Source organism: Scomber scombrus, chromosome 9 (genome assembly GCF_963691925.1).
Source record: "Scomber scombrus chromosome 9, fScoSco1.1, whole genome shotgun sequence".
NCBI classification, from domain to species: domain Eukaryota; kingdom Metazoa; phylum Chordata; class Actinopteri; order Scombriformes; family Scombridae; genus Scomber; species Scomber scombrus.
Window position 1 is genome coordinate 24,385,659 of NC_084978.1, and position 141,747 is coordinate 24,527,405.

Consider the following 141,747-nt stretch of genomic DNA (forward strand, 5'->3'; position numbering starts at 1 on the left):
GATGGTTTCAAGTCAATAAAATAGAAAATGTCCCTTCACCAGTTAACTTTCATTCTATCATTATCTTTGTGGGAGTATTAATAGCATTTATGGATGATGAAAGCATGCCAATTTTGGTATCAGTCCCTTGAAATGCCTTCTCCAAAATCTAATCAAAATTTATATAAAGTGAAGTCAATTGAAGGAAAAAAGTGTGTACAATCTTAAAACCTCACATTTAACAGTTTCACTCCTCTAGAGTACAAACAGTGTCTTGCTTTGTATTGTAATGCGTTTGCCATGCCTTGTCTGTCAAAGCACTTTGTAAACTGTGTTTTTAGAGGTGCTATATAAAGTTATTATTATTATTATTATTATTATAAACAAACAGTAAATTTCTCATGAGGGTTTTTTCAGTTGCACATATCACTGAAACTACTGTATCTGAATGTTTTGATAGATTTATTTGGGTGAACTGAACCTTTAACAAATTAAAAGAAAAAAACCTAGAAAGACAACATGGCACACCCTTCATTTCAGGTTGGATGTGTTTTATAATTAAAAATATATAATTATAATAATTATAATGAATATCTCTACTAACTCTACAAATCAGATGATGTAATTAGTCAAATATAGAAATTCAAACAGACTTTAAAATGTAATTCAGCCCTGTTCAGTGTCAGTGTGCCACAATGAATAGGGGGGCGGGTCCAGCAGGGGCGTGGCTGTCTGCAGGCAGATCAATATATTGCAATGAGGGACACAAACAGGTACCTGACCGCTTCCAGTTTGGACTTTCACTAAAACACGTACAGATGCGAGTCATTTGGCCATGAAAGCCTTAACTTCACCAGCGTCCCCCGGACAGAGGAGTATGAGGAGGGTAAGCAGCTGCATTCAGGCAATCAACATTTCTAGAGAATGATAAATAGTCTAAAATGTTCATTGTTTAATCCCTGTTTTCATTCTCTTAATTCACTCTTCCAGGTGTCTAAACCTGTCATGGAGAAACGCAGACGGGAGCGGATCAACCACAGTCTGGAGTCACTGAGGCTTCTGATGCTGGAGCAAACCCACGACGAGGTTCGTCTGCGTTATTGTTTTATTATGGGTGGTTATTCTTGAATTTGGGAGTTAAGCTTGTAAAAAAAGACAGAGATAAAGTTGAAGTTTCTCATCAGGAGCATGTATGTGGTAAGGAAACAGTTAATAGCTTAAACCCAGGTGTGCCAGCTGTTCGGAGTTAGGCTGATTATGCTGCAGGCCTAAAAATCACATTCAACCAGTAAGTGATTTAATGAATGATTTTGTATTTACTTTCTTTATTTAGAAACTGAAGAATCCGAAGGTGGAGAAAGCGGAGATCCTAGAAAGTGTGGTCCACTTCCTAAAGACGGAGAAGGACATAGAGAAGGGTCACCGCGCCACCGGAAGAGTGTCCAAAGAGCAGAGACCAACCTACGCTCGCCAGCACAACTACCAGGAGGGCATGACGTCCTGCCTGCTGAGGATCAGTCACTTCATAGCCAGCAAGAGCCAGCAACCGGAGGAGGGAGACGGGCAAACTTCACTCTCTGACCCCCAGACGAGCCCCTCCACTCCCGGGCGCCTCCACCACAGCGCGCTGGTACCCGCCGGTGACTCCGCTGCTCTGTCTCCTCAGCATCCACCCCTCCATCAGCGCCAGCACGGAGTCACCCACCCGTACCTCACCCAAAGGACCAACCTGTGTGACACCAGGAAGCTGCTGTCCTCCACATCAGCCTGCACGAACATCAGTGATCCTGTGTGGAGACCCTGGCCGCAGTGACTGTACATATGAACTGAGGATGCCAACAGACTGTAAATATGTATTTTAAATGTACAGCCTGGATTCTTTTTGTACAGTGAATATATTTTCCATGAAAACTCTCACAAACTCTATTTTTTTAATGTGGCGTTTTTGACTTTTTCTTAACGTCACATACTTGTTTTGCTTCCCTTCACATTTTATTTTTCAAAGTGGGTGTGTCCACATTTAACACCATTTCATTGCATTGGTGTTGCAGAGACTTGTATGTAAAATGACTTATTTTTTTGATTGTTTTTTTTTTGCTCTGAGATGTCACAGCACGATTCCATGATGGAACAAATTCTTTAAATGTGCTTGCTGATGTGCATGATGAATTCAATAAAAGTGCAATTTCCCGATAATCTGAGTGGTCAGTTTGCTGTGTGAATAGCTTGTACTTGAGCAGTAGGAGAAATGTGTGTGGGGGGGGGACATCTGCAGGACAGTTAACACATACTTCATCCAGACTGGACTGTAGTTATGACTCATTGAAATGGTGATGTTGCTTCTATGATCTGTAAGTGTCGCAGAGTGGCCATTCACACACTGTACAGCATCCAGACTGCTCCTGTTGCAGCCAATCTACAAAAAACACACAAAAACAGTTCACGTCTAAATTCTGCTGGAAATGTTTAAAAGCAAATTTGTTTTCATCTGCCAGAGAAAGCATCCCATAACCAATATCACATTTAGTAATGCCTGATTTCAACTTAAATTTCACTTATTTTGTTAATATTAAATAGTTGAATATATATAAAATATATTGGCATATTTGCTACTGCAACTGTTTAGCTTGGTGAAATGTTTGGATTTTCCCTTTATTTCATATACTCTGTATTTAGTTGTAATAGTCACTGCCTAAAGTATAAGGCAACACGTGCTCAACTATTTTAACAACCAGACAAGGTGCCAGTTTGAGCGTGTGTGTGTGTTTGTGTAAAGAGCAGTCAGCCAGCTGTTTCTCATAAGCTGTTCCAACATGTGATTTAAAAAAACGTATTTAAAAATGTTGAATGATTATAACATCTCATAAAGCACCAAATGACGTCACTTTATTTTACCGGTAAATAAAACACACTATCAATTCAATTCGAATCAAAAGCGGGTTTATTTCCAAGTAGGTTTAAACAACATATTTGCCTTGATGTTGTGGTCATTACAATCAAAAACAGCAGACAGGAGCAATATAATTACAACAAAAACCATGTAGGTCAACTCGAATATAAAATAGTACAATAAAAAGTAGGCCTAAAATATACTCTTAATGCAAAGAACTGTTGGAGTCTTAAAAAATAGAATTACCATAAAGAATTGCACTAATATAAGGGGACTAATGGATGTATTGTATTTGCAAATGATTACATTTTTACGTTGAAAAAAATTAAAATAAAATATATAGGGCTATGATACCGACCCCAAATGAAACCAAGCTATTTCATAGAATTGTGTTTTGTTGGAGCTGTAAAGTGGTTTTCGGACACTTGAAACTCTGGATGCTGCAGAGTGTGGACAGTGTGTTAATGGCCACCGTCGTGTCTTTTTCTACATTTGAATACTGCACTAAAAGCAGTGGACTCCCTTACATCAACATTTCAATGCATAGTTGAATGTGTCATAACTGTTGTCCATCCCGGATAAAGTAGCCTATACTGTAAGTGTTAACTGCCCTGCAGATCTCCTCCTCTCTCTGGAAATGTCTCACAGTTTATCACATTCTCAGTTGCCTGATGGTTTGGAGTATTTGAAATCTGTTGTGGTATCTACTTGTATTTGGGGCTCCAGTCTGTTAATATGGATGCTCAATAAAAACCTCCAACAGGACAATATGCATTTCATTTTTTCGAGTGGCCCCCCAAAAACAAACCACCAATCCATCATCACAGGTTAAAACGTGGGGATTTCATGAGAAGTCTTCTGTTTCATACCCCAGCATCATTTTGTGCAGTCCTATATTTAACTTCGCTCGGTGGGTCCAGACTCCAGGTTGGTCCCATTGAGCGAGCATTCCTTCAGCCTGTTTGAACATCTTCTATCAAAGGAGGTGTTAGTCCCGCTGCTATGCTCTCTGACAGGATGCTCTTTTGTGCGTTTTGAGGCTTAAACCCCCCTGGAGAAAAGTAAATCAATTAAAGTTTGAATCAGATTAGTGTTTCTTTCGAATAGCAGCTGTCTCAATGAAGATTAAATGGAGAATTTATTGTCAGTGAAATAAGGATTAGTCCAATGCGGATATTTTAGGTCATTTGTTTTGCTTCATAGACAAAAAGCGCACGGAAATTAATCTGACCTGGAACTTAACTTGGAAGAATCTGCAAACTGCAGTTTATGGAACAACTGAGGGATGAAGAGTTCATCTAAACAGGTCTGCAAGTGTTGATTTTTACCACCACAACACAATGGGTTAGGTGATAAATTCACAGTTTGGCCTCATCAGCAAACCATTTGATGTCTGCGGTTTATCTAGGTAAATATTACGCAAAAAATAATTTTGGAGTAATTTCAGATTTGTCTGGATGTTGTCTTTTTGTTTGTCGCAACATAAATGCGTCTCATAATTAACCCACACACATATACTTTGACTTTAAGGACCATGATGGATTATTTTAGGCTGTGTTTGACCAAATGTGGAGGTGATACATCTTCCACAAGTGGCCACGTGTCAGTGAGCCTCACAGCCGCAGTCTGGTTATTAGGGTTTGTTGGCACCCGCGCGCCACAGGTGACGGGCTCGTGCGCCAAACAGCTTTGTGACGGTGTTATTATTGTGGTGTCAGTTATCTGCAGCACAATGCAACCAGGTTTGGGAAGGTTACTTTGGTAATGTAACAGTTTACTAGTTACTTTATTTAAAATGTAATAAGTAATGTAACTATGTCAATTACTTAATCAAAGTAATCATCATCATTTCTTATAAAGCAAGATTTATCTCTCATTAGAAAATGTATTCATAAAGATATTTTATGAAAAAAGTCAAAAGTCTTGCATTGGCTTAATTGGTACTGTGACACCATTTAATCCCATATGTGCTCCAAATAAGCCCACGTCATTATTTATTTACAACATATTAAAATTAAACTAACATGTTTTCAAAGAATTAAGCAATGTGGATCAAATGGCTTTACTAAATGGCCTTTACTGGAAATAGCAAAAGAAGGCATTGAACACATCAAAAACATGCAAAGCAACAAAATGAATATTATTCAACATATAGCCTATCTTCTTTCTTTTTTTTACTTAACATATTAAGATATAACCCCCTTTGCAATAGACATTTTTGTAAGTGCAAATTTAATTACACATTTTCCCACACTAACTGTAATGGTTTAGTTACATTTATTTTGTAATTAAATGATGTAACTAGCTACTCCCCAACACTGCCTGCAACATATTTATGTAGGCTACGTATATGTCAAAAAGGCTGAATAACAAATGAAAAATGTGTGTGTTTATAAGAAAGGAACCAGGACTGAGGTAGGCTGGACACTATTATGTATTTAATTTAAAAACACATTATTTGATAAATATTGTGTTACTCATAAAGCCAGCTTGGTCAATACAAACAATATAGTTAGTTTAGACTATTATAAATTTAGTCTATATTGTCAAAACGATTTAATATGGTTTAGTCTGGTGTTAAAATTTGAATATAGCAAGTCATAATCAAGAGATATCTCAGCTGTTTGACCATTGGTACTGAGAAGTTTTGTTTGTTTTTACTCATGTTTTTGATTAGACTATTCATGTGGTTTTAATTCCCCGCTGGTGGTGGTCACGGAGGAAAAGGCTTTAACACAGTCATGAATGTGAACTGTGCTCTGTGCTGCACCACTGCAGCAAACTGTGGGGCGGGTCAGAGAATGGAAAACATCTGCTCCTGTGGTCAGCAGCCTGCCCCAGTGATTAAAGCTAATGTCCCACCCACCCACCCACCCACCCACACACACACACCCACACAATATATGTATGAACTGCTGAGAAGGGTAGAACGTTTGGTGAAAAACACATTTATTAGTTACAAGAGAAAAGTCACAGTAATAAAGCTGCAAATGAATGACAAGATACAAGCAGCATTTACTGGCATGATGCTGTAGATTTATATCATAGAATGATACCAACTAAACTCCTTCGAGTTTTCTGTGTCTATGTGTTAGAGCATGCGTGCAGCATCATCACTTGATCAGACTTTTCCTACAGCGAGGCCCTGAGCTTTCTGAAACTCCTGCTGTAAACTGGACAAGACTTCTCGGTGCTGGTCCGATTTCTTTTCCATTTCTTTCAGGAGCGTCTCATACCTTTGACTGTAATGAAAAAAACAGGGAAAAACAAAAAGCATAAGATTAACTTTTCAGATGGTAGTGAAACATCAGAATAAAACATGTAACGTACTTCATCTACACCTTTTTATATAAAGCATTTTTAAAATGCAGGACTGTTGTACAGGACTGTAAGAGACTTAACTAAGGTGTGCATAATAAACTGTAACAGAGTTCAGTTACTCTTTGGGCTTTTTCACACAGTCCATTTGTTGCATAAATAAAAAATGATGCACTAACAGTGTTCATGTGCAGACAGTCATGCTGAGAATCATCTATACAACATATTCTCTAATCTGTACTGCTATTTACAGTGAAGGTGTGTCCCAACACCCACACAGCACACACTGTCACTTTGTTTTCTGATATATTTCTGGAGCTGTCACACCATCAAAAGCAAATTAAACTAATGTTTTGGTAAAGCTGTTTTTAGTGTCCATACTGACAGTTTTAAGTACATGTTTTTTGTCATGATCCGGTCTTTTATAATCAGTCAGTGAACTGTAGTGAGCCCTAGCTGCAGTCTTCTTACAGATTATTACAGAAACTTCTCCTCCACCACTACCATTGCACCTAGGTTTTTACAAAACACAAAGTGACTGTACCTGACCCCGACCAAAACTAAGCTGAATATGGATTTTTCTGTACAGTATGCCACAAGGCCGCTAGATAAATTAAAAACAAGATCATAACCTCTATTCAGGCGGCTTATACAGCCTTATTCCAAAATTGATTAAATTCCTTTTTTTCCCTCATCAATCTACACACAATACCCCATAACGACAAAGCAAAAAAGGTTTTTTAGAAATGTTTGCAAATTTATTAAAAATAAAAAACTGAAATATCGCATGTACATAAGTATTCACACCTTTTACTCAGTGCTTAGTTGAGGCAGCCTTGGCAGTGATTACAACCTCAAGTCTTCTTGGGTATGGAGCTACAAGCTTAGCACACCTGTATTTGGGGAATTTCTCCTATTCTTCTCTGCAGATCCTCTCAAGCTCTGTCAGGTTAGATTGGGATGTTCAATCGGGTTCAAGTCTGGGCTCTGGCTGGGCCACGGTCGTTGTCCTGTTGGAAGGTAAACCTTCGCCCCAGTCTGAGGTCCTGAGCGCTCTGGAGCAGGTTTTCATCAAGGATCTCTCTGTACTTTGCTCTGTTCATCTTTCCCTCGATCCTGACTAGTCTCCCAGTTCCTGCCGCTGAAAAACATCCCCACAGCATGATGCTGCCACCACCATGTTTCACCATAGGGATGGTATTAGCCAGGTGATGAAAGTGCTGCAGAGATGGTTGTCCTTCTGGAAGGTTCTCTCATCTCCACAGAGGAACGCTGGAGCTCTGTCAGAGTGATCATCAGGTTCTTGGTCACCAGGTTCTTGGTCACCTCCCTGACCAAGGCCCTTCTCCCCTGATTGCTGAGTTTGGCTGGGCGGCCAGCTCTAGGAAGAGTCCTGGTGGTTCCAAACTTCTTCCATTTACGAATGATGGAGACCACTGTGCTCTTCGGGACCTTCAATGCTGCAGATCTGTGCCTCGATACAATCCTGTCTCGGAGGTCTACAGACAATTCCTTTGACTTCATGGCTTGGTTTCTTCTCTGACATGCACTGTCATCAGTGGGACCTTATATAGACAGGTGTGTGTTTTTTCCAAATCCTGTCCAATGAATTGAATTTACTACTTGATTGGACTTCAATCAAGTTGTAGAAACATCTCAAGGATGATCAGTAGAAACAGGATGCACCTGAGCTCAATTTTGAGTGTCACAGCAAAGGGTGTGAATACTTACGTACATGCGATATTTCAGTTTTCAGAGAAGAATGGGGAAAAATACCCCAAATACAGGTGTGCCAAGCTTGTAGCTTCATACCCAAGAAGACAACAAAGTAATGAGTAAAGGGTGTTAATACTTATGTACATGCGATATTTCAGTTTTTTATTTTTAATAAATTTGCCCAAAAATCTCTAAAAAACGCTTTGTCATTATGGTGTATTGTGTGTAGATTGATGAGGGAAAAAAAGGAATTTAATCAATTTTGGAATAAGGCTGTAACATTACAAAATGTGGGGAAAGTGAAGGGGTGTGAATACTTTCCGGATACACTGTATGACTCTCTTTGTTACTGCAAAACAAGGGATTAATGCTTTGCTTGACAAATGCTCCTCAAAGTCTTCCAATGACTCAGCAGATTTATGTTGAAGCTGAACTATGGAATCAAACATGAGTATGGCAGTCTCTTTTTTGTTTAAAATAAGTGTAGAAAGGGAGACATTTGTGATCTGAATTCAAAGTGGAAAATACCATTATTCATATTTTGACCAGAATCCTGCAGCCCCAATACACCACTGCTCTCTACCATTAATAAATATCAAACGTTGTGCTCACTAAGCTGCAGTAAGTGACAGTGTGTCTTTACGTGCACACCACACATTTTAAAAGATATTTCTTATGCAGGTTGACGTATCATAGCCTCAGTGAACAGGATGTAGCACATGTCTACTGGTCAGCAGGTTGATTGACTCACATCTCTCCGTTAATATACTCCAGCCTTTTTGCAACTGTAGCTTTGGCCTCATCCAGGTCTTGTTTCACTAAAACTGGACCAATAAGCTTATAAACTGTGTTGGTGCTGTCCAGTAGATCCATCTCCTGTGAATAGAGAGTGAAAGAGAGAGAGATGTTAAGCTGAACATTGCATTTATTCCAAATGAAAGGGGCTAATAACAGTGACACCAGTCAATAAAGCAGATTTAAAGAAGGAGTTACCTCTTTGACAATGTTGTTCTCTGTGAGCTGCGTCTCCAGCTTCTGTCTGGATGCCATGCTCTTACTAACATCTGAACAGACAGACAATACACCGTGAGTTTATACGTATTTTTAAAAGGATGTAATAGTAATATACCATATATATAACAGTTTAAATGTATAGTAAATGTCTTAATGTGTGACTGTCTGACCTAATATGGCCAGTTAGCACGCCACACCATGGCACAATATGAGAAACCATGCAAAGCTAGCTGGCACATACCTTTCTGCATTTGCGAGTATTTTTCTACTTCCGCTTTCAGTTTCTTTTGAATCGCCTCTGCCATATTTGCGACTAGTTGAAGGTGAAAAGTGCTACAGACTGAGAAAATATACCGAAGAAGTAATAAGTTGCTTGGTAAATGTGGTAGATGAAAGCTCTGGTAGCTAACAGGAAATGGATGCGGCTTGAGCGGATGTTCCGTCACGTGTCCCTTCAAGGTAAGAGTACTGAAGGAAGCCAACAAAAATCAAATAAACTGCTGCAAAACTGTGGAGCCCTAATTGATTCAAAGTTCAATGAATAAATAGGTTAATTATGATGAAATATTTATTTTTATCCATTATAAAATATATTTAATAATAATTGATACATTTTTCAAATATTTCATAAAATAATGGATACATATTATGAATAATGGAAACATATTTAATAATGATGGATACATATAACATAATAATGGAAAATGTTTAATAATAATGGATGCATATTTCATAATAATGAACTTATATACACAACTATACATAATAATTAACGTATTTATTAATTGAATTTTGAATCAACTGGGGCTCCATACAAAACAACATTCAAATAAAATACTTTCTTATTGAATTGACAACAGTTAACCTCAGTAAAGAAACAGTAACATATAAAGTATACAAGTATAAAGAACAAAAAGAGGAAATTTAGCCTACTTAAGTGCCTGTAAATCAATGATGACATATTAAACATTTTGTAAATGGTTTGTGCAGGAAGCTTTTTATGATCAATAAAAGCTAAATAATACATATACAATAATCATCTAATGATATTTATTAATATGTACCTCTTTATTTATTTATTTGTTTATGTGAGGTTTTTTTTTTTTTTTTAAATCGCTGTCATGGTTGCGGCTGTTTACGACAGCGTTTTACGACACTGCACGGAGCTCCTCGTCACTCTGGTTGAAGATGGCCTCGTCGTTTTGGAAAGGGATTGTCGGTGTCGGACTCTTTGCCTTAGCTCATGCAGCTTTCTCAGCGGCACAGCGTGAGTGTTGTCGGAGGGGGTGAAGGCACCGGTGTCGGTATCGATATCTTTCACCGGGGAAGGGGTCTCCGCTGTCACCGGACGGGGTGATAAAACAGCGGACTGGGCCTTGCCGTCCAGAGGCCAGCTCACCAGATGCTAACGCAGTTTAGCATCTCTATTAGCCATTAATGTCACACTATCGTTTGTTATTTATATGGTCTGCTATAGCTTATGGAGTGTTAACATGTAAAACGATAACGTGATTAAACTGTCCTCGGTCATCTCCTCTGTCTCAGTTTAACGGTGTAAAATAATCTCTAATCTCCTCCCATCAGATCGATCATACATGCGACTCACAGAGAAGGAAAATGAAACACTACCAATCGACGTGAGTCCTTCTACTATACAATATTGTGTATTTCGACCCTCTGTACTCTCCTATTAAACCTTACACTTCATCTCACATCCCTCTTTTAATGCATGCACTCGTCACTTAAATATATTTCCTCAAACTGAACTCAACATTGTGCATTTGATTTATTTTAACGTTCATTTGTATAAAGTATGCATTTAAACAATCTACCACAGCATTTATAACCTGAGCTAGTTTGCAATGCCTATACCTAGATGGGCTTTTTACATATATTCAATTCAACAGTTAAATACATATGAAACTGCACAAGACTCAACAATACATATACACACGTTTAAGCACAGTAAAACATTCAAATATTTCTTTTTAGCTGAATATTTGACTTTTATTTAACCTTGCTGGTTGCTGCTTTTATGCTCTTATTTTTTATAATGTTTTATGTTCGTTTTTGTTTTTATCTGTCTTGTATATTGATGATTTTACCTTGTAGCACTTTGACATTTGCTTCAAATGTAAGTTATGATTACATATACATACTTAAAACTTGAAACTCAACAAAGTCCATACAAAAGTCCATAGAAAGCAGCACAAGCGTTTTATAAAACAAGCACCAGATCACTCTTGACCACACGATTGATCCCTCTTTAAACTCTTTCATTAAACTTATATAATGTTCTTGATTTTTTTTTTTAAATTCAATTTTAATATTGTTTTATTTCAGTATTGTTATTATTACCTTCCTTTTGTGCTGTTTGTATTCTTCTATGTTTCATTAATGGAAGCAAAAGCCAAGACATATTCTGTGTCTGCTGCATACTAATACACTGATTCTAATTCTGTACACATAAAATCATTAACCACTCTTTACCATTACCTGTTCTTTTGTTGCAGATTGTATTACAGACCCTATTATCGTTTGTCATGACCTGTTACGGTATCGTCCACATCGCTGGAGAGTTCAAAGACATGGACGCCTCCTCAGAGCTGAAAAACAAGTACGTCAGGAGTCACTGCAGCACCTTACTCTCCTGATAATGTGGTTGTTTGTGTCCCCTGCCACAAGGGAAGCTTGTCACCTCAACATTTATAGCAGCAACACTGTGAATCAATTCCCACAGACACACACTAAACCCCCAAGCTATTAGAGACTGGATGTGTTATTTTAGTAGCCTGTGTACTGTAAAGGTCACGTGCAGCTTGATTTTTCACACCTGCACATCTTCTACTGATGTGTCGACAAAGATATTAACAAGACTCTTTTAGACAGAAAAAGTTGAGGCTACTGAAGGAATATTCTCTGCCCAAATTATATGCATCAACTCTTTTTAAATAATTAAAAAAGTTCTTTCTATTTTCCAGTTCCATTAGTTTATAAACTAGTGAAAAATGTCCATCACTAACCAACAGTCAAAAAAAAAACAATGCTAAAGATAGAATAATTTTTTAAAAAGGGTTAATATTTGAGAAGCTGGAATAATATGATGTTGACTAGAACAATTAATCAATTATTGAATAGATGTATATTAATATCAAAGTTTTTTTTCCTGTATGTATTAAAACTGTAAAATGGGAAGACTCAAATATAATTGGGGATTAAAAATACACAACCTGACACATACAGTCCAATCCACCTGCTGCGATATGAGCCCATAACTGCCTATTTATCTCTTTATTTTTGCAATGGAATTTTTTTTTATGACTTTACTCTTTCTTTTCCTCCAGGACATTCGATACACTGAGGAATCACCCATCTTTTTACCTTTTCAATCACCGGGGTCGGATGCTATTCAGCTCGCCAGAGGAGGAGCCCTCCTCCGTACGCAACCAGCAAGCTATTCCCAACCCCATACGGCTACGCAAGCTGGAGCATTTGCACTGAGACTGGCCTTTGCTGCCTGTAACATTATCAACGTCAGATAAGGTTGTTTTTTGTTTTTTGGGGTTTTTTTGTTTCTTTTCTTCTTCTTTTTTTTTGTTAGACAGAGGGGGCAAAGTGAAAAATGATCTTCCTCTTTAATTTGTATTTGTACATAAACTAATATGCTGTCTGAAAACATGCGTCTCTGTCCATAAAAAGTGGTCACCACCATATTCAACACTGACTGTGCCAACCCTTCAGTTTTTCGAGCAGATTTGTTTGTATATACAGTATGTAAATGCTTTGGAGTCTTAAGATACAGAGACATCTGCCATTCTCGTCCCTTCTGAACTGAATTGGGATACTTGCTGTCCTTCGTACTGTATATCCTCTGTATGAGGGGCATAACTCCTGTTTCGTTAATGTTTTATTTCAACCACACATCAAGTCTTCAGCAGCCGTCTGGTCAAAAATGCAATTTCAAGTTAACTGAAAAGAGTTTGTATGAACGAGAACCTTTTTATTTCCTTGATGATTTCCTGGAAGCATAAAGCTCATCTGTACATTCTGTATGCAATAAAAAGGTTTGATTTATGTCACAGGAAATCAGCTCAAGGCGATATGTGAGAACAGAAAACATTAGCCAGCTGTTCTAATGATGCTGTGAACACTAGGCTGGAGTAGAAAGTGATGGTACATTTTGTTTGGGTGAAGTTGAATTTCTCCTTCATTTTACATTTTGTTAAGATTTAACAGATTGTTTTTAATTTAATAAAAGCATACTGATTTTACAAGGCTGTCAGAACCTTTTTTTTCGCCCCCTCGTAGCTCATTTTGGGAGCGGGAATACTACCTCTGCTAGACAAAAGTTGGTAAACTTCACAAAAAGTGAAAGCAGGTGGTCATTGAATGTGATGACCATTTTTTTACCCTGAGTTTGGGCAAGTTTAACAGGGTGGTGAGTGGTAAGGTATTAGTCTTGCAAACCATGGGTTTGAATCTCATCCGTGCCTTACAGTTACACTACAAAACCCATCAAGGTAAAACAGGTGGGTTTGAAAAATTTGGACTGTTACAGTTAAATAGGATACAATTCAGATGTTCAAAGCCATGCTCAAATACAATGAAATAAATATTGCAACGATCACTTTGATATATTGATAATCCACAAATTATTTGTACATCTGAAACATGAAAGTAAACATAGTTTAAAGATAATTGCAAAAAAGTTACACCATCAATAATAATAAAAAAGTAAAAAACTATTTAAAAAATCAGCACAAAACATTTTCTGCTCTAGTGATATAACTCATGTAAACAAGATACTTTGTATTTAAGAATAGTTTTGCCCTTTTGCCCTTAAAGATTGATAAGTGGAGATGCTAACTGGAAATATGGTAACAGAGAGAAGGATATGACATGCAACAAAGTTCCCCTGACAGAATCCATCTTGGGACATTGTGGTAATATGGTCTTCATCAGATGGATCTTTTGTTTTTATTTGTCCAATCTGCTGGGTTATACAATGCATTTACAACCAGTGAGAGATCAGGTTGGTACCAAATAACAAGAATGTTTCTCCAACAGGAGACTCTCCGTCCTACAGAGAACACAGAGACAATGAGGAGCCACACTTACCAGCCCAGAACCCTACCCCAAACCCAAATCCAAACCCAGGATAAAGAGGTTGAGTGAATGTGGTGTTGAAGGTGTAGAGGTGAATCAGTGTGTCAGAGGAGACTTTGTAAAATGAGAGAGTGCCAGCAGGATAGTCCACATACACTGCTACTCTGTTAGAGACAGAGGAGGAGGAAGATGGGATGACTATTCCAGTATTATTGCAATTGATAGAGTAACCACTATCAGAGCAGTACAGACTCCAGGACTGATCATTCCCTCCAAACCTGCAGTCATTACTGCGCCCTCTCCTTCTGATTCCTCTGTACGTCACTGATACGTAACCCTTGCCACTCCACTCAACCTCCCAGTAACAGCGACCAGTCAGACTATCTCTACACAGCAGCTGAGGCCAGACTTCAAATCTGTCTGGATGATCAGGATAGGACTGATCCTCCTCCACATATGTCACCTTCCTGTTGTTGTCAGACAGTTTGAGTTTTGTGTTTACTGTGTTTGAATCCAGCGTGAGTTCACAGGCATCTGATGGAGAGAACAAAACACAATACAGCTACAGTTATTGCTCATTTTAATTCCCATTAGGACCTGATTGAATGATTTCACAGTTTGAAGTTTGTTTTCATGAATGAAATAAAAAAACACTTACACTTCCTCAGACCTGGTGTCAACCATCGGTCTCCAGCAGGCTGCACTCTGAAAGGAGGGTTTTTTTATTATTATTCTGTTCAAACGTGGGGTTGGGTTTTGATAGCATTTTATCCTATCTGAATCAAATCCTTTTGAAACCCTGGTTGAAGCTAATCAGGTTTAACTTTCAACATTTACAGGCAACCTGATTTATAAATAACCAAAGTATTTGTGAACATAATTTAATATGTCCTTATGGACTCTTAATCTAACACTTATACGTGTTAAAATTCTCCCAATAAAACTTATAGTAATGACTTGACTTGTTTTCCCCAAACATTTTGAAGCTGTTATTATTTGAGATGCTGATTGGAAGACAGTCAAATCAGCCAATAATCTGACCTGTCAGAGTTTTAGCCACCAGTGGAATCCTTGAAAAATGATTACACCTCCTCTTTACCCCCTAAAATTTAAATTCAAATGTCTTTGTATATTTTGTTACTCCATAACTGTATATGTTTATTCTTGTACACAGGTCTCTCTTGAGAAAGAGATTGTGATCTCAAGAGACTGTCTGACTAACTATCTGATACATGACAAAGTCAAGCATGAGAAATGCATCCAAACTGGCTTTGTACTGATAAAACATGATAAAAAACATTCACCAACAGAAGTGAATTTACTTAGCAGGTCCCTCAAACTGTTGGTTCACAGAAAACAGTGTAACACGTCTCACAATTATGAAAATCTCCAACTCTTTCTCCTCTACCAGACAGTGTCTCTCCATACCTGAGTGTGTCTAGACTCCAGTGTGGATCCTCCACTCCAGCATTTAGCAGCCTCACTGCTGTGTCTCCTGGTTGATTGTAGCTGAGATCCAGCTCTCTCAGATGGGAGGGGTTAGAGCTCACGGCTGAGGCCAGAGAAGCACAGCCTTCTTCCTTAATCAGACATCCCGACAGTCTGCAAACACACAAAACGACACACGTCAGACAGTCAGAGAATACTGCAGTGTGCAGTCAGATACAAACTAACTAAGAGAATAACTGAATCAAAGAGGTGAAAAATCTGCATGAGGTAATTCTCTACTGCTACAGTTTAATAACAACGTGTTTGAATCCTGACCTGAGAGTTTCCAGTGTACAGTGTGGACTTTCAAGTCCTGCAGACAGCATCTTTGCTCCTGAATCCTGCAGGCTGTTGTTACTCAGGTCCAGCTCTCTCAGACAAGACGATTGGGAGACGAGAACTGAAGACAGAGCTGCACAGCTTCTCTCTGAGAGGTTACAGACACTCAGCCTGAAAAAAACAAGTATGAAGTTGTTATTGTTTTTCAGCTGAAAAGACTATTTAAATGAATAATAATAATAATGAATAAAGCTGTGTATTTACAGAGCTTTTTTGGAGGCTTTGACCACTGGCAGCAGTTTCAGAAGAGCTTCTTCTGAAGCAGAGTATTTCTTCAGGTCAAACACATCCAGATCTTTATCTGATGACAGTAAGATGGAGACCAGGCCTGACCACTGAGCATGAGACAGTTCATCTGTGGAGAGACTTCCTGAACTCAGGTACTGTTGGATCTCCTCCACTAGAGAGCGATCATTGACTTCATTTAGACAGTGGAACAGATTGATGCTTCTCTCTGCAGACAGATCCTCATTGATCCTCTTCTTGATGTACTTGACTGTTTCCTGATTGGTCTGTGAGCTACTTCCTGCCTGTGTCAGCACACCTCGTAGGAGAGTCTGATTGGTCTTCAGTGAAAGACCCAGGAGGAAGCGGAGGAACAAGTCCAGGTGTCCATTTGGACTCTGTAAGGCCTTGTCCACAGCATTCTGGTAGACCTGTGTCATTGCAGATTTTTGTTTATCTTCAGACTTCTGGGATGTTTGTTCTTCTGCCAGCAGATTGACTCCAGAGTTGATGAACGTCAGATGGACGTGAAGAGCAGCCAGAAACTCCTGAACGCTCAGATGAACGAAGCAGAACACCTTTTCTTGGTACAGCCCTCTCTCCTCTTTAAAGACCTGTGTGAAAACTCCTGAGTACACTGAGGCTGCTCTGATATCGATGCCACACTCCCTCAGGTCTGATTCATAGAAGATCAGATTGCCTTTCTGCAGCTGCTCAAAAGCCAGTTTTCCAAGAAACTCGATCATCTTCCTGCTCTCTGGATTCCAGTGTGGATCTGTCTCAGCTCCTCCATCATACTTGATGTTCTTCAGTTTGGACTGAACCACCAGGAAGTGGATGTACATCTCAGTCAGGGTCTTGGGCAAGTCTCCATTCTCTCTGCTTTTCAACACATCCTCCAGAACTGTAGCAGTGATCCAGCAGAAGACTGGGATGTGGCACATGATGTGGAGGCTTCGTGATGTCTTGATGTGGGAGATGATGGTTCTGGCCTGCTCCTCATCTCTGAATCTCTTCCTGAAGTACTCCTCTTTCTGTGGGCCAGTGAACCCCCTGACCTCTGTCACCATGTCGACACACTCTGAAGGGATCTGATTGGCTGCTGCGGGTCGTGTGGTTATCCAGAGGCGAGCAGAGGGAAGCAATTTCCCCCTGATAAGGTTTGTCAGCAACACATCCACTGAGGTGGACTGTGTAACATCAGTCAGGATCTCATTGTTGTCGAAGTCCAGAGGAAGGTGACACTCATCCAGACCGTCAAAGATGAACACAACCTGGAACTCTTCAAACCTGCAGATTCCTGCTTCTTTGGTTTCAGTAAAGAAGTGTTGAACAAGTTGTACCAAGCTGTACTTCTTCTCTTTCAACACATTCAGCTCTCTGAAAGTGAATGGAAATGTGAAGTGTATGTCCTGGTTGGCTTTGTCTTCAGCCCAGTCCAGAGTGAACTTCTGTGTTAACACTGTTTTCCCAATGCCAGCCACTCCCTTTGTCATCACTGTTCTGATTGGTTCATCTCTTCCAGGTGAGGCTTTAAAGATGTCTTCATGTCTGATGGTTGTTTCTGGTGTGACTGGTTTCCTTGACGCTATTTCAATCTGTCTGACCTCATGTTCATCATTGACCTCTGCAGTCCCTCCCTCTGTGATGTAGAGCGGTGTGTAGATCTGATTCAGAAGGGTTGGGTTTCCTGCTTTAGCGATCCCCTCAAACAAACACTGGAACTTGTCCTTCAGGCCAGATTTGAGTTTACGCCGACAAACTACACCAGGAGTTTCTGAATAAATGTAGAATAAGATCAATAATTGATTAATTACAGTTAATACAGTCTAATTCCTCTAAAGAATGATTATATGAACATGTTTTTCTCTATCTCTTGAGACTTTAGTAAATGTCTCATTTATCCATCATGTTAAATCATTATAGAAACCTCTTACTGCTCTGCAGACAGTCAGCCAGCTGCTCCTGCTTCATTCTCCGCAGGAAGTGCAGCGTGATCTTCAGAAATGCCTCTCTGCTGCTCCTGCTCTTCTCAACTTCCTCCTTATCCAACTCCTTCTCATCCTCCCTCTGACTTTCTAAGTATTCCGAGTGATCTGAATTCAGATCTTTCTGCATCTTCTTCAACTCGGCCTTTACAAAATGAACGATGTTCTCTTCCAGCAGCTAGAACACAATACCATATGAATGACACATTCAAACTAAAATCATGGAAACAAACATCAGATCCATGTCGGAGAGACTGACAATACATTGGTCTACCAAGTGCAGCATTGAGATGATTGTGAACAGAATGGATGTAGAAGTAGTTGTTATACATGTACAGACCACAAATATGGAGTCCAGGTTTGTTTGGTGCTGCTGGGCAGATTGACCATTGGAAATCTCTGAGCTCTTCTGGTCCACTCTGTGGAGGAATTATGAAGAATGAGCTCACATTATGTCTGTCCACACAGAATGAATCAACAGTGTTTCCCACAGGAAACACTGTTGATGATATCAAATCATCTCCTTTTCATTATCAGTTTTAAATCTTTACCTTTGATCAAGAGAGCAGTGCCTTTTCCTTGAATTAAAAGGCTGCTCTTCAATCTGGTCACTCTTCATGGACACACAGCTGGGTTCAGTGCAGTCTTGTTTCTCCGTCTTCCTCCTGATAAAGAAACAGATTCTGAACTGTACCGAGAAAATATATGTGCTGCTAATATATTTGATCAAACACTTAAACACATAAAACAGTGTAAAAACATGTTTCACTGTCCATACTAGACTGGCTGGCCCTTTTCAGTGGTTCTTCGCCAAAAATGGAAAACACTTTTTGAATACCTATAACTATCAACTCACACAGATATGATTGCCTACCTCCAACCAACAGCAACATAAAAACACATTTCTGTTGTCTCACACTCTCTTTGATTGTTCATCTAAAGGATAATGCCTCGTGAAGTTTATGTTCTAGAAATGAACTGAATGACAAACCTCAATTCTGCATCAATTGATTCTTTGCTTCGTTGTAATCTATTACAATTGTGGAATGTACACCTCAGTCCATACTATCTCACTTAGACCATATTCACTTACAAAAAAATTTCATCCGATGTAGCCATTCACCCATTTTCTGCAGTGTAAGTAGGTCTGGGTGGCAGTAGCATAAGGCTATGCAAGGATATGCAAGGAATCATTCTGATCAAATGTCTAAACCACCTCAACTGTGTCCTATATATGCAAAGGAGTAGCAGATTTACTCTGGCCCCCTGCCAAATGTCTGACCCTGTCTGTAAGGGCTGATTTTAAGACTGAGGACAACTTACTTTCTATCAGATGAATGTTGTTGTTTTAAATTAACAATGACGCCCTTTGACCGGTTGCTCTTGAAGGACACACAGCTGGGTTCAGGTCTAGCAGAGTCTGGTCTCTGATGGATGCTGAAAGAGAAACATTTAATAGTTTTATTAGACCTCCCATATTCAGTAAAATTCTTGCTGGATGAAGACATTTTGAATATATGTAATTGTAGCTTTTTTATTATATAAACGTAAACAAACCAAAATGAAAAATATCAATTAATTCTGAGAATTTTTAATAATCAAAGTGAGAATTTATCATTGTTATCCTGATTTTAATACTGCGAACAACTTACTTTTTATCAGATAAATGTTGTTGTTTTAAATGAACAATGACACCCTTTGACCGGTCGTTCTTGAAGGATCCAGATCCAGGATCATGCTCTGGTCCAGCAGAGTCTGGTCTGTGCTGCCTCCTTGATCGTCAACAAAACACACACAGAGCTTTGAATGGGAATAATGATGGTGGATTGATGTGAGTGGAGAACAGTCATGGGCTGATATACTTCACTTACACCTGGCATTAAATTGTGATCTGTCTCTGGCTATATTATCTGGATATGGGAAAATACATATTAACACAGTTGTAAATGCACTCAGAACTCATTGTGATCAGAATGTGATCCGATTGTTCAGAGCACATTGGAAAGTGGTCAGACTTGCATTGTGATCGGTGGCAGGTGTAAATGGAATCCGTACAGCAATAACACATTTGAATACCAGGCAGGTGTGAAATGCAAAGTTTGATTGATTGAATGTCATTATCTAGATAATGCATCCAAATACAGATCACATGTTAATACCATGTATGAATGGGGCCTTAGAGATCCTCATCTTACCTCTCAGCTTTGGTCTGGCTGTCATGTTCCCCACACAGAGAGCTTTTAGAGGGAAGGGTTCCCTCCTCTCTGTCCTCATACTGATCCATGCTGCTGAAGTCACATCCACATCAGTCGCATACACTTTCTAAGTTCATTTGAAGTGGAAACATAAATCATCCTTTCATCATCATCATGTCTCCTGTAAAATCCTAAATATCAGCTGCTCCTCCTGTGATTGGCAGTTACTTTCTGTTATGTGTAAGTGTGAATGCAGCCAGATAGTAGTGTTAGGCAGAGAATGCTACAATCAGCGGCTCTATTTCTACCATCAGTCATTCACTGACACATTACTGACTCAATTTGACTGGAAGTTTAATTATTAATATTCATAATTTTCAGTATGTTAAAAAAAACAAACCAAAAACAACATTTAAAGCTGAGACAGCTGATAGTTTGGTTACAGATGAGATGTGATTACAAAAGGAGAAAAACTGACTAATCAGACATGACATCGTCTTAGTCTTACTGCATTACATTTACAAAAACTAGGATGAAAAATATTTGCTGAGAATCCTTAACAACTGAAATATGACAACTAGTAAAACTAAAGAGTCACTCTACATCTCTGCATCACTGCATCTTAAACTTTCAGTTCATACAGTCCAAACTGTTGAAGACAAAGACTCTCAACTGTACGTTTTCAGAAAAGCGTTTGACACAGGTGAGATGTTTCCTGGAATTAGTCAAGGAAACTGTAACAAAAGAGAAGAGTCCGGGCTCCACCTGACTAGGAGGAGGGACAGACAAAAGACCAGTCTTAAACACATCTGGCCAACATTTCTGTCATTTAACAACACAAGTCTTTTTAACATCAAATTCCCTCTTTGTGTTTCCCTGTTGAGCTGTGGTGGAAGTATAGTAACATAAAGAGGGACTTTGACACTAAAAAGACTGTGACGTTGAAACATATCTACTTGATTTGACTCATATGGACAGTTGAAGCTTTATATTAACTTCAGGTAAACTGTTAAATACATTATTGCACAGACGGAGGATTCCCATCCCTTACATTGTAAGTGTTCATTTGGGATCCTGATTGTGAACCCATCCTGTCGACAAAATTGTGCACTTCTGTCTGTGTTAATACAAATGACATCATTGAGTTTCTTCTTACGCAACCAGAGGAAATCAATTCTAATGAGAAGTACAGAAAGATGAGTAAAAACCTATCAACCAAACCTGCGTTCAAAGTCCAGTAAAGTTAATATCTTTGTGTTGCCAACATGGAAGTGAGATGCAGTTTGTACATGTCCACTTTATCTAATTTGTCCTTGTTGATTTTTAAGGATCTGTGAACAGCAGTACATGGATCAAAAGTGGTTTGTTTGCTGTAAAAAAAATTGTGTTACAGGAAAAATAGAGGCTGTGTTTATCTTCTTCTTAAGTAAAGTGATGGAGTCAGTAGCCTATTTTAAATTACAAACGCAGACAAATGTATAAAGGCGACTACTTCATGTGGGAGGGGTGTTAATAAGTGCTCTGATGCAACTGGTCTTATGACCCAGTGCTGTCATTCTCAACAGGACCACGGTTATTTATTTAATATTAAAAAAATGTAGTGGCCCCTCATCACTTACTGAACGCCCTACATACTGCTGTCTACCCGTCAGTCCTTTAGAGTAAATACAATGACATAACCACACGGGAGGTTAAAGCTAATCTAACCGCACATAGAGTCTCAGATAACGGGGAAGCAGCGGCTCATCTCCGCCTCCTCCACAGGCTGATTCAGAGAATGACCTACCACCACTTATCAGTAAGTGCTGAAACACAATAGGTAATAACATTGTATTCAACTACTAAGTATGAACTAACTTCAGCTATTATTCCCCACTTTCAGACTCAACTACAAAATGTTTCCGCCGGTGTGAGTTCATTATTAATTACTAACGACAATTTTTAACATCCAAACGGCAGATTTCTGCTTTCTTTGGGAGTTTAGTTATTAATAACAGTTATGTTACTGCTCACAACATGAACAAAGAGCTACTCAATTATAAAACTCTGAAAACTGTTAGTTACGTTACCTTTAGATGGAGTAATGAACCTGCGCCACCGCAATAAGAGAAAATGAAACTGTAGTTCCTTATTTTATCTTCCCTCCCTTCCAAACCCAATATTCCTGGGTCTGAAAAATTGAGAAATGAAGCAAATGTGAAGGTGCTTTAAACATGCATTCTTTATAATGACCAGCAGGGGGAAACTCCACTGCCTACAAAAAGAAGCCCATTGTATAGAAGTCTATAAGAAAATGACCCTAATTCTCACTTTACTAATGAGTTTATGGTCTCCATTACTACTTTCATGTATTCTTAAATGCAGCATGATGTTCATTTTATAAATTATGGGCCCGTATAAAGTAAAATGCCAAAAGGCCACAAACACTTATGCAAATCAGAAGATCAGACACAATTACTTATTATTTTCTTATATTGTTACTCCTCTTAATCACAGAAAATGCAGGTAAGATTCAGTAAACACATCTGTGGATAGAAACACATTAACCCATTTATAGAAAATTAATTTGTAAAAAAAAAAAAGACAACATTCTGTATTCAGTTAGAAATAAACAGAGTGACACACAAAGCAGCAGACACCATTCTACTTGTGGTTTATTCATTTTGTAAAAAGACAGTAGCTCAATAAACTTTCCACTTTATATATGCATTTAACAGTTTACAAAATTGGCTTCCAAAATATTTCTTAAACTCTGAAATAAACAAATTCACAAAAATAATCTATTTTTATTTATGAACATTTAAAAAGTAGTGTACATCTGTCGTAAAAACAAGGAGAGAAACAGAGGAGGGCTGCTGACTCGGGTTTATGTGAAATGTGTAACAACAGGTGGCGACTGAGTCCGGACACACGCAGAAATTCCTTCGAATAAAGTCGGAATTCTGCTTAACAATGGAGGGTTTGTGGAAGAACGTGTGTGTGTGTGTGTGTGTTGGGGAGTGGAGGGGTCGCCTCAAGTGGACACCAACAGCTGCATACAAGTTGTCCTGAACATGAGATCTATTGCTATAATGGCAGGTAACTGTCCTGTTTCATGTTTGACAGTGTTGTGCAAGAGCCTTCAACACAGATACATCTATAAAATAATGCATACACTATAATATGAAGTCTGTCTCCAGGAGTGTATCCATACACAATATAGCTGTCCAATTTGTACACAAATTAACATTAGAACATTTAAAAGCCATTTATTTACCTTACCTTAAGACTGGCATGTGTGATGTTTAAACTTAAATAAATGTTATTAGGGTTGTGCGATATGACAACATGTACTGTGAGATTAGAGATATCTGTCTATCATTTGAGGTTTTGCTACACCATTCATACTAGGGTCTATCTGTTGAATTTGGCATGTTTTGGATATGCAGTATGTTTGCATCAATGTGATGAAGTACCTTCATTTGTTGTGTATTTTGTCTGGATTAAACAAAGACAGGCAGTAGCATCTGGTTATTTTATCAATGATTTCTTAATTGAATTTGAAACATGTATATATTGCTATCACAATATAAAATGACATTATCAGTATCAGCAAGTAGGAATGGGAACATATTGGATAACAGCATCAGTTTGGGAACGAAATAAACATCAGTGCATCCCAATGAAGGTAAAAAATATACCAGAGCAGATTTGTCCTGTCAGCAACAGATCTGTGAAACATTTTATTACTCGTAAAAAGATTTGTTGCAGTCCCACAAACTCTTTTCAGACCAGCTGAAGAAAGGTCTGCTTTTAAAGAAAATCAGGAATACTCCTGTTTATCCCTCGCTCCGCCATTCAGGGATCTGTTGGCTTATTGTACGTGTGTGTGTGACGGAGTGTGTGTGTGTCTACTGAGTTAATGTGCCGATACAGACAAAAGCCATATGGATGTTTAAGGCATCTGTCAGTACAAAGGGGATTATATTTAAAGTCTCTTTCCTCATCCCCCGGCGGTTGGATCCTGAAGGCCCCTCCTCCGGTGAAACCTCTTCCTTCCCCCTTTTAACAGGAAGTGATGTAACAGCACGTGGAGCGTTGAAGCATCTGCTATCAGTGCATTTGTCCTCTCCCTCACTAAAGTTCCCCAATTGGTCTTTTTGAGGCTGCTCAACAAGGACGTCTCTTAAGGTGGTTTATCCAACACTTGACACAGTGTTCTTATGAAAAAATAAAAAAAGGAAGGAATTCCTTTTTTCTAGCAGCGAAACTATCTGCCGTGATCATTGGGAAGCCGTGAAGATGTTGCGTGCTTCTCGTCCAACTCGGTGAGGAGCGTCTCCAGCTGCTGGATCAGTACCCGCTTCTTGAACCTGGCGCAGAGGCGGAGAGAATTAGAAATCCAGGAAAGCACGTGGGGCAAAGCTACTTTAATAGACTATGAAAATGAGTGCAGTGTAAACAGGCATGTTCTGTGTCATGTGACCCAACCCAAAATTATTCCTTGTATCTTTACCTGGAAGCCTCTTTGATAGCATGTTGGATGAAGAACTTCTGTACATTAACCGGTCCTTTGACCTGCTGCAGTAGTCCCAGTATTGCTTCATAGTCTGAGAAAAAACACACACACAAACAGATATTCAATATGACTCCTTCTTTAACAGATAAGTTTGTTTCTGCTGTTCCTAACATGTGACCCACTGCACTGCCTCACACTCACTTCGTCCTGGTTTGCGGACCTCCTTGATGACCTGAGACCGCAGCTCCGCATGGCTGCCATCTAGTGGGGCTATGAATATGGTCTCACTGGACTCGAACGGGTCAGCTTCAGCTTCAGCTTCACCTTCATCGCTTTCTAGCTGGCTCTGCGGACTCAGCCGTTCAAAGTTGAGTTTCTCCTCCAGCGGCTGCTCGTTCGGATGTTCTTCCTCGAGCCTCTCCTCCGTCACGTCCACTTCCTCCTCCACCGGGTCTGCAGCCTCCAGCCCGACCTTCTCCTCCAGGCTCAGCAAGGATGCGTTCTCCGGTGGTGCTGCGTCCATCTCAGCGGGCCAGATCTCCCCCGAGTCAGGCCCGAGAGCCCTGTCACCATTGCTCTCGGTGACCACAGCGTTGTTGCTGTCCACTCCTGCAGGGGGTTAAAAAAAAAAAAGATTTAAAACATCCATTTCATATCATACAGCACAGCACAGGTAATCATGCTCTGTCTTGATTCCTACCTTTGTGCTGCGGGATAGGTTTAAGGAGGTTCTGCTGCCCTTGAACTCCTGCCGGACTCTTTCCAGCCACCACATGGTTCGTGTTTCCTGGTGGAGTCTGAGGCCGCCGCAGCAGTGGGGACATGCTCCGCCTTCTCTTCATGGTAGTACTTGAATTGGAATCACTGGAATTTCCTCTTTTTTTGTTTTGAGGGCCCACGACAAACTCATCTGCTTCATCGATCATCATCCCCTGAGATAACCACAGAAGACTAAATATGACACAACATTCATATTTGTTATATTTAATCATTTTTCTATGTTCGTATATTATTACCTTTTTGTCCTGCTTGAACGGATTCCCAAACGTGTGCAGCCGTTTAGGTTGATCAGGATCGATCTCTCTCAGAGGGGACGGCATCATTTTTAAATATTCCTGATAATTTCCCATCTGAGCCACTGGAATACTGTGAAGGTAGTCTAACAACAACAGGAAATGATATTAGTATTTTCAAAATACTGCAATAACTAGTTAGTGTATTTAGAGGGTCATCATTGATGTGTTTCGATGAAACCTTTAATTTAAGAAGAAAAATGTGTGTTTGCACAGTCAGGAGGTTGGGTTAAGGTTTCAAGATGACAATTAAACTTCCTCTCTTGACCTCATGTGATGTAAACTCAACACTGAGAAGATCAACTGACATTAAACTAAAATTCAAGGGATGTTCTGTTGAGTGTCAGGATAGTATTCTGTACCTTCATCTTGCCCTCTGATCAGTTTCTGTGATGTCCGCAGCAAATTGGAGCGCATTCGGGTGAGCTGATCCAGAAGGTTGCGTCTCGGGATGTCGTAGGCGTTTCGATACGCTTGAGGCTTTAAATCCTGTGAGCACATCGTATATTTAGAGAAAACCCGCCAAACGTTGCCCTCTCCTTGTGTTTTCCTCTAACGTTTTCTGCCCACATCATGAAATACTGTATGTTGTGGTTCTTCAGGAGATCTCGCTGTCTTAAACTTACTTTGTTGAGCAGGGCGATCTGGAAGCCGGCAAACTCCTTGAAGTTCATGTCCACCGGACGGAGCGGCCCCTCCCCGGTGATTCCCTGAAGTAACTGCTTGAAGTCTCTCCGGTGGGCCAGAGACAGCGAGTTGGAGTGGTTCTTCACCTTTATGCCTGTTTCCTGGGGCGCCTTCTTCCCCACAGACACGATTAAACGGTCCGATTCTATCTTTGCCTTGATACCAACAAGAGAAGGAAATAGACTATTTTTTACTAAAAAGTCGACTGTCTGAATTCAAACAATTTGCATTATGTTCACAGTGATATAAAAAATGTGTATTTTATTATTTTGCTTTCCTAATGTCTGGGTGACAGTGTCTGAGATATATTACATTAGAAGTTTAAATTTGTTAACGTGCATCACATTGTCAATGTTTCAGCAAAGACACAAATATAAGTCCACATTTAAAGGTTCAATCTGTAATTTTTTGACCACATAAATGACATGCCTATTCATGTACATGCTGTTAGAATATGAATAGCCTCTTGGCTGCTAATGTGAAGTGCGGCAATATTGAGGTAAAAAAAATGTTCATAGTCATGTCCACGTATCATACGATATGTCCATATATAGACATGATGATATCGATAGTTACGTTATTGTACGAAAAGTGGATAATTATTTTGACAGGCCTACATGCTGTATTAATATCCATGGTGAAATGTTTAATGAGTTGATTCTACATGAAAAACAAGCATTTTGTGTGGTTATAACTGAAATATAGGCTTGTTTTATTACTTTGTTTTAAAATATTACTAATGTTACTTATGATGATGATGTTTATTGTTGCCTTGTGTAATTTAAATGACTGCCTTTAAATATTAAAAGACTGGTTGATCAGTTTAGAGATTCCATCTGATGTTTTGAGTTTGAGAGGAGGAAACACGTCCATGTGTCACGACAGGTCACCCTGCCTACTAAACCTGTGTGCTCACCTGCTGGCTGAGCTTCTTCAGATAGGAGATGACACTGTAACTCAGGCCGCAGTCCATGGTGTCCGCTATCAGATTAGGTGCACCCATCATCCTTAACGCCTTTTTTAAGGGCTGTCGAAAGATAGCGAGAGGACATTGAGGATTGTTAGTTATGTGCAAAAAAGAAAATGTGATTGAAGGATTTACTGCAGGCAGTGGGAGAAGTGACATTAGTTTACCAAGAGGTAGTATGGAGGCATGGTCTTCAGGTACATCTCAAACGACTGTCGCCACTTGAGGTTGGGTTTTAGTTTGTGCACTTTAAACAAATCATCTGAAAGAAGACAAAGAATGAATGCGTTAACATTTAAGCAGTGACTCCAAAACAATCATCGAAACATACACTACTTGAAAGAATCCTCGTTACAATGACTATTTCTTACAATTATTAAGAAGTAAGAGTTTATAATGTTGCAAGTTATTTTGTGATTATGTTTATAACTGATGACTGAAAGAAAAGGCTTCCAGATGAAGATGTGTCCCAGAAAAACGTTTTTAAATTGGAAATCAGCTCAGACCTACTGACCCACAAGTTTTGAGGCTGCTTTAGAGAAGAAAAGAAAAGGTTTATTATATGTCTTACCGAGGAGTGGGAGAAGGACTGGAAAGTTGTAAGGCATGACAAAGAGGTTGACACATGTGAGAGTGGTGCTGGCTTTAAGGTAACCGAACGGCTGGCCCAGGTCATTTTGTTTCCCACTGCTGCTAATAAACACCTGAGGACAAAAGGAGAAGGTAAACGCACTTTTGAAAAATAAGTCAAGCAAACAGAATTTTATATTCCTCTGTTGCTCTGTGGCTTATTACTAATTCACACCTGTCAAAAAGCTGAAAAGATATTTTAATAAATCTAGCAATCTCATTGTGTGTTGTTTGCAGAAAAGTCCCTGAGGCAACACTAGTGAGACATCACACAGCCGTCAGAGCTGATGGGTGAGTGAATGTGTCTACCCTACCTGCCAGCACATGTGTGGAGACTTCCTTTCCAGGACGAACTGGGTGAGCGGAGAGGGCTCCAGTTCGTACTTGTCGAAGGGAAGCTTGTCTATCACCATGGGTTCGCAGTCCACACACGAGAAACGTACCGTGGGATGAGCGGTGCGAGGCGGCTGAGAGCAGGTGGAGAGAGAGAGAGAGAGAGAGAGAGATAGGCAGCGGAGAGAGGAAATTATTAAAAGTACTTTTAAAACAGATAGAATAGAAAAAAAGAGTGAGTTTGCAGGACACTTCATTACATTAACTGTAAATCAAAGTGATTGGTATGTTAGAGAAACAGAGGACTGACGATTAAAGAGAGAAACAAAGAGACAAAGTGAAAGTCAAAGAGCAAGTTTGTGTGTAAATGCGTGTCAACATCTACAGAGAACACATACAGACATTAAAAATAATGAAAGAGGAAGTGTTTCATGTCATACACAGTCCTGACTAAAGTTAATGATGCAGCTCAGATCTCTCACCAGAGTTGGAGAGTTCTGGTCTGGCCAGAATGACTCTGGTATGGGCCAGTGGCCGACCGGCACGCCCGTCTTTGGGTTCGGCCGCACGTAGATGAGTTTGTGGCAGCTGTGCCACGGCTGAGTGCTGAAAGATGACGCGGGACGACCTGACTCCACAGAATTCTCTGTAAAACCAGAGAGGACACTTCTCAGTCAAATGTGTGAAAAGCTGTGGTTGCAGCTGCATGAAACTCAACAACCTCAGACGTCAATTCACTTTTATATCATTGTGTTAAATATTTTTGAGCTCTCTCAGGTACCTAAAATAACACCACTTCACCAATTCAGTCTTGTACAAGTCAAAGTATTTCAGTAGTTGTGAAGATTTAAGGAGGATCTTCTTGTACATAAAATTATTTTCACACTGCTTAGATACAGAACATGAACTCAGTTCTCCTTTTAGTGTCAAACTGCACTACAGAGATCCTTCTGCTTTCTTATGTTTTACAGCCCATAGTATCTGTATTTCAGCTAACTGTATAATATGTGATAAGATACTAAATAAAAACATACCAGAGTAGTTAAACATTTTGTCTAAATAAAACTGTAATGGGATTTTTTAACAACAAGATTTGCACAAAGGAACAGCTGTTTTGGCTCAATAACTCACCATCCCCGGCTAGAGGCGGATCGGGCCCGGTTTTCTCAAAATTAATGACGACACCGCTTTGAACTTTTTGGACCAAAGACTCCAAACACTGGTTCAACATCCTCTGCGTCCGCACGCAGTATGATCGACCTGCGTGAGGGAAAAACGGGATCGCAACATCAACATGCGAACGCTACTTAAAAAAAAGAATAAAGGGCGAGTTGTGACTTTAAACATTCAGCTGTAAATACAACAGAGGAGAAAACTAAAGAGAATGCCGAACCTCCAGTGACTTCACACATTTGGGTGATGGCAGACTCATCGGTTGGGACGCTACCGAGCTGCTCGTTGTCTGGTGTGGCTGCTCCCGGCAGCCGCAGCACCAGCGCGAACAGACGTTGGTCCCAGCGGAAGGGCTCTTTGGTCAGCTCGCTGCCCGCCAAAGGAGAGTTTAGAGGCAGGTGCAGCTACACAGAGAGAGAAAAAAAAAAAAACGAGGAGATGGAAGATGAGGTCTTAGGTCACCAATTGCTCAGATTTACAAACAGCATAAGCATCAGTGGTGCATTACATAGCACCACTAGAGCGTTTGTTTGTGTTCTCACATCGTCTGGCACTCCGGAGGTGTGTGTGAGCTTGTTCCCGTCGGTGATGGTGATGATCACAGATGGCTCAAGGAAGAAGGGGTTACAGCCCTGAGGAAGAAACGGTAACATCAAGCAGTTAATTACAAGCTCAGACAAACAGCGACCCCATTCATTCTCGCTAATCCACTTTCCCTGTCTTTATGTTCCACACCACAAACACACTGCTCTAGTTCCTGTGTAGCAAAAACATTCTCATCTCCTAAAACACTCAATCTAATAGTTCTTTCATGCTTGGAGTAATGGAAAAATGCGGGTTTGATGTTCAAACAGAGGTCGACTTAAAAACAGTAATTAGTGTGGTATTAGCGTCAGATTTATGGGAGCCTCCTGCATGCTAATATGAAGCGTGTGCTGCAGCTTGTTATCTTTGCTTTGTGTCAGATGTGTCCTTGTGCTACCCGCTGAGGACGGAGGCCTCTGCTGCTGTACTGTAGGGGTCAGCCTTGTCTAATTCGAACACACAGAGAATGCCTAAGTAGATTTACACACTCCTGATGCACAGAACTGGAGTGTAGTAATCCATCTCTGCCTTCGAGCAGAAAAGATGTGAGCGTGTGTTTGTGCCAGCAGCTGATGACAGGGCTAACTGAGGCAAGATGGAGTGGATTAAGCTGCAATCAAAAGTCAATCTAAATCCAAAGAAGCAAAAAGCCAACTGCAAGCTGTGTTGTATTCATCAAAATCTTTATTTATCCGGGAAAAGTAGGCACACGTGTGTCGACTTTGTGAGGGAAAGCGCCGCGCTGACATTCACACTGGTTTGTTAGAAGGACTTTAATCTTTTACAGGGTTGGCTCTGGAAAGTGAAGCCTTGCTTGTGTGCACTCAGCGCCCTCCACTTGTGTTATTGTCAGTTTTTCATGGATCTAAACTGGCATCTAAAGCCTTTCTTGTGACCTCTGCTTCTGCTGCAGTATTATTCTGACGACCTCAAGTTGAATTTTCTGACGTGGCCTCACAGAAATGATCCTCAGTTTGAAAATCCCATCCTCAGAGGGGAAAATAGATCCCAGTCGATATCAAAATAAAAGTTATTTAACCCTTTAAAGCAAATAACTAAATTTGTTAACTACTGTAAACATCCAAAATAGCCTCCCCATGCCTCTCTGTGAGCTTGTAGAACCATGTGGATTTTAAATATAGACTTTTTGGAAAATGTTTTACCCTAGACTGGCGAGGAACCATATATGGTAACTCAATTGACCTTGATTGGATACATACAAATCTAAAAAAGAACACAAAGTCATGTAATACTCCCTGATAACTATCTAGGGTTGACATTTTGAATGTCCAAGTATTTCAATGATTGCACTAGAAAGGGTTAATGGATCACTGTGGCCTGATTCATTTTTACTATTAACACAACCAAAAAAACATAGACTTATCATCATCTCATCGATCAATGTGTATATGGTAGTTAAAATGTTTAAAATGTCTGAAGGTTTTATGAACTAATAGTACTTTCTTTATAAATAAGTAATAATTAAAATGATGGTCAAACTTTAAAAGAAAAACACTTGACACTACGTTTCTTTCATGGCAACAGCTGACACTGGACAACAGGACATTAGTGCCACGTACCTGTCCGTAGTTGTCGATGCCTGAGACGAGTCGGTTGAGGTTAAGCAGGTCAAAGGCTGTGCGAAGTGCGTGGCCCAGTGTAGTTAGCCCAGATGCCTGCAGGTTCTTCAGCTCGCACATGAAGGTAGCATGGTTCTCCTTCCAGCCTGCCTGAAATACACACACACACACACATACATGCATCAACCAACGGCGTGCCAAATGCGCTGCCGTACAGCTGAGCAGAGAGCGGCCTGAACAGCCACCAACCAAAATAGACGCACACCCACAGATACCCACACTGTGTAATTACAAAGACAAACAGTGAGAGTTTTGTTCACTTGACACTACCGCAAACTGATGTCTCTCAACATCTCAGCAGCCCCCTAATTCTGCATCCATCACAACATAACAGTGACCATGAAATGAAATCAGGTTATGCTGAGCTCTGGAAATAGAAGATAATATTTTGAAAACGCAGACTGGAGCCGGATGGTTCTTTTTTTTAAGGCTCTCATTTTATACATGAATACACATCCCACTGTTGCCCCTGCTCTGTAACAAGAGATACACACTCTCACACAGGAGAATTGATGTGGGTGTGTAGCCGCTCGTGGACTTTCCTCCGGGGGAGGTCAAGTACCTTACTGCTGCAGCTTCATGCTTAATCTATGGATGACCTGCGAGCTTACCGCTTCCTTTATCGGGAGAGGGAGGGGCAGAGACTAAAGACACATGGAGAGAGAGAGAGAGATGGAGACCAAGAGGGAGAAAAAAAAGCTTTAGTATCAGCATGTTTGCTCTGAATGCGGCAAGGGAGTAGATGTTGGTTGATTGGTTGTTTGTTGATCCTCGTTCCAAAAGGATTTGGGTTGAATTTCTAGGAAAAGTGCGACATGTTTAATGAATGCGAAAGGTCACACGAGCAACACGACTGAGCAGCTGAAAACAGAAGGTGAAAACACATCAGCTGGGCTTGTAGCAGAGTAACAACCCAGACACTGACCCTCGTGTAGGCCAGCAGTAATGTAAGGCTTAGCCTGTGCTCAATAATTCAGACTACAGAATATTTCTATTTTCTTCCCGCCCAACTTCCTCTCTCCCTCTCTCTCTTTCTCCCTCTCTCTCTCTCTCACTCTACATCAACAATTTATTGCCTCTGTAACTGTGCAATCAGAGTAGCCTCATTCAGTATAACCTTGTCCTTTCATCATTATACTCGGCGTACAAAGCAGACAGGAACAACAAAGGAGGAGGCAGTAAAAAACAAAGAGAGGAGGAGCAGGAGGAAGAGGAGTTGAGGGCAGACTTTACAACGAAGGTAAAACACCTCAGACAAGTGGCACCTGAAAACAGGAGAATCCCATCTTAGATTGGTTTGCCACATTTACATATGATATGGATTTATGAGTGAAAACAATGAGCAGCATCCACTCATCACATGTTTTATGATGACCCTCCTCTGCTCACAGACCTACAGCAATACAATAAACATGATGCAGTAATGTTTGAAGTGCTGAGGTGGTTATTTGTCCTGTTTTAATATGGAAGTCGATAAAGAGTTACTACACTTAGTAATAATATTATAGTTATATATCAAGTCTCTTTTCTACTTTTATTTATTTTAATATTTTATTTTAGTATTTGTTTCTTTTACCTACCTCACTGTTTTGTATCAAGTGGCTACTGTAACACTTTCACTTGATTTCCCTTTGGGAAGGATGAAGTACTCTATGTATCTACTACAGCACTGAGCCAGACTGTGCATTGGTTGACTGAATACATTACTTGGTATTTAAATAATTATTCAAGTCATATCTTTAAAAAATGTGATGAATTATAGAATTAAGCGTTGAAAGTTGACTACATTGCAACAGAAGTAGATATAAATGTAATTTGGTCAAAATTATTTTTGAGCAAATTAAATGTATATTTCTATAGATTATATTATTATAATATATTATAGACTGTAATGGTGAATTGGTGAATTTGTGTTTCAGTCTAAAAAAATAAAGCAGTTTGATCTAGATTTTTTTAGTCTAATGTGGATTTCAACAGATCTCTTTATATATTAACTGTTCAAAGCCTTTTCTTATATCAAAGCTAACAGAGCCCAGCAAGGGACAATTGTCACTAGCAGACAATTAAAAAGTGTTTAACTGAACTGAATAAATATGCTGAAAGCTGCTTTACTTTATCTCAAATCAGTTGGTAAAATAAAATGTATTTTAATCCTTTTAAACTTAGCTCTACAATCATACTCTGAGCACATGTTTTTAATTATTTACACATTTCCCATTTTCTTTGAAGTGCAAAATATGACATTGCTTTTACATACTTATGTTATTCAGTTATCACGAGATACACTGTGACAGTGTTGCTTTTGCTCTGGGGCTCCATAAGAAGCTGCAGCTGTTGGAAAGACGCAGTGACTTGCGCTCGGAAATTTCACAGTATTATGAAAACATGAAATATGGAATTAACTAGTTATTACATGAAACCTGTAACTTGAAATGATATAACAATGATGCTTCTATATCATCTTTTAATCTCACACCAGCAAAACACTATTAAAGATGAAGTAATGAATTACTTTGGAGCCCTAGCAGAATAATGTGTTTATGAGGCATGCAAAAAAAAATCTATATGTCAACAATTTAATGGGAAAGCAAAGTGTTTTATGTGTCGTCAAGCATTGATGACATGGGATGGAGTCTGCCTCCAGCATACTGTGTTGAGAGCAGTGTGTTGTTTGTACACAGTTAAGACAGCCAAGAGATTTCTACTAAAGATCTGCAGCTGATGCAGACCTGGAACTTCAGGGATTCATGTGGGTACTTAGGATTGCATTTTATTGGGCATGAAAAGCTTAAGAGAAAGATGGGTGCCAGGTCATAAAACAAGTCAATAGATGAGTGGCGAGGATAGCTTTGCTGACATGAAGGATCTGAAATTGAAAGTGATTCACAGGTTGCATAAATATTGTTTTTTCCTTGGTGTGTGACAAATCCGAGTATTTTTTGTATGCTGGGCCATAATGCTCATAGTGTCGGCATGAAACGTAATTATCATATGAATAATGATAATTTTCTTCTAGCGAACTCATAAAAAATACAGAAAAAAATCTCATGATGAAGAGGGCTTATCAACTTTCAGCCCACATTGGCCAATAGTAAAGCTTGGATGATACAAGGGGCGGGTTAGAGATTGATTGGCGGTCTTCTTGACCAATCTAAACATTGTACTGTCAAAAAAAGAGCGACGTCATATGCGATAATAGATCTCTCCGCCTCCATCTCGACGCCCGAGAGTTTTCTCAACACAAAAGCAAAATGTCCGCTGGATGTTAGGAGGCAGTGCAGCTCCGGGTCTGCGGGTATTTGGAGCAAAAAAAGCCGTTTTTTTTCGCCACCGGGAAACCGCCCGACACTGGCTACAAACCAGAAGGACAATAAAGTCTCACTGACAGAAAAATACGTTGGGCGTAACAGTGTAATAATTGTATCAGTTGCTAATTACCTTCACTCCGTATGGTGGATCATCGAATGTAACTAGCATGTACCTGTCGCCTCTACTAGCCGGGTCTCGGGCACGCAGCTGTCAAAAACAAGAAAACCAAAACAACATATATTAATTTCGACCGATCTTGCCCAAGGAACCCTAGAGCTCACGAAAAGGTGCATACTTGCTGAGAAAAGTCGGGGGTAAAATCATTCCTTTACCTTCATAAAGACCTCAACCGCGCCTTTAGCAACGTCCAGATACGTCGTACCCAAATAAGTGCGCTGATTCATAGAGGCGGACGTGTCTAACAGGAAAAGTAAAATAGGCATTTTAAATGTATAGCCGCGGTTGTATGCTTTTCTAAAAATAATTGTTATCCACATATGACCTATCGTGCGGCCACACCGTTCACACGTGTGTATATATTTGTTATAATAAGCCCCCCCTCCAGAAGAGGGCCGTTGCCTCTGCCCTCTCTCTAACCGCCTTTCCAGAGCTCTGTCTCGGCTCGCGCTGTTCAACTTCTGCTCCTAACCGAATGGAACGCCCCGCTCCCTCCGCTGCAACGCCATTGGCTGAGCCGAGTCACGTTGACCACGCCCCCTTCAATATCAACATACATGGAGGTTGACATAGGTCTGTCTGTAATGTGTACATATGCCGCCATGGTTATCTGCCTACATGCCAACCGGGCGAATATTCAAAAGCAAGACCTGTGAATGGCTCTGGTGTGCATTATTTTGTTTGTTATGTGTGTTGTCCTTACTATAAGTATCTGCCTTTCTTGAAACCACACAGTTGACAGGTGTAGATAGAGGTCATACTCATACCCGAAATGTATTGCCATTTATCCCCCTCCCCCCCCCCCCCCCCAAACACACACACATACAAACAAATACACACACAAACACGCATGCACACAAACCTCTCTTTTCTGTTACTTGTATCCGTCAGCTTTGTATCTGCATCTTTAAAATATGCCTACATATGATAATAAGGAAGTGTCTTGCAGCTGAACCCCATACCTTGACAATGGTTGCATTAAATGGTTACATTAAAACGTTTGGCTACGCATGGCCTAACCAGGTAACAAAATATTTTTGTTGGAAATTGTCTATCATTAGTCGAAATGAACAGAGGACTTTAGGTTACAAACATAGACTGTATATAACAAACAAAAACTTTAAGAAAAATAATGGCATATTTTAACAAGGGAAAAGTATTTTCCGCTAGGCCTGTAACATCACAACAAGTCCCGCCTTCATTTTTTCTGTTTCGTTTGGTCATACTTTCATAATTTTAATATATCCAACAGCACTTGAAGGCAGCATCACTGTCTCATCAAATATACCCAGAAATTAGATAGTTCAATTACATAGGTAAATTAGAGTTCCAAGCCTATTGCTTTCTGTCAGAGCAAGGCGAAATACATAGTAAAGTGTGATCTATTGTCCTTATCATCGTGATGTAACACTTTCAAAATGAGCTATGTTTTCAGAAAAAAACATTAATTCTTCTCAATGGTGTGCTCCTACTAAACCAATGATTGAGCAGTGTACAATAACTGGTAACATCCATTACTCCATTAAGTGTGTTGTTGTATTTTTATACGTTTAGGCATGTTATAAAGTTATAACAAACATACTGTTTATTATTGTTGTTTATCTTGACGTATCTTTACGTCGTTTTGTTGACGTCTTGCACGTTGTCGTCCCAGCCTCCCAGCATGCACCGCGAGCTCTGCATTGACAAAGAAAAAAAAGGGCTGTGAAGAAACAACAACAGGGTGGATCAGGAGCACTAACCTCGGAGACAACGTAAACGGTAGACTAACCAACGTGCTGACAACAAGGTATAGTCACACTGTCACCTTTTTCTTGACATAAAATAACTTTTGGTTGTATTTTCTGTAATGACACCGCGCGAGGATAAGGTTTAGTGGCTATCTTAGCCGGCTAACGCTAGCCAACGTTAACACTATTACACAGCCTTACAGTATTTCATGTTATGTTATTACAGTGTCATAGCAAGCAAATGTAATAAAACCGCAAGGCTGCGTTACCAATTAATATTATGGATGGTATATTTTGTTGTAAATGACCCTGCCGTTAAATTAATATCCAACACGTTTCCTTAAAGACCTCTTTTCTTGTGTGTGTTTACGGTGCAGCTGATGATTACACTGCAGTTTAACGGCAGCGTACATTTATACTTACATATCATGCATACACGATTATACAGCTTGCTGCATAACGTATTTGTGAGAGAATACGTGTAGAGAGTGAAAAGAAACTTCACTACAGCTGCGTTTCTCAAAATGTGTTTTTTTTTACGTGTACGTGGAAAAATGTTGCGACACCACGAGCCCGATTCCTCGAGCTTTACTGTAACCATGTAAACATACACGGCCACGTGACCAGCCACATGGAGCTTACTTAGTCCTGTCTGCTTTGTTGAACTACACTTTACCTGTTTAATCTTGAACACATCTCAAGAATCAAGTTGCTGTGACTGTCACTTATTATTTCGCTGCTCAAACTGTTAAAAATAATTGAGATACTTCCAAAAAACATTCCAAAACCATTAAAACCATGCATTCAAAGCAAGTAGTGATATGTCAGCCATTTAATGTACAGTTCTAATAATTGTCAAAAGTCAATATACAGGTTTTAGATTGGCATTAACCTTTAAATGTACACTATAAATATCACTATAATATCCACTTTGCCTAGACATTATATATATTTATTTCAGTCTAAAATTCAAAATGTGCTATACATATTACTCATTACTATATATCTGAACAGGCTGTATATAATGTACATAACCACTGACTACATGCATATAAAGTAACATGTCATTTTTACCATTTAACATTTATCTCAGCACCTCTTCACTTTGCACTATATGAATTCTGTTTACATTTCCCAGAAACGGTTTCACCCAAATATAGTCATTCCTTAAGTATATTGTGTTGTTATTTTTCTGTGCCACTAAAGAGGAGTGGCTCTCAGTGTACACAACATTTGTTTCATGGGTAAATATATTTGGCCGATAAAGATGCTAAGTTTTGTTCAAGATGCTTCAAAATACTTCACAGACTGTACATATTATTAAGAAGTCCATACATAAAATACATTGAAATAGTCTTTGGTTGCTGATTGATTTTCAATTCTGGCATAAGGAGATGACATCCACTCATAATCCAAATGAAAGTTTTAAAAAAAAAAAGCATTTGAAGTTTCAGTTGAAGCCAGCATGAGCCTTCAACTAGACAAATCAACTACCAAATCAGAACCAGAAATGGCTGTACCTTTGTAATATTTCCTCTTTATTTGACCCCTGCCTGTTTAAATTAATATTAAACAGAGTAAAGATTGGATATTTTGTCTCCAATCTGTTAGATTGGAATCACATTTGGAAGCAACCACTTTACAGCAAGTGTGACGCAAAGAGACAGTTACAGCAACCACAAGCTGTCTAATTGTAATTGAGTATTGATTTGAGAAAGACTCAAACAAATGGGAACTTGTGCTTCATATTCTGTAATCTTCCTTGTATTTGTCACAACGTATTCATCTTCAAAGTAACTGGAAACAGTAAACGTGTGTTTTTTTCACAGTAAAATATCATGGCCCCAAGGAGCTGATAGCAGGAAGTGCCATTCTCACCTAAAGGGTGTTAACACAGCTTGATAGTTTGTAGAGAGAGGGGTGGGGGGGCCCAGGCAGACCGTGGACGGGGAAGGGGAAAAGCTCAGCTGGAGCCAATGCAGCAGCAGCACCGACAGCCTGAGCTGGTGGAAGGAAGCCTTCCCGTGTTCGTGTTCCCCACTGAGCTCATCTTCTACGCAGATGAGCAGACATCTCACAAGCAGGTGCTCACCCTCTACAATCCCTATGAGTTCGCCCTCAAGTTTAAAGGTGAGTAAGCAGAGGAGTTCATAAACATGTGTGCTTTATAATGTTTGGTTTTGATCCAAGATGTTTGAAATAATCTGTGTTTGTTCTTCTTTGTCAGTGCTGTGCACAGCGCCAAACAAGTACACTGTGGTGGATGCTACAGGAGCTGTCAAGCCACAGTGCTGTGTTGACATGTGAGTTTCTTATGTTAGTAGGGATCACTGTGATAGTGTTATATCACCATAGGAGTCACGTGTCTCATCCCGCTCATGTCTTTATTTTTTTATCACTTACTTTGCTTAATATTAACTTGTAGGCTGATGGTTTTGATTGTAAATTGTCAGTCAGGTGGTTCATCACAGCTTCCAGCTCCAAGTTACATGACATTTTATAATTACACACTGTGTGAGCTTCCCCACATTTAATGCTTCTCCTCTGTCTCATTTTCTGTGTCTTTGCAGAGTAATCAGACACAGAGATGTGCGGGCGTGCCATTACGGGGTGTACGACAAGTTCCGACTGCAGGTGTCGGAGCAGAGTCAGCGGAAAGCTCTGGGTCGCAAAGAGGTGACAGCCACGCTCCGTCCCTCGGCCTCACAGGAGCCGTCCAGCCCCCGACCCCAAGATGAGGAACGCAGACTCAAAGAGCAGCTCGCAGACAGCGAGTTCTTTGAACAGACTGCCTTTCAAACAGGTAGGACTGTTGTGTGGTCACTAGATGGAGCCAAATACTCATACGGCTCAAGTTTGGGAAGATTTTACTATTCACAAAACATGGTATCTTATACTCCATAATGCTGCCTCTCTATATCTCCTAATCTATATTATCTAATGTAAAAAATAATGACTAAGTCTACAAAGTAAGACAACAATAATAATATTAACAATAATAATAATAATAAAGTCTGTTCATCCACTCCTGCACTCATCTTTTAGCAAGGTAGGTTCATGTACACTGTCTTTTAACTGTTCGCCTGTTTAGCAATATACTGTTAAGATAATCATATGCAAAGACATCTTTACTGTATAACATGTAATATAATCTTTACACAGTCTTATTCTGTTATTGTCAACAAATACAAGATTTTACCCAAAGATCTCACCACAGTTATATTTATACATTTCAATGCTTTCAAATGTTACTTTTAAATGCAAGAGAGGTATTTAAACTTTACAAAGAATTAAAATGAAGGTTTAAACATATAAATAAAACAAAAAAATAAATAAATATAGTGTACAGTTGATGGTGAAGACACAAAATAATGACAATGAGCTAGTAGTGTGTCTTTTCTATAGGTTGTAGTGAGTGAGCAATTTTGGACACAGCCATTGTCTTTGTCTCCAAAGTCTGGTATATATTTTTCCTCTGTGCCACAGATCCCCATTATTGACCTGTTACACCATTAAAACACACATTAGTGAACCACATTGTAGAACTGGGTGACATTTTCCTCTGTTTGAGTCAATCCTGTACGAACTGTTCTGCTGCCGTGAAATACCTCACATCTGAGACTCAACAAAAAAACCCAAACTAATGCACTGTTTACTCATGTTTAACTTAAACTAGCTACAGTCGACGCCACGTAGTATTTAGAGACTGACTGAAGTCTGCTAGTTTTGGTCTTTTCATGAGATTTGTTGGCAGTAACAAAAACGTCAAATATTGTCAATAGCTTGCCTTGTGTACTACCTTTTCACATCTGATGTCAGTATGTGTGTCTGTGTGACTGACAGAGAGCCGTCCTGTTGCCGGAGGACCCAGTCTGTTGACGGTGCTGCTCGGGCTGGTGTGTATGGCCGCCCTGATGCTCCCGACGCTGGGGGAGCAAGAATCTACTGTGCCTGTCTACCTCCACTTAAGTGTTAACAAGAAACTTGTAGCTGCTTATGTTCTCGGTGAGTGATGAAGATTCACACTAACGTAACGCAATCAGCGAAGACAGAAAATGTTCAGATTTGATGTTCTTCATGAAATCATTCCATTGCTCTGTTTGGTTTCTTGTTATATTTTAGGTCTTCTTACAATGGTCATCCTACGCACATGAAGTGCCCTGAGCTGAGAGAGAAGGAGGAGGAGAGGGAGGAGGAGGAGGGGAATCTTAAAAAGACGGAGAGAACATTCTCACACCAGAGGCACTACTTCGCTTCAATGAGTAGAGCTGACAGCATGGGGGGTGGGGGGGCACGGGCGTCTCCTATCCCCCTTGAAACATTCAGTACATTTTAGAATACTTGTTTTAAAATCCACGCATTTGTGTTAATACATAAAATTGACACAATAGTGAACCGATGCAAACAGCGCAGGACCTCCTGCGTACAGGTCAAAGGCACGGTAGCGTGAGAGGAGGAGCTGTACCTTGAAGCGGGCCCGTGAAGAATCATTCAAAGTGTCGTCTGGCCTCATAAACCCCCCCACCCCCCGTGTCTGTATTTCTATTGCCATTATGTAAACACAACATGGTTAACTTGAGTGTGAAGGAATTTACATGCAAACATGTATATAAAGCCATTAAAAAAGTTTTCTTATGGTATTCACCTGTAACCATCATTATATTGATGTTTTAAAGCATTTTTTTTGTGTGTAGACTCTGATGACTAAATGCAGTTTATTTGCATGTGTGGGTACCTATTTGAATGAGTTTTTATTTTTCCAGCAGTTAATATACAGAACTTTTACATGTCACCGAAGGAAGGTCATCTTCTAGAGATAATGGTTTGTCTGCCGCAGTATATCAATGCTCCAAACGTTTAATAAAGTCTAAACGCATCTGTCTGGTATAATGTTTACAAGTTGGGTCAGTAGGGCAGCTTTATGTGACAAGAAAACCTTTGTAATGATGCTTACTGAAAATAATAGTCTCTCTGGGGGCTGGATGTTGTTGACAGGTCTGACAGCTTGAAAACAACATGATTTGTCACTGCTTGCATACCATTTAATTCCAGAGCTGTTAATAGTGTTTCCTTGGAGCAGTGTTAATGTTTTAAATGAGTCGTGTACTTGTTTAAACGCTGCAGACAAGAATTAAAAAAAACAAAACACTTTGAATATTCAAAACAGTTACTCGCACACATGTATAATAAAGAAATAATTTATTTAGTCCTGATGTCTGATGGCAATCACAAAAAGACAAGCATAGGCATGGTGTTAGCCATCATGGCAGGTTACAGTCTTTCCATTACCTAAACACTTCCTATGACGACTGGGGGGGGGGTAATAATCATCTTGGAAACATTTAGCTTGTTGACAGCAGGGTGAGCTGACAGCTTTTTCCATTTTCTAACTTGGATAAAAAAGGAAAAAGACTATCAGTGAAAGAACTGCAACCACACTTTTCTTTGTTAAAAAAGAGCACACTTCCATAAAATGATTTACAATCACTTCCTCGTTCGCACATAAACATCAAAAGGCTACGGGAACCATGGAGGGGTTCACATAGACTCAGTTACACAGAATGTTTGGACATTGGAGCTAATAGAGGTGCAAAAAATTCTTCACAGTACAGACTTCACCTCATATTGTACTGCTTTGATTTGTTTTATTTAATACGAGAAGGTAGTCTTCCCTGCTTTAGACTTGCACACAGGGTGAAACATAAGAGACATAAAAATGAGGGTCCTGGGCAAAAAAAAAAAAAGAAGCACTTTTAATAAATGTAACCACAGCAGAGACAGCAGCTTCTTTACTAACAATGTGACGCTGCCATTTTGTTTTTGCTGCAGCAGGTAGTGGCAACATAAATGGTTCATTTCATGGGGGAGGGGGGGTAGAAACCTAACAACCTCTGACTTTAATGGTTTTTTTTAAACCATAAATAAAAACATGTTGCCAAAAGGAAGGGGGGGAAAAAGGGAATCATTACTATACTGTTCATCTACAAAAACATCCTGACAAAAACACAGGATAGAGCAGCCTGTAGTGTTGAAAACCCAACAGTGGTAATCATCTAATTCTGTCCACAATTAACTGCTCATTAAGGGCAATTATAGCTGCAGCATGTCATTGGGGGAAAGGGGAGGTCAAAGCTGAAATGTTAAAAAAAAAAAAAAAAAAAATCACCACAGTTCACAGCCTATACCATAAAAATAATCAGAATATCTCCTTGAAAAACAAAACTTCTCTTACAGTATAACAGTAAGGAAATCTCCATAGTTCTACCCTGGAAGTAGTTTTGTTCCTTTACAAAGAAAATGTCAGCTGTTGGAGACCTGTGCCCACATTCATCTCTCAGCCACGAACTTTAAACTATGTATGACATATGACAAGGTTAATATGTACATAATTACAAACAAAGCAGGAAAACAATAAGTTAAATTTTTTCTTACAAAAAAAAAAAAACTGCACACTGTGTACATACAGAGGCCTGCGGACTGAAGTTCTCCAGCACTAAAAAGTTTAATATACACATCCAAATAGTCTTTTTTTTTTTTCCCTCGTTTTGTCCAGTGCTCGATGTCTCTCCAGTGAGGGGAACTGGTGGGACAGATTTGCAGGATAGCCACTTATATGAAAACACGGTATCACTATGAAGCCAAGCACCATCCCGAGATCCTCTACTAGCAGCTGGTGCTCGGCGTCTTCAGTCCATCCCAGTTTGACTAGGTTTTTTTTTTTTTTTTTTTTTTTTTTACCTCTACACGCATCAACTTGTCCATGGCTTTAGTTTCCTTAATTCAAAAAAACACATCTGGACCCTCCCGCTAGAAGCCATGAAAACTGCTGTTTAGAAGCAAAACATGGAATATTTTCACTTTGACTAAATCTAAGCGATGGTGAGGTGGAGGGTCTGAGGAAAAACTCGTTCCCTGGAGAGAGAGAGAGACACAGAGATCTAGATAGAGAGGTCTGTTCTTTTACAGCCATCCTCTTTGTGCGTCCCGTGCTCACTTTGGAGACAAGTCCTGGAGGGAGGTGAAGGGCGAGTTGCTGGACGAGGAGGGCGACACTCCCTCCATTTTGCCCGGGGAATCTGTGGAGGAGCTGACGCTGCTGAGGCTGCCGTCCAGCAAATCTGGAGAGTGACTGAAAAAAAAAAGAAAAAAGGTTACGTTCTGTGAGACTGCAGGCTGTAGGAACTTTGAGTGTTGCAGGAGCCTATTTAAAGCACTGCTGAATCATACAGTATATATAAATAAAAATTAAACCTTATGGGGCATAAGGTTTCACTTTCTAAAGATAACCCATCATAAACACACAGATTGTGACTAATCTATAAAAAATTATTTATGCTGATATTGACCTGAAATAAATCTTTTTACTAATATATATATATATATATATATATATATCTATATCTATATCTATATATATATATTTATATCTATATCTATATCTATATCTATATAGCAATTAGACAAATTATGTTGCTGCAGTATATCTCCAATTTCAGTTGAGTAAATAACTGAAAATACGTAACTAAAACTAAAACTTTAAATGTAACAAAGCTAATCCAACCACAGCTCTTCAAGCTGTAATGTGGCTGGCTGGCTTGCTTGACTTATCACCCAATTGTGTGATTTTGACACTTCTCATCTTACCAGGAGCTCAGTTCTGACAGGTTGGACACATCAGAGGACAGCATGGTGGTGGTGCCCTGGAAGAGCCTCTTAGGTTGACTCTCCGTCTCCATCTCACCTGTGGAAGAAGAAAGAGAGCCTTACATTAAAAAGATCTCTCTCAGAGCATGTGGTCTTTAGCTGATCTTGTTGTGATAGATATTTATTAGTCATTCTAAAAGCACACAGGGATGCATTACGGTTTTCCAGCTATGTGAAGCAGCTCACCTTTACGTTTCATTGGCCCGAGTATGCTGGCTCTGATGCAGTTGATTGGGCTTTGACTCCGCCGGCTGAGGAACACAAAACATGCACGTTGTCACACCAGCATACGTGTTCATTAAAAGCCACAGTCAACTGGAGCTGCTAATGATGCTGTACGAAAGCATCTACCACATTAATATTTATCATAAAGCTACAATTATGAAGTCATAATAACTAAACTGCAGAGAAATCAGCATTTCTCATAGCAGACATATTGACTTGTCACAGAATATAAAGCACAGGTGTTACTGGTAACATTAATTATGGCTCCGTTCCATTTAAGTGTCCCAGTAAGACAGGCGTGCACAATATCAGGGCCCTGCCATTGGAATTCACTCATTCATTAAGTTATTTATTCCTGTCTTCCTACCGTAACATGTCATGTCTTCTGTGAAAAATGCCTGTTGTCTTATTTTGTAGACAGACTAGCAATGGGAAACCCATTTTATGCAAACAGGGGGGAAATTACAGTCAAATTGGGGCCAGCTGGTGCTATTGTAGCCTCACAGGAAACAGTACAGCAGATGTTCATCAACTACACATTGAATAAACAGCAAGTAAAAACTGGTGAATTGTAAAGGACATAAATGAAAGACTTGTTCCTCACCTGAATCGTCGTGTTGGGCTGGGTATTGGGCTCGGTGTTAGGCCGTTGCTGCTCACAAGAATTTGTAGTGAAGGAGAGAAACACTGCTGCTTGCAAGAAAGAAAATGATTTTTAAAAAAAAATAAAAATAGACACTTAGACAAGAGGGTAACAGCCCAAGCATCCAAAAATACATTTACTTATAACCAGATTACAGCTTCAGTAAAGTTAATATTCTATAGAGGAGCATGTGCAACCCAATTAGCAGTAAATTTACTGTTTCTATATGAGATGTGGCCTGGATGCGAGCCTGCACTGAGCTGGGGAAGACAGCTGCATGGATTAAAATGACAGCGTATCTGTTGCATGTGACATGCACATGAAAAACACATTTGACACGCTTGTTGTCCAGACACAGGGTTACCCAAAATGCTCAGGACTCTTATTTACTTGTTTTTTTTTCAGCGGCTAATAAATTGTTTCCTGCAGGCTACCACACAGTCCTCCATTCATCAATCTGGGTTGCGAGTTACTGGTGAAATCAGGTTACCGCAAACCATGGAAACAGTTAAACCATTACCTTCATCTGGTTATTCATAGTGTTATCAGGTTACGTGTGTGTAAACATACAGAGGTCAGATGTACCTTTTTTCCTATCCCTCTGGTTGGGGATGGTGCAGGAGACACGGGGACAAAGTCAATGCGCTTCGGAGACGACGATGCAGACTTCTCCAAGTCATTGTCACTCTATAAAAACACACAATCGCCAAACACATTAATCACGCCTCAGTGTATGTCTATGATACTGGGTAGTGAAGTAGTAAAAAACCCATCAAAATCTAGTGTTGGAGTATTATACTACCAACTCAGCCTGACCTTGAGAGACTGGTGGCCCTGTTAACTCCAAAGTGTTGATCTAGCATGTTTGTACTTGCCCCCTCTACAGAAATACAGAGGGGCCAACAATGGCCCAGGGCCAAAACATGCAGTGGGAAGGTACATGACAACAGAACATATCAACAGCACTGATGGGGGTTTGGACGAGCTGTAATGAAGAGTTAATTCTTTACCAGACTCAGGCTTTCTTCCCAGGATTGGCTTATCTGCATAGCGGCTTGAACTTCCCTGTGTGTGCAAGAGTAGAAAACAAGGAAGATGTTCTCAGCATTGTCCTTAAAACAAAGTGATGACAATTAAAGCCAATCTCTTCATCCAGCTGGTGCGTTCATAAATACACAGCTTACCGCTCATGAGCAGTTTCTCTGTTCATCACATCTACACCCTCCTCCTGCAAGAGCAAACGAGAGGGTTAATGGTTTTGAAGTATTAGTTTACTCACTTATTTAGCATTTTCCCAACTACACATGCTCTTTAACAACATTATAATTCAGGCCTGATTCATTACTCCATCGCTTCAAATATGGAGATGAAATTCTCTCTGTTGGAGTATGATACTACCAATTGATCAACTCTGGAAGATCAATGGCCCTGTTAACTCCAAATTGTTACTCTAGCATGTTTATTTGACACCATCACTCCCTATGGCTTGAGAGGGAGACGGCGGTCTGACATGCTCGAACATCAGCATCAAACATTTCCAAACACGACCACTGTGTTCTTACTTGTTTAATCTGATGAAGCCTGGTGCTGGGAACTCGGATGGGTGATGATGGGACCTGTAAGGAAGGATGCGTGTGGATTGAAGGCTCAGGACTGAATCAATTGCGAGACAATTGCTTTATAAAACCATGTGTTTCATTTAAAGATTGTACCATATTGGGCCTGTTGACAACTGTAGTGCTATTTCTCCGGCTACGCAGCACCTCTCTCTGGAACACTTGGGAGTTATCGCTGTAATGAAAAATTCAAACCAAATATATGTCTTAGTCCATTGCCCCTACCCATGAACTCATTATAATGTGATTACATCAGGGAGTTACTTCAATAAATATGTCAGGACATAAAACACAATCAATTAAAAGATTAGTTATTGTAACTATATCATATTGTAGAACCTTAAGCCATTTATCATTGGTGCACTGTTGGATCTCCTCAAGTGTCCATCGGTCTGAACTAATGAAGATGGGATGTCCAGATCCAGCTCCATCTTTTCTTGTGGCATGACTCCTGAGTTGTTCATTTTGCTTGCTAACGCTGCCTGTCACCAGCTCGTTCAATTAAAAACGCTGTTACATTGCTGCTCTCCAAACTTTGCCAACTTTACATGATTACATGAATAATCATCATCATCATCACCATCAATCAAGGCAACTGAGCTGACGTGAGATAAACCCGCTAACGCAATGCAGTCAACAGTCTGCTAAGTTAGGCCCTTTGCTCTCAGTAACTCCGCCGTTTAAGCAACTTCTCACTGGCTAATAAACAAAACGTCTCCTCATATCGAAACTCTACAGTCAGCTACACCTGGCCTGTGCTAACGTTACGACCAGTGACCAACTTTTGCTGATGGATGGTTAGCATGCCACGGCTACATACCGCACAATGCCCGGTAACTGTTAGCTACCGACCGGAGAGTCTGCTGGAGCGACCGAGACACTGCTGGACTACTCCCGCATGTTAGCGCGGTGAAACAGGTGACGTTAAACTACCGACGCCGCCGTTAAGTGAGTCTCATAACGCGAGTGTACCTTCTGACTAGCAGCTACAACCAGCAAACCCCGCTACCTAGCCGCACAGGCTAACTAGCTATGTTAGCATTCATAGCCACAATGCCATGTCCAGAGAGAGGCCGGGTCACCATTTCCCCGGGTAAATGTTCCTGTCCATCAGTCTTATTGTTGCTACGGCTCACAGGAGATAACTAAGACGTATATGCTGTAATTATTAAACGCTACACTGGCCCGTTTTTTTCGTTTCTGCAGAGCACCGCCAAGAATGAGCTGGATCCCAGAGTGGCTAGCGGTTAGCAGCTAACTTCACGCCCCTTTTTATCGTCATCGGATATGTCCAATCAGGGAGCGTCATTCGCCATGCCTATCCAATCAGAAAGCTTCATCTTTTGGCTTTGTCCAATCAGACAACTTCCTCTGCCGGCGTGCTCAGGAGGACTTATGCTTACCTGCAGCGTTTGGTCCTGGACTATCAACTCTACCTGCAGATACTATTTTGTATTGTTTTTCCATCTGGTTGACTGGACTATGGATTTCAACATACCAAATACTCTGCAACGGTAGACATATACTATGAACAGTTTATTTAAATATATGTGTACAAATAGATGATATGGCAGCTGGGCAGATATAGTCTATGGTTTGTTTTCATGTTTTTCTTTTCTTTTTCTCTTTGTAGCTCAGGCCTATGGAATATAAGGGGATGGGGTGTTTGTCAAGTTGTTCTGATAATGTAAAGACCCTGGAGAGAGATCTTATTAATCTTAACTGAGTTTTTGATTCACATTGAGTGTATATTCTTTGCGAGACAATTCCTCTTGTATTGTGTACCTTGTACCCTTATCAAATTGAACTGTTTCTTTATGTCAATAAAGATGTTCTATCATAAATTATATAGCATATCTCAGGTTTATATTGAAGCAAATTTTACATCTTTTCATTTATTTACCTTAAAAAATTTAAATCAACTTAAATGTAAGCCCGCAAGAGGCCCTTAGCGACAACTCAAGGAGGACAGAGGTATAATTGTTCTGAAGCATTAAGCAAATGTTTGCATTTATCAAACTTTTACCAGCAAATGTTTGGCGCTGTCTTTAACATGATTAAACATGAAAAAAAATAACAAAAGGCACTGGACACATGAAATAATGAATGTGAAGACTCTTTGCAAAAGACTCTGTAAAGGTGATGTATGACAAAACACGTCCTAGTGAGGGACCTTGTGTACAGTCAGGGCAGCTTGCAGGTCAAAGTTAGATGACAACAACAACAGGTCAAACATTTATGGTTGTCACCCTGACTGAATGCTAATGCACTTTATTACATTCCTAGAAAACTCAGGAGTTCAGTCAACTCACAGACATGATGCAGAACACTTTGCTGTAACACTGTATACAGCCTGTGTCTTTATCATACTGTTTTGTGAGAGAAAGAGAGGGAGGGGTGGGGGTGGTGTTGATCTTCTCAGCATCACCATTACAGTTCCCCATATTTTCATACATTGGCCCAGGAACTATTTTAATGTTCCAAGTATTTGGTGTGTACAAAGCTTTGATAGTAAAAACCCGCTAGTCACAGGAAGGGTGTGAACATTTAATGGCTGGTGTTGAAATATTCAGTTGACAATGATTTAAGCGATGGCACCACTGAATGAGGTTCAATTATATAGTAACAATTTTTTTTTTAAGTATTTAAATTATGTCTGCCTGATTCAATAATAGGGGTTACAGATAAATTGATTTAAACATATGATTGAGTAACATTTGACTTCAGTTGAAGTTGAAATATTTTCCAGCATTTAAAAAAAACCCAGAAAAAAACCCTCAGTATTACACAAAGAAATTGGATACATGTTCAGACAAAATAACCACTATACACTCATAAATAAGAGGATATTTCATCTTCAGCATATCCATGTGTTCAATTAGGGACAGCAACCGACATTTGTGGTACTTTTTTTAAAACACAATTTATCTTATCATATAACATAATAACATATAACCTCCCTATATGTACATAGAAACTTAAAGAAAATGTAACATCCTCTTTAAAGGTGCTCATAAAGCAGCTATTGATATTTCCCAATAAAAGTACAATTACATTAAAAGAAATAGTTTATAAAATAATAAGTTGTCAATGTTGGAATCTTATGGTAGCACAAAAATTGTGATATTGTAAATTAAGCTAGCAGCATTGCTCTGAATAAATTACTCCATCGCTTACAAAGTGATCAATCAGTGTTGGGGCATTAAAGCATTGTACTAACTCTAAGAAAGCTGGGCTCCATGCTGTTTAACCCAGATGTGGTTCTGTCTAAGGCAATTCATTTTGAACCTAGCGTGTGTGGTGGCTAAAACTGTCAGGATTGTCACTATAACAGTGTATCCTCAGGGACCCTGAGCAGGCTGAGTTGGTTTTTTTATGACAAAAATATGATGCAATCAAATATAAAATGAAACTCAAAAAAAGGAAAAGATATATCCATACGTTAAAAAATGTTACTAGCTGCTCTTCATGCCTTGTATTTCTCCTTCCCGCTTTCACTAATGACGCAGATATGCTGAAACAGAAAACCAACAATTAGTATTGCAGCATGTTATTGATTTACATTATTTGTTCTGTTTTTTCTTGCCCTGGTCAACATCAACAGACAAACAGTACAAACTCTAGTAAGCATAAAAACAGGAGCTACTTTAATTATTATGCTCCTTTATCTGTCTCATATACTTACATTTAGATCTCTAAAGTACTCGTTGTAGTCTAGCGCGTATCCCACCACAAATTTGTCCGGGACCTCAAATCCTACAACTGAAACAAACAGGTAAATTAATTAGTAACTTGTCTTTGCGTTAACTACTGTATACAGTGTAGCATACAGTAATCTACTTACTATAAATTCAACAAATAGTCTGATTTATTATCTTAAACTCACAGTCTGGTCGGTAGCCAACACTCCTTGGTGTTCTCTTCACCAACAAACTGAAGACAGGAACCAAGTTGATGAGCAAAATGCACAAAAAAAAAGACAGCTTTCCAGTGAAAATCACTACATTCATAGAAAACATGACCGCATGATTCCTGTTATAGCATGAGATACAGGAGTAAGTGCTTAAAAGGCAGTGGAAATGGGATTAAATTACCTTGCTACTTTAACCATTTTGGGATTGTACTGTTTGAGGAGTTCCAGTAACGTCTTCATTGTCTTCCCTGTGTCGATAATATCCTTCAAAACACAGCGTGAAAGGAGCTCATGTTAGAAGTTTTGAAATAGAAAGTCGATAACAACAATAATAAAAGATAAAAATCAATACATACCTCCACAATCAAGACATTCTGTGTAAAAAAAAAAAAAGAAGGAAGAATTATTTTAGTGGGACACTCTAGTTGGACACATTGAATGTGAGTGTGACTCAGTTATCTCTGTGACCATGGCTGTGGCCTATTCATTACACTGTTGCGTCAGTGCACAATAATGAGAGTGGTGGGAAGGGAGACCGCAGAGAATAATGCTCACAGTATCACCACAATAACCAGATTTATTCATGGTTATGTTCCCCTCTTCCCTTCTCACCTTGCCTGTCAACGTAGACAAGTCATCTCCTCCGATGACTTTGATTTCACCTGTCGACTGGTCATTCTGTGAGGACGAGAGTCAAGTGGACTTCTTATTATACTGTTGTACAGGTGCAGAGTGTAAATCAAGGAAATATACAAATAAACAGTTTATTGTGTATGTAATGTTGTAAAAAGTGATTGCTATGTACACAGTAGCTCTTGAGGCGGATGAAGTCCACTGTCATTGGGATGGAGCGGTCGCTGTTCCTGTTCAGGGCCTTGATGTAGTCAAGCAGGTCTGCAAAGAACTTGTAGCCCCCTTTGAGGACGCAGAGGGCCACGATGTGGTGCCCCCCCATTTCCTTCATGATCTCTCTGGCCAGTCTCTCTGTCCTGCAATCACGTGTGTGGACGAGAGAGAGTGGGAGAAAGAGAGAGGGGGGGGGGTCAGCTCAGTTTACTGCTACAGTCAGCAGTAGTGTATCCTTTCTGTGTGTGTCAGCAGGCCGAGCTGTCGTTACTAAAGCACTACTGGAGCCCAAACTATAATAAACACCAAAGATTGAGTTTTCACAAGTAAGTTTTAAAGAAAAAGAAAAAAACAACCACTGTGAATTATTAAAGCTAAAACAGAAATAGAAAAGCAGAAATAACGCAATCCATATAAAGTCCAACATGCAACATGGACTTGTGAATATTGTGTAAAAACAAGCCTAAAAAATGTGAATCCTTGCTTTAAGATTCCATTTTTTTTAAAAACTTAGAAACCCTAAGTTCAGTATATAAACTCTTCCTCATGTGTGTCTTTTGTTGAAGCAGACTAGTCAGACCAATCATTCACACGACTCACCTTTCAGCTGACCCCGACAATCCATTACATTTTAACAACCCTGCTACACGCTGCTAAAATAATGTGGAACCCACCTGTCCAAGATGAGTCCATGTGGGATGTAGACCCTATCCAAATCAGTGGCATAGTGCTTTGGTATGCAGAAAAGGTCCAGGTCATACCCCTGCTCCTCATCACTGATCTGGAACACAGCAAGACACAAAAGGGTTAAAAAAAATCTCAGGGGATATTACCTAACACGGAACACGGGGTTTGCATCTGATACAGGGCAGTACGAGGGGAAGGGGCTAAGGTCACTGGCGATTTACATTCCCATCAACTCCCTCCATATATTTCACTGTCTTCAACGGTTTGTCTGCAATGAAATGCAAACCTAGAGGACAATGGCTGAATCTGTACAGTTTAGCGAGCAACCAGGCTCCAACACTGACACAGTTGTTATTGCTTAATACTAACCTGAGGTTATTAGAGAAAGGAATCTCTGTTAACATGTCAGTGAATTCTTCCCTTTGCCTCTACTGAAGGTCTATTCTAAGTAAACCATCTATCCAAATAGCAATTTGACATTTTAACAGACATGCCTTTCCTAATTCTTCAGAAGGTTTTTGATATTTCTCATATTTTGTAAACAACAACAAAAAAAAGGAAATCCAATTTCCTCCTCTCGTACAAACTGTCTGCCACATGAATCCAGATGACAAAACTGGTATCATGTGACAGCTGAGAGGCTGGTGCAGAGTTCGAGGACACTGTGGGAATGATGAGAGAGACCACAAGCAGACTCAGTATTTATAACTTTTATGAAATCTCCTCCCATTTAAACAAATCGACATTGTTGTAACCTAGTCATGAGCAAAGCATGATACCCGCCCTGACATCACATGTGGTTAAACTAGAATAAAGCGTTCCCTACTTACACCCACCAAAATGAAAAACACGTCCATCTGTTTGGGCTACACCCTTTCAATTCCAAATAATACCAACTTATACTGAGCAGATGTCCTCAGGGTCACATGATGCGAGGGAGTTTTTTCCACTGTTACTCAAAGGCATGTTGTCCGTTAGGTAAAAAAACTAAGTTGGAAAGCAAAATATGGAAAACAACCCAATGATCTAGACCAAGGTCAGCGGCGGGGCAATCTTGTAGTTTGTGTTGGCAAAGTCCATGTTTGGCAACAGTCCACTTTACGGCTAATTTCATTTGAAATGGGATACAAGAGGCCGGATCAGATCTTCCACTGACTATTTTAATGCGGTTTTAGCAACATGTGCATTTATCTTCATTATCTGAGTCAGCAATTAGGCATGCTACAGTCTGCTGCCAGGCTTGGTCACAATAAAACACTGGCTGTAATGAAAAAATAGTTCATTGGTTATTTGCTTACTTATTCCAGTACAAAGGCCATCACAGGCCAGTCAGCTTATCTATAATAATAATAATAATAATAATAATAATATGTATAATAATTTCAAAATACACACAGATACCATTCTGTAGCACTGCGTGTTGACTCAAGCTGCCATACAATACCATAAAAGAAAAGCCTTGTACTTGTGCCACTTTCCATATTTAATGCCATTTCCTCATACTGTAGGCTTCACACCTATCCTTCCTACCAATGATGCTTAGATAACTCATTTTGTGTTTTGATTGAAACACACCCTTTGCTGAAACTGATTTTTGTCCTCAGGCAAAACTGTAAAGCATTCACACTCTTCATCGTGCCATTCAGAAAATGTCAGAACACTTGTGGACATACCCTTTTGAATTCAAAAGACATGTTGAATATGCGCCTGAAGCCAGTCAGTCAGACATTTTGTAGGCCAGTTATACACATAAACATCTGCCTTGCACCGTAATGCGTAGCCCAAAGAGGCGCGCACACTCAAAACACGCCCCCTTGTTTGCAGCTCGCACATTTCTTGCTGTAGTGATGTATAATCATATAATTACATAAATACAACCTGAAACCTGCTGTGTCACACACACACACACACACAGTTTTAACGTGCCCGTCCAGAAAAGTCTCTTGCGTGACGTGCGCACAAGCGTGGAGAGCGCGTGTTGGCAGGCCACGCTATAGAGGAAGCACACCGCGTTACACCTCGAAACCTGTTTCCAAGGTGAGCATAAATACTACACACAAGCCATTAAAGACAAACAACCTAAGTTACATTTAAGGACTTTACGTAGCGCAGTAACGCCCACGTACGCCGTGTTATTCCAGTGTGGACATGTAGCGGTATCCTACGACCACCCTGTGTGCTTATTTTGACTGCTGGGGGGGGAAACTTACCACAACACAGGAGCTGGATGTCGCCATGTCTGTGTGGGTGCCTGCCCTTCCCTTTGGTGTAGCCTGCCGTGGTCTTCAAAGAAAGGTAAAAATGACAGCTCGGTTTCGGAGACCCTTCACCTTTATAAAAGCACATACATGTGCTCGCTGGTACAACGGGCACTGCTGTCTTTTTCCGGGCTGCGGCCGTCTACAGTCTCGATGTTGTCTGTGACGCAGGAACGCAGCGGGCCAATCACATGAGCAGTATGTGAGGGGTTAGCCCCGCCCCGCCAGGAGATAAAAAAGTACCATACATTACTGCTGAAAAAACTCTTTAAAAAAACATTCATTACCCTCCGTGGGTATAAATACATTACTGAGTGCCATCCACTATGAGTCTGGCTCTTAAAGTGAAGTCTGAGATTCATTACATTCACTTTTGAGCTAATATGTCATGCTGTATTACCACAACTTGTTTTATTATTTTTAAATTGCATACTATATATACACATTTTAGTCCTGTTTGCAAATTTCATCTAATTTTCTTCGAGATAAAATGTAAACCTGTAGCAGCTCTCCTCACTTACAATATATTTTACATCTTTTTTTTATTGTAAATTATTTTTAAATTATTTAGGATTACTTAATTTGTGTACTTTTTTTTTTACAGTTAAGTGCAACACCAAGGCAAATTGTTAGTATGTGCAATCCTTTTGTACAATGAACCTGATTCTGACTACCATGACCTTGACTGTTGAACCAAACGGTTTATCTTTTTAGGGCAAGAATAGCTCAATGTAGGACAGTATGGTTATACAACTCTCAATCCTATGCTGAGAAAACAACATTTTTGAAGACCAATAAGCAGGGCTTCTTTAAGTTATTACTCAAATATAAACACGCCTGGTTAACACACCAACCCGAAGGATGTTTCTAATGTGGAGGATGAAAACATTGCATCATCACTGATGTCTATACTAACAAGATACATGTGATTAGTGGATTTATTAACTGCAACACCTTTTTTTTTTGTTCATGGCTTCATGCCCCTGTGGATGTTTTTTATGTTGGCAGGACGAAACAGGAGCTGAAGGAACTGGAAGTTGAACTGAAAATTTCTAAAAATAGAGTTGGAGGTGAGGTATATTCCAAGTACAGACACTGTAAAACTACACATAGAAATAACCTTGATTCTCTCAAAAAGTTGCCATTGAAGTCATCCTGCAGTGAGTATGTAGTGTGTGTCACAATAAAAGTGGCAACATTAAGTATACTCAAGGTGTCAGTATGCATACTGATAAATGGTGGATTTTTTGTGTGCTGACAGCTGAGGAGCCTGTTAAGATTTATGGCATCTTCCTAAAGTTGCACTCTAATTGCCCATTAGTGCAAAACAAATAACCTTTTGATTTATTGTACACAAACTCCAAAAGCTGTGTACTACACTGTAAACAACATACTACAGAAATGTAAAATGTTGTAAGGCATTGGGGCTTTTTTTAAGGTCATATGCAGTCAGTGCATAAAATGTGTGCATTGGTGAGTTAAATGCACAAAATGATTAATATTAAATACTACAGAGGAAGAATGAATGTTCCATATGTGAGGATGAGAGGGCTTAGTCTGAATGGAGAATGTAAAATGAAAGTAATTTCACAGTCTGACTCTACAGCCGGTGTGACATTCCTCACTATTCAAACCACACCGGGCACCTTCAAAGCACCCTGTTACCAACCATACGAGTAGTACTTTTACCTCACACGCACACACACACACACTTTCCAATAAAAGACTCTTCTTTTCTTTCAGTAAATGTGTAAAATAAAAATATTTTCTATTTCCAATCATTCATGGGTACATTTGTAGAGATACAAGTAACAGTACATCAAACAAAGTCAAGCCAACGCCTCTAAAGAGCTCTACTTTGCCCTTTAGCAGCTAAATAAAAACAATGCCACCTTTAACAGTGGGAAAATCCAAGTGCATGCTGGCAAAACTTGTACTCGTGACTGTCTGAAATCCAGATATTCAAAATTACTCATGATGATAATACAGTAGCAAAATATTACATATCAAGAAAGAAAGGCTAACAAAGAGGTTTTTTTAAGACATGATTACAGAAACAAAGTAATCAAACTGCACAACTTTATAGAGAGACTAGTAACAAACAGACCCCTCTTAAAAGTGAGTCCTTCAAAGCTAAGGAAGAGAAAGAATGTACAGCACTAGTCAAAAGTTTAGACGCACCTTCCCATTCAACTTGAATGAGAAAGTGGGTCTAAGTTTTTTGACTGGTTCTGTATCTGTTTTCAGCATGTGTAGGTTGTGTAATCTGTGGGGACACAGGCAGTGAGTGACAATCGAAAAGATCAGTCCATTCAGGTCTTATTCATGGCAATAGTACACATGTTTGAAACTTAGCCCATAAATGACTCCTGGTTAAGATAAGCCGTGGCTTTTCACGATCCTGCAGCGGTCCAGAGAGCTGCAGAGTACAACCAGTCTGTGAAAGCTCATTCAGTCAAGTCAAAAAAAAATCTGGGATATCCTGTCCAAAAAAAAAAGAAGGGGGGGGGGAAATGTGAACGACTCGTGGGAACTTGTACACCACGACTTTGTGAGTAGGCTTGGATTTAGTATAAAAAATATCTTTCCCCCTGTCTTTGAGTTCTTCTGTTTTTTTCCCCCCACGTCACATCGATCGGGCCAACCTGTAAGAAGAACGGCACCAGTGAAATGACAGGAAACCCCCATTTCCCTTCAATTTCACTGTTGTGGTAGGAAAACACTCAATCCTTATGTTTGACAGTAAAAACGGACAATGCATGTATTATTAACCATTATATTTATACTTAAATAAGCATAAATGTTAATATTGTACCTAGTTGCCATTCACTTGCGTTGACGGTCTTCCTCCGTGGTCGATTGCTGCCCTTTCTCTACTGCGATTCTCTCGTTCCTCGTCTTCCTCATCCCTCTCCTCATTGCCACTGTGGTTCTTACAATATAGTCTAAAAACACAACAGCGTTATTTAATCATTGTGAAAGCACTAATGCAAACCAGTGATAACAACAACCCGTTATCTGTCACTGGTATCTCTAATCATAAAAAGATACAATATACACTATAGTCCAACAATATGTTCTCACTATGTTATCTCTGTGAAAGGATTTTATTTGAACTATATCAGTTGACTCACTTGTAGATACCACGCGCCATGTTTTCTATGTACTTGGCTTTGTCCTGCACGCCGCAGTGATAGTGGTAGGTCTTCACACATGCTTTGATTTCACACCCAATGGTAGCACCCAACTGAGTGCAGAGTGTGCATTTCTGGAAAAGAAAAGAGCAATTTATTTGATGAAAATCACAAATATAAAAATATATATTTTTATAAATAATTAGAAACTGAAAGATAGAAAAATATTCCAACCATTCTTTTTCCCCTCTTGATTTCTTGGATGACCGTTTTCACGTCAAAGTTCCCGAATTCAGCCCGCGATGTGGTGGTCAGCTGGACCGTTCCCGACGAAAAAAGCTGCAATGAATCATAGCAAACAAAAAAAGATGTAATGATGAAATAGAGGTCTCTATGCTTTGCAACAAACTGTACAATGAAATGCTCACACACACACACACACACACTCCATCTTACCATGCACTTGTAGTGTGCTGCCACCTTTTTGGAGTTATCGCTATGAAGCATGCCCCTTGTTTCATTCTCTTCCTCACCGGCGTGGCAGAAGCCGCAGCGCTGGCCGCTTTCTCCCGGGCTTGACCGCAGAGGTGACCTATCCCGCTATAAAACACACAGAACACAACTCAGACCCTACTAACAGAGGCTACATGCGACTTCATGGACTGTCTTCACAAACAGGTGTGCTGACTTACGTGGGAAGAGCTCTCTTCGTCTGCCGCCTGCGAGGAGGTGGAGCGAGTGTCTTCTGATTGGCCGCGAGATCCCACCTTCGCTCTGCCCTTCTCGAACCTTCCTCTGCCCCTGCCTTGTGAAGGCGATGAGTCCGAATCGTTGGCCACACCTTCTTCCTCATCTGGTAACAAGAAGACAATCGCTCTTAAAAGGGGAACGCTGCTGATTTTACACAGAGACTACTAGTTTGAAAATGAAAATTCAGGGGTGTGGAGATATGGTGCGTTCCATTTGTACTCAGAAGTTGCAATTATAAGTTCCAAGTCAGAAATTTCAACTAGAACGCGCCCTGAAGTTGGATTTAAAACTCTGAAGGCACCTCACCAGCCCGTGCATCAACATTATGAAAGTTGTAGTAATATTAGCAATTCTGTCCTATTTGTGTCTCATTAAATCAGTCATACACACAGCACTATCCAACTTCTATCTGTAGACACGTAAAAATCAGATTAGGAACTCAAATGAGACAAAATGTAAGCAGATAAAATCACAATTATCACCATATTACTGGTGAGTAAATGAAAAATACATCTGGAATCCTGGTGTTTCTATTTGTGTAGTGTTTGAAAGCAAAAACAGACATCCAGCTGTGAATCTGATTATCTGTGCATCCGAGTAGTATGACAGATGTTTACCTTGAATGCCATCCTGAGAAGCATCCCGGTGTTTGCGACAGTAAACGCTGCATTAAGGAGCAAAAAGAATAAAGTTTTATTTAAATTGACATGACATGAGAACAGTATTTAGAGCACGCTGACATGCAGAGGAGTTTAAAAGTGACTTACAGGTAAATCCCTTGTGAGGGATTCTCTTTGATCTGGGCTTTGTCCTTCACAGCGCAGTAATAGTGATACGTCCTCCGGCACGTCTTCACGTCGCAGCCGATGGTAGCGCCCGGCCGGTGACATGAAGAACACATCTGTCGGAGGGAAGAAAAGACAGCTGCGGCTTTCAGAGAAACTTGGCCGAGCGTGACCGTGTGTGCATGTGTAGCTCCACAAGCTTTTGATGTCCAATCCGTGATGAACAATAGCTGACAACCAAAAATGTGATTTTAATTCCATTAGTAATGTGAAGTGTGATTTTTCCCAGCGTGGGACGGAATAAAAATTTCTCCACAAAGACCACTCGGACTGATGGACGAACACAAAAGGCCGTATGCAAATATCATAAAACACTGCTCCCTGTGGGGACCTTTTTATGCAATTCAGCAGGGAAGAACACACACAGGTACAAATCATGAGTAAAAAAACAGCAGAAAGAAGAAGAGAAAGCTAAATATTAATAAAGCTGAAAAGTATAATCTAAACGTTTTTATGATTATGCAGACTTGCAGACACATTTATGGATTCATTTAGATAATGCATTTGTCTTTAAATTGTACATGCAGATGTAATAATGTAAAACCATATTGCTGCATGTCTACAGTACATTAGTAAACACACTGCTTACAGATATGTGTATAAATGAACGCTTTGCTTGCAAATATATGGATCATCTTTCACAGTGTGGTGTCAAAGTTTCATACATAATAATCATGATGTAGATTGCATGAGCTAAAGGAAGCGCGATGAAAATTAATTAATTTACAGAAACATGTATGCAAATTAAACGAGATGTGCTGCAAATTAGATGAAGCCGCACCTCGGTGTCAGACTCCTTTGATATTCACACAGGCAGGAATAAAAACAGCACAATCTTACAAACAGACAGCTGCAGTGCATCCCATTAACATTCAGTGTCTGACACACACACACACACACACACACACACACACACACACACACACACACACACACACACACACACACCTACACACACACACACACACACACACACACACACACACACACACACACACACACACACACACAGGTACAAACTGAGTCTAAGTCTTCTTCACGCAGTCTCATTTCCCCAGCTAAACACACACATACACGCAGCACTCCTGGCTTACAGAGAACCCATCCTTCAGGAGTTTGTTGGATTTAAGGAGGAATAAATACTACTAACTGTTCAATCTGACCCGTTGAACTCTAAATCTTAAATTCTACAACAAAAGCTTATGTTCCCAGATAGAAAACATGAGAGGGAGATTTCATGTAATGCTATTAGCGATGTTGTGATTCGTATTATTGCAAAAACTCTCTTTAGTTCGCCAAAGCGTCCCGTTCCATGACGTGAAATCGAAAGCTGAAACAAAGTGATGTACAACCTGCAGCTATTAGTGATGTTCTTCTATAAAATAACTGTTTGCTCCCAATATTATGTACATTAAAAAAGCTCAGATGATTTATAATCTGCACATGAAATATCTCAGAACTACATGGCTCCTTGTTCCAATGGTCCACTGAGAAGAAAAGAAGCCCATACTCACCAATTTATTTCCCCTCTTGATCTCCTTTTTCACATCCGCGATGGAAAACCCTCCAATATTTTCATTTTCAGAGTGAGATGTGACCAGAGCAGAGGAGAAAAGCTACATGCAAGAAATCAGAAAACAAATATGGAGTAAGTTGTGTTGTCTTTTTTCCTCTCACGCACACCGATGTACAGTAAACTGTGACTATGATGATGGTAAAACACAGTTTCTTAAAGGGTTGCTATGTATAAAAGAGATTGTTAATTGAATTAATCAACTGATTAATAATGTCAGACAGTGATGAGACTAATCAGAAAATACTACAACTGCCATTTTTTCTAGTATACTTTTAAGTTAATGTATCAAGAATAACCGGCTTATTTCCACCATGAAAATGTGTTCTCCCCCCCCCCATATTTTCTCACTTTTATTTGGTGAAATACATCATTTTTGTAAAACTTTTACTCTTTCTGAACAAACAACACAATAAATATAAACAAGAAAAAAGACAATATCCTCCTTTGGCAGAGCTGCTCACAATGACTATGTTTTAAAAGGATCAGCGGCTATGAGGCTTGAAACCACTCTGATGTCCTCACCATGCACTTGTGGTGGGCTGCCACCTTCTGGCTGTCGGACAACAGCAGCTGCCCGCACTCCTTGTCCCGGTTGGTTCGGCAGAAGGCACATTTCAGCAGCCGCGATGCAGCTCCTTTCCTCTGTCCTGACATGGCTGAAGCCCTTTTTTTTGTATGCCCGAGTTTCTAATGAGAAAAATAAAAGAACACACAAATGATTAAAGTAGCAATAACAAAAGAACTTTACATTGCATGTGAGGGTTAATCCTTTTTTTAAATATTAGAAGAAGTTATAAAAGCCGTTGTCTAGTCAAAAATATTCCAGTAACAATGCCTTGTCTTATATCATTAAAGCAGCTGAAGTTATACACATAATCATAGTTCATATCTGATTCAAGCTGCATACCAGATGACTTTTTATTGCAAACAGTACATGTGATTTTTTTTTCTTCACAAAGTTGATCAAAGTGATGATGACAACAGTAGTGCAATATGATATCAATAAGATAACATGACAACCAGATGTTCAGATCATAAATGTGTTCATAATTAGGCATAAATGTTCATTAATGTAAAAATCTGCATCACTGTTCATTATCGGGATGTAAAACACCCATTACATATTCAAATGTAGGAGAATAAACTGTGTCATGGAAATCTGTTTGTTTTTCTTATTTCAACTAAATAAAAAAGTGAGTATTGTGAAATAATGAATAAAATAAAAATCTGGGAAATGAGCCATTAGAAACGCTTTCCCAGAAACAGCTGGAAACAAAACTTTTGACTCAACTACCACTTCGAGTGGCTCCAAAATAGCAACCAAAGTCACAAAAGAAGAGCAGTGTGTCCTGAAAACGCTGTTAAAAGCAACTGACTTGCTCAGCAAAGCCTCTGATGGATCACACATGGGGCCCACACGTTCGCTTGCGGGACAAAAGCTTGAAACTTTGCCTACTTTTGATGCTGGTTCATTTAGACTGACTGAGCTACGGAGAGCTTTCCCATTGCCTGCAGCGTGATCACTATTTTTCTTTTAAATCAAGAGGATGCTACAATTGCTGACAAATGCCAAAATTTCGGGAGATCTTTTGATTGTCAAAATTGTTGTTTTGTGTATATGCGTCCAAGGTGTCTATTCTGGCCGAGTCAGCATAACGCAGGCCTGGAATAACGACATTCACCAAGCATCCCTGCTCTAATGTGATTAAACTGGAACATGAAGGGAAATCAGCAGCAGGACTCAAGGATCAGTTGGACTGGATCTAAGTTAATGAACAAGGAGCAACCCAGTTTACCTCAGACACAGACACAGACTAACACACACACAGGGACTGTTTAAAACACCCCCTCCACCCCCTCCTTACATGAGTAATTTTGCTGAAAATGATGCAACATGTTTCTAATTTAACATTCACAGTCTTCTCCACTATATCTTATCTGCCCCAACTTGCATCCTTCCTTAAAAACAAACCTGATTCTGTGGGAAAATGGTGTTATATTGGTGTGATGATAAGCAGTTTGCCTTGAAGACACACACACACACAGAGACACATCACCAGGAACTACGTTGATTTACACAATTGTGTTAACATTGTATCATCCCCCAGCTGCATTTTTAATTAAAAACTTTTAAATATGCTTTAAACATTTGCTTGAAAAATCAGACAAGATTGGTTGCAAATCATCACTGTGTTACAAATAGAGGAGTGGATCAACCCTCCAAAATGTGTGCTGTCATTTGCACAGATCAGTCTATTTGATGTAGTCCACATTGTAGCTGCAGGCGCCACGGATACATTAAATATGATGATTAAAAGAGATTCACTCCGTCCACACAGAAAGTGGGTGTTTTAAAAAAAAAAAATCACAATAGCAGTGTGCTGCGACGCCTTGATAGAGCCATTACTGCCATGATAGCAGGGCCAGGATTTCACTGCGGCGGCTACAGCGCTACAGAGCCGGCGTGCAAACACACAATACCGCCCGTGTAAATAACACTAAATATCCTATATTTCAGCCTTATGCTCCCCACTGAAACGCTCTCATGTCTCATTTGTTAACTATACGGCGATGTTGTGGCCGACGTGTAGCTAGAGCAAGTGAAACGTGAAAACTCCTCCAGATTTCTCTTACAAAGTTTTGAATTAAAGGGGGTGTGTGTCTCTTTCTCAAGTGAAAACTATCTCCAACTGAAAACTATTTTCACTAAGAACATCTCAACGCCCCGAAAACCATCTCAAGGCCTTTTCATGCAGGGAAATAAACGTCGGTGGAAGGAAAATATGACACTCGGACTTTGTGTGTCTGCGTGAACCTCGAAAAAACTGCGATAATTTCCCTTTAAATGTGGGAAATTATCCTGACAGGCGCGGGTCTTTGCAAACCGTTTCGAAGGCAGAGCGCCATACGTGATGTCTCCCTGCGAAAAGAGAGCAGCTTGGCTTGTCCGCCAGCAGAGAGACGGCCTGAGACGACTACAGGCCACAAAACACAGCGGCTACCACATAGCTGCTCATACACAGCTCACATCTTACCTGCTTCTATAGTTTTATGGCGCCGAGACGTTAAGAAGATGTAAACGTGTTCCGGGCAGCAGCTGTATTTCTCTCCCGTCCTTCACAAGCTATCGTGTGCTTCTTTCACACTAGCATCAAGCTAGCTGCAGCCGCCATGACAGCCTCACTTCCGGTTGTGGCTTTCACCATAAAAGTCCTGTTGGCGAGTTTGCGTTTGCGATGCTTTAAAGGTGAAAAGCTGAAGGAAGCTAATGATGTAGACTCTGAGAGCATTTGATTAAAAATACCCCACGGAAATGACTCAATTTGAACTATCGATATCCCCAAAGAAGCTAATATGACTTTGACTTTGTATAATAATAATATAATAATAATAATAACTTTATTTATATATCACCTTTAAAAAAAAATGTACAATGTGCTTTTACAGACAAAGCAAAAGCAGCAAATTACAAAGCAAAAGCAGTACAGTAAATATGATAGTGTAAAATAAAATGATATAAAAGACAGCAGCAATAAACAACCAGATAAACAACATCATATAAAAGCTAGTCTGTAGAAATGAGTTTTAAGAAGTGATTTAAAAGAAGTTACTGATTCTGCTAGCCTTATTTCCTTAGGTAGTTCACTCCAAAGCCGAGGGGCCCTAATGGCGAAAGCACGGTCCCCTCTAGATTTCAACCTCGACTTTGGAACAGCCAGAAGGGCCCCACCTGAGGATCTAAGGCTGCGGGCGGCTCATATGGAGTCAATATGTCTGCTATGTAGCTTGGAGCTAGACCTAGGTGTGCTTTAAAAGTAATCAGTAAAATCTTAAAATCAATTCTAAAATAAACAGGGAGCCAATGAAGAGAAGCGAGGATTGGGGTGATGTGATGTCACCTGTTAAAACCAGTAAGAAGCCACTAGCTATGTCAGATTTGTTGCAGGTCCTTTCAGGTGTGTTAGTCACAAAAACTGCTGTCTATTTTATGTGGAATTGCTTAAACCTACATTGTGAAACTTTTACATATAAATAAAAGTTCATTACATTCAAGTCGTTGCCAACTGAGTTCACACAGTGCTGATTAAGTTTATCACCAACAGAAACATCTATCTGTATCTCACAGTATACCTGAGTTTTCTGTCTGGTGTCAGGTTTGATATTCCCACCCTGGACTTATAAAGTACCACTGCAGAGCATGTGCACAAGCGACTTCCTAGACTTTCCAGATGTTATTGGACTAAATGAATAAAATTCTGGTAGTGAAACGATTCATTTCATGGGGCTTGTGTGACACCCAAAACAATTTAGCCAAAGCAGTAGTGATGGAGTGGGCAACAAAGGAGCCTATGACGTAAGCACGTTATGACAGTGTTTTCTTAATTACTCTTACTGCCAAAAGGGAGAGACAAAGGTCCCACACTCCAGCTTTAGATAAAGGTGCAATATATGACATTCAGCCCCACTAGATGTCGCACTAGAGCACCAGCATCTTAGACGAAAGAAAATGTACGTGTTATTAAAAAAAAGCGGTCGCTGAACCAACAGCTCATGAAACTCAGATCAAACTGTCAAAAACTACAGTGCTGATCAAATTTGGATCAAGACTGTCGAGGGGGGCGTGGTTATGGCGCTGAACTGAGCAGACGTCTTTTTGTGAGCTCCTGGCTATATTCTTGAAGAATCCTGTAAACTTTCCTTTAACTGCACAAACAGTGATAACTTTCATTCGTGGCGACTTGATACTGCATACCCGCGACAATATGCCGAAAAAAAAACAAATCTAAAGCACACCTTTCTCAGTGTGAAGAAGACGACGTCTCAGATGCTATTAGCTTAGCTAACTCAGAGTGTGATGCTAGCCTCGTGCGACTGCCTCGTGAGGACTACGTGGACACTGGATCGGCCCAAAACATGGACGTCATTCAGATACTCGATGGGATCAGAAATGACTTTTCCACAAAGATTGATGTGGTCCTTAAAGCCATTCAAGACGTTAAGAGGGACGTGCAGGACTTCTCGACGCGCATGGATGAAGCAGAAGTGCGCATTAGCACCGTAGAAGACACAGTCAACTCAGAGAAAGGCAAGGCTGACGCGCTAGCTAAACAGGTGTCTCTCCTCACAAACAAACTTGACGAGCTCGAAAACCGCTCGCGTCGTTCAAACCTACGGATAGTTAACGTGCCGGAGAAGATGGAAGGAAACGACGCGGTAGCTTTCCTGGAGAAGTGGCTCCCAGAAGTGCTGGGACCAGCAACATTCCCGAGTCCACCTCTCATTGAAAGAGCACACAGGTTGCCCGGCCGGACGCAACCTAATCGATCGACCACACCGAGGGTCATCATCGTGAAGTTTTTAAACTTCCAGGATAAAGTCCGTGTGATGCGAGCTTCCAGGGCCAAAGGCAAAGTTATCTACGCCGGTCAAGTGATCATGTTCTTCCCGGATCTTTCGGCGGAGCTCCACCGTCGCAGGAGGGGTTTCGACCAGGTGAAACAGCAGCTGAGGTCGATGAACATACGGTACGGAATAATTTACCCAGCCAAGCTACGAGTGTCGTCTGATGGACAAACACGTGAGTTTGAAACCCCAGCAGATGCTGAAAAATTCATCAAAGGGTTACAGAACACAGAGGACTCACAGGTGAACTAAAATGAACTGCTGAATCCTTTATAATCCACCTATAACAGCTATAGCTTGTTATTGATGGCTTTATGGGCCAGTAACACACACACGTGAATGCTGTTTATTCTCTTTTTTCTGTGGAGACTTTTCTGTTTTGTATAGGCTACATAATTGTATTATTCCCTCAGTCTCCTCAGATGTAAATACGCTTTTTATTTACTATTTATACAGAGACTACCACGCGCCCTTTTTAAGTGGGCTGTCACTCGTTTTGTTTTGTTTTTTGAAAAGTGGTTATTCAGTGTACTGTCGGCCTTCCCGAATGGAAGTTAAGCTGCAAGAAAGACTAGATGAACATACTTGTTTGTGTATATATATATACATATATTTTTTTTAATTTTTTTTTTGCCAGGGGACACAATTGTCCTGTTTATGTTGTTCGGTCTGTTATTAGGACTGCTTGGTTTGGTCTAACTGCTCCCTTGTTTACACTGGATCAGTGTGTGCACTTAACTGCACCCCAAGGTCAGGGGGAGGGTGGGGAAAGGACTGTCTTGTTCAGGTTGACAGCTAAGGGGTATTGTTCATGGCAGGGTTTAAGTGTTTTTTTTTTTTTTTTTTTTTGTTTTTTTTTTTTTTGTTTGTTTGTTTTTTTTTTTCTTCTTTCTTTCTTTCACATCATGTGGTATTCTACAGGTACAAAAAGCTCCCAAAATGTCACATAGAGATGCTCATCAGGTTTACCAACAACTAAAAGATGATTCTATGCTGTACAATCTGGTGTATTAGTAAGATTAGATGACTGCAAATAAGAATTTTAAATTCACTTCATGGAATGTTAGAGGGATGGTAAAGTTGACTAAATTAAAACAGGTAATTACCAGGCTTAAACAACTTAAGTCATCAATAGTGTTTATCCAGGAAACTCATTTACTCAGAGAGGACTTAGTGAAAGTACGTAGGAGATGGCCAGGCAAAGTAGTAGCATCCTGTTTCCCTTCTCATTCGAGAGGGGTTATGGTGTTAATTCATAATTCGGTGCCTTTTCAAATAAATAACACTATTTATGATAAAACTGGTAGATATTTGGTGGTTCAAGGGACTCTCTTGAGAGAAAGTATTAATTTGGTTAATATATATGGCCCAAACGATGATAACCCATCATTTTTTGAGAATTTATTTTTGCTTTTGGCCACCCTCCCTGGTAAGATAATATTGGCAGGTGACTTAAATTGTGCTTTAGACCCGAAACTGGATCGCTCTGCAGGGATAGATACATCCCATTCCCAAACAAGAAAGAAAATTCAACAATATATGAAAGACCTGAACCTTTGTGATCCTTGGAGAAATCAAAACCCCAACAAAAGAGAATTCTCATGCTACTCGGCAGTATTTAAAACCCACTCCCGAATAGATTATTTTTTAATTTCCTCATCTCTGCTACCTAGTATAACAAATTGTGTATATGATAGTATTGTTTTATCTGATCATGCCCCAACCTCACTATTTTACAACGTCGAACAAGTGTATAGACATCCAACCAAGTGGCGATTACACCCTAAATGGTTACAAGATTCTGACTTTATAAAATTTGTAGGAGAACATATTGATCTCTACTTCTCTATAAATACGAATCAAACATCTGCAACCATTAGATGGGAAGCTTTTAAAGCATATATTAGAGGACAAATGATAAGCTTCACCAGCTCTAAATTTAACAAATTCAAACAGAATATGAATGAATTAGACTCAAAAATTAGAGAATTAGAGAGAGAGGTTAGCATAGATAATTCGACACAAAAAAAACAAGAATTACTGACCCTTAAAGCAAAATATGAGGAGCTCTCCATGCTTAAGGCTGAGGATGGTATAATAAGACTGAAACAAACTTTTTATGATCAGGGCGAAAAGCCAGGTAAACTGCTAGCCTGGCAGATTAAGAAAATTGAATCTGACAGAGCCATCAATACAATTAGGAATGAACAAGGAGAATTAACTACAGATCCCACAGAAATCAATAACACCTTTGTCTCATATTATAAAACCCTTTATAATTCTGACAACCCTCGAGACCTGGTAAACCAAAACAATTTCCTCGATGGATTGGTCATTCCCTGTATTTCTGAGAGTACAAAAACTGAACTAGAGAGGGAATTAAATTTGAATGACATTTCTAACGCCATTACAAACATGAGAGGAGGTAAAGCTTCGGGTCCAGATGGGCTTCCGATAGATATTTACAAATTATTTAAAACAAAATTAATAGCCCCGTTATTAGATGTTTATTTTGAATCCTTTAAAACAGGTTCCCTCCCCGTTTCGTTACGTAGTGCTCTGATCACTCTTATTCTAAAACCAGGCAAAGTGCCAACCGAACGCGGTTCTTATAGACCCATATCACTTTTAAATTCAGATGCAAAGATTATTGCTAAGGTTTTAGCCATGAGACTCGAGAGGGTTCTACCAGCCGTTATACATGGAGACCAGAATGGTTTTGTGCAAAAGCGGCAGGGGTTCCACAATGTGAGGAGAGTTCTTAACATAATTCACGAGTGTGAAGAGTCCCCTGACACTGCAATATTATCAGTCGACGCCGAAAAGGCGTTCGACCGAGTTGAATGGCCCTATCTACTCGAGTTGCTTGGGCGGTTTGGATTTGGTGATTACTTTTGTAGATGGGTCGAAATTTTATTTGTTGACTCCTCTGCAATGGTATCTACTAACTATCTCATCTCTCAGCCTTTTGAGTTATTTCGAGGTACAAGGCAAGGGTCACCAATTTCACCTCTTCTTTTTGTAATAGCCATGGAACCATTAGCAATAGCGATCAGATCACACCCCTTAATTCATGGTATTAAGATTGGGGACTTAGAACACAATACAGCAATGTACGCTGATGATACTATTATATTCTTATCTCAACTTGCAGAATCAATACCATCTCTATTAGAGTTGTTTGGTCAATTTGGGAGTATCTCTGGGTTTAAAGTGAACAAAGAAAAGTCATCTATTATGTTTTTAAATGGAAATGAGAGGAAGAAACCTTTAGTGTCACATCCATTTGTGAATGCCACAGAGGGATTTAAGTACTTGGGCATCAAAATAACCCCTAAAATAAATAATCTTAGTTCAGCCAATTATGAGCCCATGTTACAGGGTGTGACAGAAGAGATCACGAGATGGACAACATTACCTCTTTCTATATTGGGAAGAATAAACATAGTAAAGATGACTATACTACCAAAATTTTTATTTATCTTTCAATCAATTCCACTAGCCCCTCCTCCTTCTTTTTTTCTCAAGACCAGAAAGCTTCTTTCCAATTTCATCTGGAACAATAGGAAGCCAAGACTCAGACTCTCCCTTCTATATCTACCTTATGATAGGGGGGGGCTACAGCTGCCAAATCTAGAATGGTACTATTGGGCTGCTCAGTTGAGGGCCACAATGTTTTGGTTCTCTAAAGATGTTTTCATGCCCTGGTTAGAAATTGAAAAACGGTCCTCAAAAGGTTTGTCATTGAATAGCTATCTATATTCAGCTTCTTTTAAAACATTAAAGAAAGATACTACTAATCCTTTTGTAAAAAACACCATTATTGTTTGGCATGTGGTACAAAAACTGTTGTGTGACTCTCCAGGATTATCCTGTTTCGCCCCGATCTGGGGGAATGCTAACTTCGCCCCGGCAAAGAATGACTTGGGTTTTAAAACGTGGATGAACAAGGGCATAGTAGAATTGCAGGATGTATATGATGATTTTACTCTAATGTCATTCAATGAGTTAAAAGCAAAGTTTGATATACCACAGAAACACTTCTTTAAGTATTTACAACTTCGAAGTTTTATTCTGGCACATTTAAACAACTCGGTGCAACAACCTCCATTATCCACCTTAGAAACACATATTACAAAAAGCTGTTTTGGGAAAAGGCTGGTCTCCCGGTTTTATAATATGCTGGTTGAAAACCATAAGGAAAACTCTGATAGTAAGAGGCGGGAGTGGATACGTGACTTACAAGAAGACATTTCACTCAGTGAATGGGGTAAAATATGTTTAAAAACACATACTCAAACCATCAACACTCGATTGAGAATGATACAATTTAATTGGATAATGCGAATATATATTTCCCCTGTACAATTAAATAAATTTGATCCTAATATACCTGATCTTTGTTATAAGTGTAAAAACCACCAGGGCACATTATTTCATTGTTTATGGAAATGTGAAGAGATTCAAAAGTTTTGGAGCTCAATATTAAAGTATATCTCTCAAATCACTACTTCCCCTGTACCCCTATGCCCTAAGTTATGTATTTTAGGCATTTATCCAGAGGACTGTAATTTATCCGGCAAAGAAAGAAAAATGGTTGATCTTTGTTTACTGCAGGCCAAACGCTGTATTGCATTATGTTGGAAGAATGTTAATGGCCCCTCTTTTACCCAATGGTTGAATAACTTAACATCAAGTTTGGCTCTTGAGAAGCTGACCTATATTGTTAGAAAGAGGGCGTCTGAATTCTATGACGTTTGGAAGATATTTTTGGAACTGTTGAAAGATGGAGATTTGGAGGAGGCAATGGGAGAATGAGATAATAAAAATATTTAATGTGTTGATAGGAGTGTATGATGTAACCTATATTAAGAATATTATTATTATTAATAATTTATTATCATTACCATTTTATATGATTATTTTTTTATTTATGTATTTATTATTTATTGCTCAGTAATTTCTCTGACCAATTTGTCTATTTAATTTATCCCTTTTTAATTATTTATTTTATTATGACAAGTTATTTATTTACTTTTTCTGTATTCTATTAGTATTTTCATTATTATTTGTATTACTGCCATATGTTTTAAGTGTTCTATGTTGTTGTATGAATGTAAAAAACCAATAAAGATATGTTTAAAAAAAAAAAAAAAAGACTGTCACCGCATTGTCTATTTTCTGGCCTTGAATGTTTTCAGAAACACATGTTAGTGTACTGTTTAGCAGTAATATGAGAAACTTTGTGACCCCACCACTGTGTTGAACAAGGATGCGGGAGGACACAGAGCACACGCTGCCAAACCGGTTATCAAAACAAAGAACAGAGAGACTTGAATTACAACACACACGGAGTGAGTGTGATTTCATTCTCTGCTCAGGACCCCCTTACACCACTATATCTTTACAAAGCAAATTGCTGTTTTCTGACATCTAGCGGAGCTGAATGTCGTATATTGCACCTTTAATTTTGAAATATCAATATTCCAAATAGGGGAATATGACTTTAGGGAAGGGTCATGTTGCATGCATTCGGACTAGATAAAAACTAATTATGTCAGATTTCTTATCACAATGAGAGTTGTTGCAGGTAATTTCAGGTCTATTAGTCACAAATACTGTTGTGTATTTTATATGACAATTCATATGGTGCATATTCCTAAAAGAAAAAAGTTGTCTCAATGGGGTGTATAATGAAGCTTTTATGTATAAACTACTTTATGATGTATACTTAAAGAGAACTTAGTAGGTAACTGCACACTGCAGGATGTTGAGGTCAACAAGGGCAGAGGTTAATCACAACAAGTTCATCTGACTGTCAGTTTGGCAGGTGTTCAGAACACACTGCAGTCCTGAGATGGCAAATAAGGATTATTTATGTCTGGAGCAAATAAAAAAGGGTCTAAAGGTGATGTCAGTCATGATTGGTGGTATCAAAAGCCATAGACGAAATGTTAATCAATTCTATAAAATCATTCACTACAGCATGAGGCACCAGTATTTCAGGCACTGCTGAAATAAATTATTATTCTCCAGAAAGGTAAAGTTTTGAGTTGACCAGTGATTCTAGGATTTTGGACAGACAGGACACTTCAGATATAGTCTGATTGTTTAGTGTCATCACCTTAGTGCACTGGAACGACTTGAACTGCTGTTGCTTAACATTGCAAACCACCTCTCATGACATTCAATCAAACCTGTAAAATGAGCTCCAACAAGTATAATAGTATTTAAAAGTTTGGCTAGTATTCAGAAACCATGGAGATGGAGACATTATGTGCTACAACGATCACAAACCTGATGTTTTTCACAAATGTTTTCAACATCTGTATTGGTTTACTGTACGCTTGGAAGAGTGATGAAGGGTGATTTCCACCCACAATGCCAGTCATGAAATGTTGTGGGGATCTCAAATATTATGGGCGTCATATTGGAGTCATGAGGTCCAAAGAATGTTCAACATGTCTCTTACAGCATCTTGCACAATTAGAGACTCAAAAGTCTGAATCAGAAGAGCAAATAAATGGACCAGTTTAAGATTGTGTGTGATGCCACTGTGATGAGTTTCAAACTGAGGAAAACAAACAGTATGTAAGTGCAGAAACAGAGTGGTGAAGTGTTTGTAAGGCACAAAGCAATTTCTGTTTTTTTTCTATTAATATTAGAGTTTAGATAACAGGAAATTGCTTTTTTGGGGTCATATCTGAACCTGGGAGGATTTTACACCTTCAAAGAAGAAGTTTGGCCAAAGAAGTCTTTTGGGTTTGTTTTGGAATAGGAACTTAACATGCTTGAATTGTATGTTAAAGCTAGTCAAGATCCCACAGGTTTTATTGTCACATGCACAGTATCATAGAAGATAGCAGATTTGGCTTCTTTGAGCTCTACTTCTAATTAGAGATAAATATACAAATACAGTACATTGCACATTGGTGCACAGGTGCAGTATTGTACATACAAGTGAAGATATCATGAAATACTGTGTGTTTCAATCAAATATATCCCACAATTATACAAAGAACGTGAGTTATAGGTTTAGTACATCATGAATATATTTTTGTGACTGCTCTGATTAGTTGTTTTTTCACTCCATAAACCAAAATATGTTGAATTGATATTGAAAACTTAAAGCCCCCCCCTTGACTCAAAAATGTGTTTTTCCTCTTTTTTCCTTAAGTTGGATGTTTGACTTTCACGGTGCAGAATGATGTATGTGTAAAGTTTGACTTTTAACATTCATCTGCTGAAAGTAGAAAGTTTCTCTGTGCTCACTGAAAATCTGATTTAAAGGGGTGGGCCTACGAGCAATATTTGTGACATTATAAGAAGTTTGGAAGCCAACCCTGGTCCAATACTCAACTTACAAAAGTGTGATGTGGAAACTTGAAGCCTCCTTTGCACAAACAACAGTATGTGCATATTCATTGATTGTGGATTTTTAAGGATGGAAAAGGAGTAGATGCCATTTTAAGGACTTGTATGTAGGATTTAGTGGCATCTTGTTGTGTGGTTGCAGATAACAAGCTAAATTGTTCTACTAGATGCCACTAAATCCTACACACCGCACCTTTAAGGTTTTTTGTTTTTTTCTACCAGATAATTGAACTTTTTTGTGAAAAAACCTTAACAGGCACAAATGATTTTATAAATATATTATATACACCTTTAACCATGTTGGGAGGGGATCTGTAACGCCAAAGACATTTAATAAAAAGCAATGTTAATTGTAATATAAATTCTGCTGTGCTTTAAAATGCTTTTTCATTCAAATTGCTTGTGATACCAATAATTTCGTATACATACGGTGAGAAGAACTGACTCCAAAGTGACAGGCTCCTAAACAAAAAGTATTTGCCTCATCTTTTCTTAAGAATTCAGGTACGCTTGATTACTGTTACATGTGAGTCCGGTTGTATAGGGTTTTCCTTGTGGGGTTTTCTGTGTCCACCCGCACGAACCAACACGAGCTATGAAACATGCGCACCTCTAGCGGGGAGGGCGTTTTATGTCGTCACTGTGGCGGCTGACGCTGATTGGCTAAAAGTGGTGACAGTCATGTTGTGAAGCAAAACATACCCGCCCAGTGTCCCCGGGATGAGGAGAGGACGAGAGAGAGAACTGCAGCAGAAGGGAACAGGGAAATGAAGTTGTCAGACAGGCCAGCCCAGCAACTCTCTCTTCACAACTAGGCAGCTAGCAAGTTAGGTGACAGACGGTCACGGGAGGAGAGATTTACATGATACAGCACCGCTATGAAGGTCGTCCGTGTGTAGCTACAGTCGGTACGAGTTAGAGCTAACTTCGAGATCTCAGATAACATTTCAAAGTAACCTGACAGTGAGGAAGCAAAGTGGAAACAACTCGCTAGCCTGCCAGCTAACCTTTAGCCTCCGAGCCTCCTTCAGCTTCAAACCTCTGTTCAGTCGGTGAGTCTTGACAGCTTCAGCTGAATATTTCAGCAGTGTGTTGAGTGTGTTTTCTGCGGTGCTCGACGCCGACATACACACGCTATAGTTGTGCTCGTCTCTCGCTAACTGCCAGCTAACTAGGTCACAAGCTAGCTGAACTTTGGTGTAGCTCTGACATTTTCAGCGTCTTTTCCTCCTCGTTTCAGTGGAAAGTTTGCGTGCCATATTTACTGTTCTAATGTTAACGAGGGGAAACTAAAAACCTAATGTAAACTGAGCGTAGGAGTGTTCATGTAGCGCTTCACAGTCGCTCATTATTTCGGAAAACTAACTTGTGCATGTTAATGTTAGCAAAGTCAGCTAGCTGTGTGCTGTTATTGGCTTCAACAAAGTTACTTAACAGTTCACTTTTGAGTATCAACAGTATTTTGAACCTAGCTGCAGCCTGGTGTTCTTCAGGTGTGAGTGTTTCAGCCATTTCCTGATGCACAGAGGTACAGGAAGTTATATAGCATTCAGTAGCACACCAAATAAAACGTTTTATTTCTTTACAGATTGGACTTGGATCACACTCGTTTCAACCATGCCTTTTCCTTTCGGGAAGTCACAGAAGAATCCAGCTGAAATAGTGCGGAGTCTGAAAGAGAATGTGGCATACATGGAAAAGCTGGACGCTGGAGACAGCAAGAAGTGTGAAAAGGTCAGTGATAGTGTTTCCTCTGCCTGTCTTTTACTTTCAAAGCTGCTTCTGTCTTTAAACATTAACTAATAGACCTACTTATTGTCTATTTTTCTGCTAAGGTTGCAGAGGAAGTGTCAAAAAATCTGGCTACCCTGAAGGAGGTACTCTGTGGAACAGGTGACAAGGAGCCTCAGACCGAGGCAGTGGCTCAGCTCGCACAAGAGCTGTACAACACCAACCTCCTGATTGCTCTCATTGCAAATTTGCAGAGGATTGATTTTGAGGTGGGGAAAACGTTCTTCTTTCTGCAATAACTCTGTCTGTTAAAAGTATTGATCACTTTGTGCAGTTAACAAACTAGTTAGTATAGTGTGTACGCCTGACATCTCTGCCCAAAGCATAAATGTCACTGCATATAATTTGCACTCAGTTGGTTGTTTGTTGTTTTTTTTTTGTACAGGGGAAGAAGGATGTGGTTCATTTGTTCAGTAATATTGTGAGACGTCAGATTGGCACCAGAACACCCACGGTAGAATACATTTCTACACACCCTCAGATCCTCTTCATGCTTCTAAAAGGGTAAGTTAATAATGGCAGGCTTCAGGAACTCATTATTTGGTGCGTTAGACATGAGTACTTCTTCCCCATTCACACGCTTTAAAGGCAGTCTACTTTGAGTTGCTTGTAAACTGTTAGATATCGTCAGAAATTACTTAGTTATTCTCTTATTTTCAGCTATAATCACTTTCCCTCAGCATGCCTTGTGATTTTCTACATTACCCAGAATGTGTTCCAACAACTCCCAGAGAACGAGCATGAACTTGTTGCATTCATCTGTGGGTTATAGACGCAGGCAGATGAACAGCGTGATAGCAGAGTGCTGGTTTTACAGCTTCATAATCTGAGTCATCAGGCTCACTCAAAGAGCAACATGTCTTACTGCTGCACTGCATTATGGTCAACTGAGGCTGCTGTCAGTGGATCAAATGCTGTCTTTGTGATTGATTTCTCCTGCTATAACTTTAAAACATTATTGCAAAACGTCCCAGATATAGAGAGTTGACTAGTTTGATTGTTTGCGTTCTGTTTGACAGCATTAAAAGTTTTGAAGGTGGATTTTCCTCCATTTAATACTGATTATTTACTGATTTAATTTGTGTTGTGTTGTTTGCATTTTTTAATTGGCATACATAGATTCATGATACTTCTAATTTACTTGACCCAGAACTGACATGTATTAACCTGTGCAGATACGAGAGCGCAGAGGTGGCTCTGAACTGTGGAATGATGCTGAGAGAGTGCCTGCGTCACGAGCCTCTGGCACGGACGTTGCTCTTCTCTGAAGAGTTGTACTGCTTTTTCCGTTACGTGGAGCTCTCAACCTTTGACATAGCCTCAGACGCTTTTGCCTCATTCAAGGTAAACTCTTTGAATTTCCTTTTGTGTTTCCAGCGTCATGATACTAGCAGCTCTCATCTAACGTCTTGGTCTCTTCTGTTCCCTGTCAGGATCTCCTCACAAGACACAAGATTATGTGTGCAGACTTCCTTGAGAATAACTATGACAGGGTGAGCTTACAAGTGTGTTTCACAACATTTAAGAGAAAACATGTTCATTCTGTATCTAACATACTTTTAAAAATGTGTTATCAGGTGTTTACAGAATACGAGAAACTCCTGCACTCTGACAACTACGTTACTAAACGACAGTCTTTGAAGGTACTGGCTCTGCCTTTCTGCCAAATCTACACACTCTAAACTATAAAATCACGGTTAAGGATTTATTTGAGTCACATATTCTAATAATATTCATATTAATTAATTATATATTACTTTTCAGCTCCTTGGGGAACTTCTCCTGGATAGACACAACTTCACTGTCATGACAAAGTACATCAGTCGGGCAGAGAACTTGAAGCTGATGATGAACTTGCTAAGAGACAACAGCCGGAACATCCAATTTGAGGCGTTCCACGTCTTCAAGGTGTGCACTCAAGCTCATTCAGTTTTAAATCTGCACCATGCTTATGAAAGTGTTACTCAGGAAAATAATAATAAAATAGCCAATGTGGTTTTGGAATTTAAACACTTGTCTTTGGATGAGCAAGTCTGTTTTGTATCCTGCTTTTCATCTGCATGTGTAAAGAAAATATATCCAATGATCATTTGTATTTTTTGTTTGTTTTTATAACCTCTGAATTGTCCGTTCTCTGCCATCTCAGGTATTTGTCGCAAACCCCAATAAGACTCAGCCGGTGCTGGACATACTGCTGAAGAACCAGACCAAGCTAGTGGAATTCCTGAGCCACTTCCAGACAGACAGATCCGAGGATGAGCAGTTCTGTGACGAGAAGAACTATCTGATTAAGCAGATCCGGGACCTGAAGAGGCCCGTGGCACCCGAGGAAGCTTAAGGCGGCAGGTGGTAGAGGTGGTGGCTGGTGCCGCAGAAGGTTAAAGTGAGAGAGTCTGACTGACATGCTCCATTAAGATTTAATGTTAACTACAAAATATAGGAAAAAAAAGTAAATATTACTTCCTTCACTTTCTGTTTTTAGCGTGGATCTGGAGGTGATTTCCATCCAGAAACCTGAGTGGGCCAAGAACTGTTATATAAACCATAGTGCTTCTTTAGTGGTAACAAAATATATTTAGTCTATTCTTGTAATGTTGGACCTTAAACTGTTACCCTTCCACATTGTTGCTGGCAGAGACCTTAGAATGACAAACTTCACCCCATTCACAGCCAACATGAGCTCTGAGCTGTTCCTGAAAGGTTTTTTTTTTTTTTCAGAAACTTGTCTATATTTTAGAGAGTGAAAAACCGGGGAGAAGAAAATATATTATTTTTCTAACGTGTCTTGATGGTAAACAGTAACTCTTTTCTCTGGCCATTGCTTAGTCTAACTAATTGCATAGGTTTGGTTTATTGCCTTATTGTTCGCTGGTCTGTTGTACAGGGAATTTAATTATCTTTAGAAATACGGCTTCGGCACGGTGACGCGTGAATCACATTGGCCAGGTCAGCACATAGTAGTTTTTTGGTGATTAATGTATAGTTAGTAGGCCTTGGGTTGCGTGTGTGTGAGGTTACAGAGGTCAGAAATGGTCCTGCAGTGCTGTACTCGCCAATGCATTAACTGACACAGGAAGAGAGAAAATCAAAACCATAGAGGAATCAATTTATTGTGCTGTGATTTTTTTTTTTTTGGCTCAGCGAGGCTTACATGACTGAAATAGAAACAAGGCATCAGATAATGCTGCAGGGTACCTGCTATCCATTTACTAACATGGACAGCCAGGATATACCAATTGATCTGACTGGGAGCACTCCATTTCACCCTCACATACTGAGCACAGATGGCGCTGATTCATTTAAAACAATGACTTCAACAATTAATTCATGGGTTGATAAACTATTTAATGTCTCCTTTTTTAAAGTATAAGCACTGCTCAACTGAAGAAATAACATTGCAGTTTACTCTGAGGGGGTCGTCCATGAAGATGCATCATAAGTATGTTATACTGACAAATATTATGTTCATATCAGAGCTTTGTTATTTAAAATGAGTTGACAGGTAGAAGAAACTTTTAGACTAAATTCCCTTTTTAATTTGATACATTCAACATCTGCTTCACCTGACTTGGACAGACTGTAGTTGAACTAAATCTGTCTAATCTTGTGTAAACTATCTTCTATTTATACAGTTAAGCCTCTACCAAAAAGAAACTAAGCTGGCAGATGCTTCAACAAACTCACATGATTAGAAAAGTGTTACTTCATTATCTGATATGGTTGTAATATTATTTTTGAATCACTATAACGTGCCTGTGATGGATCAGAAAGCTGCTCCCAAAAATGGTCAAATTACCAACACGCACTGTTTAAACCAAGAATGTACTGGGTGACGAGCACTGAATTTCTTGACTTCCTCACATTTATCACTGATTTTAGATTACTTCAAAAGGATTCTGTTAAATAATTGCCTTATTTCTGCCATTGTAAGTAAAATGGCACATTAGTGATTTCAAAATGTGTTTTCTGTGCACACAGTCTCCTAGTATATACCTCATGGGATTTGAGTTTGCAAATGCTGTGTTCTTTTTTTTCTCTTTCCTTTTCCTTGACAAAATATTTTATTTGACAGTTTAAAAACGCAACAGTGGTTTGTATGCATGCCTGAACTTGATGTATATGTTCAAACTTGAACAGGGACTGCAAACTAGTTTTCACAATGGAAAACTAGACTTTTAAACTTAAATCTTTCATTGGGTGGTGCCACACAAATGTTAATTCATAATGAATTGCAGCGTGGTACCTCGTAATGAATGTTGCCTTATTTAAAGACATTTAATAGATCGTAATGATCATGTAAATTTCCAGAACTCTTAATTTGTTTTTGTTTTTTAAACCAAAGTCGATCTGAAAAGGGAGAAATGGGGGAAATTTCAAATCCCAAATGCATCGCTAGTGTAGTGTAGGTCTGTCAGCTGCATTACGCTCCAAACAGGATCCTGTGAGTGTAAATAAAGTTTTAACAGTGATCAGTAGACAACACTCAAAATAGTGTTTTGGTTGTAGTTAACTGGCTCTTTTTTTTTCTTTTTCTTTTTTAAATTACTCATAACTATTTGGTACACTGCTCCAGACAGTCCTGAGGTCAGTATCAGGCCTTTTAGGACCTATAAAATAATTTGGGAAGCTGTGAATGTGGTACATTATGCACAAGCAGACTGAAGTCCTGCACACAGTGCACTGTCGTGTCAACAGTTTGTGAAAAAAGCTTTTTCTCAAGGTGTGTTTGATTTTCTTAAAATGTCTGGAATTGTGTTCCATTTTTTCCCAAATCATTTATGATATGAAATGTGTGACACAGTTTTCTTAAATGATATTAATACATTGGGCTTAAAGGTGCAGTGTGTAGAATTTAGTGTCATCTAGTGGAACAGACTTGGCAAAATTGATATTCATAATTATGTTTAATTAGTGTATATTCAGCTGAAAAGCTGAGGCATTATGTTAACGTTACTTCATAATTAACTCTTTATATCTACACAGGGAGTAGAGGCCACCATGTTTCTACAGTAGCCCAGAACAGACAAACCAAACTCTGGCTCTAGAGAGGGCCTTTAGCATTTTAAATGAGTTTCATGGCCATCATAGGTTCTTTTTCTTTTCAAGCTGGGAAGGACAGGGGGAGGGCAATTCAGCTCGTCAGGTTGTTGCAATCTGTAACCTCACCACTAGATGCCACAAAATGTGACACACTGCAACTTTAACCCACATACACATTAGTCATTATTAATGTTTCTATGAGCTCAAACAAATGTAAAGTCCCAGTGAAATGGAAGTCAGAGTGTCTTAATCTTCTGAACTGCAGCGTTTTTCCCAGTGACACGGAATATTTGGGCAGTGCACAGTTACAAGAGGGAGTTAAGTTAAATCCTTTGCATTTCATTGGACCACTAAAAAGTTGGCAGGACTGAAAGAGTCAAGTGCAATATGGAGCTACAGAGGACTGTTGGCTCCACCTCCCTCACCTGTTTGATCAGGAGGAGGATGAATGAATTAGACCTCACACACATCTTTTCTATCTGTCTCCATATTGCTCTGTTAGCTACTACAACCTACAAACAGTGAAGTGCGGTTTTATATGACCGGTGCAGCTAGCTACTCTCCCAAAATCACATATGATTGGATGAACTTTTGTAATATAAAAATACTCTAATATGTATTTTTGATGTTTATTTGGCATAGAAGAGTTAAACAACACAGGGACTCAGGATTAAAACTGGGAAAATGTATTCTTCATTTCACTGGAACTTAAGAGTGAAACCGGCTTTCCTCTGTAATAATATCCATTTGAAAGAAATCCCCTGAAATATCACCACACTGACTGTGTAAATATTCATCCAAACTCTGATCAAACATGAGTCCGTTCATGACGTGCACTTTGGGAAGTATCTGCTGTACACAGCCATCCCACCAGAGGGAGCTGTCGCCAACAATTGGCACCTTGTATTAGTTGTACAAACAAAAACATTTCATGTTTCTATAACCCTACCTCTAATTATGACTATATATAAATCACTGGCAATATTATTACAAATTCCGTAAAATCAATGCTATATATTTCTTGATTTATAGGTTTCTGTTTAAATATTTGTTGTGCTTTCTTTCTTCTTTTTTTTTTTTTACTCTATTCCTTCTCTCCCCCTTCCACCTCCTCTATCTTTCTCCACACTCCGGATATTTTCTTTATTTACTATGGGAGCAAATTATGTGTACATAACTTTATAAAGGAAAAAAGTGTGAAAGCATTCATGAAAATAAAACTTTATGGCAATTTATTTGTGTGTGGTGTTAATAAAATTGTTTTAGACAATTGAACACAGCCACAAGAAGAGATGATGGGGGTAAAATTCAGGAGGACACTTCTTCCAATAAAATGTACCTTTATCTCCATAATTACCATTTGCATCTGCTCCAACTTATTTATCCAGAACTCTATATGAATATAGACACAAATAACCCCTCCTCCTTCTCCTCCTCCTGGTTGCAGCTCTGTGTATGGAGCCGTTCAAAACACTGGGACACATTCCAGCCTACCAGGAGGTATCCAACATGAGGCCTGTTCAATAGGCTGGCAGGCTATTGTCTGCCTGGAGGTCAATTATAATTTGTGCAAAGTTGAATCAACCAAAGACACATCATCGCTGACTTCATAAGACCGTGATTCATTTGATTTAAAAAGCCAAAATGACCCTCTATCATTAAACTAACCCTAGATTTCTATGTTCCAGAGCATAATTAACCCTCATCCTCTATCAGTGGCAGGCTCCAGGAGATCAAACATAGGGTGAAATGAATTCAGTAGAAATGGGCAGTTGCAATTTGCTTCCCATGAACTCAATCCCAGCCTACAGAAGCAGAGCAAAACGCAAGTATGGGAAAGTAGGTTAAAGTTCAATCGGGGAAGAAGGCAAGTGAGGCAACGCTGCAGCCCGTTCCCACAGTGCAGGGGAGCGCCACCATGCTTTGACCGGGCTCTCGCACCCTCTCCTCTCCTCTCCGCGTTTTTTGTTGCATACGATCACGGTTAATTGCACTGTGGCAAAAGCAAAGTTACCGAGTGATATTTGTGTGTGCACATTGGAAGGGATTGTGCAGGGGACGTGCTCCTGCAGACGGAGCAGAAGGCTATGTGGGGGCAGGGTTTACAGGGGTTACAGGTCACAAGCCTCCTGGGTTCCTTTGACCAGCACGGTGCAGAATGGAGGAGCGAGATTGGATGTGGGGGTTTAGAAAACTACTCGCAATTCAACTCTTTGCACAAAATAATTGCAGGAGAAACTTTATTTTTTTGCAAGGCCGCTGCTGCAGGAGAGAGCTCTGAAACGTGCACCTAAGAAAAAAAAACGTGCAGCATGTGAGTGTGAGGATTTGGAGGACGACATCCGCAAAGACTGCGTCGCCTATAGCTGCGTCTCCTCTTCCCCACCCCCACAAAGAGAAAAACAAAAACAAGAAAGAAAAAAAGATGCTCTCACAATTTCATGCATGACAAAACTTTTTGTTGGTGCAAAAAAAAGGGGTGGCAGAGAGGGCTGTAGAGGACACCACATCTGCGAGTTAAGGTACGTATGGCAATATTGGGAGTTTGGTGCATGGTGGGGGGAGCAGAATAGTGAAGGGATTAGTTCACATGCGCCAACAACATCCGAAGGTAGGTTCTCTGCAGCTTTTCCCCCCTCTTTATTCCAATGTCTTTAATAGAAAGTAGTGTTTAAATATATGGATTTAGAAGTGTTTAAACAAGCCTCATAATAATCTGAGTTGTGACTTTAGTCATTTTACTTTATTGGATTTATGGTTCATTAGGCAGCATGTTGAACATGACTGGTGCATTCATCTGAGTGTTTTACATTTGTTTAATGATGATAATTAATACCTGGAATAGTCACACTTCGCTTATTTAGTATTTCAGGACTAACGAGCTTTTAAAAAGTTGATTTGTTGAGATCTTTGTTGGCACACTAAACTCATCCAGGCTACACTGTTATAATCTATAAAGACTGGCTCATTCAGATACCCACCGCTCGTCTATTTGGAAGTGGATGTAAGTGTGTGGGTGTTTGTGTGTAATCGTTACGTAATTGGATAAAGGCGGATGTGATTGTCATTGAGAGCCATTTTTTAATTAACGGGAGTGGACGCGCTCATCACAAGGCGCTGCTGCTGCTGTTGTTGGCGCCACTTTGTTCAAGCTGAACACACAGAGAGGGAGAGAGAGAGAGGGTTAGACCGTATTTATCAACCTGTTTATACCTCTATTATGCTGTGGTTATGTTAGAGGTAATAACCGAAAGAAAAAAAGATTGATAATAAACTACGTTGCACTTTTCCCCTCCAAAGAGGGAGTCTTTAGGTTTAAACCCCCCACCTCGTGGTATGCTTAACATCAGTGAATCAGTGTGTTCAACCTAAACAGTGAATGAAACCTTCTGCACATTGGAGAAACACAGCAGTACTGAAAATACATGCAGGTCAATAAGAAACATGATGGTGTTATCTGCAAAACTTATAGAGAATATATGCTACAATATTTCAGTTAAACGTTTGGATTCAATACAATTCCTGAAGTAGCCTATTATAGATTATAAGTATTTTTTACTTCTACTAGTAATTTACTTGGCCATATCCATTGTATATTACTTTATACTATTCTTTTCTTGCATTATAAAGGGAAATATTGTACATTTTCTGTCTACATTTATTTCACAGCTATAATTACTTAGCAGATAAAGATTTAAGCAGCTCATATGCTCATAGATCCAATGTATAGACATAGATAGCTAGAATGAGCACCACCTCACCAGCTGCACATGTGCTGCTTTTGTTTGTGTTAATAGTATTATGTCAGTGTAAAGGGCCGTTCTGCATAATAACTTTTATTTGAATGTATTTTGGGTGATGATACTTTGGTTTATGTGAATATAGGTCTTTAACATGGAACCAAATGGAGTATTTTTATATAGTGTTATTGCTACTTTAACTTTAGGATCTGAGTAGTGATTGTTCAAAAAGATATCTCCAGTCTGGCTACGGTCACCAACTTCAATAAAAGTCATCCTGCTTTTAGAAAAGTGTTATTTATATATTATTTGAGGTTTGTCATGCTTGAGAATCTTTAAAGTTTGATTTGGTTGTTTAATACCTAACTGTATAGTTTGAATGTAGCTGCAAACCATGTATCTCCTGCAAGTTTATATATTTATGTTGATTTTAACATTATTGATTCTCTTTCTTCTTCAGATGGTCCACACTGGAAGCATCGTTCCTGGAGTTGGAAGTAGTGGAATACATCAATGCCCTCCAACTTCCTGTGCCTCTACTGAATTTAAGGTCCTCCAGCTAAGGTGCATCTAGTGTAGTTAGTGAAGTAGTTCAGTATCTACTGCCCTAGTTGCTCCTTCTGGCTGGAGGGCTTGTTCTTTTTCAGCTTCTGTTGTTTTTTCTGTTGCCAACTTCTTCATCGCTTATGTCTCTCCTTTTTAGAACACTAACTTCTCTAAATTAGTTCTTCCTGTTACCGAGAACCAAATTCTCATGTGCAAGAGGCTTGAACCAGCAAATGTTTGGTATTTTTCCTTCATAAATGATTAAATGGTTTGATTTTATCTTCATCAACTATTCAATAACCAATCCATTGCTACTGCAGTACATAAGTGCAACATAATACAACATCCAATCGTTCAAAAAGGTTCAAGTATCTCTCGTGGCTTTTTATGTCTCGTGCTCTTGACTCGGCAGCTCCAAAGTGCTCACAGTGCAGGTAGTACTCTCTGATCTACTGCAGTTTGTGCACTTAAGGTGTTGCCGGTCACCTTCCCTCTCACGTCAAGCCTGTTGATGGTGTTGAACTCTGGCGGGTTGACAGCGAGTTTTGTTGGTTTGCTTTCAGCTTCTGCCGGTCTGTGCTGTGCAAATCCATGCAAAGCTCTCTGTTTCTCAGCCACGCACCCCAAAGAAAGAGATATGCTTTTTTGTTTCCTGTTGTTCCAAGCTTTGATGAACACTTGAAAGACTTTTAAAAAATCTCCTTCACCGCAGGCACAGGAGAGCAGCTGTTGTTTGTCATTTTAGACTATAAAGACATCTTCGCATGAAGTTTTCCCTGCCACTGCTGTTTGTCTCGCTGTTTTCGGGTGGATGACTTCGCAATTTCAACACTTGACAGGATGAAAGAAATTGCACAGTATCCATCTGCAATCCGCCAGATGTTGTGAGCGGCTACACATTTATCAGGTTGTGGTAATTAGCATAAAGACATTTTAAAGAAATTACCACATGAGAATAGCTCCATTCTGCAGACAGGGTGAGGTAAAAAAAAAAAAAAAAAAAAGAAATGACATGAAATGAACACTAGATGGCATAATTTCAACTTTATTGGCTCTGAAGCTGAATGGAGGTGAAATAAGTGTCCACTCAATATAGGAGTGATCAAGAAGTAATTGTGGAATTCAAATACTGTTAAATAAGGCCACTGGATTGAGGTTTGAACAGTTTAATGAGACTCTTTTGCCTGGTTCGTGCACATTTTGTAAGTCAACTCTGATTCTGAGATTCTTTTGCTTGATTTCTACATCTGTAAACCTACAGTTGAATAATAAAGATTATTTCTCAAATCATATACAAGTTTGTGTCATTTTTACTGTAATATATGTGCATCCTTAGGCCATATGATGCTATGCTGCTGCATTAATAGTATACTGCACATATCATGCGCCCTCATTGCATCCTATAAAACACAGTGCCATTCATCTAACACTACTACATCCCTGTGTGCCGCATTAATCCACTCCTTATGTCTCCAGCCCTGCAGCCTTATAGGACCAATGTATCCGTGCAGATCTCTACTTTTAGGCTGCACGAGTGTGTGTGTGTGTGTGTGTGTAGGGGGGTATCTCTGTATACGCGCAGGTTCACGCTGTGGCGCGCGCTTTTGGGGGGAGCGCGCACATATATCCGGGGCTGGTTCATCTGTGCAGCGAGCCCAGAGTCAGTGCCGCAAGTGAAGAGGGACTCATAAGTTATCAGCATCGGAGGAGATTCATCCAAGAGCTGCTTTTTCCGGGCGGACGGGCCGTTGAGCCACAGCTGTGAGGAAAGGAAAGAGGAAGGATGCTGATCCGAGCAGAGCCACGAGCCGCAGCTTCACCTCATCAGCACCAGCACGAGATTCTCCTGTAACTTTTAATGTGTTAAGTTTATCTCGGCTGTTTATCTAGCTTGCACTCTTGTGTCCGGTGCTGCTCGCCTGCCATGGTTGGTTTATCAGCCCACGGCGCGCTCTTTTTGTGCGTCTTCCTCCAGCTGTTCTCCCTGCCCGGCGGTCAGGTGCCAAACTGCCAGGAGGTGCGCACAGTGTTTCAGTCTCTACACCCGGGCTCCAAGTGGGTCCCTGAAACCCCAGTGTCAGGTAACTGCCATTAAATCTAAAGCTTGTAACTATAAATCTGCGCTTTTACGCACATGATGTCTGGTCACTGCATCTTTATATTGTCTGCATCTCTGTTTCCCTGAAGGCTAGAATAGATTGGTGCAATTTTACCACTGACCGAGAACACTTCCAACTCCATCCCACTCTCTAGTTTCACCATTACAACAACCCTCTAACGCCATCGAGCTGTTCTTTTTCTCCCTATTTCATGGCTGCTGACCTCTTCAGTATCAGCAGTAAGAGCCAACCCACACACACTCTTCAGCCACTCTCTAGCTGAACATTTATCAGCCTGCTCTGAAAAAGAAAAATCCCTTACTCCATGTTAAGCATCTTGTTAAAAATGCAGGTTGAATTATATAAACCTCTGTTAAATAATAAGCTTTGAAGAATTGATTCTTTCCAGTATTGATTCCAAACCTGAAGCCAAGTTAAGCTATCCAGAAACCTAACTTTGATTTGGTCAGTACTTTTAAAGATGGGAGGCAGATCCAGGCATCTTTGTGCAGGTATTTGTTGTGTGGGTTTGAATCTTCTCCCAACTTTGAGGTTTGTTCAATAGAAAGATCAGCACTCTCCTTTTATGAGAGCAGTGATTTATAGTCTTGTTCAGCCGTGTCTCTTGGCAGCACTTCCTCTGCCACATTGTCACAGAATATAGATTAGCGGTGACTACCCCGAAGACACTTTTGTAAAGGATGCAATCATCCAAACAGGATCATTATTGTTTCCCCAGGAGTTCAGAAGTCACTCAGATGACAGGAAGTAATGTGTCTCAGTAAACTTAAGGACTTTTGGGACATGAGAAAAAAAACTCCACAGTGAGCTAATGGTGAAATAATTCAGGGCTTGTGGGCTGGAGTAACAACATCATCCTGTTTTTGCAGAACACAGCATGTTGGTGTGGTGCTGGAGCCTGTTGCATGCACTCTGATTCATTATGGAAAATTGAGATCCCTCTCTCCCGTGTGGCTGAATCTTAGCCAGCTGCAAACATTAATTGGGTGTTTTAGTGTCATGTCAGCATGGGGGAAGTGCTCCAGGTTAAGTGAACTGTTCTTTCTCTTTCTCACACCCCCCTCCCACCTGCTTCCCATCAGTTTATCAGCAAAAAATAATACTAAATGTTTCATGTGCATGAAAGAGTGTGACGAATCTGAAAATGCTCCAAATCAAACAGCAGGAAAGATGTGCGACGCACTTTGAAGCATATTTTGTCATGCTCCCTCTACCTCCGATTAATCTCCCATCTGTGGGTGCATGCGGCTCTCACTGCTGAAACCTACATTTCTCTATGCATCCATCTTTCATCACACAGCGTCCACCTGGGCCATCAAGCATTTTATCTGCCAGCCAAAGGGGGAAAAGAGAAATATTTGGCCTCCCCAAGTCTCAGATCAGTCTATGCATCTTCATGGAGGAGTCAGTCTGGGCTGGCGCGCTGAGAGGTTCACTTGAAAATCAATTCACCAGTCAGCCAAAGGACAATTTATCTTAGCCAGTTAAGACATATTTAGATTTACATGTTCCAATGGTTCCTCTGCTACAAACTAATTGCTGGTTTTATTAAGTGACTTGCTTTTAAAGTAGGTGACTGATGACAAAGTCAAATTCATACATGTCAAGTTAATTTGGATTTGTTGATTAGAGGAACTGTTGAACAAACCTTCAAACTGGAAGAAAAGCTCTTACACATGACTGATGATGTGTGAAAGCTGCTAGAGAACATGATGCATTACTCTGTTTGGGCTACAGTGGATTTCCATCTTCTAAAAGTCTGTGATTGATGTTAACAATACTTTTCACGCAACACTAGCCCTCCTAAATCATAAACAAGTCTATAGATTTCTGTTGTTGGAGTTTGTAATAAGAAGTCCAAATACTGTAGCTGCACTTTTTTGTCAAAGCAACGAAACATATTTAACATAAGTCTTCTTTAATTAAGTTTTAACATTTGTCCCATAATGCCACATGTATGTGTTTTGTAGATATGCCCAATACAAAATGACATATAACTGGTCCAGTATATTAACAGCAAGGACCTAAACCTGAAAAGAAAAGAAAGAAAAATGTCCTCGTCTTACATTGACCCCTTGTGACTAGCGAGTAAAATAATACAGAAATAAAAGCAATTCTGATTTTCAGCCAACTGAATCACAGCGGGGGACCTGCTTCAATGTACTTAAAATATGATGGGATGTGATTTCAGGACTCACAGGCCAAACAAAGTAAGTGAGAAATGGAATGAGACATTGTATTGTAAAATAATTTTACAGTGTTAGGATTTGTGGAGCGAAAGATTTTTAAAAAAGGAGAAAAAAAAATCCCCATATCACTTCAGCTAATGGAGGCTTGCAGTAAGGATGTCACACAGCCTTGGCTGTGCTGCAAGAGGTCTTTCAAAGAGTAAATGACTGAAGTCTCTTCACTCTGACAGCAGCATTTTTGTAATGATGAGAATCCAAAGAACAGTGACTCTATCTTTGTAAAATTTGGTACATTTGATGGAATGGTGGTTGCTAACCTTGTATTACATGGACCATTTTCAGAGGTAATATTGTCCTGTAATTCACAGGGAAATATGCAAAGATTTGAAGAAAGTAACAAAAAGAACAAAAATGTCTTTCCTGCTTCCTCATTCTGTCAATCATCTTCCGACCCTTCAGATTTCTCTTGTGACTCGTGCGATTTCTCTTGTGCAGGAACCCTGACTCATAGTGTGGGAACTGCTATAGAAACATGTGAGATTGATTGTTTTTTTGGTGTGTGTGCAGAAATAATTGGATTACCAAACATGACGTCAACAACAACAACAATGACTTTTCCTGCTTACACTCTTATACTGTATATTAAGTGTCTGGTGGTGCGGATCCAAGTATTCACACACTGGAGAAAAAGGAAATGTAGGAAAAAAATACAAAAAATGTGTATTTCATTATTCTTAAAAGTGTGGAAAATCATATGCTAGTTCTAAATAAATTATATTCAGCTCTTTTAAGTGGAAAAATGTGCTTCTGTTATGAAGAATAGAACACATATTATATTTTGCAAGCATGTTTCAGCAGTAATATCCTGAATGCGACAGAGTTATGGTGCAAGGCTTGTACTTTAGTCAAGATTTCCACAAATTCCAGCTCTTCTTCTTTTTCTTTCTCTTAATGAGCTGACTTTTTTTTTTTTTTAATTCTTCAGAAAGCATGAAATATGCAGTCACTTTTCATGTATTTAGTGCATCTTTTTGTCCAATGTATCTTTGCTTCGTGCCTCATCTATAATATATCTTTGTCATTAATTTATACAGAATAAGTTGGAGGTTTTCAGTCACAGTTAAATCATCTTTAATTATTCTGGACTTTGTGCTTGCATAAAAATTTGGCGAGTAAACGTGGAACAGAGGGCTCGTCATGCAGCCTAATGTAACACCAGTTCCTCGCTGAGGCATTCAGCAGATGAAAGATTGATGAAATTCACTGTTGAGGTTGGCTCACTGTGATTTGACTGAGGCAAGAATCACTTTCTGTAGTGTTGTGGTGCATTGTGTGTGTGTGTAGGGGGGTGGGTGGTGGTGGTGGTGCGGGGGTCTGATTCAGAGAGATGTCCGCAGGAAGGCAGAGCTGAATTCTAATAATGCTGCATGTGGTGCCAGGGGTGCAAAACACTAAAAAGCAAAGTTTTTCTTTTTACAAAAATAATTCAAAACAGATACAACATTTTAGTGAAGATATGAAGAAAAAAAAACTGTGTGGTGGGAGTAGCTATACCACTCATGTTCGTTCTGTGGGTGGTAGTAGCGTCTGAAGGGTGAAATGGAGGCCGGGTTTCACTTGGTTCCATCGTGTCATCATATGTGCAAGAGGGCGTATGAGGAGCGCCGAGCACTTACCCCAGGACATGAGCGTTCAGGCTGCTCCATCAGTGTCAGCAGTGGATCTCTGACAGCAGCAGCTGACCTGATTCATGAGAGCAGCATCAGATTCTCACTAAATGGAAGAGTAATACTAGTTTGCTGGAGGCTGAGCTGACAGCTGCCACTTATTTTAACAGAAAATCCTGAAAAGTGGTCTTGCAAAGGAAGATTTCTTTTCCTTTCCTTTTTTGTTTTTGGCGGTAAGCTGAGACAACACTTTGCAGGATGCCAGAATGAGGGGTCCAAAGGAGGCGGACCTCTCTGTAATTAGCTGCGGGGTCAGCTCGTCATGCCGACACGGCGTCCAGGCGTCTTGTTTATCACGAAAAAATGAACAACAAAGAACAAACGTCCCTGCTGTTTAAATGCCACTGGACACAGCTAATAGGTGGATCAGTCTGACCCAAAGTGAGAGAGGTCGCTGTCTAATTAAACACTGATTTGTTTATTTATTTATTTATTTTTTAATGATGCGCACTTTGTGTTTGCTGCCTCTTTGTTTTATGTACACTTTTTATTACAAAAAACCCCAAAAAACAACGCAGAAACTGGGCACTTTCACATTCATGCTTCCAGCTTTCAAATTATTGCTTCATCAAACGACTTAAAGTGGAGCAGTGAGCAAAGCACTAAAAATACTTAAAACAATTGTATTCCCCAGTAGCTAATGATATTATCCTTCCTTAGGTTGGTTGTAAATTGCGCTTATCTTAATTTCATTTATGCGTATTGTCTTTACAAAGTGACATTGGCTTATTTTGCCCTGGAGAGGAAGCCCTATGCTTCTATCCAACACTAGTAGATTATGTATAATTTATGCTCATAATGAACAGCTTTTAACATATTCTATATCTTAATACAACTTGTTTTTCCCCCATGGTCCTCCATCATTAAACTTGCATAGTGATAGCTTTCTAATTGGTGCTGGGGAGACTAAGAGACACACTGTATTTGTGGCTGCCCCGTTTTCCCTTGGTCTCCTTCAGTCCACATGCTTGTTAGAGATGTGAGGAAAGGGACTCTTCTCATCTGTGTGTACACAGGACTGTTTTCGCGCATTTCTTGGAAAAACTTTGTCACGATAGGAGCGGCCGCGTGAGGAATCTCAGATAAAGAGGCGACAAACTGAAGGTCGATCAATGCGTTTTTTAAGAGGCGTTCAAAGACCTTGACACTCGTGAAAAAAGCAACTGTTCTGCATGTGGAATTGTCCGGCCCCACCATATCAGCGTATTGATTGAGAGCACGTAACAATTTAAAAGGCGTCACCTTGAACTGAGATTGTATGTTGGGGAAATTTACATCTAAATTGCCACTTGCCTTCACCTTGTCTGTCTTCATTTTGTATGAGCGTATTGGCCATCAGGACACAAAAATTGACTAATTAACCAAAAACAGACTGATAGAAATGGGCTCTCGTGCCTGATTAGGCTCAAGTTAGGTGAAGTGAAACAAGCTCAGAACAAAACTGTGCAGGGATGACAAGGAATACAAAAAAATGAGGGAGTATGGAGAGAGCTGAGCTGAAAGCAAAGAGAAGCAGGAAGCTTATTCCCAAGTGATCTGTCAGTCAGAAAGAAGGCTTTATTTAGACGCTGTGATTTTTATTATTTGTGAAACTCTACGGGGAATCATTTTCCTGCTGAATCCTTCCCCTATTCCCCACCGCCGCGCAACTTGTGTAATGAAACACATTTATCATCTGCAAAATGCCACACGTGCAGATGAAACTGTCTGTTTTGTCGGAGGTAATTGCTAAATCCCTGTCTCTTTCTCCAGCGGGCACGCTCGCCACACCTACGGTGCTATTGACAGCTTAATAATTTTACCCCTGCAGTCTGAAATTAACTTGATCTTATCTGTCAGGAGTCCTTTGTCGGTATTGATTTAAGATATTAAGCCTGTCAGTATGCATTCAAAAGGTGCCAATGTGACAGATTTATTGGCTGTTTCACTCATTAGACGGGTGCACCTGATGGGAGTCAGGAGTGAGCTTGGAGGTAGCTGAAGCAGCTCCCCTGCGCGACTCCCCGCGACTTGTTAATTATCAAGACTGTCACTCTTGTGCGTCCCCTGCTAGTTTAACTTCCCCTCCGAACTCGATGTTTCATTGTTACAGTCTGAGCTCTGTTTCTGAGGATCTATTGTTTGAAGATCTCAAAGAGACAAAGCCTCAAACCAATAGATATTCACTTTTCATATTAAGATAAACCCTCTGTATCGCCAAAAGCCTTTCTGCTGTCTTCTGACACGCTTGTTATCAAGACTTTTCTGATATATATTTACTTTTAGAAATACATTGACAATCCGAGCCCTCCTTCCAAATTCATCTCTCCGCTTCTGTGTCCTTATCCTCTGCACTCCTGAGCAGCAGCTGAAGCTGGCAGACTCCCCTGACATTTGTTTACCACGCCATCAATCAGGCCCTTGTCACTGGAGCTTCTCAGGCAGCAGATCCTTTAGACAACCCCTTCGACACAGCTTGGCACGTTACGACTGCAGCCTCCATGTGAAGCTTTCGACATCCACATGGGACAGACGGGAGCGGGAGCAAGGAGGAGAGGGGTTTTCATAGGAACTCCTCTTTGTGTTTAAACATCACATCCTCGTGCCCTATTTATGTCTATGATGTCTGTGTAGCTGGAAATGCATGTCTAGTGTGTAAAAAGGTGTATTTTCCACTGGACTTCTTTTACTGTAGAGGTTTTGACACAGAAATGTGTGTTCCTTATTATTTAAGGGTTGTACTGTGTAAAAACTGTGTTTTGTTTGACCCACAATATAATCTCTTTTTCAGACTTTACCATGGCATCGTGCTAGTGAAGGCATGTTAACGTTATGACACATGTCCTTCACTTCCCATCACATAACCCTGCAGTTCATTCACCATCACTGTGGCAGCAGCTGAGGCACCTTCACTATCCTTGATCAGACTAAATTCTAACTGCGTAGCTTTTATCTCCCTCCTTCTTTCAAATTGAATTAATTTCTTCAGGCTGTTTTTTCTTTGATCCGGTCGTGTACGGCTACATCGCCCCAATGAAACATGCTTGTCACCCCAGTTTAGCTTTCACTGGCTTACAGATGCACCTTTCAAAAAGAGCTCTGGGAATCCAATTATTTCTCATGTATGTGTAAACAACCTTTAGTGTCAGTGGCCAGGTGCAGAAATATTCCTTCATCGCCTCCAATCATACTCGTGGCTGTTTTTTTAAAATGTCATACATAGTGAAATCCTGTCGGAACCTGGGTTTGTTTGCCTGCTCCGCTCCCGGCTCTCATCTTTGTGCCTAAAAAAAGACTTTTTTCTTTTAATCCTCAGTGTGAAAAGTGTAGCCTCGAGTGTGAGGGAACGTTTCTGTTGACCAAATTGATCTCTGAGGGAAACAACATATCGTTTGAATGTGTATCAAAATTACTCTTTTTTAAGCTGCAACCCTGCTAAATAACACTGCCTACATAATAATCATAAGCTCATTAAGGCTACAGAATCGGCTGTGGATGGTGTTCCCTGTGTGTTTAGCATGCAGAGGATGCTTCTGAATCTTATGTGGGGATGTGTGAAGGAGCAGGCTTCGGTTTGAAAAATTAAACATCAGCGGCTCTGCTCATTCACACTGATGTGTCCTGCCTCTGTTGATTTCTTGCCAGGTGCGGATCTGCAGGTTTGCCAAACCAAAGGCCCAACCTGCTGTTCCAAGAAGATGGAGGAGAGGTATCAGGTAGCCGCACGCAGCAACATGGAGTCTGGTCTACAGGTTGTCAGTGCTCAACTCAAACGTATCATCATCCAGAACGCCGCCATATTTCAAGGTAAGCAGTAAAGTTTGTTCAAACTTGTGTCAAAGAGATATTTTTGTAGCTGTGAGGCAGAAGATAACATCATAGTTATCCTGAGATTTTGGTGCACTGCAGTGACTGAAAAGTACCAGTCAGCAGTGATCCAGAAAATCACTCATAGATGAGAGAGCTGAGAGGAGGCTGACTGGTAGAACCAGTTCAAGCTAACAGGCCACAAATATTCAAAATCACTCATTCAACAGTACAAGTTGCCAAACCTGAAGACATCAATGTCCACTCTCTTTCCAACTGTCACATTCATCTTTAATGAGGGCTACTAATCCTGTTAAAGGAATAGTGCAACATTTTGGGATTTATTAACTTTCTTTGATAAGATGACTGATACTACTCTTGTGACAGTAGGCTACAGTAGCTATGAAGCTACAGCCAACAGTTAGCTTAGCATAGCACAAAAGCTGTAGAAAGCTTTAGAGGTGCTGGTAGGTAGATTTTGTTACCTTAAGACAAAACCAGGCTAGCTGTTTCTTAGTTTACAGTCTTCATGCTAAGCTAAGCTAACTGCCTCCTGGCGATAGCTTCATTTATCACACAGACACAAGAGAGGTATCACTCTTCACACATAACTCTCAAGAAAGCTAAAATGTCAAACTATTCCTTTAATACAAATATTTGACTGTTTACAACCTACTGTATGTAACTTGGACCATCAACAAAAAGAACAAACATAGCTTTTTTGGCTGGTGCTGGCACATTTACAATAATCTGCACTGTCCCAGTTGAATAAAGCAGTAGAGTTTTTAAAAATATGTGAAATGCTCAGTTTCCCAATATTTTATGCATAGCACCTTGTTTAATACATGATAAAAAAATATGTTCAAAATTATACTTTTGAGAAGTAACGTGCCTTGAATTTTTTGGGGGAAATATTTGCTTCCTTGTGAACTGTTGCAAAGATATAACTTTTGTAACTTGTTATCTTCTCTTTATAAATGAAAAGTTACATTTATAATGCAACAAAACACACCAGAGTTCTATCCAGTACACACAGGGGTTTTGCTGCTACATCTGTAATTGGTCCAAATGGTTATAATGCTAATGTTTGCTAACGTTAGCAAACTTTTGCTCAACATTGCTGCTTTGTATCTGACATTACTGTGATACTGTTACTCTATATTTTATCATTTACCGTCATGCAGTAAATAATGAATATCGTTATATAAATTCACTTTAAGCATAAACTTCAACATAAATTTGACAAATTAAAATTTAAGATTTAAAGGTGCAGTGTGTACAATTTAATGTCATCTAGGCTATCAGAACAGACTTGGCAGAAATGGAATATAATATTCATAATAAGTATGTTTTAATCAGTGTATAATCACCTGAAAATAAGAATAATGTTTTCATTACCTTAGAATGAGTGTTTATATCTATATAGGAAGCAGGTCCTCTTCCATGTCACACTGCCATGTTTCTACAGTAGCCCTGAACAGACAAACCAAACACTGGCTCTAGAGAGGGCCTTTTGCATTTTTGTGAGTTCCGCGTTGTCCTACACACTTGGAGGAAGGGGGAAAGGGAGGGGGATTCATTCGGTTTCAATCAACTACATGCCACTAAATCCTACACACTGGTCCTTTAAGTAAACTCCACGACAACAACAATGAGGTAAACAACTTTTCTTTCACTTTGCAGTCATATTAGAAACAGTTGTTTTGAAATATCCTTTTTCACATTTAATATAGAGCTTTTGTTATCACGCAACACAGGCCTTTTCAATCCAGTGCAGCAGCTCTGTTTACTGTCTCGGGGTTTCCACTTGAAGTGGGATATACGGACACAGTGGGCCAACTTTTTTTGAGAGTACAGACACATGGGTTGTGAAACACAGCACCACCCTGACATGCCAATTAAAACTTGAGGTTTAATGGGGACCGTGGGGTTTGCTTGACTTGGTTGTTACGCACTAACTATGTTAGAGACTGCCGCTGTGGTTTGGCTGCACTTTCCTAGAAGGGGTTCAATACTAATTGCTTTAGCATAGGGCTAGAGAGAACTCCCCAAACAGCCCCCGGACTGAAATCCTTTTAACATCCTGGTCTTATCTGTTTCCCTCTACTTCATTTCATCGTCTCTCTTCTCCTCCTTTCTTCTCTATCTCTCTCTCCAACCCTGTCATCCTCCCTCTCTGTCTCTGTCTCGCTCAATCTACTTGACTTTCTTTCTCTTTCTGTCTTTCTCTCTACGTGTGTCTCTTCCTCTCTCGTTCTTGCCACTATTGGGAATTGAGTGCATGCCTTGTTTGCAATCTTCTTTGCTGCTCTCTGTGTCTTTTCTTCAGTGCTCACTGCTGCCAGAGATCAAAGGGCTTCCCCTCTCCACTCCTCTATCTCCCATCTCTGAGCGTTCTCTCTCTATCCTTGCATCCCCCTCTCCTTCCAGCTCCACCTGCCCCGCTCCGATTCCCAAGCCTCAGACTACACCAGAGGTTGAAACCCTTTTGAAGTCAACTTCTCCAAACAATAGAAAAAGTAATGGCTCTCTCGATCTTTGTCTTTTAAGCGGTAAGATGACAGGCTGCTTTAACATTAGGCCTTTCTTCAAGATCAATACCAGGAAATAGGTAAGGCATTAGGAATTTCTAATGATGTGTGGCTCTTTTGCAGAATGTCTCATATGCCATCTGACAATCTAATGAGCCTGAGCTGAAATCTTTATGGCATACCAGGGTAATACCATGTAATGTATGAACTGGAGCATGCTCTATGTTATGTGACAGACTCCTTGGTTTTCATTTTGATTCACATTAGTGAGATCATAACACCATCTTCCCCCCGCATGGTGTGATTGCCTCGCTCTGAATGGGACTGATGTTGTCAATTTAGTTCAAAATGAGAATCTGCAGACCTGTGCAGGATGCTCATCTTTACACCTAATATTTTAAAATGAGAAGCCAATCTTGTGCATGCTGAGAATTAGATTTAGTAAATAAATTATTAACTTCAATATTTCTGAAGAGTGTATCAGCATGTGATGCAACCTGGAGATAACTCGTCTTGATACATTTTGTTTTGAGTCAATGCTGAGGAGAGAGGTGCTAAGGGTGACCTAAGAGTACTTAAAGGGGCACTACAAATCAATGTCAGTATACTTGGAGGAAAAAAAAGTGAGTTTACAGCTTGTGGGCATTTGCAAGGAATGGATGTTCTAACCATCAAGTTCTATTATGGGAAGTGTAGGATTCACTGTTTTTGGAGCTTGACCAAAAAAAAAATGGGCGCACTCTAGTGGACCAATTTTGACTAATTGTTTTTTCATCTCTCTCACCAACATTATGGACGTTTTTGAGTGCATCTAATGATTATTAACATTATCAATTAGTCGGATCATTTATTTCAAACTGGATGCTGAGAAATAGTGAAAATTACTCATCACAATTTCACAGTGCTGAAGCTGCAAATGTCTTGTTCTGTCTGACTAAGGGTTTAAAATCCCCAAAGGATCCAATTTAAAATCCTACAAAGCAGAAAACGGTCACATTTAAGGTGGAATATTTTCTATACAGCAATAAATTACTATGGCCGAACAACCAAAGTTTTAAAAAATTATTAATGTGAAATAAAAGATACATTTTCCGAGCCCTTATCTTTTCTCCTCCTGTAAAACATTTACAAACGTTTGATGACTCATCTTGAACTGTGACTTTGGGCGACTGGCTAACTGCACACATAATACGAAAGTGCAACTTGACTGCTTGTGTGGGTCGTAGTAGCTCGCAGTGATCAGTGAGCAAAAACAGTCCTCTGCAGCTCCATATATCAAATCCCTCTTGTGATTCTACACCACTCGCATATTCTGTTTCGCCAGGAAATATTGCAACATGAGCAAACAGCCCCATAACTGTCATCAGATTTTGATTTAAATGTTACGAAATCCTGATTTCTCTTAGTGTGCTCATGCAGAATCACATCGATCAGTAAACAACTGAGGAGAAAATCAGTTTCTATGACCTTTAAACAATGTTGATTAAATTTCTACTGGTCAATTTAGGGATCAGTTGATTAACTGTTTCAGCACTGAAGTACTTCACCTTGTACAGTTTAAAAATATGCCAAAAGGAGTGTACATGTAGGGGTCTGAGGTAAACTCACTCAGCTCTACTTTGAGGCTGTAACGATTTCCTGATTCCAAAACAATAGCTCAGCTGACTATAGCGCAGATTTATGTTCGTGATGTGATTATACGGCACATCTCATGTCATCTCCTCTCTCCGTTTTATAGCTGCCCAACAAAGCAGAAACTCATCCAAAACCATCTTTTGGCATTTTGGTTGACTGGCAGCTCTAATTGTTGTTATTTCCCCAGCGATGTGTCCTTCGGAGCTGCTCTGCTGTTATGATGCTCACACTGAGCCACGGCCTACAGATTAGAAATTAGATTATCCTCCTTTGTTAATGAGACAAGCATTTATTTAACTTCTTTAAAAATGATTTGTTGCGGGTAATTATTGTGCAAGAGCTGACAGCCTCTGCGGCTGAGTGGCACTGCAGGCAGGATGTGGGTACTTTTAGTCGTGCGGCGCTTGTGTAAAGCGACACATCAGAAAACAAGCCTTCGCTGACTGCAGTGCTGGTGGAGAGAACAAGACCACACTGCTGTCTCCTCAGTTTCATCACAGCCCAGTGCTCCTCTGCTGCCTGAGGAGCAGTCTTAACCCAGGGGGGAGCCGCACTCAAGTCCAAAGAGCAAACCCAATTAATAAACATGAGAGGACAGGATTGGCCCGATCGCTTTTAAAGTCAAATATATGAGGGGAGGAAACTTGTGCGGCATGAGTGTGTGTGCAGATATCAGAGTCTTTGTGATATCTGCTGAAAAAAGTGGGCCAGCCAGCCTGGTGCTCCTGGAATGACTCAATGAGTCCAAAGAAGACTGGCACAGTGGGGTGTTCGAAAACAGGTCTGAGTTGGACTACTTTCAGGCAGCATGAGGGCTATATGTATGTGGCTTCACTGGTTGCTGCAAGGCAGGGGAGCGCTCTCCACTTTACTCTGAACTCTCGGGGGCGACGCTCTGTAAATGATCGGGAGTTTGGAAGGAGGCTTAAAAGGATTCTCATATCTTTTTATCAAACATAAAGACACTGGGCAACCTACGGCGCATGCTGCTTGACAAACTTGTCGAATATCTGCGAGGACGTATATATACACACACTCACACCCCATAGTTTACAAAGTTAACTGAACAGAAGCGTGAATTAATCTTCTTTTGTGTCCTTGAGTTCCTCATACCTCATTCCTGGCGGGCCAACAAATTAGCATCTCATTAGCAGTCACCAAAAAAATCTATCGACTTCCCCCGCTTCTTCTGGATGGGTTTTAATTACTCTAAGTGTATAAGGAATTAGAATGGCAGACCCCCTGTGGCCCTGGTGGAGGTGGTTGTTGACCTTGAGAGGAGTTTGCCCTCATTTGTCTCCGATAGTGCTGAATGGACATTTGCCGTGGTAGTAAGCCAAAGGAGATGTAGCAGGAGGTGGATGACGCAGAACCAGGCAGGCCTGTCCATCCAGCAGCCAATAATCAAAATCAGACCTTCCTGCCCTATGCATCCATTCCCAGTCTCCTGCTCGTTAGCCGGCTGCTCAATCGTAAGTGCTTCAGGCGTCTGGCCTGAGCAGGTCCTTTCCTCTGTTCTTCCAATAATAATCCCCTGCCTCACTATCTCCATGGAGTCATTTTGTCTTCTGGAGAGGTTTCCCTCAGTAATCCAATAACAGCGAGGACTGGTGGGATGTATGCCTGCTGCGAGATGTCTGAAGTTGTTTACCCGCTGCCTGGGGCTAATCTAATAACTTAATGATGGGGATAGGCAGTTTTGCTATGTCCAATGGGCTCCTTCGAGCATCGTTTACCAGACGCGATGGGGTATACCAGCCATTACCACATCTTCTTCTATCAACTTGTAATTTGCTTTTAACTTAATTGCTGTGTTTTATCATTATGCATCACTTATTAGTTCGGTTGTAATGAGATTTTTTGGATCTTTCTGAGCTCTCTGCTGGGCTGACAAACTGTTGTACAGATTGATACTACATAAAACAGAGTATTTCTGAGGAGTGCGCTATCTGTTCGAGTTCTGCGGATTCTCGTGGAGCTCTGGAGGCACAAAGGGAAAGTCTCTTTGCAGTGAAAAGCCTGAAAGCACACTCTAGTGTTTGTGAGTCCTAGAAAGAAACATCATGTGCAGCTACAGACCCCCACACAAAAAGCACCAAAACATCCAAGTATAGTAAAAGCAGCAGTGATGCCACCCTTCTTATTATTTCCTCTCATTATCCAGTTGACTGTTTGTGGAGAGAGTCTGCTATGGAACTGTGTATCAGGTTCATATTACCAGAGGCAATTACAAAATAGATGTTTGGGTGCAGTTTGCCACTGAATTAGGGTGACATGGTTTTTATGTGAATCTATTAGCAGTGGAAAATGTGTGGGTTTTTTTCATTTTGTCTTTTTTCTCAATCTGTCTGCTGTACAGGACAGGTGAGGCTGGCTAAACAATTCATTAATGTAACAGCTACTGGCTTAGTAGAAGCAGATAATGTGAAAGTGTCAAAAAAGGGGTTTTATTCTAAAAAATATACTTGCACAAAAAATATGATGTGGCTGGAAATGTCGTATATTTTTCTTATTGTCAATAAATCTCATGTGCAGAGCCAAAGCAACAATGAACTCATCCTACTTACAAGTATTGTGTGTGCATCCAAGGCTTGATATATATCTTATTCCTCTGTGCTACATTGTGCATTGTAATTTTCTCAAAGAACTTCAGTACAAAGACAAGAAGTTGTGTTATGCAGCACAAGCAAAATTCTGTAAAACCATGTTCTCAAGCAGGTGCAAGGAGCTACTCTCTGGAGACTGAAAATGAATGTATTTCCTGCCTACACCACGTTTAACTGACACATGACATCTATGATGTCTACATAGGGTTCAAATGTCCATGTTTTTATAGGTGGCATGTTGGGTGGATGGCTAGATCACTTTTCACCTCCCGTTTCCAACTGCGGGTTCCATGTTTCCAACTGTAAGTAAGGACATTTTTTTGTTGTGGTGTTTATGTTGCCATGATGACAAAGTTTGCCTAACTTTAAGGAAGTAACATTTGTAACTCTATGATTTTTGTGATTATTTTGACCCAAATTATATTCCCCTAGCTCTAACCAAGTGGTTTTTGTTCCTAAACCTAACCAGATCTTAAACACTGCATTGTCACCCCATAAAACATCATTCATTTTCGACAGTGATTTGTAACAGTTTCCAAGGGGGTCATCCCTATGTTCCCACAGCCCTATGTTCCCCGATTTTTAAGAAAATCTCCTTCCATCAAAATTACGCCCTAAGTTCCCACAGCCCTATGTTCCCACAGCCCTATGTTCCCCCAGCCTTATGTTCCCTCGAGGACTATGTTTCCTCAGGCCTGCATTCCCAGAGTACAGGTATGGCCATTACCTAATGCACATAATGTGCTGTTGCACCCCCTTGCTTCGAAGACAGGTGAAATTCTTGATTTTATTATTAAACTGAGAGAACATAGGGCTGGGGGAATATAGACACGCTCCTGTTCCCAAGTCCCGTTACCAATCACTGTTAGAAGAAATGTGGCGCAGGCAGAAAACTTTCATACAGACTAACCTTGTAAGATTTGAGTTAATTCGTACCGCTGAGGCCTCATTTTAGCTTTAGCTGCTTGCTCAGATTGTGGCTGTTGCTCTTCATCTCTCAGAGAATAGCTGTGTTTCGGTGGAATAGCTTCAGGGCCAGTATCAATCGATCTTTATACAGCGCCAAATCACAACAAAAGTTATCTCAAGGTACTTTTCAAATAGAGAGGTTCTAGTTCGTACACCGTAATTTACTTTAAAGAGACCCGACATTTCCCCATGAGCAAGCACATGGCAACAGCGGCAAGGAAAAACTTTCTTTTAACAGGAAGAAACCTCAAGCAGAAGCGCCACACTGTATCCAGAATGGAGAATAGGAACTGTTACAGCCCATGTCCATGCACATATTGGCATGTCAGTACTGTATAAAGACAGACTTGAAAAAACACAAACCTGTCCTTTAAGTGACAAGCTAACATTACAGTAAAACAGTCTCATTATATGTGTAAGTACATTTTAAACAGCCTTACCTACATTTATTGTAGAAATGCTTCTACATGTACTTCTAAGATGGTTTGGTGTCACAATTATGCTTTTTGCACGCCTCGATAGGTTTCCCCATTTGATGTCTCTATTCAAGTCTCTTAGTTTACTTAAAGTGTAATATCTTGGTCATAGACTAGTTCAAGGATGACTCCATCTGGGCTACATGGTAAGTAATGCTGCATTTATATACTGAAAAATTGGTTTTTAAACTGATCTTTATAGATCAAATGTTTAATTGTTTCCCATGTTCAAATGCTGGCCTCAGTTTCAAATAAAACGTGACTTTCATGGTTGAGCTCCATCAAAACTCTGACTAGTTTCATGGTCGTAACAGATCGTAAAGAGAAATCCTCCTCTGAAGATAGAAAAATGCACAGGCCACTGTTGTATGATTTGCATATTAATTAGTGCTGATGGTTATTAATAGAATGCTAATTTGGCTTTGAAAGGGGTCGCTATGATTGTTTCATTAACAGGTGTCAAGAGCATGGAGCCATTCAAATGTATAAATATATACACAGTACATTTATTTGACATTGTATAAACATTTTAAACCTTTTTTTTTTTATTATCAAAGACATTTTAATATATTGCTCCGAGAGATTTTCCAAAGCCCCATCTGCATGTCAAGGGATCCCATATGAGTTCCAACTCCAGGCTTTAGAAAGTCTAGTCTAAATTATTGCAGGAACTTGGGTGCAGGGCTGACTCAGTGGGGGAAACACAGTAAAAATGGAAGTGAGTAATAGCCGTGGTCGTCTTTCTTTAGCCCACAAACCGGTTGGAAAGGCTGTTGAAAGACTGAACACAAAATCACCTCTTGCTTTGAACAATTTCACTTTGTTTCCTTTACCCAGATAAATCTTTGTTTTTATTTTTGCATGCTTTCACTTCTCATTGTCTGGCTTTCCAAACTGTCTGTCTTATCTCTCCGGGCTTTATGTAGGTTGCCAGGCGCTCCCTGTCTCTCCAGGAGGCCCCAGCATCCTATTCCCAGCAGGGTTGGCATTCTGTTTAAAGTGCTCCTGTTGTCTCGCGTACTTCGCCATACACCTTTTTAATCGTGCTTCCGTCTTTTGATTTGACCACACTGAAACCCAAATGCGACGGCTGCCTCTCTGCTGATAATATGTCAGCCAATCAGCACCCCATGGGGTAGATATTTGCATATTATTTCTGTGGCTCTGGAAATCTTCAATAGCAGAATTATCACCTCTGAAAGAGAAGGAAAAAAAAGAGCCAGACTCTTCCAGACTTACACTTTTGGTTCTCCATCTTATGCATTTCCTCTATTATTCTTAAACAAAAACAGATTTCTTGACTTAGATTAAGAGCCGTTGTAATAAGGTTATACTCGGCTTGGGTAGATCTGTGGAGAGGAAGATTGGTTAGCTCTGCTTTTGAGCTTGTTTTGGAAATGAAGGATGAAAAAGCAAATCAACTTAAAAAGTTGCACATTTGTTTTTGTCCGTGCTTGTTTTGTCTTGTGTCCTTGAGTGTTTTCTTCTGAACAACCATGTCTCAATTGATAAAGAAAAGCTTTCATGGATTTGAAGTTTTAACTAGCATCTCTCAAATAAGTCTCCCCTCCTTATTTTCTTTCGCTTAAAGGCAGGAATTTGTGATTTATTCGTCCCAGACCAGAGGCAACACTTAGCTTTGACAGATATGCCTCATTAGATTCATTTATTCTCCTTCACTCCTTGTAGTGAGGCCTGAGTTTTTTTTTAGCTTTAGTGTCACCTGAGTGGAACGTTATCTGCAGGGAGAACACATAATTTCTGCTCATCTCTACAAATCCTATGCCACCTACCCTGTCGTGTTCTTTACACCGACGTGACACCAAATTGTCATGAGTGGTTTCTAGGGACGATTGTGGCTCTCCACGTTTGAGCCACGTTTTAATGATGCGCCCTGTTGCACGCCTCTCGAGCGGAATTTCATCATAGAGGAAAAACAAACAGTGTGGAGTGAGGATCAAAGTGTCATTTGAAATGCTATCATCAAATAGAGCTGAAGGGACTGACAGCTCCTCCCTGCTCCAGCTGAGAGAAGGAGCTTTTGTTTCTTTGGCTGTCTGATGACTAGTGCATCAGCCAGGATGGAGAGGAGAGGAGAGGAGAGCAGAGGAGAGGAGAGGAGAGGAGAGGAGAGGAGAGATAAGAGGTGGGTGATGAGTGAAAGCAGCATATTGACATGAACACATCTCATACAGAGCTAATGAGCTCCTTTAAATGAATCACCCGGCATCTCAATACATCATGTGAGACTTTTTTCCGACCTAATGGATGATACTGATCTGCTTTTCAGAAATGCCCCCAGTTCTATTTAATCAAAGCCGGTTCTGTGGGTTAAATCAATGCAAATGTAAGACCACATTTGTACAGCCACATCTAGTAACAGAAACCTATTAACAAAAAGTGAGAAAGTGCACATTTGTCTTCATATTCACCCAAATGGAGGCTATTCTTAGATGTCACTTTGTTTGTTACTGGACTATTTACTACTATTATACTGTTTACTATTTGTTTACTGTACAAGCAGTTGACAAAATTGCATTGCATAGAGAAAAGTAAAATGTACAGAGCAGTTATGAATGCCACACAGACACATGACAAAAAAAACACACCTTGAAAGCCAAGAAATACAAGTGGGTCCCTTGATTTAAAATATTTAATGGTGGGAGCAGATCGAACATGGAGAGGGAGGCTGTTCCACTATTTGGCTCACAGTTTGAGTCAACTCTTCAGGACCAAGCTGTCCATGTTCTACCACTCCGTAGAACAAAACAAAAAGGATTATGGTGAAATCTCTGTTCCTTATGCCCTGATGAGTAAAGATGAGACAAAAAAGCTGGCTCTGTTTGTGCAGACAACCTCAAAGCATTGGTAGTTTTCTTTTTTCACCAATTATTTATCTGCAAGTCCAAGTCTTGCCCCATTGGATGATTTTTTCCCCCCTTCTTGGAGCATGTCCGGTGCCTGCTCAAGTGCCATTGAGTATGAACAAGCTAACCTTGTCAGTGCCAGACACTTAAAGAGAACTGGATGCATGAAGCCAAAAAAGTCACTTCCTGAAAACATACTGAGCATGCTCTATGGATCCAGTGTGCCCATGGAGCATGCTCACTAGAGACTTCTGCCTGCTGAGACAGCTAACATCCGGTTTAGCCTTCCAGCTAACTTGAATGAGGATAAAACAATTTAAGCACGGGGCTCTTCTAGACTTTCAAAATGTGATCAGACTGAATGGATCAAACTTTGATAACGAATGAGTCATTTTGTGGGGGTTGTGAAGTTAAAAAAAAGAAAATTCTGCTGATTTACAAACATCTCATTCACAATGAAAAAAGTATTTTTGGGCCCAATATCATCATGCCATGTTGTAATTACACAGTTCGGCTTAGTTAAATTGGCTTCCTGTATCCAATTCTCTTTATACATCCATGGTGCTAGAGCCTACTAGTAAATCTAAGCTAGCTGTCTTGAAAAGCTGAACCGACACATTAGCTTCTGCTGCTTGCAGCTGGCTGGCCTGTCAAACGATGAGTCCCTCATCTTCACCAGTCTGTCAGGTGGGAAGAGAGAGGAGAGACGACCTGTGGACACATTTCTCTATCTATATTTCTCTATTATATTCAAACTGGATTTGGAGTACCTTGAGGCCGCAAGATGGGTGAAAAAAACAATTTGAAAAGACATTTGAAGACACACTATTTCTGCCAAGGTAAATTTTAATTATGTAATTTGATTAATTTGAAAAAACATACATGTTAATTCTGTTTTAGGACTAAATTTAATATTAGTGTAACGTTACAGTTCAAAGTTGTTTGTGGAATCAGGGTGTATTAGCAATTAGCTTGCCTTGCTCCGTTAACATATTGTTAAATTTAATGGAGCATGTACCCCATCTAAAAGATAATTTATGATTTCTTAAGACTCATAGACAGACATTTACTAATTTGGTTAACATTGAACATAATTCAGAATTAATTTTTAGATCCTGTAAAGTGAATGAACATCATGATGTTTCCCAGATACTGCTCGTCTGCTTTAATGATGCAGTTTAACATGACACATTTTCATAACTGCTGTAGTTTAGCTCAGTAATATATAAAAAGCCTGTTTTCTTAGGTAATAAACTTCTCAGCATCATAGACAATCCCTCTCACCCCCTGCATGCCTTCTTAGAAGGACATCAGAGCACACGCAGCGGGAGACTCCATGCTCCTCGGTGCAGGACTGAACGGTGCCGGAGATCCTTCCTGCTGGATGCCATCAGACTCTATAACTCCTCCATTTTCAGGGAGATCACCTAAATTGAGTATGTGCAATAAATAATTTATTTTCACCCCATCTGTTTTGCTTTTGCTATCATGACTGCGGCCATCATTTTATCACTTATAAATTGTCACTTTAAAAATATAAATGGTCACTTTCATCCCGTCACTGACAGTTACGTAGTTCTTTTTTTACACCATCATTCCATGTCTATAACCGCACTGTGTAAGTATTTTTATATTATTAATATTATATAAATTGTACATATTATTTCAGATTTGACTAAATCTGATCTTTGTCCTAGCTTTGGGGCAGAAATATTCATTTTAAATGTAGAACTTGAATAATTCTTTACAGCTGATGTGTTGTGGCTGCAAAAGTTCCCACTCCTTTTTTACTCACATCTATCACTCGCTCAATCTAAAGTTACTTGAGTTCAGCTCTGTAGGGGCAACTCTAGTGAGAACATGTTTGCCTGTCAATCTTTTCCTTTGTGCACAATGTTTGGCAGGTTGTGGCATGGGACATCTGCCCCAGAATTAATCTTCAAGGTCTCGTTGTTTATGAAAAACATCCCCGGCTTCTACAAAGTAGCACTCTGCATTTGGATCACTCACAGGTTTACGTCGTTTGAACCTAATTCATGTTGCAGCTCCATGATATCAGAGCAGAGTCTCCTTAAGACTGTCACAGCGTCCCATTTATTTCTGCTCATCATCTTTACTTTCATAGTTTTTCCTTCACCTCACGACCTCACAAGCTTGCCCTCTTACTCTTACTCCAACCATGCACTTATAGTTCAAAGAGATGCATTTTTCATTTCTGCCTATCAAATATTGAAACGCTTATGCAACATGAGCTCAGCCATGCAGACATAACAACAGTGTCAGGTCAGGGCATAGGGGCTGATCTTACATCTTTTGGATCTAATGGCTTATTTACAACTGTATAAATATATAACATCAATTAGCCACATTGAACTGATGCTGAAGACAGAGACTCACCTGAAAAATGACTTTATCAGACCTTAGATCAAACACCTTAATTACACTTAAATGTCCCTATTCTGACAAGTGACCTTTTGTTGTCATGAGATATTTCTGTCTACACTAAGTAGACAGAAATATAAAAAAGACAGCTTGTGTAACTTTGAAATGGTAGACTGCAGTTTTCAAAGCATCCATCAGAACTGGTGGCTTTAGATGGTGATGGCAGTGTTCTTCTAACCGTAAGAAAAGGTTAACCTCAATCAAGACTATACTTAAACTGGCAGAAACACAACTCCAAATCTGAATATTGCGTTGTATCTACTGAATATGTAAATAGGCACCTGTTAACTGTCACATCATCAACTTAAAATCTGATAATAATTCATTGTTGGGTTTAAAGGTTCTACTGCTCCCAAATGAACAAAACAATCTATTGCAGGTTTAAGATTAGGTTGGTTCCCTAGTCCTTAACCATAGAGGGAAACTTTCAGGTTCTGCTTCACTGCATTAAAAATCACTCTGACAGTTGTAAAAGGCAAATGACAGCAAATTCAACCCTGGAACATAAATATACTCTACAGTATGAAGGGTTCACTCAATATAACGATGGTGCATTTTCTAAATCCATTGTGTATTTAAGTTTCCATAACCCTTGTCCTTGAGTCTGTGAAAAGAAAAAGTTGGATAACAACTTTGGAAGAAAGTGTTGGTGGCTACAATGGCTTTGAAAAACATCGTTTGGTGTTAGTAATTCATGTTGTGCTCTGATTAGTTGATTGAGGCAGGTCCTGTGTATTTATAAGTAAGTGCTGTAATGCTGCACATATACCGGATAAAGGTCAGACAGACTTATATTAGCAGTAAGCGAGACAGTGTGTGGGAGTTCTTCTAATTGTTTTCAACTTCTCTTAGAATGTGAAAAGACCACTTAAATCAAGGCTAAATGAAGTAAATTAACTTATAGAACCTCGTTTCACTAACAGAAACAGCAGCTTCAACTCTACCGATAGAACGTACATCAGAAAACAAATTAGTTAAATTTGAAGACACTGAGTGACAATGAGGGGTGCTCAAGTACACCCAAGTTTCATCTCAGCATACCAAAAAAAAGTTTTTATTATTTACTTATTATTATTCAGTCAGGAACACTTTTGTCATAGATTAAACCATTTATTGCAACAAATGGAATACAGTTCAACTTGGCGCTGGAGGCTCCACTCTAGATGCTCCCTGGATCAGCCAGCAGCGTGCTGAGCTAAAAACAGGGAGTGCAATGCAAACCCCCCCCAGAGTAGGCCGAATAAGACATGAAATGCAGATTGACCCGAGAACCATGGTGAGACCCTGAACCAGAAAGGTGGAGGCTGGGTTGGTGGAGGCAAGTTTTACCAGCAGCAGTGTGAGCAATGTTGGAGGGATATTAGTGTAGGTGGGAGTCATATTTAAATGGTCCGCCTCGAGGTGTGAATGGCTGTGATTGGTGCGAGACTGATGGGGTGTGCTGATTCACTCAGTGGCTGTCATCTGATTACAGCTGGGGCCTATGACTATCGTGTCCTGCATGAACTAACGCGTTGATTCACTTATTTTCTGAAATAATTATTTGCTGTCTAACAATAGATTCTCGGCTCAAGGAAGGTTTTACACGTATAAAACCTCCACGAATCAAAAATGTATGATACAAAGAGTCATAATTGACCGTGTCTGCTGTTCAAGGTGTGCTGTCAACAGTTTTGCAGACATCTCAACTATGATCTATGGGGAAAATGCTCGTTGGGCAATGGGGATTTTTCATTGCAATACTGCCAGTGGCCACTGGGAAAAATCGGCTGACAGGCTGTTTCTGTCCAACTCTTATATTACATCCATGGGTCAGAGGTGAAGAAGTTATCAGACATTGACGTTTCAGAACGAGCCGAAATGTTTACCAGTAGTTTCAGATGTTGACTTTATTAGTGAGCTCACAAGCCAGCCAGGTAATTAACGGCTAACATTGAATCAACTCTGAGTTACCTTGGTTCTAAATTTGCTAAGTTCAGATTTTAAACATGGCAGTGTTTCATTTGCGGGGTAAATTAGTTAATGTTGTTTGTATGGGTCATACAATTATTGCAAAGGCGGTTTTGATTGAATTAGGCTTTGTGGTATATATATATATAATTGAAGCACTTGACAGAAAATGTGACTCATGCACTCTTTCTCTTATTACTGCCACTGTCATTTTTGGTCTCAGATTGCTTTCTCTCATCAGCTTCATGCCCAGATGCACAGTTAGCAGGGATGGCCTGATTTGACAATATCTGTAATGTACGATGTTTCTTTCATTGCTTGATGATATGGTGGACTGTTCCCATGTGGTTCAGCGGTTGAAACAATGTTTTATACATTTCTCTTCATATCTGCTTTGCTGTAACTTGATCTTCTACTTACTTTGGAAAGTTCTGGTCGTTAAGTCTGAGTCTTTGCCTCATATTTCATTAACTGACTGAGGGTTCCTCTCTAAAACAGGTGTCACCCCTGGTTTAAACTCAGTTCCGCTACAGTAAAAACAGTACAGCAGTCATCACATGCAGTTTTAAAAACAATAGCACTGGCAGGACTGAGGCTGCAGCTGAGAGCAGAGTTGTCTTATTGAAGTGATTGACCCTAGGAATTATTGATGAAGTAGGACACCATGTTAGCCCAGCAGGAGTGTGTGAAGAGGGCACCTTAGCCCAAGGGCGAGTCAGGACTGAACGGCTTAACGAAGGGAAGAAAGAGAGGTTTTTGAAGGAGCTGCTGCACGCTTCTCTGCCCGCGTGGCGTGACTGATGTGAGGAGAAATGTTTGGGTGGGTAAGGAGTCTGCTCCGCGTCCCGGCGGAGCCTCATCAGTGGAGCACCTCTCCATCCTCCACCCCCCTTCCCCTTTACATCCCTACATCTCCAACCACCCTGGCTGGACGAGAGGCTAAGTGGTGTGAAGCAGGGAGCTCTCCGACAAGCTCCATTACTCCTCCTCAGCCAATTCCCCGGTCTGCCTGTCAGTGTAGAGGTGATGGGGCGGGTGCTGGGGAATGGTGGGTCGATGAAAGGGGTAGAAAAGTGGAGAGCCACATTCATTTACGAGTTCCCTTACCAAGTGTATACGCTTTTTAGTAACTTCATAACGATGGCTTTAAAAGTAGTTAATTCTGCCTTGTTAGTCTCACTCTTTAGCATTCAGTTAGACATCAGCTTGTGTTTTTTTCTTCTCCTGAGAGGGAAACTCAGGCAGCGCGAGTGGCAGGAACATGGGAGGCAAAAAAGAAGGCGGAATAACTGTGTCATGGCCAACTTGGACCTTGTTAATATCGATCCCCTCAGACAAAGCACCCTTTCATTTATAATTCATCTCTGTCTGATGGACACAGATGGAGGTTGGATAGGGTGGGGATGAACTGTGTTTTAGTATGTTTTCATTAGCAGTCTGCAATGTTTTGTTGCGAGGGTACTGTTAATAATGAGCCACCAGGGGGTTGTGTTTCAGCCTTTAGTGAGTGCCCGTGTGACTGGATGTCTCAGGCCTGAACCCTGATCTGTCAGGTCTGATGGGTGATGTAGGCGGGTGCTCTTCTGTGTTTCAGGAGGCCAGGATGTCTGTTCCCAACTGCAGCGTTGCGGTCCACTTCAGGGAATGTCAGTTTGAACAAGGCAAGTGGAGAGAGATGGAGGGGGGGGGGGGGTCGCTGCTTATTAATATTTGAGGAGCTCTCGTCGCTGCAGCTGTTTACTTAACAGAACACGCTCCGGGGCTCCCCTGAAGAGCGCGTTGCAGAAAAGCTGACAGCGTCACCCTGTCACTCACTCCTCTTGTCCTCAACCCACCATCCCCCCAGCCTCTCATGGGTGCTGTACTGCTACCTGTCTCTTTCCCCCAGAGCTCCATCTCCCCCTCTCATCCATCACTACCTCATGCTGTTGTTTCCTACCTGTCACCCTCTGCAGTGACTGTCATTATTTTTCATTTGTACAGCCATGTGCGCCCGCTCACTCAATGAATGATGTCGTTTTTTCCCTGTCTGTGTCTCCCTTTCAATTTGTAAAATGTATCTGTATCTATATCTGTGATCTGCTCAGTTGAGATGTGGCTGATGTGTCACAGCACTCCTTGCTTGTCACTTCGGAGCACACCAACTGGATTAATGACTGTTATGACCAAACTCTATCGTCCCGCGGCACTCTAAGATGACAAGCACTCACCCGTTCAGGCCGGGACACTCGCGGCCTCTTTCGCCAGATGTGTATATCACCGCTCTGAAGTCAGACAGAGTTCAGAAGTTCATGCAGTTTTAATAACCGAGTTCCCCCAACCCTAATTTCTCACTGTCTCTTTTCTGCACTTATGACAGTTCAAACTGTTTCAGCACAGGAAAGGCCATCGAGAAGGCCTCTCCGTGAGAGCACGGATGTGAATTAATAGAACAGAAAAAGAGAAGATTTAAAATGGCCTCTTAGTACTTTTAGGTCAAGTGTTCTTTTTGTCTTTGTCTTGCCTTTTTCTTATTCCTCCTCTATGCTCTCCCACTATCCGGAGGCTTTCTGTTCTCTGCAGTTGAGCAGGATTTGTCACAGGTGTTAACAGGAAGCTCTCATTCCCATTAAACCATAGAGTCTTTTCTTGTCCTGATTTGAACTGTGCTTCATTTTGTCTCTCTCAATATCGGAAGCAGACTTGATATGCATGAATAAATCACATAATCTTAATGGTCGAGCTGATATCAGGCTGAGTGGTAAGGTGTGTGTGTGTGTGTGTGTGTGTGTGTGTGTGTGTGTGTGTGTGTGTGTGTGTGTTAGAAACACCCCATTAATTGAAAGAACAAGAGCTTCATTTTCCCTGAGCCAATGCAGATTTCCTCTCATGTTGGGCTTTGTCTTTGAGAGCTTAATTTGCACACCTTATACCACGCTGTTAGCTCTTAAGTTGTTGTTTTTTTGTTGTTTGTTTGAAGCCAGAAGCCAGACTGTGTTTTTCTCTAAGTGGGCTTATTTGTTAAGCAAAACTGCACAGTCAAATGCACCAGGGAAAGTTTTAGAGGCTGGTCACGTGCCTGTCTCTATGCAGATAACGTTGGTCATATGCAGGTTTGTTTCATTTTCATGTTTCTTTATGATTTATTTTTCTTGCCACATTTTGCCATATGAAATCAGTTTCTAATCCGTTTATAATGTCGCAGGTGAAGGTTTGATCTTGGTTCTGTATAGACATTTATTATTCATTTATTAAATTGTTCAAGAATGTGGATTTCTAAAATGTTTCACATCTTTAAACATATTTGTTAAAGCGGTACTGAGTTCCTACACTAATGTGAAATGAAAGACACCGTTGTGGTCATTGTCCATTATTTTGAAGGTGGAAGGACAGTTCATTTTTCTGATGAATCAAGTTTTCTTTTTAATTGAATTCTTTATGTTTCTTTTTCATCTGGATTTGTAAAGAGTATTACAACATTGATCCATTCGAACACGACAAAGTATCATCTTCGTGTTTCGAGCAAATTGTGTAGTCATATTGAAAAGGTGAGATACAGTGTTCCCGCTGGTTAAAAGGTGGAACACGCAACCTTGCTCTTCTGACAGAATAGCAGTACTCTTTTTGATCTTATTGATGCATTTTTCAAAAGGGTTTCAGAGAGGTTTTTTTTTTTTTTGGAGAAACAGAGTAGTTGGTAAAAATGACACACACACACACAAACACACACTAAGAACTGTCCGAACCTTGGTAAAACCCCAAGAGAGGTGTTGGGTTTAACCGCGACATTTCAGAGCAAACTGTCGACAAGTCCCATGGGGTGTGGTGGGGACTGGATCTCCTTACAACACTCCAGTATGAGCACAGATGCCCACATGAGGTTAAGAGGGTAAAAATTAGAGGAGTGCATTCGCAGGCTAATGACCAACCCAGGGGATAACGAGCTTGGTCGCATGAAAGGAAAGAGAAGCAGGCTGGTGAATAGATGGCTGCTTGTCTAAAAATGAAGAAGATATAAAAAAACATGTTTTTTTCTGTGTTATGGCCTAAACTTTAAAGCTGCACTACTCAATACATTTCTATCAACAATGCATCAAATTTCAGTCTGCAATGTTGGTCGCAGTGACACACCCACAGGGGATTATAACTTGAATATGCAGTTCCCCTCAGTTTTAAGGAGCCAGCATGATCTGTTCTTACCAGCCTCGGTTCCAGCAGCAATAGGCAGCTCTTTGGCAAAAAGACCCTGATAAATCAACTGTACGCTATGTTCTCAGCACCAAACAGCAGACAGCCAAAGTTAGCAAGTAGCTGGAGAACATAGTGGAACATTTAGTAGCTAAAATCCCAGATATGCACTCTAAACAAGAGTGAATACCAATTTACATTCAGCAGATGGATAGAAACACAATTAATTTAAATCAATGTGTATGTTTGCTCCATGTCTATGCTTGCTAATAGGCCACTCTTTGGAAATAGATTCACCATTACAACTTTGCAAGGTGATAAATTGTGTTTAAAGCTTTTTCTGTCGCTCTCTAGTGGTCCAAGATAATTGAATGGAGCTTTAAAGTATAAGATATTAATGCTAACCCCAAAGAGACTTAACATTAAGTCTCTTTGGGGTAAACCTTAATTGGGAAAGTTCAGTCGGAACCATGACAGGAAGAATCTTGATTTTTAAAAATGACTTCTCTATGGCAGCGACAGGTGCATAAATTGTAGTTACTGAATTAAACGCTAAATTAATTGAGTTTTGCCCACTTGGGGGTAGCACAACAAGCTGAAAACACAACATTTGACACAAGATGTCCTACTGAATTGTTGTTAGCGAACGTGTTAGCAAACAGTTGCCTATTTATACATTTAGCAAAAAGCAACATTAGCATTCATTTTGAGTCATGTTTATATCCACCGGAATGCAAGTCTGATATTCTCTCTACTAGTAGCTCTGTTTTGATCTTCACCAACTCTTGAGGGACTTATGTGGCTCTTTAGCTGCTAAATGCTATGTTCTCCAGCTAATTGCTAACTTTGACCCTCTGCTGCTTGGTGCTGAACAGGTAGTGTACAGTGGCAGTGGGTTTATAAAAGCTGTTACTGATACAGCTGGAAATGAAACTGGTTGATGAAACTGAACCAGAATAGTCAAACTGTGGGCCATAAGACCAAAACAATGAACTAAATCATGTTTAATAGCTCCACAGAGATAAGAGGAAGTGGGAGTCATGATTTTCTGTAAGTTAATCACTATGAGTGAGTGATACATTTTTCATTACACAAGATCATTTGATTCATTGTTATTATACAATTATTGATTAGTGCCAGTTTAATTAGAGCAAAAATATGCCATAGTAAAACTGATCTTGTTTTAGTTGAAGTGTAGGAATTCAAGTTGATTGGAGAAAAGATCAGACTACTTGTGGACTGCAAAGTGACACAAATAAAACAAAAAAATCATTGACCATCATGAAGAAATAAGAAGAAGATAGAAATAATTTACTTTACGACTAAACATAGATAACAGACTTCCACGTGTTAGGGAATTTTCGAACATTATTATGCACTGGGTCCAACTAGGCTTTGCGGTCACAGCAAGGCCACACCAAATGTTGGGTTTAGACACTGTCACCCCTTGAGATAGTGGTAAGCAGTGCGTCTGCTCCTTTTGGGGAAAACAGGAGGCATTCTGATATTGTTGCTATAGCAGCCAAGGTCAGATATGTCTTTGACTGTTTTCCCTGAATGGGGTAAAGGTAACTGGAGTCAGAGGTTAGATATAGTGTTGGATGGAGGACAAAGGTCCTGAGTGTCGTATAAGCAATGTTTTGTCTATAGACCAGTAAACTAAATTCTGTATATTGTAGATGTGTTGGATCTGCCCATATTTGGGCATGGCTCAAACCTGTGGCATTATCTGTGTGGTTTAAAGTCTATCCCCGGAACATAACGTGTACTACTGATCATTCATTCATTTCTCCTTGTACAAGTAAAATAAACCCTTAATGCAAGACATCCTGGACTCCTGTCTACTCTCTCCATTGACGTATGGGCTGCATAATTAAAATCTCTAACACCACGGGCAGTCGAACGTCCTGTAATGACCAGTGTGACCAATGTTCACCTGTGCGCATTACCTTTGTGTCCTAATGGACCAATAACCTATTATCTAACATTATGGGTGTTGTCCATAACAACATGTAATCATGGTTTAATGTCATTTAAAAAAATCTATTCAACCTTTATTTGTACAGGGTGGTTTGACTGAGAAAACATGCTGCTGTACAACACCCAAATAAACAGATACAGAATGACCAGATAATTAACAAGCTGCAACAGGCAGGTAGAAGACGAATGTTGAGGAAACTCTTGAATCTACAGAGAGGTGTGTTATGCTTTTCAGTTGCTATTCATCTATTCATTGAAATCAACAGTAGCATCACAGTCTTTGTTGACCTCGGATTGAATTTGAACAGACAAAAATGTCCATCTGCAGCCAGAGAACCTTGCGTTCTTGGCCGCTGAAAACAAGGATTTTGTTTGATTGTAGATACTGACCCTGGCCGGGTATTCTTTGTATTTCTTTGGTTCATCCTGGCAGAAAGTTCCACTGTTCTTTGAAAAATAATAGGCAGCCTTGGGAATGTACTGAAATGAAAGAACAAGACAAGGCATGTCAGGAAATTACTTTCTTTCTAAATTATATTCTAAAAAGAATTCACTTCTCTGAAGCAATGTCCTCTATTGACCATTTCCCTTTGGGTCTTTTTGTGAGTCTCTTTGTGGCCAACCGAAAATAATTATTTTTAAAAAAGGCCCAAATTGAATGAGGCTTAAACGAAGTAACTTTTCTTGTAAAGAGAGCACAATCAGTAGCTGTTGCTGTCATTTTCACGGCAGGAGAGACTTTGACTGTCAATGTCATTTGAAAGTGTGCACAGTTTGAATGACAGTAGGGACGCAGCTGCTTTGAGGCTCTCAGTGAGACATTGAAGTGAGGAACACAGAGAAATTAAATCTACGACACAGAGCCGGAGTCTGACTGGCGACGTCTGTCACTTCGCCTGTGACTCTCTTTCAACCAGCGTGACACCGCACTTACACCGCTGAGCCGCCCCGAAAGTTAAACTGTTTTACTTATGAATACTAAATAAGGGAAAACCTTCAGCTGTAGGTTTTTTAGATGTATTATGGGAAGCGAACGCTTGTTTATATGCGTGTGTGTGTGTGTGTGTGTGTGTGTGCAGCCGGGTGCGCGTCTTGCTCTTGTGGTTGTGGGTCTAATTACTGAGCCTCAGCTGGAGCCAGAGGCCAACAGGTGTCTAGGAGAGGCTGCTCTGGATCAAAGCCAGTAAAAATAATTACACAACCCAGCTCTCCCCTCTCCTAGATAAGACTAACTGCCTGCCACCTCTCACTCGGACACGCTCTAACCGCAGACTACCTATCCGCAGCCCTTTCACTTCCAGGCAAAATCGTACAATCAGTAACATTTGTGCACTGTGGCGCGCTGACGTCGGGCAGACAGATGGACAGACACCCTCACGCTTTGTGCTTATGCGTGCACATATGTCTGGGTACACCGAGCGCTGGGGGTGAGCGCAGGCAGACAGATGCCGAGTAATGCCACTCAGTTGAATATTTTATCTGTTCATCATTAACATGCAGCCAGGAAGCCAAGAGCAGACTTTAAAGGACACAGACACACGCTCCACCAGTGCTCTGGCATTTTCATGGCCTCATTTCAAAGCGCCTCTTTGAAGTCTCTTAACTAACTACATTCGAGCCACATTTATCTAAAACTACTGTACGGCGATAAAACTGATCAGTTCATCAAAAAAGGAGCTTTATTTGATTTGATTCAACTCCATCGGACTTGCGCCACCGTGACGTGACTAACCTTGACTCGGTTTGATTAGATTTTTAGTCAAAAGGCGATATGAATGTTGAAAAGATTTCCAACTGTGACCATAAAATAGTACTTTGAGGCTTTGGAAAACACGATTAATAAAATAGCAGCATATATCGTGATGTGTTTAAAGCAGGAGCTGTTAGACTGAGTGCATCAGGAGGTTAAATTTCTTGTCTTTAAAATCAGACACAGCCTCATTATTCTGAAAACTAACCGTGCATCATGAAAATACAATATATGACAAAAATTGGGTCGTGTCAATTGGTTATTAATCAGATATTTATTCATATGGAAACATTACAGGTTATCGCTTCAGCTCTGCAAAATGTTGCTGGAGTGATATTTTATCGGCGTGTTCCACAGCATTAGCTCCAACCCTGCGGTTACACACGGGGATATGGGGCCTCTGGCAAAACGCACACTGGATGTGATGAATATGGAAATGAAGGCATATTTTCCTTTACATTATGATCTGATGTCTGATTCTGACTTTGACTCCTGTCCTTGCAAAACTAAAATCCCCAAGCTCTTTCTCTCCTAAGGCTCATGATGAATATACATTTAGTCTCAGTTCACGAAACGAAATATGAAAAGTATTTGATGTCATTAACCTAGAGTATGCGCTCTATATTGTGCACTCCTGACATCCCTCGCGTGTTGCTCCTAAAGATAAAACTTGTGACAGTTGGAAAACGCAACCAGAGATGTTGTGAGAGTATATTGCATACCGAGTCCCTGTTGATTATGAACAAAGGAGTATATTTTTGGCTCGACCTAACATGCCTGTTGTGTAACCCAAGACACAGTTTAACATGATCAAGGACAGATTATTGTGTTGCATGCTTTCCAAATATCATCATGGCACTGAGATTGTGTCAGATTGTGTATAATCTTTGCTAATTCATCATCATCCTGATCAAAACATACAACAGCATGTGATATAAGGACTGAAAGTGTGTCGGCTCCCTTTATGAGGGCCCTGCCTACATGTTTAGAATCTAACATGGTGGACCCTCATTGCCCTCTTTCTCCCCTTGCAGGGGCAATCAGATGGCATTGTGTGACGTTAACCTGCTTGCAGATTGAATCAAACCTGATTAGCTTGAATTTAAAATTACATCCTGAGTGCAGAGATCCTGTAAGTCAGACTGTGACTCATAGTTCATGACCTGCGTGCTGTGTTGGTGTCATGGCAGCTCTTATAGCCTGTATAGCTGTCAGAGGGCAGCGGGTACTCTTTGTAACCCAAGTTCTGTGAGCACAGGTGGAGCTCTCTGAACTTGAACTGGGAAGTCTATGTGAGGTTAGGGCTGTCCATCTGCTAAGAGTGCGAACATCAGACTTTACTGGGAAAATGATACATAATCCAATATGAAAGGGACAGTGTCTTATCAATAATTTAAAAAAACAACAACAATCATCATAATATTATGTACCATAATTACTTTTGATGATAATTGTGTTTTTCCCAGTTTTATTGGATACGTTTATTGCTGTAGTGAGGTGTTAATGTGAAAATCATGTTGTTTTGCATTTCATGTAATTGGATTAGATTGGTTGTAGCTGTTGTAGCAGCCCTGCATGCTATGCATATGTTGCCAATATAAAAACCATTACAAAACTGTTCAGAAAAACACTTTGAAATGAGTTACAGCATCAGGAATTTAAATTAATCTCCATGTCAACATTTTACATTTTAAGTCCTGTCTCGTAGTAGATTTTGTCCCCCCCATGGCCCTCGCTGATAGTATGACCGAAATCCACAAGTTCAGACAGTGCACATCTGGATTCAGTCTCACTGACTTTGAGGATGGTCTGCTTTGGTACAATGGACTTTATGCAGGGTTGAGCTAGTGGGTCTGTATAGTCTGTTAAAATGACCCACATGTACTCACAGAACCACAGCTACAAAGCATATAATACTTTCCTCCTTTTGAAGCCACTTTGTGCTGTACTGTCTTAAGTTTGTTAGAACTTACACTGTTTTAATGTATTTTTTATCAGTTAAAATCAATATTTATGTATTCTGTATTAACTTTGATTCAGAATAAAGCAGCATTAGTTATTTCTAAAGCCCTTCTCACATTTTAACTGGCTTATTGGCTGCACTGCCGGATGGTGTTGTTCCAGCTTTCCTCCGTTAGCACTGACCTGAGAAAGACAGATTTTACATTTTGTGCTCCACATACCTGGAACAAATTGGAGCATAAACTGAAGGCTGATGCTGTGAGTGCAATAGGACAAATCAGAAATCTGATGAAAACCTGATTAACTTGGAACGTGAGCGTTTTAACTCATTTGTAATGAATGTTTCGACAGTGATGAATTGTGTTGTTGTCATTTGTGCCTTTTTCTCTTTGGACGCTAACTTGTTCATTGTGTTTCTTTGTGTTAGCTATAAATGCAATGATGCAGTACAAATGTGAGAACATTTAGTTGTGTGTGTGTGTGTGTGTGTGTGTGTGTGTGTGTGTGTGTGTGTGTGTGTGTGTGTGTGTGTGTGTGTGTGTGTGTGCAGTTTGTCCCGACTTAAACTGGAACAGTGAAGCTCTCACCTCCCAGCTCTGATTTCACAGAGTGGCAGGGCCGTGTCATGGTGAGATCAGGCATCACTGGACGCTCGAGCTTGGCTGCCTGATCCGCCCGCGAGCCAAAATTCCTCCCTGGGGTCTGACTGCCAGGCTCAGCGCAGACTGTGTGACAGACAAACTGCTTCTGTGGCAGCCCACAGTGGACCAGAGCCATAGAAGAACAAGGCCCAGTAGGAGGAAGTGTGTGTGTGTCTGTGTGCTCGCATGTGTGTGTGTTTAACTGTGTGTGTGTGTGACTGTATTCATATAGTCAAGGCTCTGCCTGAGCTACTTAATACAGGCAGAAATGTGACGGGACCCCCCAGTGAGACCTGAACTATCAGCCCTCATGGCTCAGGCTCAGAGGCTGTCAGGGGCTACTTTTAAATCTCTCTGCTCTGTGATCACATGATCAGAGCTGGAGAGACCCATAGTTTTCATCTCAGGTGGAAATATAATGTCACCCTAACGAAATTTTACTGTAGTGAAATGAGAAGTTTTAAAGCTGTGATTGTAATTTTCCACATGTTCAAACTAAAGCCAAAATGACAGAGCGTGTCGTGTGGCGGTCATGAGTTGTATCTTGTTGTCAGGATGTAGTGACAGAAGTGTTGTGTCACTCACTGCAAATGGTCCTCACAAATGTGTTCATTTTATGGAAAACGTATGTAGTTGTACAGTCCAAAGCATCTGATTACAACTAATGGAAGTGCAGTCCTTTAAAACATATTAAGAGTCAAAATGAATCACTTCATTATGACGTTAATGACTTCCAGCAGTAAGAGTAAATGTGATTATTTACTGCCAATCTTGAAAATGGTGAGCAATAATCTTTACTTACATGGTGGAGCTCAAAGCTAACTTACAACATGTTTTACATCAAAAGCAAGAACGTGGTTCATGTATGTTTGACAGGATTAATATAAAATAATCATCAATCAATAATGTAATTATTTCAAAACACCACAAAGAACCTTCAGCCACGAGTTTGACTAAAAAAAACAGAAGGCTTGCAGGTTTTACACTGCAGTCTATTCCATGGGGAATCCCTCTAGAGCAGCCATTAGATTTAGCTTTAGTTCAAAAAGAGTTTTAAAATGGAAAAACAATTCTTTACTCGTGAAAAAAAACTCATGACAGAAACTACTTTCTACGTGATATTACTGTAGATGAAAAACATTTTACAGTTCACCTCCTAAATAATGACGACCAAGGCCGACTGTAGAAAATAGAACAAAAGAAAATACTATAAATACTATAAAAGAATATGACGGTCACAGCTTGTAATCCGTGTTTGGTTGTAATCCATGCGCCCCAGTGTAGTTTTAATTAGACACAAACACAATAAAACACAGAAAAGCTGACATAATTCATCCAGTTTCTGCTGTTTTCCAGTAGAATCACATAATAACTGTTTTTTTTATAGATGTATGGATTTTCCTCGTTGCTCAGAATTTCCACAGCTGCTGTCGTCAGCATTAAAGAAAGCACAACAGAAAGTCTCTCAGTGTGTCTTTGCGTGTCATCGTCCAGCTCATATGTATTTACCGCATGCATTCTTTGGCGTGTGCGCTGGTTGCCGTCGACGATGATAACACGGAGCAGACGAGAGACTCTTCATCTTCCCTCATCGTCACATCCTATCTGTCAAACCACCAGGGAGACTGTGACATTTTTTTATATTAGTGAAGTTATATGCTACAATTCCACTGTCCTCCCTAAGTTTTGAGCTACTATATCAACCAACACATTCACTGGGAAAGAACAAGACCTAGCAGTGAGAATCTGCTCAACATCCATAAGTCATATAATAGAAGTTAACTTTCATATCAATCTCATGGTTAAAGCAGTGTAAACTTTCCTTAAACCGTCAATGAAAAAGACATCCCAGCTCAACCAGCCTGCTCATGTGTAAATGATGGATGTAAGAAGGAGTGTGTGTTAAGCTCAGCACATTTCTTGGCTCCCTCCGTGCGCGCGGGTGGTGCCATTCCCTTTGATGATTCCTTAAAAAGTCAATCGACTTGTGTGAGAGATGAAGCTGTGTATCAGAGTGAGGAGCGAGGAGCAGCCAAAGTGCACACGGAGCTTTTCCGACGTACGTTTAGCGGACTGGATCTGCTGTGATTGTTTCTTTAATGTCAATGATTACTGCCGATTTGTGCTTTACGGCCTTTGCTCTCTCCTGTCGAGGGCTGCTTGTAGTCTCATGAGATGATGCCCTAATTGTTAGGTTGGTCACAGAATGTCGCTCAGTCGTGTGAAGTCATCAAAAAGTGCGAGTGCAAAGTCGACAACGATGTTTGTTCTTGAACAAGCAACTGAGATGCAAATAAATTGTTGGGACTGGCGGAGGAGGATGATGATGACCGGATTCAGGAAGGATGTACCATGGCTCCCAGGCTCAGCAGACCCCCAAGAGACCTTATGAGAGATGATTAAAGAGACAGAGGAAAGAGGGAGGTAGGGCGGGGCATACAAAACAAGAACAAACAGATGTTCAGGGCAGGTAGGTGTTTATAGATGTATAACAGGAGGAGGAGTGTTTGAGGTGTGCTCCTGCTCCCGAACTTCAGCTAAAATTATCTCCAGTATCCACAATGTGATGCAGCTGAAGTTTACCACAGTGACCAGATTTCTCGCTTCATATGAAGAAACAGATGGGAGCGCCCGTAATGACCAGGTGGGCAAACATTAATTTACATATTTATCACCTGTATGAATCTCTCATGCTGTTTTTTACTGCGAGGAAAGTTTACATTTTGGAGAAAATTCATATTTAAAGATCCCCGGTAGACGTTTAAAGATATATTAACATTACTCTTCCGGGAATGTCTGATTTACCACAAAAATCTTGTTTAAAAAAATATATTAAAATTGCATCTTCTCCATCTCCCTCATTGGAGAATAGCTAAGTAGGTAGGTAGGTAGGTAGGTAGATAGATAGATAGATAGATAGATAGATAGATAGATAGATAGATAGATAGATAGATAGATAGGTAGGTAGGTAGGTAGGTAGGTAGGTAGGTAGATAGGTAGGTAGATAGATAGATAGATAGGTAGGTAGGTAGGTAGGTAGGTAGATAGATAGATGCTCCTATTTCATGACTTAAAGAACCCCTCCAGACATGTTTTAAGATGTGTATAAAATACTCTTCTTTGAATGAGTGTCTGATATCGTTTTTCCACAAAAATAGTTGAATTATCATGTTATGACCCTTAAAATAACATCTAATTGTTTTCTCTAATCAAGAAAATACAGAAACTATAAATACGTAAATATATTTCATTAGAGAAGTTTAACTGCTGGACACAAGATGTCTCCTACTTCACTGTCAACGTTCATTCTCAGTGTTTGTGCACTGGAGGTTTTAAGTTTCCACATCACGCTGGTATAAGTTGAGTATTGCACCGGGATTGACTTTAAGATTCTGCCTTTAACTTTGTGTTTATTTGAGCACCCAGAAACTTTCCACTTTGAGCAGATGAATGCGAAAACAGCCTTCTAGCATCAAACTGTTCACATACATCATTCTGCACAGTGAAGCTCAAACATCCAAATAAGCGGAGGAGGAATTTAAGCACGTCTGAAGCATTTTTCTAACTTTAACCAAATTGATTTAGCAATTTAAATGAACTTCATTTTTTTTCTAAGCAAATTGTGTCTCGCCTGAAAATCTACCACATATAGCCTCCTCACATAACATACAATGTACATGAAGCAACAGCCTTATACAACGCCTCCAGTCATGACTGCTAACCCAGTTTTTTGGAATACTCATCATCAGCTGACAAAGGAGCGTTTAACAGTCTGATGAGAGAGAGAGAGAGAGAGATGAGAGAATTTCTCTCCTCTCCCGTTTTGATTATTTTGTGACAGGGCATAAATTTCAGCATGTTTTTGAAATTGATGTTTTATTGTTGACCTATTTAAGAAGAAATCTGCACGGTTGTGAAAATATACACATCAGACACTTCCATTATACCGTCGCCTTCAGCCCGCCACTCATGAGCGGTGACGCACATGACAAGTGACACGTTGACGATCTCGGTTTTTCAGTGTTGTACATGTATTTCTCTGACAGATGCACCATGGGAGTGATATGTGGAGGTGTTTAGTGTTGTTTATGGCGTCGAGAGTTGAGATAAATCATCAATAATCACCATTCAGATCATTCATTAGTAATATAATTGTTTATGTACACTTAAAGCTCCTCATCATCACTCCAAAACTTCTCTCTCTTCCCTCTCATGTCTTTGTGAAACCTCTCGATGATCGATGTTACATCATCAAACGCGCAATATGTCATTTAATCATGCAGTCAAGGACAAATCTCAGTTGACTAATTCCTCTTTGGATGTTTGTGTTTAGTCGAATAAACACAATGATGTTTTTGCACTGTCACGTCTCATTTTCATTATTTCCTCGGTCTGTGTTCTGCCTCTTTGTGCGCCCTCACTTTCATTTTTCCATCTCATTTTGTTTTGGTTGCCGTCCGCCACTCGCTATCTTTCCCTCTCACATCACTTCAGACACATATTTCAGAGAAAACAAGAACTAAAACAGAATGCAGAAGTATTTTCTCTTGTAATCTCGGCCACTTAGCGTCATTCTTTGGAAATGACTACGGCTCATTTTCTAAACTATAAAGTAGAAAAATGGAGCTCTAATGCCTCTGATTCTGTAGATACAAGGACGCGGACGAGCTTCCTCTGATGATATTCAGCCTGACTTTCTGTAACTGAATCCAGTTGTCTTTGGAGGAGTTTGACATTCAATAGTGTCATGTCAATAATGTGTCCTTGTAAAGAATCTGTCCACCTTGTATAAAGAACATTGAACACACAGTCATACTGTTTGATGTATTTCTTTCAGTCTGTACCTACTACATCCTCACTTAGTTATTCTTTTGTCGTGTTTACCTTTCTTTTGCTACCATACAGTATTGTATCCTTGAGCAGTGACATCAATTGTAACATGAAGGAGACAAGAAGGACAAATAATAATGAATCTTATGCATAAAGGTTTGTTATAGACCTTGGAAACAGCAGCTTGACAATCAAATCAAAGCAATACTGGAAATGTCCTTTCAGCAGCATCAGGTGCCTCAGCTTTGGAAAACTTCCTATTAATAGACCTTGTAGTATGAATTTCTTGTCAAAAATATATAAAATAATCTTGATATAGCAGCCAGAGCTATTATTGGAGTGTGTATGTTTTCACTTTCATATTTCTACAACCTCTCTCGAACCAAATTTTAACTTGGAAAATGTCCAACTGCATTATGTTCATTTAACAGATGCTTTTGTTCAAATTGCCGTACAATAAGTGCACTCAGCCTCCACAATAACACACACAATTTTCCCACTTAAAATAAATACTTTTGCATCACATATCAGTCAACAGAGGCTCCTAAATCAAAGCATTACTGAGGTGCACATGTGGCTGAAGAGGACAGATGTGGTTGTTAAACTGAGATGATTTCTCCTGTTTATGTCCATTGCTTGTTTGTGCTGCATCGAGCTATGCTTTACTGTTGCCTGGTGTTGTATAAGAACTGTGCTGTAAATGGATAAAGCAGAACTTCAGCATTTCACTATAAAGTTATAAATATTTGACTCCTAAAGTGAGACTGTGTAACTTTTGAAAGAAGAAAATCTTCCTTTAACAAATGAAAAGTTGGATTCACAAGGAATAAACACACAATTTTGCTACTAAAAGTTTACTTGGTCTGGTGTAACCACTACCTTATGGTGGCTAATGTTAGCAAACTTTAGATAAATATCGAGGTTAAGACTTCGCCTAATAATGATGTTTGTAACACAAGTGACTGAAGAGAAATGAAGTTACATTCAGTGATCCATTATCCTTTAATCATTCAGCAAATGATACAGTCTCCCTTTAAAGAGTTGAGGGTTACAAATCAATTCAATTCAAATGAATGATTTTTGTTATTTTAAGTATATCGTCAACACACACACTTTTTGGTTGTTGTTGGTTTTTTTAAGTGAAATGATCAAATTGCTTAGAAAAAAGGAGTGTAAAATTAGTCACAGTAACAATAGTTACTATAATATAAATAATGAAAAAATGATTATAAAGAAAATAGTAAAGGGCAAACAGGAAGTTAACACACACACATGTTGAATCTGTGCAACATGTCAAAATTAAGCCTAAATTTCAGGAATTCATACAACCGACAAATTATTGCTCAAGTTCTGGTATCAAGTTTTGGAGACTGAAACTCAGCTACCAAACTGACACAGCTGTTGACTGAGATAAGTTTAGTTTTATGTCTTGTGTTTTTTCCAGCGCTCAGCTCCCTGCAGAGATGTGTTCATCTTCACAAATCAAACCCGAACTGTTCAACATAACCTGAATAAATCTGGTTTTAGGCTGACTTCTCTCCATCTTTGTCCTCTTATTAATTCTTTGTCTCATCTTTAGACTCTGTAATTCACCCCTTTTAACTCATGCACTCACCTTTCTCTTCTTTCCTTTCGCACCTTTTGCCTCTGATTTCTTGTCCTCTGCCTTCCTGAGCCCTGCCACTCCTCCACCTTTCACCACTATCCACTCGCTTTTCATCTCTCTCTCTCTCTCCCTCCTTTCAGCCTTTTAATGTCAAAGACATTAAAGAGCTTTCCTGGAACGATAAATGTTTTATTAGGCCTCACTCCCTCCTTTTTTTTTGAAGGGTAAATACAAAGAGGAAGTGAAGGAAAAAGTTCATATCGCCGTCTCCCTCTTGACTTCATTTCCATATCTGTCAGTCTGCTCTTCCCCTCCGCTGTGACCTCTCATCTCCACTCATCCCTCCTCGCCTCTCCTCTTTCATCCAGTCTCTCCATTTCACTCCCTCATCTCGCTGTACTGGAAACCAGCAGCTATACGCTTACTTCATGAAAGTCTGGTAATCTCCAATGATTTAAATACACATGTCTCATGATGGTTAAAACTGTAGAGAAAACCCCATTTCTGTCTTTCTGAAGTTATAAAACTATGCAGTGCATTGTCCTCTATAGGTGCTCAAGTATCTTTGATCAAATCTTGAAGGAGCTCAAACACATTTAAGAGCAAGTGGGGGGTTGCTGGTTGGACTTAAAAAGGACCCAACTCCTCTGCTGCTCTGTTGCCGAATCTTACATTTATCCTCGGGGCTCGTAGATGATTGTATTTCCTGTGCTGTAATAGCTGTCTGTCCTCTGGGACTGTGTGAGTGCTCCCTGTCTCTGGTACCCCTCGGCTGTGCTGCTGATTGCTCCTTTCTGAAAAAATAAAAATGGGTCACGTTATGTGGGCTGCAGCGCGACACCTGCTTCTACCTGTATTCAGGACACATATTACTCCACACACACACACACACACACACACACACACACACACAAAACGTCCCGCCGATTTGAGGATGCTCCATGAAAACATGAAGAATGCTCCATTTTCTCAACTTTAAATAAGAGCGTGGCACCTTTCACCCGCCGATTTGCCGTGGCAGAAACAGATGAAAGCTCGACACGAAGCATCCAAACACGATTTCCACTTCTCCACAAAGGCCTGCGCTTGTCAGTGACCCCTCCCCTACCTGTGTGCACTCACACATCCTCCACACGTTTTTCATGTTTGCTTCTAAATCCAATATTTCTCTGTTATGTTCCATTCAATTCTGGAAAGTTGACATATTTCCTTTCCAGCTTCATTTGTGCCGTAATTGGTCTGGCCTCGTCCATTAATACTCTCGCACAAAAACCTGGGAGACCGCACACTCAGAGCAGCTCTACAGCGTTGAAGTCATTTCCTCCATTTCCCCTCAGTTATCCCATTATGCTATGGGGACATGTGATTGGTATGCTGGCTAGGCCAGGACTAATGATGCATACGGCTGTAGCCTCTGGTTAGGCGTCACAGACCAGAGTGTAGCAGCCAGGCGCTTGTGTACGCAGGCACTAATCGGTCATCCCCCGAAACATTAAGCACGTCAAAGTGGGTAATGGATAGGCCCAATTAGCATGGAGCTTTGATGGAGAACACACCTGTTTATACACCCTGACTCCTACGCATCTTTCATTTACCTAGTAGTTGTCTGGGAGACTCTCTTATCAAGGTGAATGCAATTTAATTTGGAAGACGAGTCGTCCTGCCATCCGCAGACAATTAGGGTTTGATGATTATTCTGAGTAACAGCAGCGACAGTGGATTACACAAACAAAGGAGCTGAAATAATGGCTCACACCCCATTCGCAGTTTTAAAAAAAGCCCTCCCCATTCTTGTTCTGCTCACTGATGTTGGATTCATTGTGGACGTGTTGTGTGTGTGTGTGTGTGTGTGTGTGTGTGTGTGTGTGTGTGTGTGTGTGTGTGTGTGTGTTTGACCCTGGAGTTCAAGGACAGTCTTGTATGTGCTGCCTCTGGCTGCTCCTGTCTGTACCCAAGTGGTGTTTATTTAAGGAGCTCATCTACCCACACACACACACACATACACACACACACACACACACACATGCACACCACACACACACTGGCCTAACCTTGTGCTCTGAAACACATCACCCCCAGTTCCATGCAGATAAAAACACACTGTCTGGAGTTTCTATCCTCTGTTTCCAATGATGTACTCAAATACACAAACACACATGCACACACGTACACACACGCTGCACACACACATACCGTGTCCTGAAGCTCACAGTATGTCCTGCAACCCTGCCTCCCATCCTACTGGATTAATTACTCTCCTCCCTGTCTGTGATCCCCGAGAGCGTCTGAGCTGCGCTAGCCGGCCTCTGCCTCTCGCTGGTGGGCACGGAGATGGCAGCGCTCACCCATTCATCACCGTGACTTTGGGAAGGGAGACGCGAGGGATGGGGGGGGTATGTGGGCGAGTTTAGAGTACGAGGAGAGGGAGAGAGTAGGAGTGAAGGTGAGAGAAAGGTGGTGGGAGAAGGGGAGAGGAAAAAAGTCAGGTCCCTTCTGACTGAGGCCCTGATTAAAAATTAAAAGTGTTGCCGTTCCGCTGGTTCCAGAGGTCCAGATTTGTAATGTATGGATCGCTGAGGGGATTCTCAGAGGAGGAGGAGGAGGGGGGGAGTGAGGCGGCTGAAGAGAAGCACCGGGGCTGTGGGAGTATAGGATTAGGAGCGAGGGAGGAAAAGTAGGGGATGAGACACATCTTTACCTCGAGATAAATAACCTATCGCAACACAGGGCTGGTACTCTTCCCATTGTTTCCTACGGAAAAAAAGAATAAAAAAACCATGTCATATTCATTTTTTATTCCACTGGAGATGTCTTTTTCACAGGAGATGGATGAAGGCTGGGGTTGGAGGGGCGAAAGAGGGAGGAAGGGGAGGGCAGCTAGGAAGGTTATAGCAGCTCTAATTAATGGAGATGGAGAAAAAAAGAAAGTAAAGACACACCGAGGAGAGAAAGACAAACTGTGCTGCGTGTATGTGCGTGTCTGCGTGTGTGTTGCCTTTGATCAACTTGTCAGGGTGTTTGTGAGCCCTATTTGTGCCTCCGTGTGTCTCATTTGTGTTCTTGTGACTGAGGCACACACAGCACATAACTGGCGTCAACCTTTACAAGTATGTGTATATATGTGTGTGTGTGTGTGTGTGTGTTGGGGGGGGGGGGGGGGGGGCAGCAGACAAGGGAGTCCTGTTCTATTCGAAGGATGAGAGAGATGCAAGAGAGGAGGCAGTGAAGAAGAGAGAGGAGATGGAGAGGGGAGGATGATGGGGGGGGGGGGGGGGGGGGGGTGAGGTGTGTCTCAGCCATTCAGGCAGCGTAGGCGTTTGTCTTTCATCTCCTCTCTCACACAAACAACAAAGAAGCTCTGAGAGGCTTCTTTTTTTTTTCTCCCCCCTCCGTCATGTACAATACCCCTATCTTAACTCTCACCTATTTATACTAGTGCAGGTTGAGAAGTGCCATACACTTTGCAGCATCATTTAATTAGGCTTGTTTACCGTTAAACTCGGCACGATAAACAAAGCTCGGAAACTGAATTGCGCGAGTAGAGATTCGACTGTGTCGCAGTGATCCTCCATAACTGACAGAAGAAGAAGAAGAAGAAGAAGAAGAAGAAGAAGAAGAAGAAGAAGAAGAAGAAGAAGTGATGCTGTTGCAAACCAGGGAGTTTGTTTTCCCCGCTGTGGAAAAGAAGGAGAAGATGTGGATCATTATTACAAGTTCTGGGATTGGCTTGGGGTGTGTTCTACAGAGTAAATCTTAACTTGCTAACTAGTCTAACTCAAGAATTTGTTATGTCGCAATCCAAGTCGGAAGGCAATAGTTTCAAGTCATTAATCCCGACTTCCAATCTAAATCTGCTTTCATTCTTAACATTAGCACCAATTTTCATTTTACAAACACGTTTGTGGCCTTTAGGATTCACAAATATTCACAAAACCTTACACCCATGTTTGAACTAGTAAATATTTGATATAGCAATTAGATGTGTGTGTGGCACATTGGCTCTACAGCGCCCCCTAACTACTTTTAGCATTTGGTTAAGAAGTTGTAAACAATGCAAAATATACTGCAAGGTTTCAAGGTGAGATGCTAAATTGCTACGGTATAGTCAATAGTTTGCATGATGATGTCATAGGTCATGTGACAATGCATCATTTGAGGCACTCTACAGGTGTGGATCTTTTCAAAACTCCTCCTAGAGGATTCAACAGGTCCACCTCAAATGTATTCAGCAAAGGCTCAAGACCTTCACGATGCCGGATTGCGAAGCTTTTTAGTTTTTGTGGAGCGTTGTTGTCATGGTAATACAGAAAATGTGTATGTTTGACCATGAGTTGACACGCCATGAGTTGACTTTACATTGTCCAATCTGCCCCAAAGAAGGGTCAAAATGGGTAAGAATCAAGGCCTGAACACATTTGCACCCCCATATTGAGTCATAGTCATAGTGCCACTCACTAACAACAGGAAGTCAGCTTTGTATGACAAAATTATCCGATTTACATGAATTTACATAGTGTTGTCTCCACATGATATACAGCAACATAAAATTAGTGGAGGCCCTCTAACACCACATAGTAAACACATGAAGTGATATTTAACTCTGCATTGATATTGAATTGCTGCATTAATGATCCACTTGTATAGCACTGCCGAATGCCAACAGGAAGTGAAGCCTACATAACATATCAGCTGTATACGCAATGTCCAATACATCATCACATACAGTAGTACACATGGAAAATAACATTTTACCTAACTCAGGCAGTGTCCAATGGTCACAAAAGCACCTCTACAAGGCTTAAATGAAGTTAATTTGGTAGACACATCTCAACTCAGATAGTGAAAAAGGTAACGTTCCCAAAATGCTGAGCTACTTACTTTGTTTAACTTGTGTTGTAGTTTCTTTGTATCATTCATTTTCTGTATCTGACAATTTGAGCTCTGTGTTCTGAGTGCGCCATCCTCACAATAAAGTTTTTAACTAAGGTTTTCTTTTGTTCATTAAACCTCATCCTCTCTGCTGCGCTAAGATGTACAATAACATTTTCTAATGTCTTCCCAAATGAATTCTTTCATCACCTTGCTGAATTTAAAAGAGAGATTATGTTGTGTGCTGTAATGACAATTTTCAGAAGATGCAATTTTGTGGTAAATTACAGCAGCGAAACAAATTTAACTGTCCTGTAAAAAAGAAAAGAGAAAAAAAAGGTTTTAACCAGACTTTGATGTTTGTTACTCGAAAGGATGTCTGTGCTGTACAGTGTTGCTAAGCCAAATGCATTTTTCAGATGTCAAATACAACGTGCGGATCTCTGCTCTGTTGTCTCGCTGATTGAATTTGGTGCCAATCATGCTTGTGTGTTTAAATACTCTGAGATCTTTTTCACTTCCAGCTTGAATGTAAATTTGCTGGCTCATTTGTCTACTTCTGTGCCGTCGTGCTTAAGAAAATATTTGCTTCTAGATTATGAGGGCTTATGGGCAAAAAGTGATTTCCTCAGAAGTCATCAGAATTCCTCCTCCTCCTCCTCTTTGGTGGAGAGATTAATTGTTTCTCTTTTTTGTTTCGTAAACTGTCATAATCCCTAAATCTCAGGACATCTGGTGTGCTTGTAGGAGGAGACACCAGGGGCATTATTAAACTCATTTATTGGGGATGGTGCCATATCAATATTTTACTGTGGTGTAGTAAAACAGTCCTGGAGAATAAACACTTAGTTACATCATGTCCGACAACATGCCACTAGCAACTGGAGCCAATTTTTCTAGTGATAACAGAAAAGCATACATCCCTTTGTTGTTTAAAACTGTTTCATTTGGCTGCTGGGTAGTGATGTTGATTTTAGCTGCAGATGACTCACAATAATTAATCCCACTGATCACATTGCGACCATGTATCAAGCTGGGTAAAGCTCCAAAAGAGCTGTCCATATGTTTGTAACTGATTGTATTGGCTCCATACAGAATATAAGCAATATTACCTACAGTTAGATAACACCTGTGAGGGGTGTAAATGGTCCCATGATAATAGCTAAGTAAGAAATAATGAATTTATAAGCTATAGATTTGCATACTGTATGTAAATGCCGTACTGTAGAGTATGATCCCTCACCTGCTTTCCGCCACACTGACAGAATTTGCCGCATGTACAACTGCCAGGAGTTAAACAACAAATTGACCCACCTCCACATCTCTGCAGTGGCATTCTCTTTGTATAATTTCTATGACCATTCAGGTACAGAAAGACTCTGATATACCACTAGTTGCACACATAGTCAGACTGGCCATCGGAAACACCGGTAGAAGTCCCAGTGGGCCGGTCGCTCTGTGGGCCACTTGAGCAACCCATTATACAAAAACAAGAGTGAGACAGATGGCCCGCTTTGATTATGCACCAGCCCGTGGTGGAGTATCCACAAGCTGGTTGTAGTGGGCTGGTCTGGGTAAAAAAAGTTCAGAGCCATTTTTAATCCCAGTCCGTCCCTGCTTACACATCAAACAGTCAGAAGCAGATGAGTTTCTGGCCCTACTAATGCTGGCTGAATAACATTTTCTCTCGACATAATGTCAATTAACATAATTGGCAATTTGCAAAAAGCACACATAACACACATGGACATATCATTGAAATGTTCAGAGGCGATAAACCTTGTTTTTTTCTCCACTAAAATATCAGATCTTGCAGCACAATATTCGCTAATAGTAACAAAAGCATTGTGTAACTTTTTAATGGTTGTATTTAGGCACTGGCAGCACTCAGTTAAGGTTAGTGAGAGATCATACATTTGGTTTAAAACAGAAAAATGTCTGCAGTGAATTGAAGCACAGCATGTTCATTAACATTTAACCAAAACTATAATCTTTCTTTCTTTCTTTCCAACCTTAACCTGGGATTTCTTTTTGCATAAACCTGACTCCGGTTGCAAATCCAGGTCTCCGTTGCCAGAATCCTGCATCTTGTGCATCCTCCATCCACCCTATCCTCCTCCATCTGACTCAAAATATAATATAATATAAATGCTTTATTCTCTGCAAATAAATTACGTGTGAGCATAATCCAAGCAGCAATTACATTTGCCAATGCAACATAATTGTGAAAATAATTTAGTTGTATATAAATGTCATTTCTAAGAGACAGGGTTGCATGTAGTTACACTGTGTAGCTGCTTTGAAAAGTATACAGTCTATACAGTATCCATAGTGCAGTGTAGCCTAACCTTGACTGAAATTCAGTCAAAGCAAAGTGTGCATTGTCTCCTTAGTACACAAAGAATTCTTCACAGCAGTAAAAAACATTCAATAAACACAGTAGTTTGAGGTCAGCCACTATTGTACCATGAAAATAAAATGGTTGAAGTCAGTGTAAGAATGCAGAGAAAGTTGCGATGCTCACGGTACGATAAATCTGTCGGCAGTTTGCTGTTGTTTACATCTCTCCAGCCTTTCAGCTTCCACAGTTTGCAGCCTGACTTCTTGCTTCTGAGCTATCTGTGTGGGATGATTGAACACGGTTGAAGAACACTCGTTGCATGTTGTGTTCTGATTTTGGTCCTCTTCAGATAACCCAATCTATTTTTCACTTTCGGCTGTTGACTGACAAAAAAAAAAAAAAAGATGCAATTTTTTCCTTTTGCAATGATTTCTGGTAGATGACACCGAACAGCATCTAGTCTTTCTGTGTCTGATGCACAATTTCTCCTGGCGCTATAAGCACCTTGAATGAAAAACATTCTCGAAACTTATTCTTTATGATGTGAGTGCTATAGGCCTCTGCTCCACTAATGCTGTGAGCATAGCAATACCCCTGAGAAGCACAGTTTCATCACAGTTTTTGTCACCTAACACATTCATGCACACCTCTGGCTCCTGTGTTCACACGTCAGAATTCAAATTCCACTTTGCTGATGTGTCAGATATTAGGAGTTTGCCCTCTTCTTATGTATCCCTACATTTCACACTGAACTTCAGTATTGCGTCACCTTTTCTAAAGGTCTTGATATGAAGTGTTAAAAGATAAAAGATAGTAGCAGGTTAAGAAAAGCTACTGTATAAGGAACGTAAGACCAGATGTGAATATAAAAAAAGGCAACAACAGAATGATGGACTGTCAGCTACAACACAAGAGGGTTATGTGCAGGAATAATGCTGCAAAGCGGAAGCATAACTCTATCTGGACTGTTACACTTAACTCATCTTCACAAAGAGTAAGTGACGAATGATTTCATGAATTTTAAATGATCCTTGCAAAACGCTGTCTTAACTCATTCTTCATCTTCTTTGTTTCTTCCTGGCATCCTTCGCGGTCGTCAGCGCGATCAGGGATTCTTTCAGTTTACTCTTAAAGCAGTAGTTCACTGATGCATTCTTTGTCATCTTCTGAAGTCTTGTCTTCTGACTTGCACTCACTGTTGAACTTGTTGCTGCTTTCCCAACATTTACTTTTTGTTTCTGAGACAGCTGCTTCCTTTTCTCTTCATGAATTCTGAAGCTCTTTGCTCCATAGCTTTACTCTGATAACTTTCCCAGTTTTAGCAAGTGTTTCTCAGTCGGTCTGTCAATCAATGTTTTTAAATCAGCATAAATCAATTTCCCGCTCCCTCTTTTTACAGCCTCTGGCTATTCCAGTTCTTTTTTTTTTACCGATCGCTTCTCTCCTCTGCCACCTGACCTCCATACATTTCACTCCTGATACCTCCTTCCTGTGTGACAGCGGCGCCGATAACTTGAGAGAACAAGTTTACACCCTGTTGCTGAGCTGCAGTGGTGCTACTTTTTCCTTTCGATACACAATACTTTTGTCTTTCACAATGATCACTGTGTCAGATCAGGCAATCATAGTGCCATAATCATTCCTGACGTGTCTTGGGCAGTTGACTGGCAACACTACAAGTATGACCCCAACCAATCATTCTTCAAGACCTTGCGTAAGTGCATAGGTCATCAGGGAAGAGGGTGAAGAAATTGTCAATCTTAGCTACAGAGGCGCTATGTGTGACGATGGTGGACTTGTGTTCCGAAATGAAAAGAAAACAGAAGGTCTTGTGGAGAGAAAAATGATTTTTGGGATGTGGGTTTTGGGAAATAAAGATATGTTTTAATTTTAGGTGGTTTCATAATCACTATACCTGAGTGCTCTCTGGTGCACGTATGTAAACGCCAACACAGAAATGATCATTGATGAGGATTTCCAGCCTGTGGAGGAGGCAGATGAGCCGCTGAGCCGCTGTTCTCTCTGCTCTCTGAAGCACTAAATGCAGCTCAGTACAACCAGATAGCTGCTGGACATCTATGAAACTTCTGTGTTGGTGTGTATAGTATGTGTATCAGAGAGTGCTATTGGTCAAAGTTAAGGAACATGTCATCGGAGATGTTAAACTTGGCATTAAATACCAAAAATATTCTGACATACTAGACTTTTCATCCAGGTGTCATGTGGCGTCAGCTACCTTAAGTCACACACTACGAGGCCTGTTCGTCGTTCCGGATCATGTCAAAATTGGTCTGAATTCATGTAGTGTGATCCCGACATTAAGGCAACTTTCAGCCACAAAAATCCCAGCCAGAGCTTTTCTTCCTCCACTACTCTTTCAACTGCTGCTGGTAAAAAAGCTGCATATTTTCATGTCTACATCAAAGTCTGTTGGCATGTTATTTCTCCCTGAGGCCGCTCTTCCTTTCACAAGACCGAAGCTGAAATATTCCCGCTGAAAAGGGTTTGTTAATGTTACTTTTTTTTTCTTTCTCCGCCACATTAATGAACTCTTCTTCATCACAGCCACGGATAAAATGTTTTGATGCTGCATTCAAAGCCTTATTGTCACAAGGAAGAGATACAGTAAACAGTGAAGCCCTTACGCTGCGCTCGGCAGTTCTGTAATGAAACTGTCATTTATGTCCTTCAACCCTCAGGAGTTCCAGGCAGTCAATTACAAACGCAATCACACACTAACACACACGCTAACATACACACACTCACAGACCATTTGATCTTTTGACAAAGTCATCTTCAAGTAGTCTTGCACAGCTACAGAGAAAATACAGTATGTAGCGGTATATCACAGTACATCTTACATACTGTTTGTCATTATAAAGCTCATATAACTCTCAATTAATTATTAAAGCAGCAGCACACTGACCTCTCTAATCTTTTATTAAATTCAGCTTGTATTAATTAAGAAGGAAAGTTGGCTTTGTTCTCATCTGATTTGCTTAGTTTTTTTTGTTTTTTCAGCACACAAACACGCACGCACACACACAGACACACACACACACACACACACACACACACACACACACACACACACACACACACACACACACACACACACACACACATATATATCACAAGGGGTTACAGTATAACTTAATGGGTATAAAGTAACTTGCAGTTTCATTTATACTCTATTATTCTGAGGTCACCATCAAAAATAACATTGTGGAGCACTTCTAGTCGCAGGTGAGATACTTTACAGTGGAGACAGAAATCTGACATCATAGTTTACAACATTTTTTTTTATTATCCTCTGAAAGTCCTTTGTCTTGTAGCGATTCGGCAGTTTCACATTCGCATTTAAGGCAGCAGCCGTCCAGCCTTCTCCTCCTGTATCCCTCACTCTGTCTCTCCATCTCTCACACTCCTTGTCTCTCTCTCTCTCTCTCTCTCTCTCTCTCTCTCTCTCTCTCTCTATCTCACACTGTGCACCCATCTGTTTCAAGAACTTCAAAAACACTCTGTATCCCCTCGCTGCTTTTCTTTATAAGTTCAGTTCAGTTCATTGCTCTTTTATGTCTCATAAGCCCGACTTCAAAAAGGAAAGAATCTGATTTTTCGTTACTATTTAAGCGCTCTGTAAAACGCCAATGCAAATACTTGTTCTATAACATTTGTTTCTATTTTTCCAGAAAGCGAGCTGTGCAGAATTAAGCCGATGCATGGGCGGTGATGTGTTGCGAGCGTGAATGATAGACTGAGGGTGAATGAGTGGGAGTGTGTTCATCTTAAACCACAGGATCTACTTAGAGATGCATATTGGATTAATAGAGCTTGGATGCTTGATTTGGAGTGGAGCACTCAAGCTGTGTTTGTCCCGACCTCTCTCATCTCTGCTCAAACCATCTCCACTGTGGATGGATGGGCTGCAGGCTTTTTTATCCACGTCCTCAAATCACAACCCTTGAGAGCAACAAGAGCTGTGGGTGTGTGTTTTGTGTGTGTGTGTGTGTGTGTGTGTGAGTGTGTGTGAGTCTGTGTGGGGTGGTCTGTTTGTGTGTCCTGTGTCTCCATCTTGGTCTGTGTGCTGGAAATGAATCCATTATTGGAATAGCCTTTCACTCAAGTATCATTTTACTGAGTGGTAGGATTCCACAGAGTCCGAAGATGTATCTACTGTATGCGTATTTTGTCTGCGAGGCGAGCGTTTGATTGGGGTGTCAGGTCTCTTTTACCCGTGGCTGAGTTTTGGTTAGAGGTGCGCGATGTGTCTCACGGCTCTGGCACTGCTTGACTCCGGCTGCCTTTGAATGCAGCTTCAAAGCTTGCCTCGCTGAATGTTTCTCTCCACACGTTCTGGCACTTTTCACTAACTCCCCCCCCCTCCCTCCCTCCCTCCCTCCCTCCCTCCTCCCCTCCAGCTCTCTGCTGTGTTTTTCCAGTTCACTTTTTGCCCTTACGTCCTTTCCCCACCTCGCTGTGTCCTCTACCCCGCTGCACACCGTGTCCTCTGACAGCGCCTGTATGCCGGGCCTGAGATGGAGAACGACTCAACTTTGACCTCGGAGAGAGCCGCTGCACCAGAGATCAATGGTGTCAATGGCCAAAGGCAGAAATATGGAAGCAGAGGGAGCAGCCTGGCGTATTCTGTGTCAGATGGAAACAGCAGTGTGTGCATGTCCACTGTTTCCTATTTTTATCAAGATATGAGGAGATGGGAGTCATTTTGGGTGTGGTTTATTGTTACTAGATCTACTATCAATTCAAATGGGGTGATGTGTTTTACTATTTATAGATGTTAACAGAGTTGGGAGGGTTACTTTAAACTGTATTCTGATACAATTACTAATGACCTAATCCAAGTATCCCAATATTAAAGTAACTTGATTACTTCATGTTAATTTTGGATTACCTGAATACCAAATATGCACATAAAGGGAGCGTCTTGGTAGCTGAGTGGTTATCGTGCATGCTAACCCTAACCCATAATGGCAGCGTCCCTGGTTCAATTCTGGCATGGGACCTTTGCTGCAGGTAATTCCCCTCTCTCTCTTTTCCTGTTTCCTGTCAGCATCTCTGCCACCTACTAATAAAATAAAGGCAAAAAGTGCCCCCAAAAATAAATCTTTAAAAAAAAAAGCAAGTAAAGATGAGAAAAGAAATATCAAAAAGACCACTTGTATTTAATTGTATTCTATAAGACAAAACACAATGACCCTTAGAAAAGAAAATGGGGAAACCAAGCTCAGTGTATTTTTAAAGAAAAACTGTTTTTCTTGCCTTCCTATAGATCTACAATGAAAGTGCACAACACATAATGTGTGTCACAGAGAACATACTCAGGGAAAGCCTCTGCTCTTGGCTGTGTGAAGCTATCACACAGGCATACTGTATGTCACAGCAGGGGAAGACCCCCCTCTGGGTATTCCTGTCCACTGTACGAGAGCTTTTTAACCTCCTCCACAGCTCTTCTCACAGAGGAATGGCAGACATATATGCTCCTGCTTCACCGTGGCCTTTTATCCATTTCTATCCATGTGAAAGTTTTCTCTGACTCCTTCAGTATTGAACATGGTGGATGATCAGTCACACACACTGACAGCTCTGGGCACATTACGCACACACACAGTCATATCAGTGGAGAGCCGTTATGTGCACTGCAAACTGTCATATACTCGAGCTCTCTTTTAAATGATTTGTATGAGTGTTTGGGACTGCCACAGTGTGCAACGGCTGTCCCTACTCTACCAACATAAGTTTACTGTGTGTGAAGTGTGTGTACGTGCGCCCGCTGTGCACACCTGCGTGCACCATGTGGTATCATCCACTACTCACACCATCGTAGATCAGTGAGTTATTATGCCCTCTCATTCCTGCTCTGCTTACATTTGGGGCTTTTACAGTGTATGGTAATATATTGTTCCTTATATTAAATTGCCCATCCTACTAATAATACCCATTATCTGTAATCTGATTACAATATTTTTTTCTGTAACTTTAACATTTAACTGTTACCTTTTTTTGCATCCTAATCACATAACACTGTTCCATGTATTCCATTACTCCCCAAGACTGGATGTTCTTTTGATTATTTAGATTGTGAGCATTTCTCAACATCATGTCAAACACATTGCACTCACAAAGTAAAAGTTTTATTTTTTATCCAATTTGACTCAGCTTTCTGCAGGTTCCCTGGGAGGCAAGTGAGAAAAAATGCTGGTGATCCATTTTTTAAAGTCTGATCTAAATAGTTTTCTCTCCTGTGTTTATAACTTAAGAGCAGGTGGAGAGGAAAAAAAGGTTTTGCCAGCATAATCATTCTACTTTTTTATTATAGTTTTTTAGTTTTTAGCTCACCTATTTCACAGAGGAAGGAACTGAGTTTGATGAGTACGATATTACCATTTAAAAATGATGGACTAAACTACTAGACCTGAACTTCAATGTAAAATACAGACAAGTGTTGATATTACTCAAGGAGTGTCAGGCTGGACTGTGTGAGATTGATAAAACCTCTTCAGTTAATTCAGTTTGTGTGGAGCAGACGTCAGGTAATAAGGACCCAGGATGAATTTTCATTGTTTCTTGTTTGGTCTGGCTGTGAGGAAACATTTTCCAGAAGCTCATGGAGAGGCAGAAAAATGAATGAAAAGGAAATTATGCCTCTCTCTGTGTGTGTTTGTGTGTGTGTGTGTAGCTCTAGTCCTTACACCTGACTTCCACCTTGCCCTCCCTCTACGGTCTGCCAAATGTTCGCCCACACTTTCACCACCTGGCTACTGCTGTGCGCTGTGTGATTGCCTTGTGCACGCGCGTGTGTGCATGTATGTGTTTGTGTGTGTGTATAACGAGGTCCTCTCTAACAGATGGAGTAACCTAATACACGTCTCATTTCTGCCCCGCTGTCCATTGGCCCTCATGGTCTGATGGTGATGCTATCTGGGCCTTACCAGCATCCTGTCTGCTTTGTTCCTGGAATCAGCCCACCCCTCCCTGCCTCGCTGCCCCCCCCCCGTCCCGTAAGCCCTGGGCACCCAGACTCAAGAGTAGCTCATCAGGTGGAGCAGCTCTCAGGTTACCTGGGACAGGTTGCTGTAGGGGAGAGCTGAGTGAAATGTGTCTGGAAAAACAACATATTGTTTACAGTCAATG

The 141,747-nt window shown here is 40.2% G+C and overlaps 11 protein-coding genes and 2 non-coding genes across 14 annotated transcripts in view; 5 read left to right on the forward strand and 8 right to left on the reverse strand.

Moving 5' to 3' along the window:
• The first annotated feature begins 814 nt into the window (after positions 1–814).
• Positions 815–1,792, forward strand: her5 (hairy-related 5). The gene is made up of 3 exons (XM_062426119.1): positions 815–865; positions 970–1,065; positions 1,313–1,792. The coding sequence occupies exons 1-3, from the start codon at positions 815–817 to the stop codon at positions 1,790–1,792; spliced, it is 627 nt and encodes a 208-aa protein (XP_062282103.1).
• A 4,005-nt stretch (positions 1,793–5,797) lies between these two features.
• Positions 5,798–9,347, reverse strand: pfdn6 (prefoldin subunit 6). Its single transcript, XM_062425652.1, has 4 exons — positions 9,159–9,347; positions 8,897–8,967; positions 8,655–8,779; positions 5,798–6,111 (listed from the first exon to the last, which is right to left on the reverse strand). Exons 1-4 carry the CDS (start codon positions 9,220–9,222, stop codon positions 5,991–5,993), a joined length of 381 nt encoding a protein of 126 aa, XP_062281636.1. The 5' UTR covers positions 9,223–9,347; the 3' UTR covers positions 5,798–5,990.
• Positions 9,348–10,074: 727 nt separating this feature from the next.
• On the forward strand, positions 10,075–12,805 carry mmgt1 (membrane magnesium transporter 1). Its single transcript, XM_062425516.1, has 4 exons — positions 10,075–10,184; positions 10,502–10,554; positions 11,431–11,534; positions 12,262–12,805. The coding sequence occupies exons 1-4, from the start codon at positions 10,106–10,108 to the stop codon at positions 12,416–12,418; spliced, it is 393 nt and encodes a 130-aa protein (XP_062281500.1). The 5' UTR covers positions 10,075–10,105; the 3' UTR covers positions 12,419–12,805.
• A 1,192-nt stretch (positions 12,806–13,997) lies between these two features.
• LOC133985687 (NLR family CARD domain-containing protein 3-like) lies at positions 13,998–22,344 on the reverse strand. Its single transcript, XM_062425354.1, has 11 exons — positions 22,328–22,344; positions 20,259–20,351; positions 19,716–19,835; positions 19,387–19,500; positions 18,404–18,482; positions 18,013–18,241; positions 16,055–17,852; positions 15,788–15,961; positions 15,452–15,625; positions 14,682–14,728; positions 13,998–14,557 (listed from the first exon to the last, which is right to left on the reverse strand). The coding sequence occupies exons 2-11, from the start codon at positions 20,345–20,347 to the stop codon at positions 13,998–14,000; spliced, it is 3,384 nt and encodes a 1,127-aa protein (XP_062281338.1). The 5' UTR covers positions 20,348–20,351; positions 22,328–22,344.
• A 541-nt stretch (positions 22,345–22,885) lies between these two features.
• ints6l (integrator complex subunit 6 like) lies at positions 22,886–35,753 on the reverse strand. Its single transcript, XM_062425355.1, has 18 exons — positions 35,486–35,753; positions 35,283–35,360; positions 31,785–31,934; positions 30,162–30,251; positions 29,840–30,023; positions 29,578–29,706; positions 28,929–29,092; positions 28,428–28,580; positions 28,055–28,187; positions 27,651–27,745; positions 27,433–27,543; positions 26,456–26,671; positions 26,192–26,318; positions 25,773–25,915; positions 25,457–25,688; positions 24,958–25,365; positions 24,754–24,847; positions 22,886–24,610 (listed from the first exon to the last, which is right to left on the reverse strand). Exons 1-18 carry the CDS (start codon positions 35,648–35,650, stop codon positions 24,508–24,510), a joined length of 2,775 nt encoding a protein of 924 aa, XP_062281339.1. The 5' UTR covers positions 35,651–35,753; the 3' UTR covers positions 22,886–24,507.
• A 1,271-nt stretch (positions 35,754–37,024) lies between these two features.
• mospd1 (motile sperm domain containing 1) lies at positions 37,025–41,929 on the forward strand. Its single transcript, XM_062425540.1, has 6 exons — positions 37,025–37,119; positions 38,890–39,190; positions 39,288–39,363; positions 39,631–39,863; positions 40,904–41,065; positions 41,183–41,929. The coding sequence occupies exons 2-6, from the start codon at positions 39,037–39,039 to the stop codon at positions 41,212–41,214; spliced, it is 657 nt and encodes a 218-aa protein (XP_062281524.1). The 5' UTR covers positions 37,025–37,119; positions 38,890–39,036; the 3' UTR covers positions 41,215–41,929.
• Positions 41,930–42,242: 313 nt separating this feature from the next.
• On the reverse strand, positions 42,243–48,437 carry pabir2 (PABIR family member 2). 2 transcript variants are annotated; one of them, XM_062426012.1, is made up of 10 exons: positions 47,588–48,437; positions 47,345–47,423; positions 47,195–47,248; positions 46,817–46,860; positions 46,643–46,697; positions 46,218–46,319; positions 45,594–45,679; positions 44,951–45,015; positions 44,705–44,801; positions 42,243–44,189 (listed from the first exon to the last, which is right to left on the reverse strand). In XM_062426012.1, the coding sequence occupies exons 1-10, from the start codon at positions 47,710–47,712 to the stop codon at positions 44,051–44,053; spliced, it is 846 nt and encodes a 281-aa protein (XP_062281996.1). In that variant the 5' UTR covers positions 47,713–48,437; the 3' UTR covers positions 42,243–44,050. The 2 variants fall into 2 exon arrangements, with proteins under 2 accessions (XP_062281996.1, XP_062281995.1); XM_062426011.1 differs by having other exon boundaries at positions 45,594–45,682.
• LOC133986476 (small nucleolar RNA U109) lies at positions 46,413–46,561 on the reverse strand. The gene has a single exon (XR_009925505.1). It is a non-coding gene; the product is annotated as a small nucleolar RNA U109 (small nucleolar RNA).
• Positions 47,009–47,148, reverse strand: LOC133986477 (small nucleolar RNA U109). Its single transcript, XR_009925506.1, has one exon. It is a non-coding gene; the product is annotated as a small nucleolar RNA U109 (small nucleolar RNA).
• A 1,344-nt stretch (positions 48,438–49,781) lies between the features above and the next one.
• hprt1 (hypoxanthine phosphoribosyltransferase 1) lies at positions 49,782–55,090 on the reverse strand. The gene is made up of 9 exons (XM_062425450.1): positions 54,905–55,090; positions 52,682–52,788; positions 51,967–52,150; positions 51,774–51,839; positions 51,518–51,535; positions 51,343–51,425; positions 51,135–51,181; positions 50,934–51,010; positions 49,782–50,762 (listed from the first exon to the last, which is right to left on the reverse strand). Exons 1-9 carry the CDS (start codon positions 54,929–54,931, stop codon positions 50,715–50,717), a joined length of 657 nt encoding a protein of 218 aa, XP_062281434.1. The 5' UTR covers positions 54,932–55,090; the 3' UTR covers positions 49,782–50,714.
• A 1,651-nt stretch (positions 55,091–56,741) lies between these two features.
• On the reverse strand, positions 56,742–64,487 carry phf6 (PHD finger protein 6). Its single transcript, XM_062426287.1, has 11 exons — positions 64,293–64,487; positions 61,780–61,944; positions 61,196–61,297; positions 59,604–59,737; positions 59,454–59,500; positions 58,779–58,939; positions 58,543–58,686; positions 58,321–58,425; positions 58,087–58,220; positions 57,768–57,897; positions 56,742–57,597 (listed from the first exon to the last, which is right to left on the reverse strand). Exons 2-10 carry the CDS (start codon positions 61,909–61,911, stop codon positions 57,768–57,770), a joined length of 1,089 nt encoding a protein of 362 aa, XP_062282271.1. The 5' UTR covers positions 61,912–61,944; positions 64,293–64,487; the 3' UTR covers positions 56,742–57,597.
• A 10,315-nt stretch (positions 64,488–74,802) lies between these two features.
• Positions 74,803–79,556, forward strand: cab39l1 (calcium binding protein 39, like 1). Its single transcript, XM_062425978.1, has 9 exons — positions 74,803–75,086; positions 75,623–75,768; positions 75,870–76,034; positions 76,211–76,329; positions 77,001–77,169; positions 77,259–77,318; positions 77,403–77,468; positions 77,590–77,733; positions 77,972–79,556. Exons 2-9 carry the CDS (start codon positions 75,652–75,654, stop codon positions 78,161–78,163), a joined length of 1,032 nt encoding a protein of 343 aa, XP_062281962.1. The 5' UTR covers positions 74,803–75,086; positions 75,623–75,651; the 3' UTR covers positions 78,164–79,556.
• A 7,519-nt stretch (positions 79,557–87,075) lies between these two features.
• Positions 87,076–141,747, forward strand: part of gpc3 (glypican 3) — a 107,273-nt gene continuing 52,601 nt past the window's right edge. The window contains exons 1-2 of the mRNA XM_062426285.1: positions 87,076–87,232; positions 94,812–94,973. Of these exons, the coding sequence (XP_062282269.1) occupies positions 87,076–87,232; positions 94,812–94,973 (319 nt within the window). The remainder of the gene's footprint in view (positions 87,233–94,811; positions 94,974–141,747) is intronic.

Bases quoted from the DNA above. Each gene is read 5' to 3' on its own strand.
- her5 (XM_062426119.1), top strand. From the start codon at position 815: ATGAAAGCCTTAACTTCACCAGCGTCCCCCGGACAGAGGAGTATGAGG. The intron at 866-969 runs GTAAGCAGCTGC...TCACTCTTCCAG, and splicing joins GACAGAGGAGTATGAGGAGG to GTGTCTAAACCTGTCATGGA. The intron at 1,066-1,312 runs GTTCGTCTGCGT...TTCTTTATTTAG, and splicing joins TGGAGCAAACCCACGACGAG to AAACTGAAGAATCCGAAGGT.
- pfdn6 (XM_062425652.1), bottom strand. From the start codon at position 9,222: ATGGCAGAGGCGATTCAAAAGAAACTGAAAGCGGAAGTAGAAAAATAC. The intron at 8,968-9,158 runs GTATGTGCCAGC...CTGTCTGTTCAG, and splicing joins ATACTCGCAAATGCAGAAAG to ATGTTAGTAAGAGCATGGCA. The intron at 8,780-8,896 runs GTAACTCCTTCT...CTCTATTCACAG, and splicing joins AGAACAACATTGTCAAAGAG to GAGATGGATCTACTGGACAG.
- mmgt1 (XM_062425516.1), top strand. From the start codon at position 10,106: ATGGCCTCGTCGTTTTGGAAAGGGATTGTCGGTGTCGGACTCTTTGCC. The intron at 10,185-10,501 runs GTGAGTGTTGTC...TCCTCCCATCAG, and splicing joins AGCTTTCTCAGCGGCACAGC to ATCGATCATACATGCGACTC. The intron at 11,535-12,261 runs GTACGTCAGGAG...CTTTTCCTCCAG, and splicing joins TCCTCAGAGCTGAAAAACAA to GACATTCGATACACTGAGGA.
- LOC133985687 (XM_062425354.1), bottom strand. From the start codon at position 20,347: ATGGATCAGTATGAGGACAGAGAGGAGGGAACCCTTCCCTCTAAAAGC. The intron at 17,853-18,012 runs GTAAGAGGTTTC...ACATTTATTCAG, and splicing joins GGCTGACTGTCTGCAGAGCA to AAACTCCTGGTGTAGTTTGT. The intron at 15,626-15,787 runs GTCAGGATTCAA...GTGTGTTTGCAG, and splicing joins TGTACACTGGAAACTCTCAG to ACTGTCGGGATGTCTGATTA.
- ints6l (XM_062425355.1), bottom strand. From the start codon at position 35,650: ATGTGGATAACAATTATTTTTAGAAAAGCATACAACCGCGGCTATACA. The intron at 28,188-28,427 runs GTAGGGTAGACA...TTTTGTCCTCAG, and splicing joins CTCCACACATGTGCTGGCAG to GTGTTTATTAGCAGCAGTGG. The intron at 26,672-27,432 runs GTGAGCACACAG...GTTGGTATCAAG, and splicing joins TGAAGAAGCTCAGCCAGCAG to GCAAAGATAGAATCGGACCG.
- mospd1 (XM_062425540.1), top strand. From the start codon at position 39,037: ATGCAGCAGCAGCACCGACAGCCTGAGCTGGTGGAAGGAAGCCTTCCC. The intron at 39,864-40,903 runs GTAGGACTGTTG...TGTGACTGACAG, and splicing joins ACAGACTGCCTTTCAAACAG to AGAGCCGTCCTGTTGCCGGA. The intron at 41,066-41,182 runs GTGAGTGATGAA...GTTATATTTTAG, and splicing joins TGTAGCTGCTTATGTTCTCG to GTCTTCTTACAATGGTCATC.
- pabir2 (XM_062426011.1), bottom strand. From the start codon at position 47,712: ATGAACAACTCAGGAGTCATGCCACAAGAAAAGATGGAGCTGGATCTG. The intron at 46,861-47,194 runs GTAAGAACACAG...TTGCTCTTGCAG, and splicing joins GGCTTCATCAGATTAAACAA to GAGGAGGGTGTAGATGTGAT. The intron at 45,016-45,593 runs GTGAGGAACAAG...TGTGTTCCTCAG, and splicing joins AGCCCAACACGACGATTCAG to CCGGCGGAGTCAAAGCCCAA.
- hprt1 (XM_062425450.1), bottom strand. From the start codon at position 54,931: ATGGCGACATCCAGCTCCTGTGTTGTG. The intron at 52,789-54,904 runs GTAAGTTTCCCC...GCTGTGTTCCAG, and splicing joins CATCCAGCTCCTGTGTTGTG to ATCAGTGATGAGGAGCAGGG. The intron at 50,763-50,933 runs GTAAGTATATGA...TTTCTGTTTCAG, and splicing joins AGTACTTTAGAGATCTAAAT to CATATCTGCGTCATTAGTGA.
- phf6 (XM_062426287.1), bottom strand. From the start codon at position 61,911: ATGTCAGGACAGAGGAAAGGAGCTGCATCGCGGCTGCTGAAATGTGCC. The intron at 61,298-61,779 runs GTGAGGACATCA...TCTTGCATGTAG, and splicing joins CAGCCCACCACAAGTGCATG to CTTTTCTCCTCTGCTCTGGT. The intron at 58,940-59,453 runs GTAAACATCTGT...TCTTGTTACCAG, and splicing joins TTCTCAGGATGGCATTCAAG to ATGAGGAAGAAGGTGTGGCC.
- cab39l1 (XM_062425978.1), top strand. From the start codon at position 75,652: ATGCCTTTTCCTTTCGGGAAGTCACAGAAGAATCCAGCTGAAATAGTG. The intron at 77,319-77,402 runs GTGAGCTTACAA...ATGTGTTATCAG, and splicing joins TTGAGAATAACTATGACAGG to GTGTTTACAGAATACGAGAA. The intron at 77,469-77,589 runs GTACTGGCTCTG...ATTACTTTTCAG, and splicing joins CTAAACGACAGTCTTTGAAG to CTCCTTGGGGAACTTCTCCT.